General features: G+C 47.7%; 5 protein-coding genes across 7 annotated transcripts; 2 read left to right on the top strand and 3 right to left on the bottom strand.

Annotated features, from left to right (window-relative positions):
• Nucleotides 1–11,935: 11,935 nt before the first annotated feature.
• Nucleotides 11,936–17,982, bottom strand: CUNH5orf52 (chromosome unknown C5orf52 homolog). Its single transcript, XM_047088510.1, is given in 5 exon segments — nt 11,936–12,251; nt 15,106–15,214; nt 17,332–17,556; nt 17,655–17,790; nt 17,967–17,982. Coding segments are annotated over 5 exon segments (684 nt in total). The 3' UTR covers nt 11,936–12,053.
• On the top strand, nt 17,885–23,166 carry DUSP18 (dual specificity phosphatase 18). The gene is made up of 2 exons (XM_047088238.1): nt 17,885–18,125; nt 20,809–23,166. The coding sequence occupies exon 2, from the start codon at nt 20,878–20,880 to the stop codon at nt 21,442–21,444; it is 567 nt and encodes a 188-aa protein (XP_046944194.1). The 5' UTR covers nt 17,885–18,125; nt 20,809–20,877; the 3' UTR covers nt 21,445–23,166.
• A 13,156-nt stretch (nt 23,167–36,322) lies between these two features.
• On the bottom strand, nt 36,323–42,788 carry SLC35E4 (solute carrier family 35 member E4). Its single transcript, XM_047088464.1, has 2 exons — nt 41,504–42,788; nt 36,323–37,281 (listed from the first exon to the last, which is right to left on the bottom strand). Exons 1-2 carry the CDS (start codon nt 42,120–42,122, stop codon nt 36,848–36,850), a joined length of 1,053 nt encoding a protein of 350 aa, XP_046944420.1. The 5' UTR covers nt 42,123–42,788; the 3' UTR covers nt 36,323–36,847.
• Nucleotides 42,789–47,593: 4,805 nt separating this feature from the next.
• Nucleotides 47,594–89,396, bottom strand: TCN2 (transcobalamin 2). Of its 3 annotated transcripts, none has more exons than XM_047088140.1 (11): nt 89,317–89,396; nt 62,089–62,241; nt 61,529–61,686; nt 57,162–57,354; nt 56,208–56,377; nt 55,016–55,177; nt 53,772–53,944; nt 53,448–53,634; nt 52,434–52,599; nt 50,556–50,671; nt 47,594–48,180 (listed from the first exon to the last, which is right to left on the bottom strand). In XM_047088140.1, the coding sequence occupies exons 3-11, from the start codon at nt 61,590–61,592 to the stop codon at nt 48,119–48,121; spliced, it is 1,293 nt and encodes a 430-aa protein (XP_046944096.1). In that variant the 5' UTR covers nt 61,593–61,686; nt 62,089–62,241; nt 89,317–89,396; the 3' UTR covers nt 47,594–48,118. The 3 variants fall into 3 exon arrangements, with proteins under 3 accessions (XP_046944096.1, XP_046944094.1, XP_046944095.1); XM_047088138.1 differs by having other exon boundaries at nt 61,529–61,739; XM_047088139.1 differs by having other exon boundaries at nt 61,529–61,742.
• Nucleotides 89,397–89,653: 257 nt separating this feature from the next.
• PES1 (pescadillo ribosomal biogenesis factor 1) lies at nt 89,654–103,692 on the top strand. The gene is made up of 15 exons (XM_047088236.1): nt 89,654–89,754; nt 92,445–92,524; nt 93,289–93,442; nt 94,613–94,722; nt 97,046–97,217; nt 97,303–97,392; nt 99,955–100,071; nt 100,184–100,258; nt 100,482–100,568; nt 100,705–100,835; nt 101,212–101,337; nt 101,457–101,641; nt 102,097–102,263; nt 102,403–102,564; nt 103,191–103,692. Exons 1-15 carry the CDS (start codon nt 89,731–89,733, stop codon nt 103,272–103,274), a joined length of 1,764 nt encoding a protein of 587 aa, XP_046944192.1. The 5' UTR covers nt 89,654–89,730; the 3' UTR covers nt 103,275–103,692.
• Nucleotides 103,693–113,807: the final 10,115 nt, after the last annotated feature.

Below are 113,807 nucleotides of genomic sequence, written 5' to 3' on the forward strand. Positions count from 1 at the left end.
ACAATCAGGAATACCCTATATCGTACAGAAAGTGGGCCTCCTGGGCACTGGGGTCTCCTGGGAGATTTTTTTTTACATTTAAAGTGCCAGATTCCACCTAATGGAGAAATGGCTGTCTCCAAGTCTGGGGCAGGAAATATGCGAGATGAGCCTGCCTGAGATATTTTGTCATGCCAGAAAGTAAAGAGGCTAGTCAAGACCACTGTGTGTCAAAAGGACTCAGATGCCATCTTTAAAGGGATTCCCACAGGCCAAAGACAGGACAACTTGAGCATCCAAAAGAATAATGATTACAATGGGTCAAAACACCAAATATATAAAGATCCAGAAGTTAGGCCCACAAGTTCCTAAAGTTACCAAAAAAAAACAAAAACAAAAACAAAAACTTATAGGTTGCTTTTGGTGACCAGCACCAATTCATTTTTCTGAAAACTGAAAATAAAGAGAAAGAATTAAGTCTGTATCCTTCCTTTCTTATACAAACCCTATCTCATAGTAACCAAAGAGTTTATGAGGGAAAAATCTTTATAGACGTATTAGCTAATGAATGCAGAAGGAATAATAAAATTAGTGGCGCCTAGGTGGCTCAATCGGTTAAGTGTCCGACTTCAGCTCAGGTCATGATCTCATGGTTCATGGGTTCGAGCCCCACATTGGGCTCTATGCTGACAGCTCACAGCCTGGAGCCTGCTTTGGATTCTGTGTCTCGCTCTGTCTCTGGCCCTCCTCTGTTCACGCTCTGTCTCTCAAAAATAAATGTTTCAAAAATAAAATAAAATTTAGAAGAAAACATCATCTTTTGGCAACCCCAAATGAAATAATGGATCCAGGCAATGATCATCAAAGCTTCCTAGTAATGGGGTATATGGGCAACTTCATAAAGACTGATCAGGCTGTTGTCAGCTGAATCTACAGATCGATCTCACAGCACTGAAAGTGAAACCACAGGATATTATGTGCTTCTGGATATGACGCAGTAGGAAACTCATAGCACCACCTATGAAGTATTTTTACTTCTCCCTCCTTTTCCCTCCAAAAGAAACCTCTAAACCTGAAACTAATCAAGCTTCTAGCTTGATCAATACAAAAGAAATGCAGAGGACAGAGGAACATGCTAAATGACCCAAGGAGTCAATCAGTCAAATTCATAAAATAGGAAAATCTAATCAGGAATGGGAGAAGATATTTGCAAATGACATATCAGATAAAGGGTTAGTATCCAAAATCTATGAAGAACTTATCAAACTCAACACCCAAAAACCAAATAATCCAGTGAAGAAATGGGAAAAAGACATGAATAGACACTTTTCCAAAGAAGACATCCAGATGGCCAACAGACACATGAAAAAAAAATGCTCAACATCACTCATCATCAAGGAAATGCAAATTAAAACCATAAAATAAGAAAATCTATATTCAAATGACCTATTCAATAAATACATGGCCTAGGAAAAAAGATGGGAAAAGGAAAATGCTATCAATTTTAAAGACTTAAGAGACATATCAACCAGATGCAGTATGTGAACCTTGTTTGGGTCTTGATTCAAACAAACCAACTGTAAAAAATATATTTCCGGAACAGTTGGGTAATATTGAACAAAGAGTGGGTTTTAAGAAATATTAAGAAATTGTTAATTTTGCTATATGTGTTATAATGGTATTGTGATTTTTTAAAAGAATTTATCTATAGAGATACATTCTGATGTATTTATGAGTGAAATTATATGATATTTGGATTTACTTTAAAATAATACAGTTTTAGGGGCACCTGATTGGCTCAGCCAATTAAGCATCCCAACTTCTCTTAGGTCATGATCTCATAGTCCATGAGTTCGAGCCCCATGTTGGGTTCTGTGCTGACAGCTTGGAGCCTGGAGCCTACTTCGGATTCTGTGTCTCCCTCTCTTTCTGCCCCTCCCCTGCTTGCATTCTGTCTCTCTCTCCCTGTGCGTCTCTCTCTCAAAGATAAATAAACATTTAAAAAATTACAAAAAAAAAAAAATAATACAGCTTTAAAAAGAATGAGGTGGGTGGGGAGCAGATGAAAAAAGAATGGCCAGATGTTGACAGTGTTGAAGTTGGGTACACAGGCATACATTATATTGTTTTCTCTGTTTTTGTGTAGGTTTGAAAATTACCATGAAACTGCTTTTGTTTTACAAATGTTGAGCCTTTTACAGAACTCACCTCCTACCTTTCCAACAACTCTGTAAGTTCCCCTATGTTTACATAATAGGAAATTGAGGTTCACAGAGCTAAAGGCCTGCCCCCAGTCACACCATGGGCAAATGGGAAGCCAAGATTCAAACAGAAGGTTTTCTATCCACAAAGCCTGTCCACCTGTGCCAGAATAGAGATTCCAGACACCTGCCTCCCACCCCCAAAAGAAGCTTTCCCTGACTGTCCCTGAGGACCTTAGGAACAGGAAAATACTAAGAGTGACAGTCAGTGAAGGCCCTTGTGAGCCGAAAGACCCTGGGATAGCTGATCCAACCTCATGCAACAGAGCTGGTCACAGCCACCACTTACACCTGAGGTCAGCTCAAGGTCACATTGCTAACTGGGTAAGAACTAGGCCTTTCAGTTCCCATTGGTCTTTGTTCAAAATCCAGACAGATTCTCCTATAGGCTTGTAGGCACAGATGTTGACAGTAGTTTGTGCCTCATTTTCCCCAGGAAAAGATATGCATGAGCTGAGAGGGAGGCAGGACGGCAGGTAGCTAAGAGCACAAGTTTGGAAGGAAGGCCTCTGTTCAAATCCCAAGTTAGCCACTTTCTGGCTGTATGCCCATTAGTGAGTACCTCGTAAAATGAGTTGGTGTGGGTTTCTTCTGCTATTACACAATTAGGTCTGTTGTACCTCTGGCCCTTTTGCTAAATGAGAATAGCTGGCTGGAAGCCCTGTGTGAGGGAGAATCACAGATAGCAGAGTCAGGAGGCTTCTATTCTGTGGTGCCAACATCCACACTGCAAGCTCTAGGTGACTAGTAAAAAAAATTTTTTTTAATATTTTATCATTTTTTTGAGAGCAAATATGAGCGGTCAGTGTGTGTGTGTGTGTGTGTGTGTGTGTGTGTGTTGACAGAATCCTAAGCAGGCTCCACACTGTCAGTGCAGAGCCAGATGTGGGGTTCAATCCCATGGACTGGGAGATCATGACCTAAGCCGAAATTAAAAGTCGGATGCTTAACCAACTGAGCCAACCAGGAGCCCCTGACCTGAGATATTTAATTCAATTTCTTTAGAGAAGAGCCATACTGTTTTCTGCCTGGGAGAAATGTTACCTGCACTTTGGAAACTTGAGTATAGAGAAGGGTAGGACAGTAGGTTGGAGCGGTTATCCAACCCCCTCTCCATTCCCATCCACCCCAGGTTGTGTATGAGTTTATTATATACTGAGTAGATACAAAAGAATATTATAAACTATGTGTAGGACATACAAATAACAGTACAAGTGACACCCATGAGCTTACTAACTAGCTTAAGGAATAAAATGTCCTATTTTAGTTCACTTTTCTCCCTCCTCCCTTCTTCCATAACCTGTTGACTTTGAGCCCAAAGCCTCCATGGATTTTTTTCAAGCCAACTGACTCCTGTCTCCTCTTTAGTTGGCTAAGAGAATATTCTCGACTGCTACTTCCACCTGATTCATTCATCAAGAGCTCTCATCCTCTTCCACATTCCAAGCACCTGTTGAAATTTCTCATTCATCAGTTATCCATCTTTAAAACTGAAACGCCCCAACATGGCCTCACCAAGCCCCCTTAACTGTTTTCTTTATCTCCGACAGAATTTGTCACCTTCTAAATGATTTCTTTGGTTTATTTATGTCTCTTCTTATTAGAATATAAGCTCCAGGATGGCAGAAATTTTTATCAGATTTATTTCACTGCTCTACCATCAAGGCCTAGAAGAAGAGTTTTCATATAATATGACTTCAATGAATACCTGTTAAATGAAGTCTTCTTTCTAGTTCTCTTTGCTGTTGAGTGTTTAGTACTTTTAGAATTTACTATACTTCTTTTTCACTGGGGTCTCAAGAAAGATGGGAGCCCAACATGGGTGCTACTAGTGCCTCCTGAACTAGAAGTCTCAAAGTCAGTTGTTCTTAATGTGTGTGTGTGGGGGGGGGAGGGATTGAGGACCCTTATAAGATTTTGATGAAACCTACAGAATCTATAAATCAGCATTTACATCTAAAATTTTACATATAGTTTATGAAGACCATGAACTTCATCTTAAGGACCTGTGATCTTAGAACTTTTCTGGAAAGATGCATAGAAACTGTTAACTTGGTTGTCCCAGAAAGGAGGAAGTGGGGAGTTCTCATTTCATTATGTACCCTGTACATTTCAATTTTGTATAAAGTGTAAGTTTAAAGTTGTAGAAACTAGTTAAATATTTTAAAGGAACCTATGTTCTGGCACTTAGGGGTGATCACAAACTCACATGTCTTCAGGGGCCAGGGAGGTAAACGCACTTGGCCAATGGTGGTGGTTGGGGCTGTTGCTAATCAGAACTTGGATATCCCACTCAAAGTGCTTAACTTTCACAGCACGGAAAACATGGTGTTGATCAAACTCGATATCCCCACTGTCAGCCCTCAGAGGACTATTGGTTAGCAACCTCTGTTTTGCCCTCTGCTTAGAGTGATAGAAATCCTAGGTTGTGTTTGAAAACCTTTCTGGGTAGTCAAAGAATCCTCAGTGCTAGGGTATGCAGAATCTCTGAAGTGGTAGAAGGATAAAGAAAATAGAAAACCTCTTAGAAATGAACTGGGAGCTCCAGAGAAAATGGTGGTGCATGACACAAATTTTACAAAGGGGTAGCCAAGTCTCCCTTTTGCCTATTTGTCCAACCCCTGCCTAGTGGGGCCTCCCAGTCCCATTAGAGAACAAAGGGAGGATGGTAGACAATGACAACACCAGGTATGAGAGACAGATGGGGTAGGTCTAGGTCCAGGAAGGAGAGCTAACCTCAGGGCAGGCTTCATGAAGGTGGACCAGGAGTCAGGCCCTGAAGGGTCTGGGCTGAATATCAAGTGGAGAGGTGGGAGGGCTGTATTCCTAGCAGAGTAAACAGTAGGATCAAAGGTTCCAGGTAGAAAATCAAGAGGCCTCTTTGGAGAAGAGAATTCATGAGGTTTGGCTCATGGGAAGAAACACAGGAAATAAGCTTGGAAAGCTAGGTTCCACAGGATTAGGTACTCCTGGTCCTCTAATTTACATTTGGGATGAAGCTAAGGAACTGTTTTTTCCCCTGTGACCACTTCATCCTGCAGAGCCTGTGTACTTGGCCCCATAGAACCACCAGAGGGAGGCTTGGTTGGGGTCCCCCAGTGACTGACCACTGCTCCATGACCAAGTTCCCCCAGGTAGTCATTGACTTACAGAGGCTCTGAGGCCCTGAATGGGTTATAGATGTATCTCAGTCCATCCTCTTCCTCCTGAGCAATTAACTAAAATTCAGGGAAGAGAGAAGTCCATCAAGACCCAGAGATGGGATGTATGTTGCCCAGGGTCTCAGAGCAAATTGAGGGGCTCACTCTCCTCTTTTTTTCTCAGGCTGTCTCTTAAAAATAAAAAAGCTTATTTATTTATTTTTGAGAGAGAGAGAAAGAGAGAAAGCATGCGCACAAGCAGGGGAGGGGCAGAGAGAAAGGGAGAGAATCCCAAGCAGGCTCCTCACCGTCAACATGCTGCCTGACATGGGGCTCGATCCCACAAACTATGAGATCATGACCTGAGCTTAACCAACTGAGCCACCTAGGCGCCCAGCATCAGGCTGCCTCTTGAGGTTTACATGTCAACTCCAAGTACATCTCAACGATCGCCACCACAATCCTCTTCATCTTTACCCCATGAGGTGCCAGGCCTCATGCCATGTTCCTGATGTGAGCATTAGCTCACTGAGTTCTAAGAACAAGCCTATAATATAGATACCACAATTATTCCCATCATCAGATGAGGAACTAAAGCTCCAAATAGGGGGGGTGGAGGGTAAAATAGCTTTCTCCTGAAAGATAGAGCTGAGATTCCGACTCAGAGTCATTCAACTACAGAGCCCATGTACATCAGATGAATGAAACCTCACTGTGGCAGTGAAGAATGAGGACACATGAATCCTCAAGGCTTGTGGGCAGCATTTCCAGTGGCTAAAGGGTTGAACAGGGCAAGTGCAGCCCCAATAGTTCTTCCTGTAGAACCCAAAGGAGGTACCAGCCACCAAAAGCCAGGATTTTCATCTGATTCATTTTCCCCCACTAGGGACTATTCAAATGTAACCTCCATGAGGGCAAATGATTTGAGCCAGCCAGCAGCTGAGAGATCTAACGTGAATGGAGGGCAGGAGGGCATGTGCACTTGAATGACAGTGACTTGGTGACAGAACCTTTAAAATGCTCCCAGATGAGCAGAGTGGCTAAAGTAATCTCATTAGGAATTATTCTGCCAAGTGATAACATTAGTAAAGCAAAATTCAGCCTGAATTATCATTTGGGATAAACCTGGATTAGAGTTTATGGGAGGTTCTCCTTCCAGTTCTCAGCTCCTGAGATGTGGCAAAGGGCTTTGCACACATAATGCCCCATAAATAACTGCATTTGAATGGATGGGAGAAACTACTGCTCTCCCATCCATTCAAATGCAGTTATTTATGGGGCATTATGTGTGCAAAGCCCTTTGCCACATCTCAGGAGCTGAGAACTGGAAGGAAGTGCAGGTATCAGCCACCAGGTTGCAGGTGGGAAAGCTAAAGCCCAGAGAAAGTTTACTTGAGAAGGTAGGGAGCCCCAGGCCTGCTTCTAGCTCTGCCTCCTCAGCCCTCACAGCTGGGCAGAATTCCAAAGTCATCAGCTGGACCAGGCTCTGTACTACAATACCCAAAGTAACACTTCTCAATTCAACAAGGGGCTGGACTGGGATAGGTCCCCACCTCTCTGTGCTATGGGTCCCCAGGAATTGAATGACTTGGCCTCCCTCCCAGACCCCAGCACACAAGCTCCTGCCTTCCAGCAGATCCTGACTGAGCTCACAACTGTCTGCTGACCCCTTGTGGTCACTGTGGGATCTGTCCTGGCCCAGTAGCCTGGGCCTTGGTTGCTCCTCTGGGACATTCTGGCCTAATAACCTCACTTCTCAAGGCGCTTTCCCACCACTTACCTTGTGGGGTCCTCCCTACAATCCCAGGAGGCTAGGAGAGCCAGGATCCCCACTCCCACTTTACAAATGAGTGGCAGCATCCTGCAATCCAGTCCTAAATCCACCATGAATTCCTTACTTAACCTTGACAAATCAGTTCCCCTCTCCCTGCCTCACTTACCCACCAGTAAAATAAGAGAAGTGACCCGCACCAGGCAGCCCTAAGGTTTTTTGAGCCCCACAAACTCCCAGAGTGGAGAGGTGACTTGCCCACCCACGGTCAGAGTGAAGCCAGGCAGAAGCACTCCCAGCCGGCAGGCCACCCCACTTCTCCCCACTGATCAGGAAAACTGAGAGGCATCACAGCAAACAAGAAAATGAGTTCTTCCACCTTTGTGTTCTGATTATGTGCTGAAGGGCCACATGGATAGTTGAGTGGATGGATGGATGGATGGATGGAGGAATGGATGGATGGATGGATGGATGGATGGACGGACGGACAGACGGACTACTGGGGTGGATATGTAAGAATTCTGGGTTCACTCTGAGCTGCAGCTGTAGCAGCCAGCTCCCTCCCCCTGCTCCCTGACAAGCTGCGGCTATAATTCTAGCTGTCTAGCCCCTTGGCAGCCCACATTCCCCTGCTGGGGTTCCAAAGCCACTGCCCCAGTCTGACAGCCTGGAGCTGGGACCCGCCATGAGGGGATTGAGTCTTCATTTAAGACTTCCTCCCCGCCATGTCACTGACCACCGTGGCCAACAGCAATAGCCAGGAAGAAAGTCAGCAGCCAAGGCCATGAATAGGCCCACGACATGGGTATCCCTCACAGAGCAATTTCTGCAGCCAACAATGGCTGGAATTGGGTTCGGTGCTGACAGTGAGGCTGAGGATCACCAGAGTGACTGGATGGTATGGAAAGAGTGTGCCCTATGCATTTCATGGGCTGGATCAAACCTACTGACTCTGAGCAAGTTCCTTAGCCTCTCTGTGTCTTGGTTTTCTCACCTGTGAAATGGACATCATACCTGACAACTATTGTGAGGATTGAATGAGGTAAAATATGAAATGCCTTGCATGAAACAGGTGCTCAGTAAATAGAAGCTCCCTCCTTTTGTTCCAGGTCATGGAGAAATTCTGGAAGGAAAACAAGGTCCACTGTGCACCCAGTACATTTTATACACTGGGAATTTTTTCCAAGTACTCTAAAGTAGTAACATGCATGTGGTGATAGAGGAGGAGGGAATGAAATGTATTTTCAGCAAGAATTAAAGGTGTGCTGAAACAGACTCGATCCCTTTCAAAGAGATTATATTCATCTGTGCCCTGCCCTCAGCATAGCTCCTCAGACACAAAAGATATCCCACAGAGATTTACTGAGGGTGAAACTGGGAACATGTCTTCACAGCCAGTGGGCAGTAGGTGGGACTCCGGTGCCCTACTTCATCTCGCTCATCTCTATCTCCCTAGCCCAGCCTAACTCTCCTTAAACAGCCTATCCATCCCAGGATCACTGACAAGGTCTTCTTAGCCACCTGGCAGAAGGCAGACCTGGGCTTTAGTCCAGCTGCTATTACAGCTGAGGCTCCTGCAACACCATCTGTGAAATCATGCTCCGGAAGGCTCTAGGTCCCAGGCCCTCCACTTTCAACTAGAGTAATAAAGATGGGGAACTTAACACATGGTGGTTAGGAGATGGTCTTCAGAGTGAGACAGGCTTAGGGTGGCTTTTGTCACTTATTAGGTGCCCAACCTTAGACAGGATTCTTACTCTCTGAGACTTCTCACCTATAAAATGGGGCTAATAAAATTACCTACTTTGTCATTGGGAGGATTCAATGACTTATGTTTGAAAAGAGCTGAGCCTTGTGCCTGGCACATGAGTGCTAAATAAATGTTAATATGGCAAAAGTCTTGATTACCATAATGGGCTTCCAGGCAAAATTTCATTTGAACTAATAGTTTCACACATGTGTGCATGCATGTATGTGTATCCACTGAACTAAAGAATCTCTAAACCTCCTTAACTTCAAGATTCTATTTCTTGAACAATATCATCCCATCCAACACCCCTCCATTCTTTCCTTGCTGATTTTTCTTCTCTTTAAATTTCTTTTTCCCACCCAACAATTAAGTGGAGTCTCCAGAATTCTATCATGTCTTGTTCCCTGCTTAAATGCAACATCCCGTTTTTAATTTTTAAAAAAAAAATTTTAATGTTTATTTATTTTTGAGAGAGAGGGAGACAGAGTGCAAATGGGAAAAGGGCAGAGACAGAGGGAGACACAGAATCTGAAGCAGGCTCCAGGCTCTGAGCTGTCAGCAGAGAGCCCAATGCAGGGCTCGAACTCACAGACCTCGAGATCATCACCTAAGCCAAAGTAGGACACTTAACTGAGCCACTCAGGCACCCTTTTTAATTTTTTTTAACATTTATTTATTTTTGAGAGATAGAGAGAGACAAAGCATGAGTGGGGGAGGGTCAGAGAGAAAGGTAGACACAGAAGCCAAAGCAGGCTCCAGGCTCCGAGGTGTCACCACAGAGCCCAACAAGGGGCTCAAACCCACAAACTGTGAGATCATGACCTGAGCCGAAGTTGGATGTCCAACCGACTGAGCCACCGAGGTGCCACAACATTCCCTGGTTTTTAATGTGAAAATGGGAAGACTAAGTCCACACAATCAGAGGTGAAGTAGTGACCTATAACATGACTCATTAGGTTGACATCTCAGCTCCACCACCTGCTCCACTCCCAAGGATCCCCCAATCCTTCCAGCCACAGCAAGAGGATGCAAAGACCCTCAGCCAAGGCCAGCCATCCAGGGGAGAAGGGTGCATGTGGCTGGAGGCTAGACTGGGGTAAGGCTCAGAGAGAATGCATTAAATGAGATCCAGGAAGCAGGGAGACCCCGGGGACAGTTTGGAGAAAGGGGCTGGGGCTGCTCTGTGTGTCCTGTAAAGACTCCAGGATCCCCAGAGCCTTTCCCCTTTCCTGGTACATCAGCTGATGGTCAAGGGAAAATATTTGTGGAAAGGAAACAAATACACCAAATTTAGGAAAGACACCAAAGCGCTAACAATGGTTGATCTAACAGAAGAGGTCTTTGGCAAATGTGGTCATATTGCTTGTATGATAAAATTTAAACATTGAAAATATTAAAATAAAATTTAAATACTGAAAATCAATTATTCTAATCAGTTGTGATCAGCCAAAGAAACAGATAAGAGTCTGGGAAAAGACTGCTTTTACCCCTGCTGAAAAGCAGCACACTCCAGTTCTCAAAGGAAGACCATAAAGGAGGAAAAGAAAAACATCATGAACATCTCTCCCTCCCCCTCCATCTGCAGGCCACCTGGGCTGGGGACTCCTGGAGATTCAGCCTAGAGGAAGGTCTGCTGCCAGGCAGCAAGACTGGAGAGGGCATGGTGAGGACAGTGAGGACAGCCACTGAGAGTACTGATGTCCTTACCTAGCAGGCGTTGTGATGCAGAATGACCACTCCATGGCAGTAAGGAAACCTGCTTCTAGTTCTCTGCCATTAACATGCTGCATGACCTTGGGTATATCAGGTCACCTCTCTGGCCTCAGTTTCCTTATCTGGAAAATGAGGGGACTTGGTTAACTTAAAAAATATATATATACTAGGCCCTTGCTCTATGCACTGTGCTAAAGCTATAATACAAAGAGGAACCAGTCATTTATTAAAAAAAAAACAAAAAACAAAAAAATAAAAAAACACCAAGTGCCTACTCCATTTACTAGGCATTGTGGTTACAGATGAGTAAGTCAGGGTTCCTGCCATTAAGACATTCACAATCTGGTTAGGGAGACAGTGAGCAAACAAGAAATGGCCAACCATATACTCAGTGCAGACAGAGGTGTGGGCACAGGAAGGAGTGGCCTTTTCTACTGTGGCCAGGTGGGGCAAGTGTCACAGAAGAAGCCTGGACTGAATCTTGGAGGATCCTTCGTCCCTGCTCTTGAAGTCCGTACCATCTAATCGGGGTTAGGACAAATGCCCAAACAGCTACCACCTAAGGCAGAATGAAGCCACCCTAGGTAATCCAAGTTCAGAGGGGAGAAGAAGCCCATGTGACAAAGGCAGGGTGGGAGAAGGGTCAGGCAGGAGGCAGAGGAGGTCAGAAACACTTTGCAGGAAATGGCATTGAGATAAACTTTGAAAGATGAAGAGTTTTCTGACAGCCCTGGGGGGCTGAAGGAGTGTTCTGGATAAGGGGCCTGTGCATGTAAAGGCACAATGTGAGGACTGTCAAGAGTGTAGTCGGAACAGCAGGCAGGCCAGGAAGTGAGAACTGGCAAGGCTGGAAGCCAACGGGAGCCATCATGATAAGAGCCATCAGCAGGCCCCAGGCCAACCACACCACACACCACATCCTCACACCAGTTCTTGGAGGTTGGTTCCCTCACTACTAGCCCACTCTTTCAGATAGGAAAACAGAGGCTCAGAGAGGTTACAAAGTCACACAGCTGAGGGGTAGCAGATATAGCCCTTAACCTAGGTCTGTCCAATGCCCCACCTTGACCCCCTTACCACTAGGCAGCGGCACTACTGAATCCTTCCCATTTAAGGTACTACTGTCCCAGGACACCTGGCCTAGCATTTCACTTCAGACACATGGGTACCAGAGGTCGATCTTTGCCTTAACCATGGAAACCAGCTTGATTCAGCCTCCTCCCGGTTAGGCAGCTACAGGACCTTCAGGATCACCCTTACCAGAACAGATGGGATGGGTAGGGGAAGGAATATTACAGTGGCTGAGGGTTTTGGTGCTCCACTGTCCGCTGATCTTAGTTTATTATGGTTCTGTGATGGTGTAGGCTGGCTAGTTTCTAAGTCTCCTCCTCCTGTAGTCTAGTGTCATCATGGTTCAGGGGCAGATTATTCTGCCTTGACTAGGGTGGCTGGCTTTTCCTGTGAGGATGGAGGTTGAACTGGACCTTGCATACTTGGATGCTTCCCAGGTACTGCTGGATGTTCATGGATTCCCGTCTCTAGCACCCCAGCTTTCTGAGCTGGTCGGTCATGAAATTTTTCTTCAGATGGTCATACAAGTGGCTCATCTTTCTCTTGGTCTTGTCTGAAGCTCTTATCTGACAAAAAACAGAGGCGACGTTAGGATGAAGAGGCTACTTCACAGAAAGAGAAATGCTCATGCTGCTGATATGGGGGTGGAAAATGTGCCAGATGGACCCAATATTCCATAAATATATTGACTCATAGGGAACCTCAGTTTCCCTATTTGTAAAATGTGGACATTGAGCTAGATTACCCCTAGAGTACCTCCAACAGTCTGCAGCCCAGGGGCCTGATTTTGACCTCAACATCTCTATTTGAAAACTGGTCAGAAAGAGGTGCGGGTGGGGAGGGTGGAGGAAAAGACCATCTTGTTCCTCCTCCTCCTCAAATCCTATCACCCCGTCCCTATGATTCATTCAGTGCTTACCACATATTGTCTGCAACATCCTCTGTATCACACTGAACTCTACTTATTTCGTCTATCATATCATTTCCGTCCTGTCCCCAACAAGACTAGAAGCTCTGGGAAGGCACATTCTCTATCTTATTCACTCATGTACTTATTCCAATGAGCTAGCTGTGAGGAGGATACTAACAAAAATCAACCACAGGTCTTCATAACAACTACAACATAGTCAGGAAGGTGGGGCACAAGCCCAAATATTTCTAAGTGAGGCACAGAGTGCCATATCCCTAAAAGTACAGAGTTCAAAGAAGGGAGATATCAAGAAAAGCCTCCTATAAGAGTGACATATAAATTGGGGTTGGGTTTTGAAGGATGGGGAAGCGTTGGGCGTGTGAAATAAGAATCAGGTGGGAGGTGATCTTGGGGTTGACATTTTCACAAACTCTCCCAGGGACTCTAAAAATGGATGCTGTCTCAAAACCCAGCACAATATAAGCAAAGGAAAACTCCATAAAGGCCAGTCAGTGTTGCCATGATTATGTGACAAAGGGAGTTAAAGAACCTAAGTGGATCTTGGGAACAAGGGATAAAGAGGGAGGGTGGGTGATTTCTCTCTGTGTGCTCAGATTATTCCCAAGACACAAGGCCTTTGCTGTTCTTGTCAAGGTCCTGAGAAATCAGTGGCTAGTCAAAGCTGCCTCTTTTCCTAATGTGCCTCTTTTCCTTTCTGTGGGGAGACAGAAAGACTGCCATGCTGGGCCCTTAGCAAGTCACCAGGTCTACAAATAAGGAGAAGATAGTCTTTGTCCTTAAGGGAAGATGTCCCATACCGTGGTCAGTCAGACCCAGGTTTGCAATTCTACAATGATGCACTGTATGATCTTAATGAATTTACTCCATCTCTCTGAGCCTCAATTTCCTGAACTAGTAAGTAGGTTAATAACACATAATGGACACTGAGTATCTAAAACACATAAGGGCTCGATATAGCTTTAAAAGGAGAACTTCTGGATGGCTGGAGGGTGTTTGGCACAGCCCTCTGGTACATATAAAGCACCTCAGGAGAGTCTCCAGTTATAGTATCTCAGGGATCCTCAACCCATTTGCCAGAGGTATAACATCCCCTCCCCCACTGGTTAGAGGAATTGACCCCCAATCCATCCTGAGCCAATCAGAATAGCTCATACCCACTGGCCACACTGACCAGGGCAACAATGGACCAGTGACACATCCTGGGCCAACAGGATTCCTTCTCCAGGAATTGTCTAATGTGAGCAACAGTGGAAACACTCCATTTCCTTTCTAGGCTACAGGCCAAGGTTTCCTGGGGCCACGCTCCCCAGGGATAGCCAGCCAACATGCAAAAAGACACAGGAAAGAGATGAAAAGGGAAAATGGAAGATACATCCAATGGTATTGGAGCCCCTGGCTCCTCTCATCCCAAACATTGGTGATCCTGCCCTACCTATCCTTGATTATGTAAACACATTGTTCTCCATTTATTTGTACTAGTTCAAGTCCAGTTTGAGTCACCTGCAACCAAAAGGATCCTAATAGACCCTAGTTTACAAATGAGAAAGAGTCCTACAGGAAATGTGATTCCCCAAGGTCACACAAAGCTGGCTTGCCCGTTGCCAAGTCCACCCTCTTTCCACTAACTGTGCCATTGAAGTTTAGCAGAAGGAGAAACACCCAGACCCCTGCTCTTCTTTTGGCCTCTAAGACCTTTAAGAGGATTTAGCATCATCTCCCGAGCCTCTTCTACTCTTTTTAATGTCAGAATCTCATAGGCCCATCCAGATTTGGGCCTGGAATGTTGGAGAGAAGTCAGTAGAGTCAAGAAGGGGGCAGCAACTCAACTCTGGGCTGCCTGCTCTGCTTGAAGAAATGAGTACATTCTCATAGTCCATTGTGTTCACCAGCCTCTTCCTAGTGCCCAACACAGTGCCTATCCCAAAAAGCCCCTAATGATATATTTAATGAATTAATTGAGCCTGTGTGGTGAAAACACTGTTTTCTTTCCCATTCTTCTGTGGGCTTTTGGGTAAGCAGGTCTAACCCTACTTAAAAGCAAAACAAAAAAGGGGGGGGTGGGCTTCAGTTCTCCTCCGGAAAACAGGGGGAATCTCTGAGGGAAAAAAACAGACCTAATAGTGTTGATGCCACTTCAAACTCTAAGACCCAAGATTTCTTTCTACAGGATATAGTAGAATCCATTTATGGATTCCCTAAATAGAGAAATAACATGATTGGAGGGGGAGAAATGCCACAAGAGCCAACAAACATAGAATCCTCTCCCTAGCTCCCGCAGCCCAAGAATAGCTAGGACATCTGGGGTAAATCAGTAACCCTGAATCTCAGTTGCCTCCTCTGTAAAATGGGACTAGCTTTAAAGCACCTTGATGGCCCCCTATCACCTCTGAGATCTGTAATCTGCACCCCCCAAGGCTACTGGGGAGAGTGAAGTGAACACGGGTCAAGCCACTAATGCCCTCTAGGCCAAAAGCTTTTGATGACTTTACCTCCATCTCATAGACTCGTTGTGCACTGAGGTTGTCACGAATAATCACCCGGGGTAAGTTGCTCTTGGGTAAAAATTTTTTCACTGCTGCTTCACTGGAATTCATTAAGCTGGAAATGGAAGGGAAAAGTGGTGCAGGGTGAGATGGCTGGGGACATATGGCAGGGCTAGGACAGGGACTGATTTGCTGGGGTCCTAGGGGAATGACTAAGGCTTCTCCAGGATATTCTTAGGAGAGACACAACTCTGTCATAATTGTCAGAGGAGCAAAGGAGTAGGCCTAGGCTACTCCTCTTGCAGAAAATGCACTAAAGGGGTATTTCCTGGATGTTGAAAGGAAAAGCCATCCTGAGAAGGATGTAGAAAGGCCCAGAGCAGTCCACAAGAAAAGTGTGAACAGGACTCAGAACTGTCCTCAGAAGCAGCCATCTTAAGGAGAAAATGTAGGATGAGATGGAAGGTGGGGGTCTTAGTGGAAAGGAGCAAAAGTTGTACGATAAGGGTCAGAGGGAGGTGAGGAGGGGAGCATTTGCTCCAGAGCCTAGGTCTAAGAAAGACTGGAAGGGGGAGGGATCAGGGGAAGCAGGGAAAAAGAGAGGTTTGGAGGTTAGGCTGGTTAATAGGGAAATTCTAAGGGAAGAAGGTTTGGAAAAAGTCTAGAAAAGTGAGGGAAATCTGTGGTGGAGAAAGGTTTGAGAAAACCCTCTGAGATGAGAAATAAAGATGGGATGGGAGGGAGGCGGGTGGGGTGGGGAGGGGAACAGAATGGAGCCAAGTGCTCCAGGTGAAACTAGAGATAAAAATTTGGCCAAAATGAAGAATTTGGGTCAAAAATGGATATGCCAAGTTTTCACTTTTTGATAATTTGGTTGCACCATGAAATGGTTTTGCAAATATGTACCTTTAAGTGTTTTTGCCTATTTCAAAATAATTCTTCATATTTTCTTCCTAAAATTTGTAAACTAAATGTACAATAGGGAAGCAATTGAATAAATCATAATTAGGTCATGCAATAAAATACTATGCAGCCATGAATAAAACAGACATCCATGGTGTATTAGAGGAGGGGGGAGCAGATAGGTAACACAAGAGTGAACTTTCTTGTGACAAAATTTTCCCCTAAAAGATGTATCACTATGTTGTGGTACATATACATGAATGGATCTGGAAAAATATACACGGTGGTTGTATGTGGCCATACATTTTGCTTGTTTGTCTGGTCTGGTTTTCCTATAAGTGCATATTACTTTGATAGGACAAAAAGGGCAATTTTTAAAGGTTAAAACATTTTGAAGGATTAAAAAATGTTTTTCTAGTTTACTTTCAGCCAATTTCAAACTATCGTTTTATGAATGTTTTTACATTTTCAGACTAGTATAAACAAATGTCCCCAGTCCTGCATTTACATTTTTCTGAAGGCATGAAATGAAAAAGGCTCACATACAAAAAGATGCTCACATACGAAAGTCTCCTAATTCCTATTTAAAAAAAAAAAAAAAAAGACCAAAAATATTTAAAGATAATATAAAACACTCTTCACCCACTCAGTGGTGCACCAAATTTACCAATACTTCCTGGGAAAATTTAAAAAGGGGGGGGGGCGGGGGCAGTGACTGTACGTATCCCCTTTCAAGTAATAAGTGGTCATTTTGAACCAAATTGCTTTCCAACCCAAGGCCTTTGTGGGAGCCTAGAGGATGCTGCCAGGGTTGTGGAATGGACGGGAAGGAGGGGAAGTTGGAGTCTGTGGGGACTGGAGCTGAGCTGAAGGGCTTTGTCAGGACTACTGGGGAACAGAGAGGCTGAGGACAGGGATGTCAGAGGCCTGAGGGGGCCTGGGACTTGCTAGGCTCTAAGGAAATTCAAGGCTGGCCCAAAGGGCGCTGGGGACCCTGGCGCCACGTGATGTCAAGCTTGGGTGACTGAAGGGCCCGGGAGATTTGGAAGACATGTGGGTGGGAGATGGAGATTCCAACTTCTCCTGGGAGTCCGGGCTGAGGGCGTTTGGGCTCCCGGGGATGCGAGGAGCTGGACTGGGAAGGAGCTGAGGGGCTCGCACCTGCGAGAAATCCAGACTCTCTTGTAGTTTCACGAAGTGCCAGGGTCTGAGGGGCTCGGGGCTCTTGGAGAGCCAAGGGGGGGGGGGGGGGAGTCCCAAGGCCGCTGGGGGAGCGGGAATCTGAGAGATTTCCAGGTCTGAGCAAAGCCCTGGGCACCTGGGCCGCACCTGAAGAGCACCGGCAGCTGCGCTGTCCGCGGCCGCAGGAAGCAGATCTGCGGGTGGGTCCCTACGTTGATTTCGGGGTGAGAGCCGAGCCTATCGCGCTGGAAGGTCCAGGCCGGGGTGGTGCCGGAACTGGTGGTGGCCTGGGCGGCGGTCGAATAACCCAAAGGCGAGCCCAGGTTCCATGTGACCGAGGGCCTGGGTTGCTGGGCAGTCGCGTCTACCACACTGGAGAACGACTCAGAAATGGTAACCAGATGATAAGCCATGCTCGGAGGGCGCGGGCGGACACAGAGTGAGTCCCAGGACACACACGTTGCGCAAACCCATGCGCGTTGCCCGGGGGACTAGGTGGGACCTGGAGGCGGGACTTGTGCCAGGAGCCCCGGAGGCTGCGGGCGCGGCAGGATTGTCCCTCGGCGGCCGCCGTGCTGCGGCCGGGCGCGTTGCCGTGGAAACGAGCTGGGCGAGACTCAGCGGGCTGCGGAGAGCGTGGCAGATACTACCTCACCACTAAAACTGATGTGGCCCGGGCGTGATCGAGGGGCGGGTAACCTGGCGAGGGCGGGCGGGACAGCTCCAGAGAGCGGAGAGGAGGCCGGGGTTTCTCCGAAGACCCGGCCCTGAGGATCCCTCACCTCGAGGAAGGACCATCGCTATGGAAACCAGAGCGTGGGAAGGCCCGGGATTGTGGCTCCCGGATGGTGGTGACCGGTCTTCTCTCTCCCCGAGACCCTCGCCCACTTCGGGCGAGGTTGCTTCCTGAACGAACCTGCTCTCTCGCCCACGAGAGAAAGGTAAGATTATGGGGGTCTTAACACCCAGCAGGCGAAAGAGCCTATTCCAACATTAACTCCCCCAGGAAACCTATGTGACTCACCCCTGGAAGGGGCTATTTGCTCTTGTCAACCCGTGGACCTCGTTCCATGCTTTTAACCCAGTATTAATGAACGCCCCGCGGTGTTTGCTGACTTTTCTCGCCCATAATGAGACCATAAAGATCAGCTTTAGGACCTTGCTTCGTGACCCTAGATAGAGCCTTTTCTCCTCTCTATCTCACTTTCCCCGTGTGTATAATGGAGATACTAACTCCAGACACCAGCCTGTTATGTTGGTTTGAAGACAGAACCAGATGAGGGAAGCCAAAGGCTTTGTAGGCTATAAAACGGTGAAATTAATCTCCACCACCCTCCCCTTCATGCTGAATATTTTTCAAATCTTTGTGTCATTTCTTGAGGCAATCATTGCAACTCCCTCACCCCCAGCCTGAAATAAATCCTTTTATTCTTCACTCCCATAATGCCCTGCATTTCAACGTCCTTAACAGCAGCTAGTTACCATAGCTTACTCTGTGCCAGGCCCTGTTAAGCACTTTACCTAGGTTACCTCATTTCATCCTCAGAAGATCCTTATAAGATAGGCACTGTTTTCCCTGTTTTCCAGCTCTGTTGTGCTTATTATTGTCTATTTAATGTCTTCTGTCTCTCTTACTGGACTTTTTGCTCTGTGAGGAAGGGCCATGACTCTCTTTTACACTTGATTTTCCTGGCACCTAATACAGAGCCTGATAAATATTTCTTGACTAGCATGAAAATGTCTCCTCCCATCACTACCCTCACCTTCAAGAGAAGTGTATTCTCTGCAAACTTTTTGTCACTGTGATCAATAGCATCCTCTATACCTGTTACCCACTGGGCACTAATTTTTGGGACCCTCAGTCCACTTTTCTCTGGATTTTCGGGCGATAAAGATCCTTCATTTTGGGTAATGGACATCCCGTAGCATTTAGGCTTTCAACTGAGTTTTGAGGGGATTTTTCTTTGCCCCCACATGACCTTTAGAACAAACACCCCATCTGCCATTCCTGAGGTGAGCCTGATGCTTTGGGGCATTGGCTGGTAGGATTTGCCTATGTAGCCTTTGGCCATCCTTTCCAGCAGCTTAGGAATCATTCTTACTTCCACTAAGCTCTTCGCCCAAATTCTAGACAAAAAAAAGCCAGGGAACTCATCTTTTCCAGAAGATCTCTCAGAACGCAGAGTTGTGGCTGTTAGAGTCATTCCTTCGTTTAACAAATATTTATCAAGCACCTACTTGTAGGGACACAGAACTTAGCATTAGTGATATGGTAGAAGTAAAGATAGTTACAGTGAATCTCAATAGAACTCACAGACAAATCAAGGCAAAACCCCATCTTCAGGAAATGGTAGGAAGAGGAACACTCAGGGCTTAGAAAGCCTGGAGCAGGGACTTGATCAAATGTGGGAGAGGGGTATGGTTCCAGGAGGTTTCCCTCAGGAAGCGACCCTTGACTAAGATCCCAAGTCCTCTGCTGAATGGAATAGATCAGGATCTGATAGGCTTGTAGGGAAAGAGGGTTCTGGGCTGAGAGAGCAGCAAAGGCCCTGGGCCAGAGAGAACCAGGTGTCCATAAGGCACTGCTAATGGCTCAGCCTAGCTAAGGCCCTTCAGGATGTAGGAAAAGCTAATAAGAGGCTAGAGATGGGCGGGAGCCAGACCACAAATGGCCTTGACAGCCAAGCCAAGGGGCTTTATCTCATCCTGACAGTGGGCAGCCAGTGAAATATATTAAGCAGGGGAACAGAACTTCTGCTCCTCATTTGTCTATGCCTAATGAAGGCTGCTATTTGGCCTTGAGAAGTGTGCTTTAAATATGAATACTCCTATTTCAGTGGAACATGTGAAAATGTGCTATTTTTTTACAGCTATGTTCAAGACTAGGAGAATGAAGGGCCAGGGATTTCTTAGGAGAAAGCAGGGCTATGCCCCTCCATGGGGTGCATGCCACAGCCCTGCTGCACACAGCATCATGCTGGTGTAGCTTGTCTACCTGAGGCCCCTCTGCTTCTCTGCACTTGCTCCTGGGAGCTGCTATATAGTGTGCCTTATGCTGGCCTCCAGGAAGCTTTCAGCCACCCTCTTCCCCAGGCATTCCTTAGAGGCAAGGTGTAGGAACTTGGTTAGTGATGTAGTACTCTGTGATTTACGTCACTTCTACAGGGGCACATCTGGTCTCTTCAAAGGGGTAGTTCTTGAAGGGGGGAAGCTGAGACCCTACGTCCTCTTATACCACTAGTGACTCCCAGCACAGTAGGCTCTGGTACCGTATCACTGGTTCAGAGTCTCATGATTTAAGCATAAAGTCAGAAGAGAAGGAAAGCTGTGTGAGTAGTTCCCACTTAGAGGGAGAAGAGGGCCGTGTGAACCTAGGTAGAGAGGCCAGGCCACATCTGATGGACACCAGTCAGCCTACCCAGCTAGAGACATGGAGCCCCTCAAGGGAGGCCTTGAGTTCCAGACTTGAAGATAAGTTCTCTGGCTAATTCTGCTGTGATGGCCAGAAGACCACCTTGGGGATTCTGCTGTAGATCCGTCCATCCATTTCCCAGGAATCCCCTGCAGTTGGCTTTCTGGCCCAGCTGGGCTCCTGCTCTCTAAACATTCTCTCCCTCCTTGCAGTTTCCCATGGCACAGCCTAGCAGAAAGATGCAGCCTTTGTGCCTCACTGGCCGCTGACCCACTGGCCTGATGACAGCACCCCCGTGTACCTTTCCGGTTCAGTTCCGGCAGCCATCAGTCAGCGGCCTCTCACAGATCACCAGCAGCCTATACATCAGCAATGGGGTGGCTGCCAACAACAAGCTCATGCTCTCCAGCAACCGGATCACCACGGTCATCAATGTCTCGGTAGAAGTGGTGAACACTTTATACGAGGACATCCAGTATGTACAGGTGCCGGTGGCTGACACACCCATCTCACGTCTCTGTGACTTCTTTGACCCCATTGCTGACCACATCCACAGTGTGGAGATGAAGCAGGGCCGCACACTGCTGCACTGCGCTGCTGGCGTGAGCCGCTCAGCTGCCCTCTGCCTTGCCTACCTCATGAAGTACCATGCCATGTCCCTGCTGGACGCCCACACGTGGACCAAGTCATGCCGGCCCATCATCCGGCCCAACAATGGCTTTTGGGAGCAGCTCATCCACTATGAGTTCCAGCTCTTTGGCAAGAACTCCGTGCACATGGTCAGCTCCCCTATGGGAGTAATCCCTGACATCTACGAGAAGGAGGTCCATTTGATGATTCCACTGTGAGCCATCTCACCAGCCTCTGTGCCCAGGTCAAAGGTGCAGATCTGCTGTTGACCGAGATCTGAACTTAAACGTTCTACTGTTGTTACAGAAAAAACAGATGATGCCTTTTATAAGGATCAGAAAAAAAAGGAAAGGTGCTGTAGTTTTTAACCTTATTATCCATATCTTCAAAGATTAAATTCACTAACTGTACGATGGTGCAGGTAAGTTTCCTACCCTGTGAGTGACAGGTCATGGCTGCTGGCCAGATGGGAGAGAGAGGCAAGTGCCCAGGTCAAATGGACCGGTGCCTAAAGCATATAGCAAGCTTGGAAGCCTGCTGCCCTCCCGCAGACCGACCAACCCACAAATGAGTCAGCCACCATTCCACTTCACTCTTTCAAACCCAAAGCCAGAGCCTTAAGCATCATGGCGCCTCCTGTGCCACTCACAGTCAGTGCCATCCTACTAGATAAATGGCCTTCAGGTGGTGCTCTGGGAGCCCTGGGGGCCCAGGCCAACCCTGCTTCTACCTTTCAGCCACAGGGACCCAACTCTGGTTTTCTGGATTGGATTTACACATGACATAGTTTTCAAAGAAAGCATTCCATTGTATAAAACTAAAAAAAAAAAATTTTTTTTTAGTGCTATTGTAGGTGGCAAGGTCTCAAAGTACCCATAGCAGTCCCCCGCCGGCCTTTGATGGTGGCATTAGTTTCCTTCTTAGAGGCACACGTGGAGTGCAGGCCTGACATCAGGCTTCAGGGGTTCCTCTCACAGGTCTTGATTTGGAAGGCCAGAGCTGCAGACTGGAACCTAGCCTTGTCACCTCCTCCCTATATGATTTGGGACCTCTTGGAGCCTCAGCTTTCTCATCTGTCCAAGCAATTACAGCCCTTTTCTCCCAGCATTGTCATGAAGATTCAGCAATTCCTTAACTTGGTGCCTGACACATGGTCAGGGCTTATGGTAGCAACTCTAGGCATGAATGATGCTTTGGCCCTGCTGGTCCCGGGTTATTGCGGTCATCCTCACAATGGCATTTCCCCTATCTTTGCACAACCCTTTACTGTTTACAAAATGTTCTTCCAAAAAGTCCTCCTGTGTGAAAAAAAAAAAAAAAATGGTTTAAGTCCCTTCACACCCTACTTTAGAAGAGGCCTAGCTTCTTAGCCTTTTCAGAGTTCCCATTGCATTTAATCCATGCATGCCCTGGGGGTCCTAAAGCAAGGAGCACTCTTCCAGATTCCCCACAAAGGCCTTGTTTAGATTGCTGACCACTAAAGCCAGTGCCCTGGTCTGGCTAACCACCTGGGTCTATGAGGGCACATGACAAAGGGACAAATGAGTGGGCCCAACCTATAGACCCTGAAATCCAAGATGGTTCAAACCTCCCAAGGACCTGAGGATCTGACTCAAGACCATCAATTCTAATCCAGAGGTTTTCAAATGAACAATATAGGAGACAAAAGCACAACTTCTCTGTGGGTCGAGTCCAGTGGAAGCCAAATGCCTTCTACCCCACCCCCACTTCCATGACGGGCATGCCCAAGTGTACAATTTTAGAGTGTGGGGGAGAAGGAAAATCACTGCTGTAGACTGACTTCTCGTTTTATAGAAGAATAAACAGACCCCCAAACACCAGGGCTGGTGTGGCAGAGCCCCCACAAAGCAGACTTTCTGGAAGAAACCCAAGTGGGAAATTTCTTCTATAGCCTTCTTAAAAAGAAATTGATTGGGGGCGCCTGGGTGGCGCAGTCGGTTAAGCGTCCGACTTCAGCCAGGTCACGATCTCACGGTCTGTGAGTTCGAGCCCCGCATCGGGCTCTGGGCTGATGGCTCGGAGCCTGGAGCCTGTTTCTGATTCTGCGTCTCCCTCTCTCTCTGCCCCTCCCCCGTTCATGCTCTGTCTCTGTCTGTCCCAAAAATAAATAAAAAAAAAAAAGTTGAAAAAAAAAATTAAAAAAAAATTGATTGGGACATGTTTTATCTTCATTTTTAAAAACTTTGAATTAATATACCATAAAATTAACTTTTTTGTATGTACAGTTCTGTTTTAACACATTTGTGTAACTACCTCTGCAGTTAGAACACAGCAGTTCCATCACCCAAAAAATTATCTGATGCCACCTCTTTGTTGTCAAACCTTTGCTCCACTCAAGCCTCTGGCACACACCAATCTGTTCTCCATTCCTGAAGATTTGCCTTTTCTAGAATGTCACATCCATAGCATCATAGAGGATGTAATCTCTGGAGACTGGCTTCTTTAGTATGTCTTTGAGATTCATTCAGGTTGTTTTTTATAGCTAAGTAGTGTTCCAATGTGCAGATGTACCACAGTTTGTTTTTTAACATTCACCCATTGAAGGATATTTGGGTTGTTTCCAGTTTGGGGTGATTTTGAATAAAACTGCTACAAACATTTGTGTTTAGGTTTTTATGTCAACATAAGTTTTCATTTATCTAGGGTATATGCCAAGAGTGGGATTGATCAGTTATATGGTAAAGGTTATATTTAACTTCATAAAATAACTACCAGACTTCCAGAGTGGCTGCATACCGTTTTGTGTTCCACTATGAGAGATCCACTTCCTCACTAGGATTTGGTATTGCCAATACTTTTTATTTTAGCCATTCTGATAGATGTGTGGTATTAGCTCAATTTGCATATTCCTAATGGTTCATGATGGTGAGCATCTTTTTGTGTACTTAATTGCCTTCCACCTGCCTTCTTTGGTGAAGTGTCTATTCAGCTCTTTTGCCCATTTTAAAATTGGACTGTTTTCTCACTCTTAAGGGTTGGGAATTCTTTATATATTCTGGATACAAGTCATTTGTCAGATATAGATTTGTAAATATTTTTCCCAGTCTGACTTGTCTTTGCATCTCTCTTAGAAATGTCTTTTGCAGAACAAAAGTCTTTCATTTCGATGAAGGGCTACTTGCCAATTTTTCCTTTTATAGATTGTTGTTTTGGTGTCATGTCTAAGAATTCTTTGCCTAACCCCAGAGCACAAAGCTTTTCTCCAATATTAAAGATTGGGGGGTTAAATTTTTCACTTATTTTTATTATCCTTTGGTATAAGGTGTGAGGTTTAGTTTGAGGTTCATATTTTTTTCATATAGATGTCTAATGGTTTCAACTACATTTGTTGAAGACTGTCTTTATTGGTTGCATTTGCTCCTTTGTTTAGGTCTATTTTGGATTCTTTATTCTGTGTAATATATGTATCTTTCTCTTCACCTGTACCATAACTGTCTTGATTACTGTGGCTTTATAGTAAGTTTTAAAGTCTGATAGTATGAGTCCTCCAATTTTTCTTCTTTAAAAAAAATTGTTTGGGTTATTCTGGTTTCTTTGCCTTTCATATGAATTTTAGAACCAACTTGTCTGTATCAACAACAACAAAAATAAACTTCTACTGGGATTTCAATTGAAAATGTGTTAAATCTATTGGCCAATTTGGGGGAGAATTGCCATCTTTACTCTGTTGAATCTTCTGATCCATGAATATAGTATATCTCTCCATTTAGTTAGTCTTTGATGTCTTCCATCAGTGTTTCGTGGTTTTTCAGCATACAAATCTTATAGATTTTACTGTATTTATACCTAAGTATTTCACTGAGAGAGGGAATTGTAAAAAAAAAATTTTTTTTAATGTTGGTTTCCAATTGTTCATTGTTGGTACCATATAGAAATACAATTGACTTTTGTGTGTTGGCCTTGTATCCTATGACTTTTCTAAGAACATTTTTGTAGATTCCTTGGCAATCTGCATGTAGACAATCATGTAATATTCAAACAGAAATAGTTTTATTTCTTCCTTTCCAATCTGAATGTCTTTATTACTACACTGGCTACAACTTCCAGTATGATGATGAATATGGGATGAAAATAGACATTCTTGCTTTGTTCCTGATCTTAGAAAATGTTCAATCTTTTACCACTAATTATGATGTTAACTATAGGTTTTTGTAGTTAAGGAAACCCTTTATTAAGTTAAGGAAGTTAGGGATGAGTAGGAAAGTATTTTCTCTTCTTCTGTTTACTGAAAGAGATGTATGAATTGGTGTTATTTCTTTAAATGTTTGATAGAATTCACCAGGGAAACTGTCTGGACCTAGAGATGTCTTTTTCAGAAGTATTTAACAATGAATTCAATTCTTTTAATAGTTAGAAGGTTGTTCAAGTTTTCTCACCCTGGGTGAGTTTTGGTAGTTTGTGAATTTTGAGGAATAGCTCCATTTCATTGAAATTGTCAAATCTATGGATGTAGACTTATGTGTGGTATTCCTTATTAGCTTTATTATCTGCAGGGTCCACAGAGATAACACCTTTTCATTCTTTGTGCTGATAATTTGTCTTCTCTCTTTATTTCTTCATTAGTCTGGCTACAGGTTTATCAACTTTTAAAGTCTTTTTAAAGAACCACCTACGGGGCACCTGGGTGGCTTAGCCGGTTAAGCTTCCAACTTCAGCTCAGGTCATGATCTCGAAATCTGTGAGTTCGAACCTTTGTTGGGCTCTGTGCTGACAGCTTAGAGTCTGGAGCCTGCTTTGGATTCTGTGTCTCCCTTTCTCTCTCTCCCCCTTCCCCGCTCGTTCTCTTTCTCTCTCTCTGTCTCAAAAGTAAATAAACATTAAAAGAAATAAAGAACTACCTATCTTGTTTTTTATTTTCTCTATTGTTCTTCCCTTTTCTACTTCTTTTTTTAAATTTTTTATTTACATTTACTTATTTATTTTTGAGAGACAGAGAGAGACAGAGCACAAGTGAGGGATGGGCAGAGAGAGAAGGAGACACAGAATCTGAAGTAGGCACCAGGCTCCGAGCTGTCAGCACAGAGCTGGACGTGGGGCTTGAACTCACAAACCACGAGATCATGACCTGAGCTGAAGTCAGATGCTCAACCAACTGAGTCACCCAGGTGCCCCAATCCCCTTTTCTACTTCTTGATTTCTGTTCTTTATTATTTCTACAATTCTGCTTGTTTCAAATTTATTTTGTTCTTTTTTCTAATTTCATAAAGTAGAAACTTAGATTATTGATTTCAGACCTGCATCCCATAAATTTTAATATGCTGCATTTTCATTTTGTTCATTTCAGAATATTTTCTAATTTCTCTTGAAATGTCCTCCTTTACCCATGTATTACTTAGAAGTGTATAGTTTTAATTTGTAAGTATTTGAAAATTTTACAACCATCTCTCTGTTATTGGTTTCTATTTAATTCCATCATGATGAAACATCATAAGAGGACATCATAAGTTGTATGCTTTCATTTCTTTTAAATTTGGGGCACCTGCGTGGTTCAGTGGGTTAAATGTCCAACTTCGGCTCAGTTCATGATCTCTCAGTCTGTGAGTTCAAGTCCCACATTGGGCTCTGTGCTGACAGCTCAGAACCTGGAGCCTGTTTCAGATTCTGTCTCCCTCTTGCTCTCTGCCCCTCCCCCGCTCATGCTCTGTCTCTCTTGCTTTCAAAACCAAATTTTAAAAAAACTGGGGCGCCTGGGTGGCTCAGTCGGTTAAGCGGCCGACTTCAGCTCAGGTCACGATCTCACGGTCCGTGAGTTCGAGCCCCGCGTCAGGCTCTGGGCTGATGGCTCAGAGCCTGGAGCCTGCTTCCGATTCTGTGTCTCCCTCTCTCTCTGCCCCTCCCCCGTTCATGCTCTGTCTCTCTCTGTCTCAAAAATAAATAAAACGTTAAAAAAAAAAATTTTTTTTTTAAAAAAACATAAACTTTTTTTTTAATTTGTCAATGTTCACTTTATCATGTAGGATATGGTCTATCATGGTGAATGCTTTATGTGCACTTGAGGAAAAAAGGTTATTTTCGATAGAGTGGTCAATAAATGTAAATTTATTGATTGAAATTTATTGATTGATGGTGATGGTGTTGTCAATTCTTTTACACTCATCCTGATTTTCTGTTTACTTATTCTACTGATTACGGGGAAAAGAGTGTTGAGATATTTAACTGAAGTTGTAGATTTGTCTATACCTCCTTTCAATTCTATTAATTTTTGTTTCATGTATTTTGAAGCTTTGTTGTTAGGTACATACATATTTAGGATTGTTATGTCTTCATGGTGAATTGACCCTTTTTCAATATGCAATATCTCTTTATCCTTCTTAAGTTTTTGAAGTCTACTTTGATATTAATATAGCCAATCCAGCTTTGTTTTGAGTAGTATTTGCATACTTTTACATCCTTTTACTTTGAACCTACTATATCATTATATTGAAAATGGGCTTTTTTGAGACACAATATGGTTGCGTTTTGTTTTTACACATCCAATAGGTCTTTAAATTGGTGTGTTTAGACCAAAATTATCAATATTTGGATTTAGGTCTACCATTTTGTTTTCCACTTGTCCTCTTTTCTATTTGTTTCCCTTTTCCTGCTCTCTTTTGGATTATTGAATACTTTTAAAGTATTCCATTTTAATTTTATATAGTTTTCATAGAGGTTACACTAGAGAATATAATATACATACTTAACTTTTCAGAATCTATTTAGAATTAATATCTTAATCACTTCCCTTTGATGTTCAGTGGATAATGTATTAGTTTTCTCTTGCTGCTGGAACAAATTGCCACAAACTCAGTGGCTTAAAACAATACCTATCAATATTTCACAATTTCTGTAGGTCAGAAGTCTCGTTGGGCTTGACTGAATCCTTTGCGTAGGGTCTCACAAGGCCAAAATCAAGATATTTCATAAGGCTGAAATTACATGCATTTTTTTTGTTGTTGTTGTTTTTTGTCTTGTTTTTTACTGGAGGCACTAAGGAAGGATTCTGCTTCCAAGTGTATTGAAGTTGTTGACTGAATTCAGTTTCTTGTAATTGTAGCACAAAAGACCCATTTCCTTGCTGTCAGGTGGGGGCTGGTCTTTTCTCCTGGAAGCTGCCCACATTCCTTCAAAGGCTTTCCAGCAGGTTGAGTCCCTCTCACACTTTGAATACTGTGACTTTTCCCTCTGTTGCATCACTCTAAATCTAGCCAGAGAAAATTCTCTGCTTTTAAGGATTCATGTGATTAGATTAGGCCCGCCCAACATTCCAGATAATATTCATATTATTTTTTAATGTTTTTATTTATTTTTTATTTTTGAGAGAGAGAGAGTATGAGTGAAGGAGAGGGGGCAGAAAGAGAGGGAGACACAGAATCCAAAGCAAGCTCCAGGCTCTAAGCTGTAAACACAGAGCCCGACACAGGGCTTGAATTTGTGAACCTCGGGATTATGACCTGAGCCGAACTCAGAAGCTTAACCGACTGGGCCAGCCAGGCACCCCAGGTAATCCTCATTTTAAAGTCCATAAGCTCAATTAGATCTAAATGTTCCTTTTGGCATATAAAGTAACATTCACTGTTTCCAGAAAATTGGGCAGGACATCTTTGAGAGGGGTGGGCATTTCACCCACTTGATCTATCTTCAAGCTTACAGACTTTCCTCTATCATCTCCATTCTGCTACTAAGGCCATCCAGTATATTTTCTAATTTTGATGAATATAATTTCTTAGTTTAAAACTTTCTATTTAGTTTTTTTCTATAGCTTCTATTTTTCTGCTAAGTTTTTTCATTTCTAAAGTCTTTTTCCAATAATTCCATCCAGGTCATCTCAGTGTTCAGACTTTCTTCGTTCTTTCTACATAGAGTAATTTTGGATTGTATCCTGAACATTTTGAATACTATGTTATGAGGCTGTAGGTCTTAGTTAAATCCTATGGAAAATGGTGAGTTTTTGTTTTAAGAGGCAGTTGCCCCATTGAGGTTCAGTTCTGATCTGCCTCCTATAGACTGTTAAAAACAACACTACAAACAGAAAGCATAAAATGGAGTCATTTATGCTGAGCCCCATGTCACCAAACTGAGACTTTATTTAATTACAGTTTTGGCTCTACCAGAAATGGAATATTAAACCAGTCAATCAGAAGTTGCATGATCAGTACTAGTTAGGTAATCTGCCTGATAAATCCCTGCCATCCCCTAAAGAAAAATTACCTTGCAATAACCTACCCACTGTTTTGCCTAAAATAACTTTCTTGTACCTGCTCCCTTCTGTTTAAAAATGTCTTTCATTTTGTACAACTCCTTGGAGCTCCTTTCTTTCTGCTAGATTGGATGCTGCCAGATTCATGAATTGTTGAATAAAGCCAATAAGATCTTTAAAATCTACTCAGTTGAAGTTTGTGTTTTAAAAGAGCCATAGTTCCAACGTCATTTCAATTTTCAAAACTTTTGCAATGTAGTTTAGATCTGTCCTAAGTTTGTGCCACTCAGGGGCCAGTCTGAAATCTGGGTAGTCTACCTAGTTTAGTTCTGGAAGTCATTGGAATACTGTTTAGAGTCAGATCCATGCATGGAGCCTACCAGTTCATGTGGAACTTTATGGGATCTATTTCTCAAGCTCTCTCTTCTCCACGATCTCTGCCACACTTACGAGTTTTCTAGACCACACATTCCCTGTTCCTCCAGCTAGAAATCAGGGCCTTTTGGTCTGCCTGCTCTGCAGCACACATTCTGTGACTGGGTCTGCTCTGGGGCCAAGCAACAGGATGAAGAGATAAAAGGTAATGAGAATTCCTCCCCCTGCCCCTCCCTTCCTCCCTCCATACACACTTTTCTTATGGCGACAGTTCTTTTGCTCAGAGAGCAGGATTCCCCTCAGAGTTTGGTGTGCTTTCCTAGCTGCCACTGCCACTGCTGCTGCCCTGAGTTCTAACTTAAGTATGAGGCTTGCCTGGGGATAGGGCAAAAGAAGAGAAAAGTCGGGGTTGGGGGGGAGGATTTCCCTTACTTTGTTGTAAAGGGGCCCTCCTTTCTACTCCTCAGACCAGGAAGATGGCTTCTCTTGGACTGTTTTCTTCCACGTCCAGTGCACAGGTCCAGGAGTCACGCTGCCTCTGAGACCAGGCCAGGAGATACAGGAACAAAAAACAAAACAGGAAGCTCACCGCCAGATTGTTAATACTTCAAGATCTGATTCCCTTTCCCAAACCACCTGCTACACTTTCATTTTCAGAGTCCTCAGAGAGCTGCTCCATTCTGTCCAGTGTTTTTAGTTGCATTTGGGGGAAGGACAGATGATGCTTACTCTATCTTACTCAGAACTGGAACCCTAAGAAATTTATTTTTAAAAATATATGCCCATTTGCAGAAAAAGGAAAACAAATATAGTCCACCTACAATACTATCTTCAGGCAATAACGAAATCAGCATTTTAGTGTACTGGTATATTTCCTTCTATGCATTTTTTTTTTGTAGTTGGAGAAATATAATTTTGGATCTTCCTTTTGAAAATAATCTTTTTAATTTTCAGAATTGGTTGTGGTAAGACCAGGATTTCACATCCTAAGTGGAGGAGGTTGAGATCAAGGGCTCTTGGGAGGGTTCAAGTCCTTTTCCCAAAAAGTTCGCTTCATTCCTTCAGACTCAGGAGAGTAGCCCTTTACTCAAACAACATAGGAAAAGTAGGTCATGTTGGAGCTTTGACATAGTCCTGTAATAGGGGAAAATGAAGTGATCCTCACAGCCCAACATCCTGGCCTGGAGCAGGGATTCCAGGTCTCTGTGAGATTTTATGAACCTTTAACTTTCCCACTTTATTTTTTTTTAAGCTTATTTATTTATTTTGAGAGAGACAGGGACTGTGAGAGTGGGGGAGGGGCAGAGAGAAAAGGAGAGAGAGAGAGAGAGAGAGAGAGAGAGAGAGAGAGAGAGAGAATCCCAAGCAGGCTCTACACTGCCAGCACAGAGCCTGATTCAGGGCTCAAACTCATGAACCTGTAAAATCATGACCTCAGCCAAAACCAAGAGTTAGACACTTAACAAACTGAGCCACCCAGGTGCCCCTAACTTTCCCACCTTAAAAGTCCAGAATTACTTTCTTTCTTTATGATGAATTAAAGAATTAATGTGGTTTAAGAAGTTTCTGTGAAATTCATAATACCCTGTCAGATAAATAGTGACATGATAGTGGCCCTGGTGATTTCCCTGAACAACATGTGTTAAGATGGTGATCCTATTACAAACCCCAAGGACAGTTAGCTCTCGACCCTGAAGCACACAACCCTGCTTACCTATCTCTGGGATGTTACATCCAAATGCCCTAAGAATCCTTCAAACTCCACCTCTGGATTTAGGATCTATATCACGTAACAAGCTTGAAAGAGAATCAAAAGATGGATTTTCATCCTGCTTTGTGAGTTCAGGCAGACCCTGGAATTTTTCTGGAATTCTGCCCGCTCTGTAAAATGTGAGTGACAATGGCATCTATGGTGATTCTAAGAATGTGTCCCACAGACCTCCAATAACAGAAAGAAAAACTGACCAAGGGCAGGGTGAAATCCATCACCATGTTTATGCTGAGGCTTGATTTCCCTCAAACTCCTTCTAGCCAGTTCCTGAGCACAGCAGGGATGTACTCAGTAAGGCAGACTCAGTCCTAGGAGACGTGGAACTCTTCTGGTTGGCTTCTTTGGCTCAAGGACTCTGATGGCCCTGCCGAACCTTCCTTAGACTGCAGCATGGTCAGGAACGTTTCTCCCCAACCATGCTCCCCTCTCTCCTCCACTCAGAGTCTGATTTAAATCATGATCTGACAACTCTCCCAGCCTCCCCAGCTTCCTTCCCATTTTCTCTCACAAACGTTTGCCCTCATAAAACCCTTGAACTTTTCATTCCACCTTGGTGTCTGCTTCTCAGAGGACCCAGAGTAATACACCATCCTACCCACCTCTCAGAGTTTCCAAGAGACACCCAAAAGCAGAAAGCTCTCAACACATGTAACAGCCTCTTGCCACAAATCTTTTTAGACTTCCCCTTGACAAAACATTTGTAATTCTTTCCCCCTGAGGACAAAAATGTTTTGTTGACTGAGCTGGGGGATACCTGGCTGGTAGCTTCTATGACAGACATTCCCTGTCAACCTGAGCCAGACCCTGCATACCTCCATAACTTCACACCCTGGCTCTGTTCTCAGAGCACAGTGGGGAGCAGGATATTGCAGAATCCAAAAACTTAGGAGGTGAAATCCTAGCCCTGCTGTTCATTCTTTGCATAAGATTTTTGCTATGGTCTGAATATTTGTGTCCGCACCCCCCACTCAATTCATATGTTGAAAGCTTAATGCCCAAGATGATGGTATTAGGAGGCAGGGTCTTTGGGAGGTGTTGGGGTCATGAGAGTGTACCCATCATAAATGAGATTAGTGCCCTTATAAAAGAGGCCCTAGAGAGCCAGCTAGCCCCATCTGCCTTGTAAGGATACAACAAAGTGACACAGAAGAGGCCCCTCACCGACCATGCTGGCACCCAGGTCTCAGACCTCCAGTCTCCAAAACTGTAAGAAATTTCTGTTGTCTATTTCTTAGTTTTGGAGCCTGTGGAATTTTGTTATAGCAGCCTGAACAGACTAAGATAATCATCTTGGTTCTTCCTCCTCTTTGGGCTTTAGTTTCCTCATATGTTTGACAAGGACTGAATTAGATCTGTGGTTTTCAAACAGGGTTCCTGGGAAATTTAGCAGCAATGCCTCAGGGGTAAGAGGTTTCCTGGTTCATCTAAGGCCACTCAGCTTTCATTTGCTATCCGACTTCAGCATAGTATGCAGGGACAAGTGTTCTTCCACCAAAGAAAGTTTATGTACAAAGAGAAATGGCCTAGTCCAGGCAGCAGGTGCTGCTGGGCCAGAATCTACCCAGTTGGGATGCTTGGCAGTGCTTAGAGAAGGAAGGAGGGTCACATGAGGGTTGTGGCTGTCAGGAGCAGGCAGTAGGAGGTCTAGATACTGGAAGGTTCCATCAGGCACCGGGAGCAGATCTGGCCTCATATAACTGGAAGAAATCAGAGGGAGGGGGCTTGGAGATATCAGAGCATCCAGGGCTTCAAATAGACCAAGGAGTCTGCAAGTGGGGAGCAGAGAAAGCAGCCTCCAGCCCTCATTGAGCAAACATTTGCCAAGTGACCATGGTGGGCAGGATCATATAGTATTTTATCAGGGAGGATGCGGAGATATGGTTGACAAGATCCACCTGGAGCAGGAGGCTCCCAGACTAATTCCCCATGGCCCCAAGCTGTGTCCTCCTCAATCACTCACTCAGCCAACATTCACTAATGTGGTAGCCAGCCTGAGATGACCTCAAAGATCCTCTACTCTTGGCATTCATGCCCTAATGGTAGTCAAGGTGGGAGGGCCCATACTGAATGGAGTTGACCTAAGCTAGCAGAGAAATAACAGTATTAGAATTAAATAATAAATGAAGATATTAGAGAAATGAGTGTGACTTTTGAGATTGAGTCAAGAAGGCCATTGTGGCTTTTTGCTCTCTTTATCACTCACTCTGATGGAAACCAACTACCATGTCATGAGGACACTCAAGATGCCTTGTGGAGAGGCCCATGTGGCAAGGAACTGAGGCCTCCTGCAGCCATGTGAATGACCCATCTTGGAAGTGGACCCTCCAGCCCCAGCCAAACTTGCATATGACCACAGCCCTGGCCGATATCCAGAATTATTCCACTAAGCCACTCCCAAATACCTGATGCACAGAAACTGTGAAATAATTCATATGTGCTGCTTTAAGCCATAATGTCTACAGATAATTTGTTACCCCAAACCTATACAATTTATGGTACTCTGTGCTGTGCCCAAAACACTGTTCCCATTGTCATCTGAACCACTACAATACCTCTTCCCTGGTCTTTCTACCTCCTGTCAATTTCCCCTCCACATAGGATCCAGACTGTACTAAAGGGCCATTATCAGGAAATGCTTATTGAACCTCTCATGGTTCTCCATCACATTTTGTGTTATTTCCAGGACGTACTGGCAACTGAGCAGGAGCAGTGAGATGGTGAAGTTTCTGGCGTCCCAGAGCTGATTCTGGAGCAGAGCAGGGAGCGAGAAGAGTCCCTGTTTGCACTGGCCCCCTGGAATGACAATCCAAGGGCCCCCTGGGGAGGCCGGGAGGGGCCTCCTGGCAGCTGGGGCTAAGACAAGGCAGCAGCTTTGTTCTGAATCCACAATGGCAGGATGCCCAGCACAGACCCAGCTTCCCTGGCTTCCTCCAAAGCAGGGCAAGGGGGCGGGAGCTAGGGCATCCACCCCGCTGTGCTCCAAAAGCACTCTCTGGGGGCTCTCAGTGTGCAGTGGAAGGCTGGGTGGGAGGGGGATGGCTAGTGTGAAAAGCCTTGGGAAGGAACTGTGAAGTGTCTGTGTGAGTTAGTCTGCTAACATTTCTTAAGGCCTATTAAGTTTCAGGCACTATTGTTAAGCACTTCCTACACATTAGCCCACTGCAGCCTCCTGGAGCTAGACAGGGTTGGGTTCTACTGCTGCCCCCACTTAACACACAGAGGCACAGGCGAAGGCCTTTTTCCCGGGTCACACAGCTTAGACACACCAGGGCTGGGGTTTGAACCCAAGTCTGACCCCTAGTATTCTCTTCCACCTACTCTATCCATGCCAGGTATTGGTACTGGGGAGACAGCCGAGAGCAGGACAGCTGTCTTGGCCCTCCCAGAGCCCCTCCTGGTGGAGAAGAGAGGTGATAAACTAGTTCTCAGAGTGGGATGTGCTCAACGCCCCGCCTGAAGTACAGGGAGCTGGGTTGACCTTTAGCTGTGGCTCTCAACTCAGCTTGGCATGGGGCAGGGCAGCGGTGCGGTTAGGAAAGAGTTTCCCAAGGAAGGGGACATCTGTTCTCCTGGGTACATTGAGGCATGGAGAGGCAGAGTGACTTGCCCGGGGCAATCATCTAGTAAGAAGCAGAGCCTAGAGGGGCAGGGGCCCTTGGTGGGGATCACCCCCCACTAAGCCTTTCCTACCAGTTATTCTAGCAATCCTCACTGCCCACTCCTAATGAAATGACTCTGTGATGCCAAGAGAGACCAAAACAGATCACACTGTGAGAAAGGGTTTTCTGACGGGGGGGGGGGGCGGGGGGTGTGCTTTAAACATGACCTTGAGGGAATCTCCTCAATGCAGGATGGTCCTGAGTCTGGTGACAAGCCAGCCCCCTGCCAAGCACAGCTCCAATTCCCCCCTGCCCTATCCCCACAACCACCAAGGGCTGGCTTTGATCTGCCGGGTTTGGGGATGGGGGTGGGATAGGCTCACTCTTCAGCCAAGCATTCCATGGGGACCCAGGAGCCAGGGCAAGGGTGCTACAGGGAGGATCTTGCTATGGCTGTGGGCTCCCTTGAATGGGGGAAGGGTCCTGGGTACCAGTGAGGTTGTGCCGAACCAAAGATATCTAATCTGTCCTCTCTGGCCAAGCTTCAGAGCGGAGGCTGGAAATGCCCAGGCTGCACAGGGACAGGGCTGGGCCAGTGGCATCTCTGAGTCACAGGCAGGGTGGGTAGTGAGTGACTCAGCCTGGGCCCACTTCCCCTCCACAAGGCCAGCCGGGTGGAGGCCAGGGCCAGGAAACCCTGTGCCTGTCCTTCCCAGGCCGGGTGCCTGAAGGAAGTCAGCGAGGATGGAAGGTAGAGCCCAAGGAGAGGAGAAGTGAGACAGGAGCCTGGTGAGGCCACAGGGGCCAGACCCCAGGGATCTTATGGTCTGGGGCAAGAAGTTCTGACTTTGTCCCAGAAGCAGTATAGAGCCCCAGAAGGTATGTGTTTTAGAAAGATCCCTCTGGGGCTACGTGTAAGGTGGAGTGGAGGGGCCAGAGCAGAGCAGGGAGGAAGCTACTGCCACCATCCAGAATATGAGCAATGGTGGCCTGGCCAGTGGAGGGACTTTAGAGAAGGGGCCTAGGTTGGGGACCCAGACAGGCTATGACGGGTAAGGAAGGATGTCCCCGTTTCTGGGTGGGTGGCGGTCGCCAGCAGGCCCAGAGCTCTCCCTGTATTTCCTTGGCTGTAACCCTGAGCAATGACACAGGTATACAAGCAAAAATAGTTTATTTAAGGATGGAAGACCCAAAATTGGGGGGCCCAGGGGTGAGGCTACAGCAGCTGCCTGGAATTGGCATAGATGACCCCAATCCCCAGGGGATCCCAGCAACAAAGAAGCCCTTCCCTGGGCCCCCTAGCTGCCTCCCCCACTTCCTGGAGGAAGGATTGTGCAATCGCCAAGAATCATCATCGTCGTCATCAGAACGTGGTGAGGTTTTCCAAATTTTTGGAGTAGTAGTTGATGCTAATCATAATAATCAGTCCGACAAGCACAGTGACTGTGCCAGGTCTGGACCCACCATCCAGTGGTGAGTGAGGTCTGGATGAGAGGCAGGCAGGGACAGGAGGTGGGTGTCTGGGAATCCCCATGCCAGCTTCCAAGGTGGCCTTTCCAGAAGGCCCCTCTCTCTCCCATGGCCCCAGTAGCTGCCTGCTCTCCGCTTTTCCCATGGCCACTGGTCGAGGTTGGATTCAGGCCGGGGCTGTTCCAGGAGCCCACATATTCCCCTAGATGTCATAGACCCTTGCCAGTCTGGTCCCTCCGCCAGAGGCCACGGCGGGCAGCCCAGGAGGCCACGAACTCGCAATTGTGGTAAAGGAACATTCCTGAAAGGGTGAGTGCAATGCCCACATAGCTGAGGGCGCTGAGGCGGCTGCCAAACAGGAGCCGGGACAGGATGAGGTTGCCCACGACAGTGAGGTTGCCCAGGACATGGACGGTGAGGGCAGAGGTGAGAGCCAGCAGGGAGAAGCTGGCCAAGTTGTAGAGCACGGACAGGAGGCAGCTGATCAGGATGCAGGCCCAGAGGTGGGAGTTGGTGGGAGCGGGCGGCGGTGCCACACCAGCCTCCAGCACCAGGGCCGCGCCCGCCAGCAGGCAGAAGCTGGGCAGCGAGGTGGCGTACAGCAGGGTCACCGCGTCCAGCCTCTCCTCCTGCAGCAGGGCACCTGCAACCAGGACAGCAGCCATCAGCAACCGGAGGCAGACAACCCCCACTTGGCTAATCCGGCATGGCCTCCAGGGCCCATCACTCTGGAAGCCTGCCTCAATCCCTCGGGCAGAATCAGTGGCTCCTGCTCCGTAACATGACGGACAAGAACCCAGTCACACCACCTGGGTTGTGACCTGTATCCACTCCTTACCAGCTGTGACCTCGTACTTAACCTCTGTATCACCTGCAAAGTTCAGTGATAACCACACCTAATACGCAGCATTGTTGTAATGATTAAAATAGATAACATTTATAAAGCCTTTGTAAGGTAAATGCTCAGTAAATGTAAAAAGATATGATCAATAAACATGAAGCGTGGCTCTAAAAAAAATCTTCAGGGGCTCCACAGGCCCTTGAGAAAAATATCCGAGGTTCTTAACCTGCTCAGAAGGTCCTGTGCCAAGGGACGCCGACCCACCTTTCTTGGCCTTAGTCCTTACCACACCCACTACCCCACACCGCAGCTCCCACCACCAAAGCAGGGACAGACCAGTAGAAGGTCCCAGCTCCGCCACTGACTAGCCAAAAAAAAAAAGAGTGTTACAATAATGAATTGTTTGAGTCAAATGGTGGGTTCATTCATTGCTTCATTCACTTATGACCCCTGGGATGACTAAGAACAACAAGAAAGTCATTGTTTGCACTTGGCTGTCACTCACTGTTTATAACTGATCACTAAGGCTTGTCAAGATGAATCCAGGCCTAAGAGGAAACCTTTTAGTTTTGCAGAGAAGGAGAGGATCCTACCAGCTTGCATACGTGTGATTGTCTGCCTGCATGTGTGTGTGTGTGTGTGTGTGTGTGCACATATGTGTTATTGCCCAGCTGGTTCACAAAGGAAGCAGTGCCCATCACCAAAGTCAGACACTGCTTCGGTGAAATGATAGTATTTGCACGGGCAATGATGTTTTGGGGCCTCCTCCAAGCTTTAGTGGAGAGAGATGAGTAATCGATGGAGGCCCCCCTCCCAGGGCTCTTGGAGCCTCTGTGCATTTTCTGACACACGCTTTCCAAAGAGCTACAAGGGGTGCTTACTCATAGGCTAGAAGAGGAAAACTGTATTTCTCTCTCTCGATTTCATTTTGATGTTTTGGCTTTGTTCTCTAGGCAACAGTTCCTCCAGCGTTTCTAGAAATGAACAGATAATTGAAATGTCTCCTGCTCATTCACTCCAAATTTAGCACCATTACAAGCAGTGTGTGGCTTGTACGTTTAAGGTCCAATCGTTGGAAGGTGTTTAGGGTTTCAGGTGAACTTCACCTCTGTGAGGCAGCCAGGGAGGAAAGTCCTAACCTCCCCCCCACCATCCCCAGCCCCTTGTGCCTATTCTACATCCCACCCAGCCCTCTGCCTCCCTTCCCTGCAGCCCAGGGGAAAAGGCAATGATCCTCCACCACAGGCCACTCACCCCACCCAAGCCCCCCCAAATGCCAGCCTCTCATCCTGCCTCCTTAATGACCTCTCCCTGTTAGCCCCACCAAACCCTCTATCTCAACCTCTCCTTCTCTAAAGGCATTTTTGTTTCAGCATCTGAACACACCCAGGCTTCTGCCACATTCAGACAAACATGTCCTCTAGACCCTCTGTTCCACTGCCTGCTGGCTTATCCCATTTTTGTTCCTTCACTTGCTGTGTGACATCACACAAGCCACTCTGTGTCTCGTCTCCTCATGTGTGCCTGGGGAAGGTGACAACAGCCCCCTCACTGGAGTGTGTGAGATGCTGAGCTTAGGGACTGGTGCCCAGCAGCAACTGCTCACTATGACAGCTGTCATGATCCCCCACACAGCTCCTGCTGGCTGACACCTGTGCCCTGGCAAGGTCTGCTTCCCACTCCCAGAATGCCCTCCTGCATAGAGTTGGGCACAGTGGGGGCACATAGTGAGGGCTCAGCAAGTGTTCACTACTACTATGATCTTATTTTTATCATAATTGCATGCCTCCTCCCCCAGGTAGCCTCCCCTGATCTCCCCAGGAGGAAGAAACCGCCCCTGACCACACCTGTGCCCACCTTGGCTCTAGAACTTTTCTCTTGCCATAGTAATCTCTGTTTCTGAGTGCATCTCCCCACCAGCCGGAGAGCTCAGGCAGGGATCAGGTCAGGTTGCTCTCTGATGCAGGTGGGTACAGCTAAAAGCAAGTTCAGCAAGCTGCCCCCCCACTTTCCAGTCTTTTTGTGAGTGTAGACCCCCTGGGCCTGCAACTGGCCCAGGTTGGAAGGAAGCTACTGGCCCTGCCTGTGGCTGCCTGGATGCTCCTCTTCCTGTACTTTCATGCCTACTGCCATGGAGTCTGCTCTCAGGAAAGGAGCTGATATCTGTCATTTACACTCTAGTCTGAATCTGGAACCCCTGGAAGTAGACACCTCCTCTTGTCCAAAACCCAACTCATTTCCCGGCTCCAGTCTGTTTCTCCCCATCCCACCTCTGTTGGTGAGGCCTCCAGCCTCCCAAGCGCCCTCCTTAACACTCTAGGCCATGTAGCCTAACCAGCCTGCCAATTATTCTGTCAGAGCCATTAATAACACCACCACCTAAGGAGTACTTGCCCTGTTCCAGGCCTCAGGCCAGGTGTTGGGGAAAAGGAGATGCCCAAAACCAGTCCATGCCCACTCAGAGCTCCTGTCTGGGGGGACACAGACAGGTAACCAAGTGGCTACAATACAGGACATTCAGAGTTGTGATAGGGGAAGTAGAAGGTGCTGTGGGAGCCTGGAGGAAGCACCCAATCAAGCCACCTCGAGGGCCGGGCAGTTGACACTTGAGAGAGAAGGCTGGCAGCAGCCAAGAAGCAGCCCAATGCCAGGCACCTGCTGTTCCGTGCCCGTGTGCCTGTGGCCTGGGCGAGAAGCACTGGCCTCAGCAGGCATGGCATGGGCCTGGAAGCTGGGGCCTTCCCAGGTAAGGTGGGGGGGCAAGAGGTCAGGTTTCCCATTGCGACTCCTGCCCAGAGCTCAGGCCTGAGCTTAGTCACCAGCTCTCATGTAACTGGGAGGGCAAAAATAGAACTGAGCTTTGGCCATGCCTCAGGGCCCAGTATGGGGACAAGGCCTCTGAGTGCTGGCTCTGAAGATGCCAGGGCAGGGGCTGAGCTCTAACTTCAACTTTCTCTTGCCTTCAGGCTGCCCCAAACCCCAGCCTAGCACCCTTGGAGCCCCCTCTTCCTTCTCCCAGGCTTGGGTCACAGATCTCAGAGCTGGAAGGGAGAGAGAGCAAGAGACCCCTGGGACTCCCAACAACTCCAACCCTCCTCCACTGAACAGATAAGGAGACTGAGGCCCAGATAAGACCCAGATCTGCTGAAGGCTGACCAACAAGTATGAACAAGGGTGTGGCTAGAACCCAGGCCTCCTACCCCAAATGGGTACCTTGCCTTCCCCAGCCTCTCCCTTCAGTTGAGGAAGAGAGAGAGTGAGGACTGTGACTTGGATGCCCCTTGATAAGCCACAGGAAGGCATCCTCCACCATCAGACACAGTGATTTGGCAGGGTCTAGGCCTGGAGCCTCCACTTCACCTTCTCCCAGAGCCCCCTGGCTCCTTTCCTCAGAGGTGAGGTGACCCAGGGCACCTCTAGGTCTCAGTTCCATGGGCTATAAAACAGGGATGAAGGTGGTGGTTGCCATGACAACTCAAGGTCAACACCCAGCATGGGGCCTGTTACACTGCAGCTCCCACTAAATATCACCTCACCTCCCAGATCCCGGCTCAAGGTCTTGACCTCTTTCTCTCTCCCAGGTCCCCACTATCAGATTCCCCTCTGGGTCCACAGCCTTATACCACATCACTTGGACAGCATGGAGTCTGACTGCCTGGGTTCAGATCTTGTCTCTGCTGCTCACTGGCCACATGACCCAGGACAAGTCTCTCTACCTGTCAGTGGGAACAATATTGTGCCTTCCTTAATCAGGGCAGTATGGAGATCCAAAGAGATAAAGGGCTTGAAAAAACACGAGACACAGATCAACGGCAACTATTATTAAATATCGGTTGGGGTCTAGAGCCTAAGTTTGGGGCCTGGAATTCACTGAGCTGTTGGCCCTTTCTGAGTCTCAGTTTCTGCCTCTTCCAAAGTCATGAACCTCAGTTTCTTCATCTGGAAAATGGGATAACAGCCATGCCCCTCCCAGGATGACCCAGGCCACACAACCACCCCAGTCCCCACCTCCTCAACCACTCACTCTGCTGAATGGACTTGAGGCCACGGAGGCAGGTAGCAGCCAACAGGAAGCCACAGCCAGCAGGAGGTGTCCGGAGCTCACCAGCCAAGCTGCAGGCAGCCCCCAGGCAGAGTGGGCCCATGGCAGCAAATTGTAGCGGGTGGTGGCGACGTCCAAGCAGCAGCGCTGACAGGGCCAGCGTGATCAGTGGTGTAGTAGTGGTGGCCAGTTGTGCCAGGTCTAGGGGCACAGCGCTCAGGCCCACGTTGCCACAGGCCATCGAGGTGCCGAAGGTGAAGCTAAGCAGTAGCACTTGGCGGCGGGTGCGGCTGGGCATGGGGCGCTGTGCCCCCCAGCGGCATGCCAATGCTGCTGCCAGCATGTGCAGCGCTGAGAGCAGGAGGGGCCGCCCGAAGCCATGCACAGTGAAGATCCACTTGTTGAGGCTCGACATGCTGGCTCCTGCCAGCAGCCACACCAGCGCTGCCACTGCCACCCTGACCCGGCCAGGCCGACCAAGGGCCTGGGGAGTGTCGGGGGGCCACTCGGGGGACCCAGCCACCCGAGCACCACTGGCCACTGCCACTGCCTCCGCTGAGGTCATCCTGCCGTCATGGTGCTCCAGTGGGCAGCGACACATCCGTACCAGTGGGTCTGGGGCAGAAGGACAGCTCCCCAGTGACCAGCTCTGGGCCACCAGAGAGTCCCGGTCTAGGCCAGGCCTGATCCCAAGTTCCTCGGGTCCTGGGCCCAGTCTCAGACAGGTTAAGGCACTGCTTCTTGTGCCAGGCCTGTGCCAGCCAAGGTCCAGGAGCTATGCTGTATTCCTGGCTCGGGCAGGACAGAACCCAGGTCGTAGCTGCTGGGATGCCAGGCTCTCTGGTGCTCCAGCCTGGCCTAGTAAGCTGCAGGCACCTCTGCTCAGTCCTAGGTGAAGTCTCCACTCTTCTTCCCGCTTTTAAGCCCACTCCACAATTAGATGGAACCCTCGTTCCTTTTTCTCTTTGGTCCAGACCCCGCGACCTAATGCTTGTTCAGGCCGGGCCCAGGCCTGGCAGGGGCGATCCGGGCACACGCTCCCGGTGGTGCCCGGTGGTCGCGGCTCGCTCCCTCCGCCAGTGCGCCCAGGCCCTGCGGCTGGCTGACACACCGGCCCGCGCTCAGGCTGGTGCCAGGCGACGAGCTCTGCTCGGTTAGGCTGCGGCAAGGCCTGTATTTTAGCCCCGGCTCCGGCTCCAGCTCCTGGCGGCTCCGGCTCCCGGCGGCTCGGGCTGCGGCTGCGGCTCCGGCTCCGGCAGCACCTCCCGCCAGGGTTCAGCCCGAGCCGGCGCGGCGGGCGAGGCCCCGCGCTCTAGACCCCGCCTCCACCGCCGCCGCCCGCGCCCCACCCGGAAAGTTGGGGGGAGCCCCCAGAACCGCCCCTGGCCAGGCACCGCCCCCGGAGCCGGGTGGGCGGTCTCGCTCCGCCCCCACGCCGCCTGCTCACAGCCCCTCCTCCATCCTCCAAGAAGTCCTCCCCTCAGCCGAGCCCTCCAACTGGAGTGTTCAGGCTGCCTGTTCCTTACTCCTCCCACCAGTGCGGGATCAGACCCCTTCACACCTAGCGCCAAGGCAAGCCCCCATAGAGACCAACACGAGGCGGGGACAATAGGGTGCCTTTCTGAGGGATCTCAATAAAATCCCCCGCCTCACAGGAGACTGCACCTTCAAGGACCCCCACCCAGGAACCCCCATTCCAGGACCAGTCTCGGGGCCACACGATCTCTGGCTACAGTTACTCCGTGGGACCTCGGCATCCAGATGAGTTGGACCACCGGGCCCCTTAGGCCCCTCCATAGCCCCTCCCTACTCTCAGCACCTCCTCCCTCTCCCAGCCCAGGGCCGGCCCCTTCTAGGCAGGCGCAAGGAAACTGAATCACCAAGGCCACCGACATTTGTGGAAGCGGGGTGCCAGCCAGCATCTATCCCTAGCCAACAGCCCCTGTCCCGTCCCCTGGGCACTCAGAGCTGACTCATAGCTGGGCTTTCTGGGGTCCACCCTCTGCCCCCTAACAGGACAAAGAGCCCTGGGTGGGCTGGGAGCCAGAGCAGCAGCCACTAAGCCCTTGCCCCTGTTTCGGTCTCCGTTTTCCCATCTGAACAACGGATGCTCTCTGAGCTCAGAGTTGGGTAAACAACGCACCCCAGAACAGAACAAGCTGTTTCGGATTCCAGGCTCGACTCTGAGTTCTGAAGTGTGCGCCAAGAACCAAGGTGGAATGAATGTCTGGAGCAGGTAGGTGCCCACTGCCAACTGTGAGCCTCTTTCCTGACGTCCGGCTTCCTTTCCTGCGGAAGCTCCTGCTCACTGGAACACGGCTCAACCTTGGCCTGCTGTCTGACAAGCAAGTCCTGATGACCGCAGCCTGTTCTGAGGAACAAGATCTCAAAGGGGAACCACTTAGCTCGGTCCCGGCGCCCCGCCGTGGTCAGACCGCGGGATGACAGCAAGCGTCCCCCAAGCCCCATCACAATCACGGGGCAAGGATTAGTACCGTGTCCTCCCCCGACGCTTGTCCCCAGCTTCACTGGAGGCCTGCTGAATCATACGGTTTCTAGTGGGCCCGGGAATCTGCATTTTTACACTTGCCTCTGGTGATTCTGATGCCTGCTGGAGCCTGCAAATAGCTGCTTAATAGCCCAAATTGTAGGGTAAGGGATTTCTAGGTCAAGGACTAAAATAAGGGAGTATTTGGACAGGGTTTCTCTAGGAAGGGTTGTGGGAGAGAAACTGAGCCAGCCAAGGGGGCAACCTCCCTCCTTCCATATTTCCTGAAGAAGAGGAATCAGTGCCGCCTAAGAGTTATATTCTTTTTGAGATTCTGTCAGTTTTCCAGTAAGTTTCCTTTAATTAAAAAAATAATAATAATGATTTTAAAGATAGTAAATACCCTGACCTTCTCAGAGCTGAGCTCCCAGGGAGTGGTAAACAGTGTTTACAACTCCTCCAAGACCGCCACAAAGCAGCTCACCTCCTACCTGCCCTGCCTGGTAAGGGATGGGCTATGAGTAATGAAGATTAGTCAAGATAAGGCCTGAGTGGGCCATGGCAGGATAGAGAGAGCTGCCCATGTTGTGGTGGGAGGCGAGGCAGCAGCTGAGAGCACAGCCCAAAGCAGGGGTTGTGCAGCCTGAGTGCTGGTGGGGGCATTCAGATTAGTTTTGTCTGGGTCCAGAGCCCCAGTTTTTTAACCTGCCTTGACTTGTAGGCAGCAAGATTCTCTATAGAATATTTCCTTGTTAAAAAATGGGAGCAGGGGGCTCCTTCCATATCCCTGGGGTCTACCCAAAAGCCCAGAGCAGCCTCTCCTTGCCCACAGACTCCCAAATCCTTTAGATCCAAGTTCTGCCCGTGGGGGGCCCAGGGTACTATGGGAAGCAGGTAATTCAGGGAGGGACTCTGGGTGCCACCAGGGGCAGGAGAACCCATTTCTAGCAACTGTGCTACAGAGGCTGTGGGATAGATCTCTCCTCTGGTCACTGCATGTCCCTAGATAAATCACTGCTAGGACCTCAGTTTCCCATCTGTGATACGATTATGATAGAAGACAGGATTCAGTAGGCAGAGAGGAAAAGATTAGGGCCTGAGGTCCCTGTGTGGGGAAAAACACCTATTTTGGAACAATGCTGGGAGTGTCCAGGTTCCTCTTAAGAGTGTAACAGGCCCCAGCTACTCCACCTCAGGTTTCCCTTCTGGAATTTGACAAAAGACCTAAGTATGGCCATTGACCATCCCTCACCACCAATCAGGAATGGACAACCCAGCACCTAGAACTATCAAGCCAAAAAGGGTAGAACTTGGGAAGGAACAAGGGGGAAAGGAAGGGGGAGGGCTGACCAGAACCTTATAAAACAGGGACCCTTGCCTTATAGTCCTCGGGCGTTCACTTTTGAATGTCTCTTCTCTGTAAAGAGAGCTTTCCTATTCTTCTTCCTTTCTAATCTTATATTCTAATAAACTTTTGCCGGCTGTTCATTTTGTGTCCACCTCTTCATTCTTCAAAGCAGTGAGACAACGAATCCTGGGTATTGTGGTAAAAAATCCTGCAACATGATGAGCTGATAAGCATGAACATGCTATGTAAACCCAGGCACCATCGCATAGCTGTGAAAGAGGGGAAGTGGTTTGTCTGGAGGTCTACAGATCTAAGTTAAGGCTAAATACAAACCTGGTCCCCAATCCCCAGGGAGGGCCTCTGTTTATCTCTGTTTATCTCTTATGGTGGGGCCCTGCACCAGACATGATTGTGCTCTCACACACACCCCTTCTCAGGGGACCAGCAGATTGTGCCAGACTAGACCCCTAGCCCAGAATCCACAGGTGGGCTGGGCTGGGCAGACCCCTCTCCAGGCTATGGGACATGGGCTGAGAAAATGAGAGGGGGCTGGGAAATTGAACTGGAAAGTGACAAAGTCACTGCTGGGGCCACATTCAGAAGAAGCTGACTGAGGGGGAAGATACAGAGAGTAGGGAGCATTAGCAGAGCTCAAGGAACCTTGAGCCCCAACTTCTGTTTCTCTACCACCCTTGGCTGCCCCTGAGTTGGTGAGCTGGGCTTTTTCAGCAAATAGCCTTTGATTTGAGCAGGACTGAGTAGTCCCTGCTCCTCAGAGCCAAACACATCCTTGACTACAATAATCCCTTTGGAAGGGGTAGATCACACCTAGTACATATGCCCTTGAAAGCCCGTGCAGGGGGCTCTCCCTAGCCTGGCCTGAGACCTGCCACTGCCAGCTGGTGAGGAGGCAGCAGGGTGGTACAGTGGCAAGTGCCCGAGGGCTGGCATCAATGGCTCTGACACCTCCAGGCTATGTGACCTAAGGCAAGCCTCAGGTCTCTCTGAGTCTCCACCCTTCTTTGTCAGGATTGTAAAACCAAGGAGCACAGAGCAGGTTCTGAAGCCTCTGAGAAGTGCTCCTGATGGTAACTAAGGTGGGGCAAGGGAACAAGCACTCTGGGGTTCTGGGCACACACATTTCACCTTCAAAGCAGGCTGCATATCTTCATTTGGCTTCCTGGTACTTTGACGTTTGTTTCAATATAAGAATTTTTATTTTTTATTTATTTATTTATTTATTTATTTATTTATTTATTTTAATTTTTTTAACGTTTTATTTATTTTTGAGACAGAGAGAGACAGAGCATGAACGGGGGAGGGGCAGAGAGAGAGGGAGACACAGAATCTGAAGTAGGCACCAGGCTCCGAGCTGTCAGCACAGAGCTGGACGTGGGGCTCGAACTCACGGACTGCGAGATCGTGACCTGAGCTGAAGTCGGACGCTTAACCAACTGAGCCACCCAGGCGTCCCTCAATATAAGAATTTTTAAATCGCCTACTTCCCCTTCCAATCCAGATGCTAAATATTTGAAACTGGAGCCCTAGGAAGAGGCATATATGTAATATGCAGGTTTGATAACTTTGTAGCGCTGTAGCTCAGAAAGCCCCTCTGAGACAAGCCCCCTTCCTAACCTCGGTGAGGTGGGGCATGTGGGGTGCCTCCTTGGCCTGAACCCCACTTCCTGAGGTTCCCGAGGTCAGCTCGGGGTTCAGGGCCCTCCCACTAACAGGCAAGGTTCTGGGGCCTGGCTGCTGGGGCCTGGGGTGGTACCCTGACTGTGTTGGGCAAAGCAGAAGCGAGAGCCCAAGCTCTAGGGTCCTGGGCCTCAGGTTGCCTTTGGGTTCTGCCATATGGTCATAACAACCATGGGAACCCCCAACTTTCAGTGTTTGAGTGGAAGAGCCAGGAGGCCACCCCAGGCCAGGTCTGTCTCCTAAGGCACGTCCCCTGCCTGACATTGTGGGTGAGTCACATGTCCTCTTTGAGTACCAATTTCCTTAACTGTAAGGCAGAGATGGAAACAAAAATATCCACAACGTCAGAGTCATGCAAGAAAGTGTCTAGCAAGTACATGCTCCCTAAACAGCAATCACCTTTGCTACGGCCTGCATCACTCCCCCAGCACCCAGGAGAAGGCTCACCCACCTTCTTTTGCTCCCCTGCAGGTACCTCTTCCTTCTGTGTTCCAGCCCCTGGCACTCACTCACCAACTTGAGGCATCAGGACGCTGGGGCAGGTGCACAAACACTTTAATCATTTCATAGGCAGGGTTTGATCGTCTCTGCGGAGCCCCCACCAGCTACTATGCCACAGCAAGCACTGGGGCCACCACCATGAAGGTGGAGTTGAGAGCTGGGATCAGGGCTGTAGCCCCTGGGCCATAGAGGTCTCCTTGCAGGGCTTCAATCCCAGAGGGGCAGTCCTCATAGCACCAGTAGCCGGTGACTTCTCCTCCTTGTGTTGAGGAGTCGGAGATGCTTTATACCCTACAGACCATGCATGGCCTTCAAAGGATGCCTGTGTGGCCAGACTGGGCCAGACTGGAGCAGACAGCCCTCCCAGGGAAAGCGCTTGGTTAACTGATCCAGGGTGGATGATAGCTTAGGACCTTCACAAGGGTGGTAGCTGGAATGATCCAGGGGACCCTATCCAAGTGCACATGAGGTAGCAGCAGGGTTAGGCTGTTACAGCGATGTCTGGAGGGAAGGCGGAAGCCCAGGGAGTGGGCAAGGCTGCTGGGGTGAGTGAGCGCAGAAGCTACCAGGTAGCCAGCCTCAGCTCAATGGTTTCTCCGTCCTTGGGGGTGTATTCAGCAATACCTGCAGAAACAGATTGAGCAGGGGGGTTAACAGGGAAGAGAATCCTATCCCCAACCTCTTCTTATGGACAAGCACCCTGAGGCCAGGGTCTATAAGATCCACTCAGGGCTTGGTGGTGGGAAAGTGGGAACTATGCAGAGCCAGTCTGGAAACTGAAATTAGCTGTAACCTCGGGTCCCTAAGGCCCACAGGCTTATTTTAAGGTGGGGGAGCCCCCCCAGGGGGGTATACAGGACAGCATTCTGGATAACTAACACAGGGTGAAAGGAGCCAGAGACCCCTTGACAACACCTGGTGGGCAGGGTCACTGTCTTCATAGTCCCCTGTGGGGCCAACGGGAAGAGGGACTTGCTCAGTGTGGTCTGAAGGAAGAACCAAGACTGTGAGTGAAGTCTCCTTCAGGGCCAGCCTCTCATCACTAGAGACAAACCAGGCTCCAGCATGATACCTGGGTTCAAGCCCCAGCTCTTCACTCATCAGTGGTATGACTTTGAGCAAGTTATTTAACCTCTGTGAGTGCTAGTTTTCCCATCTCTGAAATGGGGACAATAATGGTATCAACAACCAGGTATTCCTTTTTCCCCATGAGAGGGGGTTCACGCTGGACTGGAGGGCTAGGGGGTGAGAGATAGAGGACACATGTCCCACATCTGCCTCATGATTGAGTTGTCCCAGGCTACCCTCCCTGCGCCACCCCCTTCCTTCCCCACAGCCCAGCCTCAGTAATCAGAGGCCAGATCTGGGGTCTCCATATGCCACGTCTTTGTTTTATTACTCAATCTTCTCAGAAGCCAGGCAGAGAAAGAGAATGCTTTTTCTTGGACTCCTTCAGAAAGTCCCACATTCTGGAAAGCACTTAGCTCAATTCCTGGCACATGACAGGTGCCCAACAGAAGCTCCAGGTAGCAAGAGCAGGGACAGATGACCCTTAAGAGTCTGCCTGGTGACTGGGGGCTGATGCACAAGGATGCTCATGACAGCTTGAGGTGTAAGAGTTAAAACTGGAGACACCCCAAATATCTAGCAGAAATCAAGAAGCTGCAGCCTATCCATCTCACTCCATGCCCCACCGCAGCACCCAGTGCCAGGGCAGGCCCTGACTGGCCTAAACCAGGTGTGTGGCAATCCTTGCTCTCCAGCCAATGGTGAGTGCAGAACCTGAACCAGCTCCTAGCAACAGGGATGGGTCCAGGAATGTGCCTGTGTCCCAATTCCACCTTTGTCTGCTGGGGGCAAACAAAGTTCTAAAAGGGAGCAGCTCTGGGAAGACATAAGAAGGGTGTGGAAGCCAACAGAGAAAGGAGTATGGAATCACAGGGGAGCAGAGCTGGAGACCAGGTTACACCAGCCCTGAAGTCCTCAGTCCAAGACACTCTGGACTTGGGTCACAACAACCCAATGGATGTCATACAGTGGAAGCTAGTTTGCATCGTGTTTCCTGTTACTTGCAGCTCAAAGCATCCTCGTGAGTGATATATTCTACGTGGCTATTACAAAGGAAGGGGGAAATCTACATACAGCAACACAGAAAGATGTCTACAATACATTAAGAATGAAAAAAGGGGCGCCTGGGTGGCTCAGTTGGTAGAGCATGTGATTCTTGATCTCAGGGTCATGAGTTCAAGTCCCACACTGAGCACAGAGCTTACTTTAAAATAAACAAACAAATAAAATGTTTAAAAAAAAGAACAAAAATTAAAAAAAATAAGTTGCAAAACAATATACAGGGCTCTGCCATGCAGTATGCTAGCACTAGCCACATGCAGCTATACAGTGTTTGAAATCTTAGCACAGAAAAAGCATGCAAAATGTCACTAATAATTTTACATTGATTATAACTTGGAATGATAATATTTTGGATATATTTGGTTAAATAAGATACATTATTAATATTAGTGTCACCAACTAGAAAATTTAGAATTACACATGTGCCTTGCATTTTACTTCTGTTGGACAGTATTGCTACAGAGCATGGCTCCATTTTTATGAAAAAATAAACTTATGTATTTAAAAAATTAGGTAGAAAAAATACACCAACAGTTAAAAACAAGAAATAAAAAGCAAAAACAAAAACAAAAAAAAAGAAAGAAGAAAGGAAAAGAAAATATATCAATAGTTAAAAGAAGTTATTTCCGGGTAGCAAATTATAGGTGATTTTACTTTCTTCTTTTTTGCCTGATTTCCTAGAGTTGCCACAGTAACTTACATAAAAATTCTTAAGCATTCAGTTAAATAACATACAAGCAACCTTGAGCATCAGTGATTATCTGAGGCTGAGGCCCAGAAAGATTCAGAGGAAAGCTGAGGTGTGCTGGCCTCACTGCAACAAGGCTGGATGGGGGAAATGTCCAGAGGTAGCTGGCCACCAGACCTACCCTGTAGCAGTGGGGTGTCAGGGGCTCGGAGGAGCTGCCAGAACTCACGTTCCCCGGCTTCTTTTCCCATCACAGAGGTCAGGAAGGGGCCTGACAAGGTGTTCTGCGTTCCATACCTACCAAAGGGACAAACAGAGGGAGAAGTGACTTTTGCTCCCACTGACCCAACAGCAGGAGCAGAACTGCCCCCACCAAGAAAGTCCTGGCCTCTCCCTTAGGGCCAGAGTCCTTCCCAGGCCATAGGCCTCACCTCCATGCCTCCTCTGCAGCCCCCTGACACTGCCCACCCAGGGGACTTCACCCCCTCTGCATTGACCAGGACCATGGCCTACAGGAAGGGACACCTATTATATTAACAACTCAGCAGCTGCCCCTTCTCTGGGAGCTGATATTGCAGGGGTGACGGTCAGAAGATGCCAGCCCCATATATAAGATGCCAATGCCCAATGAGAGAGGGTGAAGCCAGCATGCAGATAAAAGCAGGAACATGTGAGATGGAGACACCTGGTGGTGGCATTGGGTCTCTGGTTCTGGAAATTTTATGACTCAGTGGCACTCCCCTCTTCTTGTGGCAAGATTGCTCAGTCTTCTCTCTGATTCTACACACCCCATGCTCCCCGTTACCAGAGAGAGTTGGAGTTAGATTTCTGACCTTTGCAACCAAGAGACTCCTTATTCACACCACCCCCACCCTGAGCTCCTGGTCTCCAGCTCTGTGTTTCTCCAGACCATGTGGATGCTGCTGCCAAAGGGATCCTCTTAAATCCATAGGCCATGTTCTTCCTCTCCCCAAAAGGCTTATCAACGTTTCTGTCTTAGAGAGGGAAGGTTTTTACAGTTTTAAGAAACAGAAAACCACTCATGGTGACTTAGTCAAAGGGAAAGTGTTATTTGAGGGGGTGTCATGGAGCAGTCCCCATTGCCCTGTCATTCCCTAACTCTATGGGTCCGTGTGGCTGCTTGGAGCACGTCTCTTTGTTTCTCTCTCTCTCCTCTCTTTCTCTCAGGAATCTCTCTGCAGTCCAGCTTTCCCTGCCATGCATTCATGTGCCGTCAGACATGGCCTTCCTGCCTGGCCTCTGCACCCAGTTCAGACACCTACTTCCACTAACAGAATTGCTTCTCTGATTAATATCCCTGATGTCTTCTCAGAGGCTTTGGAATTCTGAATTAAAACGTTAAGTTCTTTTATTTATTTATTTATTTATTTATTTTTCATTTTGATGACATTTTACAGACAGGAAGGCCAGCAGGTTCTGGGTAATCTCAATGCCTGCTGGACTGTGGCCTGTCAAAGGTGCTCGGTGTGTGTGGCCGTCTGGGACTGTGTTGGCTCCCAGCAGTATTGCTGTATGAGCTGCAGGCTACCAGGAAGAGAACTGAGGTGGGCTTAGTAGGTAACTCATCACAGGGAGTAGACCAAGCCCATCTGATAATAAAAATTCTTATTCTTATGAAAGCTAACATGTATTGAGCTTACTAAGTGTGGGACCCTGCATATGTAATAAGCATGTTCCATGTCTTCTTTGTGCACTAATTCCTGGACTCTTTGCATGGGCCCCGTGAGGGTACAGCTGGTGTCTTCAATGGCTCATTGGAAATAACGGGTTCTGGGCCTGTAGCTGGGGAGTGGTGGAGCTGGGATTCCAGTGTGGGTGCTCTGCCTCCAGAGCATGTTTTCATAGCTACAGAACAGCGCTGGCCCATGGCTGTCTGCTTCCACTACAGCGTGAGCTATCAGGGTTGGAGAAGGTAGAAGCAGAGCCTGGGCCGGCACCTCTCTTGAGGGAGCCTTCTCTTCCATCCTCGTCCCATCCAAGTTCTGTTTCAGGGATGTGGGGTCAGGAGGGGGTGAGGGCTGGGAGGTGGGGGTCTCACATGAATCCTCTGAGCTTCTGGGCCTTCTTAAGGACATCTTCCAAGGAGGACCCAGCAGGGACAGAGATGGAGTTTATGTATGGTGGCGAGACACTGGGGACCTTCAGCACGACACGGATGACCTCTTGGGGCGGTGAAGGGGTCTCCACAACTGGTTCCAACATGACTATGTCAGGGAGAGAGGAAGGGGCAGCTGGTGTGAGGGCAAGGAGCCAGGTGTTGGTGTTCCTTTCTTCCCTCGAAGACACTGTGGCTCGTCAGAACCTCTTCCTGCCCCTTGGTCCCATCTCAGCCAGCACCACCAGCTGCCATCCCAGCCTCCCTTGTCCCTTAGCCCCCCAGTTCCCCAGCTGCCCAAAGTTGGGCCCCTCACTGGTTTTTCTGCCTCCAGTATCCCCCTTCCCACATAGCACCCCAGAGGGCTCTTTCTAGAACATGCATTTATTCATATGACTCCCCTGTTACCTCCGAAGGTCTCCTCTCTTCATTCTCCTGCCTGTAAGCCCAGCTCATTCTCCCAGACCCTACTCTCTAGTAAGACCTTCCCCAAAATTTCAGTCTTTTCCACCTCAGTGCCTGTTCTTGCTGCCTCCTCTCTCCTCTGCCCTTGCTACCTTCTTCCTCCACTAGCAGATCCCACTCTCCAACTCAAGTCCGTCTCCCACATGAAGCCCTGATTCAAGCTGCTAATTGGAACTCATTACGATGTATCAGAGCTACCCAAAATGTGTCTCTCCCATTCATTCATTCAAACATTTTTATATCGGGCATCATGCAAGGGGCTACAGATTCATGGCCCACCCAGAGCTCTCTATTTGGTATCTCTCTCCTCATACTGTGGCTTTCTAGAAGCTGTGACTGCATCTTAGCTAACAGTATGTCCCACGTGCACTCCCAAACCCCCGTTGATTCAGCAAATCAGGACTAAGCAACTTCCCTTCCCTGACACATGCAGACTTCAGGAAGGGCCCTGCAGACTGAAAAGAACAGGGCTCCCCTGAAAGGCCTAGCTACCTCTTGGTGCCTCACAGTCTGGGGAGATGAGATCCACATAGCTCTTGCCATTCAGGACAGGCAGCAGCTGGGAAATCATGAGAGCGTTCTGGAAGGCCCCATCCTGCACACTGGCCAACAGAGCAGCCCTTGCCTTAAGGCATGCTGTGCCCAGCTCCACCCCAGGCATGGAGGACTTCATCAGTAACTGGTGACAGAACGGGGAAGAGAAGGAGGAGGTGAGGTGGGTCAGCTGGCATGGAGGGGGCAGGTCTTCCAGCCTCTGACCAGGCCACCTCCCACCAAACACCAGGGTGGGCTATGGCCCCAAGCTCTCCTTCCTACCTGTAGTGCCAGAGGGGTGCTGTAGACATTTCCAAAGTAGCCCTCAGGGGTCTGGGCCTTTAGGATCTTCTCTCGTATGTTCTCAATGGCCCGGGTGATCTGGTGTTTCCGATTGGGGTTGAGGTTGGAGTGCTCTAGACAGGTGAAGGCCAAGCCTGCCATGGCCACTGTGTCTGCAGGGGACAGAGCCAATTGGGGTCAGACCAGGCAGGGCCCTGGGGCAATAGGTGACCACCCAAGGCCTCGAAGAAGGGCCATAATCAGATCAGCAGTTTAGAAAGTTTTCACCAGCTAAAGGGAACAACTCAGTCCAGTGTGCCTAGAGTTTGCTCAGTTTGGCCACTGTAAGTCCAGAGTCCTGGAAGCCGCTTAGTTCCAGGCAAATGGGGATGATAGGTCACCCTACCCCTGTCTATTATTTAAGGGTTAGAGGTTAGGGAGAGAACCTGGAGGAGAGAGATCCAAGAGGACTTTATCTTACACCACTCATTCCCAAACCTGCCTGCCCTTTGAAATCACCAGGGAAGTCTGGAACTCACTGATAGCTGGGTCTACCTCCAGCTAGATTTAATAGGTCCAGGGAGCTTCCTGGGCCCCAAGGTGATTACTGTGTCCACAGTGGTTTTTCTACAAGCCTCGGGCAGAGAAAGCTTCCTACTGCCTTCTCTCTGGGGCACCTCCTTGCCCTCCCAACCTACTCCATCCTACCCCCACCCTATGCGAGGCACACACACTCACTCACAGAATGCCAGAACTGAAAGAGACCCTGAATCACAGTGACAAGAAAGGGCACTGGAAGCCCAAGGTCACATAGTGAGGTAGCAGTTCCAAAATCCACGTCTCAGGCTTCCAAGCTCATATAATGACATGATCATAACTATGTATCCAGAACTTCTCTGTGCCAAGCACCAATCTAAGTCCTTTATTTATAAGGCATCTTCTATCAAGATACTGCTGGGAGGTTATTTTACAGGAGAGGCTGAACCAGAAAGGCCAGCTGGCTTGCCCAGGGTGTCCTACAATCAGTGTGTGTGACAGAGCAGGGGTCAGGATCTCAGTTCAGCTCCAACACTGGCTCACAACCACTGTACCACACTCAAGAGTCCTCACCATTTCACTCCTAAGGGACTCATGAGGAGGGGTCCCAAGGAAAGGTGATCTTGGGCCGAGGGGTAGAGGCCCTCAGTTGGGGCTGGGGACTGGAGGAGTGCCAGCCTGGCTTTAGCAGGGTCTAGCCCACTCACCCACAGAGAGGTGGCCCTGGTGGAGATGCTGTTCATGTTCCACGGCATACAGGAGCTTTCCCACCACACTGTCATGGAGCCGCTTCTGGTGAACACACAGGGCCAGGATGCCCAGGCCATACTGATAGTAGCTGGTGTGGGGCTGGCCTTTGTTATTGTGTCCTGGGAGGGAGAAAACCATGGGGCAGGGACTTCATACCAGGCCTGAGGGGTTGCCTCTCTGCCCACTCCCAGCAACCAGCCCAGCCGGCACGCAGGACCCCCTTGCCTATGCTTCCTGACACCCTCCTTTGGGTCACGAGATCCTTCATTCCTTCATTCCCTCAATCCGTTCTTGCTGAAGATCCACTACGTGTCAGGTGCTGTGCTCAGAGTGATGACCAAGCCGGTGGTGACCGGCCAGGCACAGCACAGCCAGGGTCTCCAACAGTAACACAACCTGTACTCATGACAGCATGATTAGTACTGAAATGTGGACTGAAGTCTCTGGGGCCATATGGTAGAGGTCTTTGACTAGCTGGGGAGTCAGAGCAGGATTCTCTAAGACAGTGATGCTGGGATGGTGGGTGGGGGGGAGCTAAGGTGGAGCAGGAGTAAGCTAGAAGGGGAGGGAAATCTTCTAGATAGAGAAAACATATATTAAGACCTTGATCTGCAAGCTGAGAGATCAGTGTGGCCAGAGCCAGAGGGGCAGGTGAGTGGGTGAGCCAGAGAATGGGAGAGCAGGTCTTAGAGAGGAGAAGAAGGGAAGACAGACTGGGCTTGAGGTGCTGTGGACACAGCAGTGGGCAGCCTGTGCAGGGTTTGAGCAGGGCTAATAACATCAGATTTATATTTAAAATGCTTGTTCTGGCTGTCATGTGCCGGGCTGAATCAGGAGGCAAGACAGTTGGCAGAGAGAGGCTGAGGAGTAAGTAGTACAGGGGCTGTGCAAGGGGTCGACAGTCAGGACAGTCATGGTGGCTGAGCAGTAGAACTTGTCAACAGAGTATATGTAGAGTGCAGGAAAGGCTTGATCAAGGATGGCAACTGCAGCAGGCCCAAACCTCTAGGTGGATAGTGACACAGGCAGAATGAAGGGTAGGAAAGAAGCCTGAGGAGAAAACCCAAAGTTCTGACTTAGATGCTTCCCCACAGAATACTATCTGATGAGCCCCACCCCCCAACACTTGGCAGACCATGTCCCCCTCACCAATGGCCTTTTTCTCATCCTCCAGGAACCGCTTCAGCTGCGAGACCAGCCTGTCCCCCTTGCGGCCCTCAACAAGCTCACAGTTAGCCCTGAGAGCTAGCAGGTAGAGGGCCAGCTGGCCCATGGAGGGCTTGTCCTGGTAGTCACTGTTGTCATCATTGAAGGTAAGCCTAGGAAAAAGCCAGTTAACAACACTTCTGTAAGAAAGTGCCACCCTGGTGAGCCTGGCTTGGGGCACCCCCCTCAACATCATAAAGTGAAAAAAAAACCTAACAATAAGAAACTTTGCTAGAACTGCCCAAAGCAGATGTAATCAGCTGTGCAAGTTGTAAGGTGCATGCCACACATATTTCATAAAGATGAAAAATTAGACTCAAGGACAAACCCTGAGGGTTCTCACATCCAAATGACCTGTGCTTACCCCACCATTTTGATCACACTTTGCCTACACAGTCTTCCCTTTCTTCCCTCTCCCTGCCCTGCATCCACTCTTTGAGAGGGAGTCCAAGCAGGACAGGCTTCATGGTGTTCCTGATCCTTCACCTCTCATTCAAACTCCCACAGTGAGCCTCAGAACAGGTCTTCCTTAATGCCCCTGGAAAGGGAGCACAGAGTTAGATGCTGCTAGATGCTGCTTCTGGGTTTAGTATGGAAGATTGCAGTCGTGGATTAGTGATGTCTGCCTCAGCATGGGAGGGAAGCACAGACGGATGCTGCTTCTGGGCTCAGTATGGGGTGGGGGGCAGAGGGGGAACTGTGGTCATGGATTAGTGATGTCTGCCTCCAATCTGGTCAAGCCAACCCCATTCTACAGATGGAGGAAGTGCCAAAGGAGACAAACTTGCCCAAAATCTCCCAACAAATCAATGGCAGCCCAAACGAGAACATAGTTCTCCTGTCTCTTAGGATGTGGAGCAAGGTGTGGGGAAAGGAGAAGAAAGTGAACAGCAATACCCCAGGAGGCTGTGCTGGTAACTGAGTTTGAGGATGTGCAGATAGAAGGCCTCCCTGGCCCCGGCCTGCAAGCTGGAGAGGCGCAGACCCACGTAGATACTGGGGTTCAGGTGCTCCAGAGACAGCCAGTCCATCCAGGGCAAGAGGCGCTGGCCCAGCCTCTCCACCAGCTTGCTATCCACCTGTGGTATTTCTTAGGAAAGAGAACAGACCAAGTGAGGTCACAAGGCCAGGCCACCAGCAAGGAACTGCTTTTACCTTACCAGGGCCTTCTCCGGGGTATAAACAGCTCTACTCCCTCTCCATCCAGTACACACCCTACTTGTATGGGGAAATATGGCTGTAATAAAAGGCAGTATGTAAATAGGGGAAAGTAGATTTCCCAGAGGAGCAGTTGGAGTGGGCCAGGGAGAGGTGGCGGGCTGAGGGCAGAGGAAGCTGGTACCGGGCAACCAGTCTGCCATCAGGAGTAACAGAGAATGGAGGCCAAGCTGTGTGATATGCCCCAGCCACTGTGCCCGACCTCACTTGGTCCTCATGCCAGCCCTGTGGCATAAGTACTGTCATCATTGCTTTGCACAAAAGAGGAAACAGCCATTCAGAATTAGGTTGTGTCTTCCAGAAGGTTGCACGGCCAAGGATAAACCTGCCTACAAAACGGCTGTTCTCTGGTGCTCGGCTAAATTCATGTTCTATCCATTTACACAAACTGCAACCCACATGCAGAACATGTTACATACCCAGTTTTAAAACTCTGCTGGCTGCCTATGGCTAACTGGGGCTCTCCTGGTGAGCTTCCTCTGTATAGATCTCAAAATAATGCTTTTCGTATCACATCTGTTTAGGTGAAGGGGACCTGAGATTGAGGGGTGAATCCTTGGAAAGCCATCATTGTTTACAACCATTTCTCTGTGTGCTTTGGGATTTGCCTGAAACTGTGTAACCAAAATGCTGACATACCAGGGGAAGCCTCAGGGATATTTTCTAGCTCCAGCTGACTGCTGCCTTCCGCCCTTAGGGAAGGAAACTTGAGCTCAGTAGGTGGCCCTGGAGGCACTTTGGACTTTTCCCCATTTACTGCCTCCCAGTTGCTGTAGGGCTCCAGCTACTTCCACTGGGCCACATCTCAGGATGCTGGGCAGGCCACCCCTCCCAGGAGATTCAGCAATGGAACTGCCAACCAGAGCTCTTCACCTGCCTCTTGGGCCTTCTGATACGAGGACAGGGTTCCTCTCATACAGGCCCACCTTTCTTGGTTTGGGTCCCACCATTTTTTTTTTTAAAGTAATCTCTACCCTCAACGTGGGGCTCGAACTCACGACCCTAAGATCAAGAGTCCCATGTTCTACAGACTGAGCTAGCCAGGTGCCTAATGGGTCCCACCATCTTATGCCTCTTTTCCCAAAAGTCACAGGTATTTGTTGCTACCTGTGGAGGTGGTGGGGGTAAGGGGTAAGGGTGACTTTTCTTTCTCTTTCTCTTTCTCAGTGCCTTTCTGTATCTGCTTCCATTTCTGTAGGTATTTCCCTCATTCTCTCTGGATCTGTCTTAGTCTCTACCTCTTTCAGCCTATCTCTCTGGTCATCTGTCTCTCTGTAACTCTCTTTCCCTCTCTCTTTTCTTCAAACTGGTAGGGGAGCCTCACCCCCACTCCAGGCTTTGACCTCCAGCAGATGAGTCAGCCCTGGGGCTACAAGTGATAAAAAGAGGAGCCAGAGCTATAAAGAGAGGCTGATAACCACAATTCAGCCTCCTTAAAAGGAAGGAGCCAGGCAGATTCACCTCAGTAATAAAAGTGGCACTGGAGGGGCGCCTGGATGGCGCAGTCGGTTAAGCGGCCGACTTCAGCCAGGTCACGATCTCGCGGTCCGTGAGTTCGAGCCCCGCGTCAGGCTCTGGGCTGATGGCTCGGAGCCTGGAGCCTGTTTCTGATTCTGTGTCTCCCTCTCTCTCTGCCCCTCCCCCGTTCATGCTCTGTCTCTCTCTGTCCCAAAAATAAAAATAAACGTTGAAAAAAAAAAAAATTAAAAAAAAAAAAAAAGTGGCACTGGGCAAGCTCCCTCCCGTGGTGCCTCCTGCTCACAGGGCCACGCAGCGTTGCCAGCTGACTGGCTTTGACATTCAGAAGCATAGAAGCCTACCCTGGGCAAGCATTAGTGCAGCATCCTTGTCAATTTCACAACTGCACAGAGCTTTAAGCTGGTAAAGCAGATGTTATGGGGTCCTTCACACCACACCAAGGAGGAAGGCCAGGAAGCATTCTTAGACCATTTTGCAGGTGAGGGAATGAGGGTTGAGCAGGTAAGTGGCTCAGCAGTAGTGGGCTGTACCCCCAAACCCTGCCCAGGGCTTCTGTCTTGACTATGGGCCCACTATTGAATGGTTCATGCCCAGTGAGGATGAGGACTGGGTCCCAGGTCTCCCCTGGGGACTATCTAGACAGGAACCAAGATCCAATAGTGAGGGGTCTGGTTGCACTTATGGAACACAGGTTGGAGGCTCCTGGTGCTCAGGGAAGACCCTGGCCTGGAACTCTGAGAACTGAGTCCAACAAAGCCCCGACAGGTCACCGGGCTCCTCCAACCCTTGACAGACTCATCTGTCACTTGGACATGACTGAACCTGCCTCTCGATTTCTCCAAAGATCACAAGAGACACTGGGAGTGAAAGCATATTGCACAGTGTAAGGCCATGGGCAGAATATAAGGAGGGAGGAGAGGTGGGTAGCCCCAAAACACAGAGGCTTCCCTGCCTGCCTTCTGCTTTCTGCCCATCGCCAGTGCACAAATAGCCCCAGGCCTGTGTGCTCAGACTCCCAAGGGTTCCCAGAGAGACTCCTGGGGACACGGGCACACAGAGCTGAAGCAGCCAGGCTCCTATGCTAGTATGCAAATGCCTTGCCATGACCTGCCACCTGTGCCTCTCTCAGGCTTGTCTCCTGTAACAGTGACTGCATACTAGCTTCCCTCTGCCTGGGATGCCCGTTCTACCCCCCAAACACACTCTTTTTCTTGCCAGCTCCTTTTCTTCCTCTGGGCCTCAATCCCCCTGTCACCCTTGGTCCTCGGAAATCCTTCCCTGAACGCTCTTCCTGAATCAGTGGCCCCCAGCTCTCCACCTCCATGCCTGGCTCACTTCCTTTGGTGCTTACCACGGCCCCCAAATACAGCACTGATTTGTCTCTTGACTTCTTTTGTCTGTCCCCTTTACTAGAACAGATGGACTAGGAAGACAAGGATGGGACCTGTCTTGCTCCTTGTTCTTTCCCCAAAGTCTAACACTGCACTGACACAGAGAAGTCTTAGTCAATGCATGTTGAATGAATAAATAAACCCATGAGTGAATGAATGGGAGCATTTTTGTATGGTGGGCTATCAGACATACACAGTTGACCCTTCAACAACACGTGTTTGAACTGCATGGGTCCACTTATATGTGAATTTTTCTTAATACAGTACAGTACTTTAAATGTATTTTCTGTGGTGCCTGGGTAGCTCAGTCACTTAAGTGCCTGACTCTTGGTTTTAGCTCAAGTCATGACTTCACGGTCTGTGGGTTCGAGCCCCAATCTGGCTCTGCACTATCAGTGCAGGGATTCTCTCTCTCTCCCTCTCTCTCTGCCCCTCCCCTGCTCACACTCTTTCTCTGTCTCAAAATAAATAAACTTAAAAAAAAGTACTTTCTTTACCTTGTGATTTTTTTTGTTTTTAATATTTTTTTAATGTTTATTTATTTTTGAGACAATGCGAGAGACAGAGTGCAAGCAGCGGAGGGGCAGACAGAGGGAGACACAAAATCGGAAGTGGGCTCCAGGCTCTGAGCTGTCAGCCCAAGGCCGACGCAGGGCTCGAACTCATGAACTGTGAGATCGTGACCTGAGCCAAAGTCGGACGCTTAACTGACTGAGCCACCCAGGTGCCCCTACCTTGTGATTTTCTTAATAATATTTTTTTCTAGCCTACTTTATCATAAGAGTTCAGTATATAATACATATAACATACAAAACATGTGTTAATTGACTGTTTACCTTATCAGTAAGGCTTCTTTCCAGTCAACAGTAGGCTATTGATAGTTAAGTTTTAGGGGAGTCAAAAGTTATACATGGATTTTTGGCTGCATGGAGGGTTGGCAGCCCTAACCCACATTTTTCGAGGGTCAACTACAACTAATCTCATTATAGTGTGTCAAACATTGAGGTCCAGCTAAGTTCCAACTGTTAATGAAGCCCAAAGGGGCAGATATAGTGCACCCTCCCACACACCCCAGCCTACTTCCCCAGGTATTATATAATCAGGGGCTTGGACATTATAGTCCTCCCTCCTAAGGACCCTGGAGGAAAGAGGCGCAGGGTAGATCTGGTTACTCACCGCAGATATCAGCGAGAGCCCCCAGGCCCCCAAGCAGGAAGAGGAGGACTCCAAGGTGCCCCATGGCAGGAGCAGGTGGGTGAGCAGCAGGCGGGAAGCTGGACAGACTCCTAGGGCTGGTCTTGCAGAGGCTTTCCTAACCACAGCCGGTCACAGCTCTAGAAGAGGCAGCTTCCTGTCACTGATTAATCCCTCCACGCCAAGCAGCAAACTGCTAAGTCAACAGAGAGAAAGAGGAAAAGATCTGTAGCTGAGGGAAAAGGAAGGGCAAAGAACAGAGGAAGGAAGGGCAGAGCAGTCTTCCTGGAGGTAGGGAACGGCGGGGGGGTGGGGGTGGCGCAAGTAGGAATGGTATGAGACACCTTGAGGCCAGCCACATTCCGTCTTGCTGCCTAAAGAGCCCTGGGCAAGCACAGAAGGCCTGACATCTGATCTGCCCAAGTCTGTCCAACTGTGCCTGTGTGGTATCCCTTTCACTGTTCCAGCTGTGGACAGGAAGGACTGGGGTGCCTACCTGGTACCCCCCACCCCCAACAGAAGGAGACCCTGGAAGTGCTCACCCAGTTCTGGGACAGGGAGCAAACAGAAAGCTGTAGTGGTCACATGAGTGACTGCTGGCGTCAGCTGTTCTCTGCCTGCCCGCCCAGAGTTGGGGGTGGGAGGGGCTGGACCCGGGCCAGTTTTTTCAACCGGCCAGGAAAGCTGGAGGCCTCCTGAAGACAAAACGAAACAAGGAACAGGATTTAATCATTTGAGACACGAAGCGCTGGGTAGCAGGGCTACTTATTAGGTCTAGGAAAGTAACCTTAAAAAAATCTGTAAGGAGAAGAGAGAACAAAGGATTCCTCATTTGCCTAACTACACAGGAGAATCAATGTCTAAGAGTTAACCCTGGTGGTACTGTGTGGCCTTGGCCAGGTCACTTAACCTCTCTGAGTTTGAAATAGTTTCTTCTGTGTGAGATGACAGGGTTGGATGAGATCATTCTAAGCTCCTTTCCAGCTCAACTTGTGAAAATGTTATGATCTTAAAACACCTATAATCATTTCCTCTAATGAGGAATGCAGTCATATTATGGCTAATTGCCAAGGTTTAGCCTTTCAAGATAATCTGGTTTTGTGCCTGACTTATCACAATTCAAGCTCTTGACATCGATAAATACAAGTATATGTATCTGTTTACAGAAATACTTTACAAATTAAAATTAGATTCTCTGGTGCAAGAAGGCTGGGTGTGGCCCATAGGAGTGAGGTTCTTGGGAAGGAGGGAGGCCAGCTGGAGGCCCAACATCTGCAGATTCTCAGGTTTGGACCTCCAGGGGACCCTCAGCAATTTGTGTGCAATGGAGTTGTCTTGATCTGGGACAGGACCGTCCTGGCCCCCCAACCCTCTGCCTGTGGTGGGTGGTGGTGATTCTGATTCCTGCCACTTCCAGGAAGGCAGCCTGGAGGAGGTGACCATGACGGAGGAACTCCCCATCCCCCAGCCTCTGGTGAGAAACAGTTTCCTTTAGGAGGATCACCTCTGATTCCCACAGACTCAAAAGTACTGTGGTGACCAACCAGGGAGGAGGCACATTCACCATAGCTTATCAGAAACAGAATCACTGGGGGCAAAGCTGGGCTGTTTTAGGTAATACCGTCTAGAAAAGTGAAAAAGAAAGATGACTAAAATGTTTGGTTCAGGATTTCTACTTAGGGATCTACACCAAGAAAGTAAAAGTTAGCTTGGAATGAACAAGTGAAAGTCTGCCCTGTCCATGCATCAGGACAGGTACCGATAAAGTCAGCTGCAATGTTAACAGGAAACATTTTTCCCAAGGTCATGTTACAGCTATAAAGTGTCCCAATAATCATGTTCTTTGAGTGACTATTACTTTTTTACTGAGATTTTTTTGTTTTCCCCCTAAAATCATAAATTTGCTATTTGAAATCATAATTATAAGAAAGAAACATGCCTGGAGGAGCTAAGTCACTTTGATACAGAGAAGCAGCCTCAGGTCAGGAGTTTCTGGATACAACATTACACACCCATCCTTGTAATTTCCAAGGGAACAGGACTCTGGGTCCACTTTGCTGTCCAGGTCTGAAGTTGACCCCTCTCACGCAGCCCTGCAATGCATTGAGTCTATTGAAACACTGCTTGGTTTACATTTCATCTAACCACAGCCTTTTGTCAAATACTTCAATAACCTCTCTGTGTGGTCAGACCCCCATAGTTGCTCTGCTCCACAGAGGAGCCTGCAGATTCAAAACAGTCCCAAGGATCTGTCTGAGAAGTTCTCTTGGGACCTAGCAGCAGGGATCCAGTGTGTTCTCTCCAAGGGTCCTGGTCAGAACAACCACCCTTTGAGGATGGAGGGAGTTTCAGGTGAAAGAAGGAAAATAGCACTGCTAGGAATTTACCCAAGGGATACAGGAGTACTGATGCATAGAGGCACTTGTACCCCAATGTTTATAACAGCACTCTCAACAATAGCCAAATTATGGAAAGAGCCTAAATGTCCATCCACTGATGAATGGATAAAGAAATTGTGGTTTATATACACAATGGAGTACTACGTGGCAATGAGAAAGAACGAAATATGGCCCTTTGTAGCAACGTGGATGGAACTGGAGAGTGTGATGCTAAGTGAAATAAGCCATACAGAGAAAGACAGATACCATATGTTTTCACTCTTATGTGGATCCTGAGAAACTTAACAGAAACCCATGGGGGAGGGGAAGGAAAAAAAAAAGAGGTTAGAGTGGGAGAGAGCCAAAGCATAAGAGACTTTTAAAAACTGAGAACAAACTGAGGGTTGATGGGGGGTGGGAGGGAGGGGAGGGTGGGTGATGGGTATTGAGGAGGGCACCTTTTGGGACGAGCACTGGGTGTTGTATGGAAACCAATTTGACAATAAATTTCATATATTGAAAAAAAAAACTACAATAAAAAAAAAAAGAAGGAAAGGCTGTCAGACAGGATTACTCAGATTGTCTGATGTTGCCCAGCATTGCATGGATTAAGATAGTCTAACAGTCTTGTGTCACGTGCAAGTCTGTTTTCTCTTACTAAGCTGGAATCCAGACCTTTGGAGATGGGAAACTTGCTAAGTGGACATTTAACTCTTCCCCTGTAGCATTCTTTCCTGGATTTTGATAGTTAGCCATTAATAAGCACTAAAATGGAATGAGCTTGAACCATATGCCTACCACTGTGCTAAGCAGTTCACAAACATTCTCATCTGATCCTAATGAGAAACCTAGGAGTACAGTATTACACTCCCATTTTATAAGAAACGGGCTTGGACAACCATCTCAGCACATGGCAGAAGGAAATGGTAGGTCTTTAAGAATGTACTTCAGGGGCACCTGGGTGGCTCAGTCAGTTAAGTGTTCAACTTCGGCTCAGGTCAAGATCTCGCCATTCGTGGGTTTGAGCCCCAAGTCAGTCTCTGTGCTGACAGCTCAAAGCCTGGAACCTGTTTTCAGATTCAGTGTCTCCCTCTCTCTCTGCCCCTCTCCAGCTCGCTCGCTCTCTCTCTCCCTCAAAAAATAAAAAAAATAATAAAAAAATAAAAGAATGTACTTCAAACCTAGGCTTCAAAGAATTCCAAAAGTCAAAGAGAGAAAACAATGTGAACAGTAAACTGAACAAAATATGTATGGGATTGGAGCTCTGGGCCGGCTCAGTTGGTGGAGCATGCAACTCTTGATCTCAGGGTCATGAGTTCAAACCCCACATTGGATGTGAAGCCTACTTAAAAAAAATGTATAGGATCTATACGTAGAAAACTCTAAAATATTGATAAAAGAAATCAAGGAAGATCTAAATAAATGGAGAAATATCCTGTATCCATGGACTGGAAGATTCAATATTGTTAAGATGTCATGGTGACACTGATGTCAATGTGATCTAGAAATTCGAATGACCCCATTCAAAATCCCAGTAAGCTATTTTGTGGATGTTGATAAACTGATTCTAAAGCTTGTATGGAGAAGCAAAATACCGAGAATAATCAACTACTGAAAAAGAACAAAGTTGAAGGACTGACACTATCTAATTTCAGGATTTACTATAAAGCTACAATAATCAAGATAGTGTTGGGGCACCTGGGTGGCTCAGTCAGTTAAGCGTCTGACTTCTGCTCAGGTCATCATCTCGTGATTCATGGGTTTGAGCCCTGTGTCAGGTTCTGAGCTAATGCTGACCACTCAGAGCCTGGAGCCTGGTTCAGATTCTGTGTCTCCCTCTCTCTCTGCCCCTCTCCTGCTCGCGCTCTGTCTCTCTCTCTCTCTCAAAAATAAATAAACATTAACAAATATATATATGGTATAGAACTGGTGAAAGAATCAATGGATTGGCTAATGGAACAGAATAAAGACCCCAGAAATAGACCCACACAAAAATTGTCCACTGATATCTTGACAAAGAAGCAAAGGAAATTGACAATGGAAAAAGGATAGTAATTTTGTGTTCTAGTACAACAAATGTGCTAGAACAAATTGGATGTCCATAAGCAAAAAAAAAAAAAGTCTATGTAGGGATATGTCTTATTAAAAAATGAGAGCTAAATGTAAGATACAAAGCTATAAAACTTCTAGAAGAGGCAATAACTTTTTATTTCTTATTTTCATTTTTTAAGATTTTTAAATTTTTTAAAAGTAATCTTTACCTCCAACATGGGGCTCAAACCTATAATCCAAAAATCAAGAGTCACACGCTCTACTGACAGAGACAGCCAGGCGCCCTGAGGTGATGACTTTTTAGATACAACATCAAGGTCATGATCTGTGAAAGAAATAACTGATAAGCTGAGCTTCATTAAAATTAAAAACTTCTGCTCTGCTGAGGACACAGTCAGGAGAATGAGAAGACAAGCCATAAACTGGGAGGAAATACTTGCAAAAGACATTTATGGTAAAAGACTGTTATCCAAAATATACGAAGAACTCTTAAAACTCAACATTAAGAAAACAAGCAATCCATTTTAAAAATGGGCAAAATACCTGAACAGACACCTCATCAAAGATGATATATAAATGGCAAATAAGCATCTGAAAAGATGCTCCATGTCATATGTCATTAGGAAATTGCAAATTCAAACAACAGTGATACCACTACACACCAATAGTGCTCAAAATCCAAAACACTGACAACATCAAATGCTGGTGAGTCTGCAGATCAACAGAAACTGCCATTCATTGTTGGTGGGAATGCAAGGTGGAACAGTCACTTTGGAAGACAGTTTGGCAGTTTCTTAAAAGCAAAACATAGTCTTACTATCAGATCCTGCAGTCATATTCCTAGCTATTTACCCAACTGGAGGTCCACACAAAATTCTTCATGTGTAACTTTACAACAACTTTATTCATAATTACCCAAAACTGGAAGCAACCAAGATATTTTTTAAAAAAAAATTTAATGTTTATTTAGTTTTGAGAGAGAGAGAGAGAGAGAGAGAGCATGAGTGAGGGAAGGGTAGAAAGAGGGAGAAACAGAACTTGAAGAAGTCTCCAAGCTCTGAGCTGTCAGCACAGAGCCAGAGCCAGGGCTCAAACCCATGAACCGCGAGATGATGACCTCAGCCGAAGTCACCCAGGCATCGTCCCCCAAGATATTCTTTAATGGGTAAATGGATAAACAAATTCTCACACACATATATAATGAAATATGGTATAAATTTAAATAGCAATCAAAAGAAATGGGAAAACAAGCCACAAAGACACACAAATGAAACCTAAAGGCCTATTAATGAGTGAAGAAAGAAGAGAGTCTGAAAAGTCTACCTAGTATATGATTGTAATATAACATTCTAGGAAAGGCAAAACTATAGAGATAGTAAGATCAGGAGTTCCCAGAGACTGGGGGGAAGAAGCTAGGGTAGGGGGATTGAATAGGTAAAGCAAGAACAGGGCATTTTTTTAGCACAGTAAAACTATTCTGTATGATAGTAATATGGTGGATACATAATATATGTATTTCTCAAAACCTATAGAACTTTACAACACATAGAGTGAACTTAGTGCATGCAAATTAAAAAAAAATGATTGAGGAGATCAGGAGATTCCAGGATAGAAAGCAGAATGTGATAAGCAATCTAGTCTGTATTACCAATATATGAAACAACCTCACTGAAGGGGTGGAGGAAAGGATGCTGACCTAAGAAACTTTGAAAATGAGTGGGATTGTAAGAATAATGGCAAAAGGATTTGCACATAAGCCCTGTACTCTAAGTTGTATATCATGAGGGTATGAGTTAATTCTGATACTATTAGGCATGTGTACTGGAACTGAACAATTAAGTAAATGGATGGCAGATTATGGAAGGTAGGTTTCTCACAGCTGGAGTGGGAATTTACAGATAAGCAAGGGGAGGTTAGAATGATCCACATGATAATGGATTAGCGCTGGAGGCATCACTATGAAGTCATATTTAGCTTAACGTAGACAAAGATGGTTACATATAGAATATGTATAGATTTGTGTGTACAAAACAGAACAGTATTGTGAAAAGTAAAAAAAGGAAACCTTGTTTACAATGGCATTGGGAAGCCAGCAGGGGGAGCTCTCGTGGCCTACCACTTGTCTTCAGTTGCAGACCCTCTAAGAGACTTTGCACGTGGATACCCTAGTGTCCTAGCTGGAGGAAGGAAGATTTCCTCCTCCCCTGGCAACCACATAGCCAATGAGAGACAAAGTTCAGCAAATAAGAAGCCACTATTCTTAGAACTCCCAGTCTACTCCAATGGACTATTTACAACAGCCCTTCCAAATCCCCCTTTTCTCTATAAAAAAAGTGTTCCTCTCATTTGTTCTCCTGACTCACTTATGGTTTTGCTGTAGCTTGCCTGTCCTGGATTGCAATTCTCAGCTATTCCCAAGTAAAGCCATCTTTTGCCGGTAAAATAATTGACACTTTTACTTCTAAGGTTAACAGCGTACATACATATATTTTTTGCTATCAGCTGTGAAGGCCTAGAAGCAAAGACACCACAGTAGCAATAAGATTACCTAGTGCCCAGATTTTGGTTTATAACACTATTCTCCAATAAAAGAGAGGAGGGCTCCCTGGAAAATAGCCTGATTCTAGGACTGGGGCAAGAAATATACAAGATGAGCCTGGAACACCTTATAGTGCCAGAAAGTAAAGAAGTGTGTACACGCCAGCCCCCCCCCCTCTTTCACACACACACACACACACACACACACACACACAGAGGCATGTATGCATCTGATGGAGTGTGCCAAGGGAATAGAGAAGTCAATGAAAAGAACCCCCTAATGGCCAAAGCTGGAACAATCTGAGCAACAAAATAAAGAAGTATTAGAATATAACTCCCAAAACAACAATATCATTAAGTCCATACTGATTTCATAAATGATTGAATAAGTAAACAAATGGTGCCATAGGCTGCACATTTATGTCTTCCCAAAATTCATGTATTGAAACTTAATCCAATCTGCAACCAATGTGATGGTATTTGGAGGTGGGGCCTTTGGGAGGTGATTAGGAGCCCTCATAAGTGGAATTAGTCCCCTTATAAAAAACACCCCAGGAAGCTCCTTTACTCCTTCAGTCATGTGAAGAACACAGTGAAAAGACAACTGTCTACAAACCAGAAAGCAGGTCCTCCCCAGATATCAAATCTGCTGGCATCTTGATCATGGACTTTCCAGCTTCCAGAAATGTGAAAAATGAATTTCTATTGTGTATAAGCCACCTAGTCTAGAGTATTTTGTTATAGCAGCCTTAACAGACTAAGACAAATGGATAAGAGACAAATATCTTATGCAGAAGAACTCCAAATAATGTGTGTAGATATTCTGCCTTCTTGAAGGGGGAGCATAACTCCCCACTCCACAAGTATGGGCTATGCACAGTGATTTCCTTCAGAAGAGTACAGTATGGAAAGGAAGTGGGAGGAAGAGCAACTTTACAGTTGAGAAAAGATATAAATCCTCAGAATGAGGAATACCAGTGAATCTCAAGCCAGAGAAATATAAACAAATCCAAACTTAGATACACCATAACAAAACTAAAAATTCAAAGATAAAGAGAATATCCTAAAAGAAGCTAGAACAAAACACATTTCCTACAAGAAATAATAATTCTACTGACAGATAACTTCTCAATAGCAACAATGGAAGCCAAAACACACTAGATTAATGTCTTCATTGTGTTGAGAGAATACACCATTGGAATGGTATTCTATACCATTGGCTGGAATTCTATACCCAGTGGATCTATCATTCAAAATAAAAACTGGGTAAAATGAAGACATTTTAAGACAACCAAAAATCAAGAGTTTACCTGAAACAGAACCTCACTAACATACCTCCAGAAGAAGAAAAATGTTTACAGAAGGAAAGTCTAAGATGTAAGAAAGAACAAGAGCAAAGAAAATGTCAAGCTTGAGGACAAATGTAAACAAATATTGACTATGTAAAACAATGCAAATAATGTCTAATATACAGGGCATAACATCAAGATAAAAATAAAGTACAATTGTATATAAGTGTAGAGGGTTCAGAATGGAATTAAAGGAAATAAAGGTCTGTGTATTTTTCCTGAGAAGAATAAAATAATGATTAACTTTAGGATCTGCTAAGTCAAAGGTGTAGGTTAAAATTTGGGGGGTAATCGTTAGAAGAACAGAAACAGTATATAAACTAGTAGAGAGAAAAACAGAATTAGTATGGGGAGAATGAATCCAAAAGAAAACAAAAAGCAGTGGAGGGGTGGGGGGCGAAACCTAGAAAAAGTGAATAGATAGAACAAAAGTTAGACAGAAGACATAAACCCAAATATATCAGCTATCACAGTCCATGTACTAACAGTGTCTTGAGTCTACAAGGAGAGGATAATTTGAAACTCTACCTTTGGTACTTTCCTAGACTCCACCCTATATGTCTCATCTCTTGGCTGATTTTAATCTGCATCCTTTGCCTGTAATAAATTGTAAACATGAGTATAACAGCTTTCACTGAGTTTTGAAAATCCATCCTTCTAGTAAATTATCAAACCTGAGGATGATCTTGGGAACCCCTGAACTTGTAATTATTGTCAGAAGTGTGAACTATTCCCTATCTTCCCAGTTGGTGAACTTTTTGCACTATCTAGTCTCCACCAAAAATAACATGGATAAAGTATGGCATATTCTGTATAGCAATGAGAATGAATGGACATTCACACAACAAGGATGAATTTCATAAACATAATGTTGAATGAAAGAAGCCAGACAAAAAAGAAAACAACGTGGAAGGAAATAAAACGTCCATGGCTGTCTCGGTGCTCCTATAGAAAACCCTACTCTCCTAAGATGTGGACATGTATATGATATAAAGATAGGCAATGCTCACTTTCAATTCAACATTCAACTTTTCAGGTATCACGAGAGTTTAATCTGTAGCCATTTGTCTAGTTAATTTAAGTCCTATCCAAAAGCATAATAAAACTTCTCTTATTTCCCTGAGAAGGCCACGTGGGTACAATCTAACTAGGTCCCTGGCTTAAGCTCCCAAGGTTCCAGGAAGACTGGAGTGCTATTCTCCCCATGTACTTACTTGTCAAAATGGATAAAGCCCAGATACCCCAAACATCTCTACATCATAAGAGCCAGATACTGGGGCTTATCCAGTTCTTGGAAGGATGTATTTACAATCTGTCAGATTAGGGTAAGTACCTAGGAGCTTTTGCATTCAGTGTCCAATAAACAGCGATGTTTCTCTTTCAAGAGGGAAGGAGAAGGCAGCTGATTTTTCCTACATATAGAAGTGGGGAAAAACCATTGTTTTCCATCTCTCACTTATGAGGTATGACTCACCACTCACACAGAAAGCCTCCATTAGCTGTTACTGAGTTGTCTGTGGGTCTAGGTGCAGGGAACCAATGCTACAGTGCTACTCTAGCTATTGATCTGGTTGTGGGTATCAAGCAAAAATTCTTTCCCTGACCCAGAGGCCTCATGTTTCTGCAGTGTTTATATATAAAATTACATATCTGTGAGAGTGGGTTAACACCTTGGACCCTTTACAGTTCTTAACAAAACAATCGAGAGTCAATTGATACAAAGTTCAAAAACAGGCAATGCTAAGGTATGATTTGGGAAGTCAAATTAGTGATTCTCTTTGAGGAATAGGAACTAAAAGGGAACACAGTTGGGAGGGCTTCCAGGTTGCTGGTCACATTCTGTTTCCTTATCTGGGTGCTGGTTCTATGGATATGCTTACTTTGAACCATCAACAAGCTGTGAACCTATGACTGGCTATGTTAGTCCAGGTTCTCCAAGAACAGATGCCAAGATGAGATTAGGGGTGCATAGGATTGACTGGGGAGAATTCTCTGGGAGGGAGCCAGAGGAGGCCAGGGGACCCATCAGCCTGGGGTACAGGTCTAAACCCTGTGAAGCAGAGAGGAAAAGAAGGAAATAAGTAAGGGAGATCAAAGGCTGGTGTATAGCTCTAAGAAAGTTTTAACAAGACTGATAATGAGCCCTCAAATCAGTCACTATAGTGTCTGTGTCTGAAAATAAGCTTTTTAAAAATTGTAATAGAAGTGCCTGACATTAAACTTTTGATTGCCAAGGCATCCATTTCAAGGACATTCATCTGAAATAAACATATTGCCAACTTATGTGATCCAGTTACTAGCTAACCAAACAGATAAGGAGAGAGGCAGTCCCCATTCATGCAGTCTCTGTGTTATTAAGCCCTGGATAACCTATATGACTGCCCATTGAGCCACCCTGCTTTTCTCCTCTGGTGCCCTATTTCCTGTTCTTATGTTTTTAATTTGCCAATGAAGAGTGAAACCTCAAAACCATAGGCAACCCACCCTTGACCCTAATAAAGGCAAAACCCCTGGTGCATGCTCTATCTCCCTCTACCCATGACCTTGCTGTATGGCCCTGGGCATGTCATGTACCCTCTAGAATCTGTGAGTAATAAACCTTTTTTTTTTTAAATTCCCTGATGGTTATTGTTGAGGTATGTTTTGCAATCATAATAGGAAGCACAAGGGCCAGTCTGACCACAACACTGGCTCCAGTCTGGGGAATGTCTATGGGGGCCCACCACAAGTTGTACAGCCCCAGAGGAGTGCCTCACATTCCTAGCTGAGAGCATCACTATCAATAGCTGAGATGGACACAAAACAATCACCCAATAGAGGAGTCCTGTGATCCTAAGGAACAAGTCTGTATCCTTGCTGTACTCAGTCATTGGCTGAGAGCAGCCCCATGGGAAGAGTCATCTTGGCACTAACATGTGATAAACTTCATAGCACAGCTGGGGCAGTCAGACAATTGTGCTTCCCACAGTAGGAGATCTAAGGGGTGTGTTTTGCAGCCATTACAGTCCACCCCTTGTGCTATATATATTGGCTTATCCACACAGGTTCAGGGAATAGCTCCACAGGCCTCGTTTCCTGAGCAGAACTTTAAAAGAGGGAAGTTCGTGGAATAAATTACAACACCCCATTGTTTCAGTTGTTCTCGGGGTTGCAACTGGTACTCCTCCTCTCTGTCTTCCACTATCCATTCTAAATTTACCTGACCCTCAGCTCTCAACTCAGCAGGTCTTGATGGCTAACTCAGTGGTGTAATCCAAACCTTATTGCTGAGGGTCCTGAGCCCTTGGAATGCTAACTGTCTTCATGGCAGGGCATCCACATGGAATGGGCAGCTGCAATGGGCAATAGAATACAAGGAAGCTCCCACAATTCACCTGTGCTCTGTACATATTGCCCCGTCCCCACTGAATAAAGTGGCCTGACCTTTTCTTCCAGCTGGTCAGAGTCAATTACTCCTAGCAGTACAGTGACTCCTTTTCAAACCCGATGGTCCCTGGACAACAAGAGGTCAAAGCATCCAGGTGGCAGCCATAACTTATAGTTCAATGGGACCTTTTCTGTGGATCCTGGAAAAAGCATGTCCTCTTTGAGAACCAGGGTCTCCAGCTCTGCAGAGCCCAGAGTTACGAGGATGAGAAGTATAATATCCTCCCAGTGGGTCATTGGGTATAACTGGAATGAGTTCCCATTGTTGCAGAGTATTTTCTCCAACCTGATGCTTCAGCTATGCCTGTAGAAGACCATTCCAGTATTCTGTGATGCTGGCTGCTTCTGGATGGTGCAATAAGTGATACAACCACTGAATCCCATGGCCACCTGCTGACTCCTACATAACGTTACATGTGAAATGGGTCCCCTGGTTGAATGAAATGACATGTATCAGGAATTCCATAGGCTGCTGGATAGTGATGCTGGCTGAGACTCTCCAGGCAGAAAAGACAAACCCTTACCCAGATTATGTATCTATCTCTGTGAGGACAAACCAGTGACCTTTCCAGGACAAAGAGTGTACACTGTGGCTAAACTGCCATTGAGTGGCCAGTTGTCTGCCTCAAAGAATAGTGGCATATTGGGGGATCAGTGATTTCTCTATTACTTTCACCATCACATCCATCAACATACATCTACCCCACAGCCAAACCATTAATTACTGCCCAGGAATCTATGTGTATTCTTCTCTTGGGCCATTTTATCTTCCATACAGAGCAGATGACTGGTTACTGCCCCACCCATTGGGAAGATCTTCCATCTCTACTGTCTTTCAAGACCAACCCTGAAAGTAGCTATGATGTATCATCTATGGTCTATTTTTGCCTTGTACCTGTATACTGAGCCTAGTCATCCATAAATCAAGCTTGAGTATTTTCCTCCTCCTTCAGCTAGTCAAATGGGACCTCCATACAGCCTTTGGTACAAAGTGAGGAGGGATTCTGGAGCAACTGTTGTGTGTAATAGAGAGGCCTTAGGCTACCTGTTCATGTTGCTTACTTGTGCCCTCTGGTCCCATAAAGGCTTGGTTATACTTCCCACCATGAAAAACACTATGGAGGTTCCTCAAAAAATTAAAAATAGAGGGGTGCCTGGGTGGCTCAGTCAGTTAAGCATCTGACTCTTGATTTCAGCTCAGGTCATGATCTCACAGTTCATGAGTTCAAGCCCCATGTTGGACTCTGTGCTGTCAGTGCAGAGATTGCTTAGAATTCTCTCTCCCCCTTTCTCTCTGCCCATACTCTCCTCTCTCTCTGTCTCTCTCTCAAAATAAATAAATAAACTTAAAAATTTTTAATTAAAAATAGAAATACCATATGATCCAGTAATTTTACTACTGGGTATTTGCCCAAAGAAACCAAAAACACTCATTTGGTGTTCACTGAACGTTCACTGAAGCATTATTCACTGGTGTTCACGTTCACTGAAGCATTATTTACAATAGCCAAGATACAGAAGCAACCCAAAGTGTCCATGGATAGATGAACAGATAAAGAAGATATGGCATATGTTGTGTACAATGAAATACTACTCAGCCATAAAAAATAATGAAATCTTGCCATCTGGGACAACATGGATGTACCTAGGTTGTACTAAGCTAAATGAAATAAGTCAGACAGAAAAAGACAAATGCCACATGATTTCACTCATATGTAGAATCTAAAACAAACAAAGAAACAAAACAAAGCTAAACAGACTCTTAAAATACAGACAACAAACTGGTGGTTGCCAGAGGGGTGGCGTGTTAAATAGGTAAAGTGGATTAAGAGATACAAACTTACAGTTATAAAATAAATAAGTCATGGAGATGAAAAGTATAGCATAGAGAATTTTAAAAAATAGTTTGGTATAAGGATATATATACAGACCAATGTAATAGAATGGAGGGACCAAAGATAAACCCTCGCATATATAGCAAATGATTTTTGACTTGTTACTTGTCTCATCACCTTTTTTTCCCATCCATTTCAGCAAGGTTGTTTCATATATTTGTAAAACCTTTAGACTGTTTTGTCACATTCTGCCTTCCATGCTGGGATTCCACCAGCCTCCTAAGTGGTTCTTTTTCTGTGGTTAATTTGCACACATTAAGATTCACTCTTTGGGGCGCCTGGGTGGCGCAGTCGGTTAAGCGTCCGACTTCAGCCAGGTCACGATCTCACGGTCCGTGAGTTCGAGCCCCGCGTCAGGCTCTGGGCTGATGGCTCGGAGCCTGGAGCCTGTTTCCGATTCTGTGTCTCCCTCTCTCTCTGCCCCTCCCCCGTTCATGCTCTGTCTCTCTCTGTCCCAAAAATAAATAAACGTTGAAAAAAAAAAATTAAAAAAAAAAAAAAAGATTCACTCTTTGTGCTGTGACATTCCATGGGTTTTGACAAATGCATAGTATCATACATCCTCCTATACCGTATCACACAGGATAGTTTCACCACCCTAAAAAACTCCTTGTGTTTCATCTATTCATCCCTTTCGCCCTTACCACCAAACTGCTGTCAACCATTGACCTTTTAACTGTCTATAGTTTGCCTTTTTCAGAATGTCACAAGATTGAAATCTTAAAATATGTAGGCTTTGCTGACTGGCTTCTTTCGCTTAGCAATGTGTATTCAAGATTTATCCATTCTTCTCATGGCTTGATGACGCATTTCTTTTTATTGTGGAGTAATATTCATTGTACGGTATATACACAATATACCATAGTGTGATTTGTTTATCCATCCGCCTATTGAAGGATATCTTGGTTCCTTTTAAATTTTGGCAATTATGAATAAAGTTGCTGTAAATATTCAGGTGCAGGTTTTATGTGTATATTTAGTGATGAAGGAGCATAAGGCAAGCTGACAGGCTGCAAATACCCCCACACACCCCCAGGGGGGATATGTGTGATATTCCTCAGGTGGCCCAAGAACAAAGGAAAGGGGAAAAACAAATGGTTAACTGGGAGAGATCACAGTCAGGCAGGACCTGAGTCTCCATCTATTTACAAATATCTTAGTAAATCACAAGAAAAAGGCAATCTCATCAATAGCCTAATCTCCAGAAAACTATAGACTCCGTTTCCTGGAGCCCCAACATCACCCCTCCATAGTGATGTGGGAAACAAAGGCAGAAGGAAATGATAGGTAGAACTAAATTTCCTTATAACCTGCAGCCCATTGACAAATACTTGAGGTTGGCAGAGTAAAAAGTTTCTCCAGGAACTCCCTGTCTTAATGCTAATGCTTTGCTGGAGGGAAAAACCTTAGTCTGACAATAGGTAGGCCTCCAGGATCCTGCGAGTCCTCTATAACATATGAAAATCCCATTGGAAACTTCCCCAGGACTTTGATCTCCACAGTATATAACCAGTCTCTTCTCATGTTCCCTGGGCAGCTCTTTTCTGCCCACGGGTCCTTTCCCTGTGCTTTAATAAAATCACCTTTTTGCACCAAAGATGTCTTCAAGAATTCTTTCTTGGTCATCAGCTCCGGACCCCACAAACCCCACTGTCACCCCAAAAACCTCATCATTTAATATTCACATCAGTTGAGTAAATACCTAAAAGTGTTGTTATTGGATAGTATGGTAACACCACATTTAGTTTTGTAAAAAAAACAAAAAAACAAAACCTGCCAAACTATCTTCCAAAGTGGCTGGATCACAATTGTCTGTTTAAAAAAATAATTTAACAACATTTATATCAACAACTACTTTGTGTTTTCCCCATTTTACAATTGAGGAAGTGTGGTACAGAGGGGTAAAGTGGTTTGTCCATAGCTTGGGGATAAAGCCAGATGTGTCTACCTGCAGAGACTGGGTTCTTCACCCACAATGGTGAAGAATGAATTCTGTGAGTGCACAGGAGGAAGAGAATAAAGGCAAAAGGAAATGTAAGTAAAATTAAATTTCCTTACAACTTGCAGCCCATTAACAAATACTTGAGACAGGCAAAGTATGACATTCATCCGGGAACTGACAATTGTCTTTTAAAGTTAACGACTTGCTAGAGGCAAAAAGCAACCTTAGCTTTAAGATAGCAAGACCTCCAGGATCCTGTTAAGTCTTCTTTAACATAGGGAAATTCTTTTGGAAACTTCCTTTCTCTGTGTCCCTCCTCAACTTAAAAGTGTATAACCAATCATTCCTCACAAATCCTGGGTGGCTCCTTGTACCCATGGGTCCTGTCCCCATGCTTTAGTAAAACCACCTTTTGAAAGAGCGGACCTAGGCCAGCTGACTTCATTTTGTTCTGTGTCCTCCATCTTGAGTGACTATATCCCCAACATGGCCCCCTTTCCGGGAAAACCACAGAAAGAAATTCCAGCTCAAACCTCAGACCACGCCTCCTCCCCTGAGTAACTTCCCGCTCACCCGCTCACCCGTTCAAACTTCCCGTTCAAACCACACCCGGCAACCTGCGCAACGGGACTCTGACCCTTCCCCAGCCAATCGGCTGCTAAGGCCACGACCGTTACCCCACCAACCGCCCCTAGATCCCTATAAAACCTTTGTGCTTTTGAAACTCGCTCTCTCTCTCTCTCCGGCATCTCACCGCTGCATTGGTGCGGGTAGGGGATTGAGCTCGAACTAGCTCAAATAAAGGCTCTTTGCTTTTGCATCGGACTCGGCTCCCTGGTGGTCTTTGGGGATCACGAATTCTGGGCACAACACTTTTTTGCACTGAAAATGTCTCAAGAATTCTTTCTTGACCATCTGCTCCCAGAGCCCACATCATATCACATCAGACAGATCTAAAGATTAAAAACCTCTTCCCTCACCCTCTTGCACTGTTGGTGGGAATGCAAACTGGTGGAGCCACTCTGGAAAACAATGTGGCGGTTCCTCAAAAAACTAAAAATAGAACTACCCTATGACCCAGCAATAGCACTGCTAGGAATTTACCCAAGGGATACAGGAGTGCGGATGCGTGGGGGCACATGTACCCCAATGTTTATAGCAGCACTTTCAACAATAGCCAAATTATGGAAAGAGCCTAAATGTCCATCAACTGACGAATGGATAAAGAAGATGTGGTTTATATACACAATGGAATACTACTTTGGCAATGAGAAAGAATGAAATCTGGCCATTTGCAGCAACGTGGATGAAACTGGAGGGTATTATGCTAAGTGAAGTAAGTCAGTCAGAGAAAGATACCGTATGTTTTCACTCATATGTGGATCTTGAGAAACTTAACAGAAGACCTTGTGTAAGGGTTAAATTGTAGTGTAGGGCTAACCTATAGCCTTAAGAAATAACAGCTTTGTTTTAACACTGTAGATTAAGAGATAACAACCTTGTCCTATCAATCAAGGGAACAAAAGTTCAAGCAAAATCAACTGGATTAGTGTTTGATTGGATTGGAGCTGTTTCCACCCCCATCTGGGAACTATTTCTTTGTTCTGTTACCAGGTGATGATAACACGATGTGGTCGGCTGTAAAAACTCTGTACCCCGGCTGTTCAAGACCGCACTCTGGTCAAGAGTGTCGGTCCCAATCGGTTGGCCTTGCCTCTCATTGCAATAAACTTTGTTGTGACTGTCACTGGTGCCCATAGCATTGGGGGAGAGGAAGGGAAAAAAAGTTACAGAAAGGGAGGGAGGCAAACCATAAGAGACTCTTGGATACTGAGAACAAACTGAGGGTTGAGGGGGGTGGGGGAGTGGGGAAAGTGGGTGATGGGCATTGAGGAGGGCACTTGGGATGAGCACTAGGTATTGTATGGAAACCAATTTGACAGTAAATTATATTATAAAAAAAAAAAAGACAGCTTTTCAGGCACAGAGGTTAAAGCTTCTCTGTCTTATCCCTACTTTTAACAAAAAATAAAACAAAAAAACTCTTCCCTTTATGGAACTAAAGTCTGCCTCACATTTTCCTGGAGTTACACAACACTTTCCATAAGACAGGAGGGAACTAAGCCTTACATGCCTGAATTGAGCCTGTCTACAGCTCTTCAGGCAGTGGAATGTGCATTCAGCAGTGGGTTCTTCAGCCAATTTACCTTGGGTGCAGTGACCTTGGGTAAGTCCTTTCACTTCCCTGAGACTCAGATACCTATAAATATCTGGTACCTATATGACCTCGATTTTGAGCTCTGCACCTAAATGTACAACTGCTTTCCTAGATACCTCCACTTGTGTCTTCTACAGACCCCTCAAGATCAATGTAAGCAAAACAAGGTCCCTCCTGTGAACAGGACCAACTGATACTAAGAATAAAGGCAAAAGAAATGTAGAAAAAACTAAATCTCCTTACAATTTGCAGTCTACTGACAAGTACTTGGGACAGGCAGAGTAACCTTCCTCCAGGAACTCAACTGCCTACATGTTAATATTTCACTAGAGACAGAGGCAACCTTAGCTTGACATTAGCTGACCTCCAGGATCCTGTAAGTCTTCTTTAACATATGAAAATCCCCTTGGAAACTTCCTTTATCTCTAACCACCCAAGATACAGGTTAGCAATCATCCTCCAAGCCCACTGATTACCTCTGAAGGGTCTCATGACTTAAGAGTTTACTAGACAGTAGTAAATGACCTTACTTAATAGCAGCTAGCCCCTCAAGGTGCTGGAAGCTTTGCTTCCGAATTCCTTAGAGACTTACACTATCCCTAACTCCTAGTAACTAAAAAGTATATAATCAGTCACTCCTCACAATCCCAGTGCAGCTCTTTCTACCCATGGGTCCTGTCCCCATGCTTTAATAAAAAAACCTTTTTTGTACCAAAGACGTCTCAAGAATTCTTTACTGACCGTTCACTCCTGACCCCCATAACATCACATCACCAGCTACATGATTTATCAGGGGCAGTGTGAAATGAAAATGCAGGGTGCCTTGTTAAAAAATTGTTAAGAATTTCAAGACAGTGGGACTACCAGGTGGCTCAATCGGTTGATTGTCCAACTCTTGATTTCAGCTCAGGTCATGATCCCAGGGTCGTGGGATCAAGCTCAGTGTCAGGCTCTGTGCTGAGCATGGAGCCTGCTTAAGAATTTCTCTCTCTTTCTCCCTCTGCCCTTCTCCCCCACTAGCATGCTCTCTCTCAAAAAGAGAGAGAGAGAATTTCAAGATAGCAATGGAGAGAGTACTGGATCAAGCACAGGGCCAGGAACAACTGCCCAGGTCACATGTCTCATACAGGTCTCACTCCCATCTTCCTTTTAGGAACCAGCCACTACTGACCTCTCGTGTCCATCATCTCCTTTTGTCCAGTCACACCCTCCAGGCTCCAGTCATAATGGACTTCTGCAATCTGTCATTCTTCAAATCACCCAAACTTTTGCCTCTGGCCTGGGCAGTCTCTTTCTCCTTCATCCTTGCTCCACTCCTATTGTCCTCAGATTCTTTGTGAAACACTCCTCAGTCTTCTGCTGTTAACACCACATGCCCCTGGTTTTCCTCACACTTCTCTCTGGCAAGTTTCTTCAAAGTCTTTGCCAGCTCACTTTGCCCTACCTGGTTTTTATTTCATTTTTCATTGTTTGTGAAATTGCTGGATCTTTATTTTAGCTTTAGTTTAAGGTCGATAATAGACTTCACATAGTTCAAAACAAGCATCAGCCAGTGTTTAACGTCTGTCTCTACCTCTAAAGGATGAACTCTGTGACCATGACTTTGGGCTAGGTCAGATTCACAAAAGCATCAAAGTTAAACTCTCAAGGCAATATCTAAATGGGAGTTTGGAGGCCTTAAAATTTTTATCTACTTCCCAAGACCACACTGATGTGGAGAAAAAAGGCAAAAGGAAAAAAAATTAAATTTCCTTATAATTTATAGCCCATTGACAAGTACATGGGACAGGCAGAGTGACCTTCCTCCAGGAACTCGACTGCCTTAATGTTTTGCTAGAGGCCAAAGGCAAACTTAGCTTGACATTAGTCCAACCTCCAGGATCCTATAAGTCTTTTTTAACATATAAAAATCCCTATGGAAACTTCCTTTATCTCTACCACTCCTCCCAAGATATATGTTAGCAATCATCCTCCAAGCATATGGCCCACTGATATATATCTGAAGTGTCTCATGACTAAGGGTTTACTAGACAGTAGTAAATGACCTTACTTAACAACAGCTAGCCCCTCAAGGTCCTGGAAACCTTGCTTCCAAACTCCTTAGAGACGTACACTATCCCTGCCTCCCAACTTGAAAGTATGTAATCAGTCACTCCTCACAAACCCAGTGCAGCCCTTTCTGCCCATGAGTCCTGTCCACATGCTTTAATAAAACCACCTTTTTGCACTGAAAATATCTCAAGAATTCTTTCTTCACCATTTGCTCCCAGACCCCAACATTTCACATCTTTCAGGGCCTAACGTGGGGCCTGAGTCTTCTCATCTGGACTCTGAGGCTAGGTGCAAGATTCATGAGTATCTCCTCTTCTATTCCTTTACTTTCATTCCAGGAGCTTTTCAAGGAGTATGGTCTTATCGGAACACTTTCATGTCAATTGTTCAGGCTGCAATGCTCTAGCCCCTGGCTGCTTTATGGGGAGGAATTAAAAGCCTGCCTTTTGACTCGAAGTTAGTACCATGGACAGAATGATAAGACCCAGAAACTTGTTCCCCTCTCTTCATTCATGTCCTTGTACAAAGGTGTCTGTCTTGGGCACAGGACAGCCACCTAAGTCACAAGGACAGCTGCAAATCTTGACTCCCATGTGAGGTTTCCTCCTAATTGGTCTAATGTGATCCCCTCCACATCTCTGGTTTAGCCACTTCTGGCCACAAGACCTCCACTCGGAGCCAGCCCAAACTAGTACCCAACTGAATTAAAACCCAACCAGGAACCATTTCTTAGGGAACGTGGCTTTAAGGATTACATGTGTTAGAAAGTTTTTCAGACCATAATGGATTTCTACCTTTACTGTTTCCCATCAATGCTCCCTATTAACTACTTAAATTACAAAATTGGGTAATTTCCCCTTTTAAAACTTTTCTAGTGTTTTCTATGGGTTAAAAAGGGTAGGTTCTTTAAGGCATGGCATGGCATGGCATGGTGCAGTGTGTCACAGTATCTCGGCCCATACACCAGCACCCATTTGTAGTCTAGAATGCAATAGGGAAGCAGGGGACTGCTGGCATCCCTCCTACAGGTCAGGGCACTGATCATAGTGATTTCATTTGAGGGACACCTCAGGTCACTTTGACACCAGGAACTTCTGACATATCCTGCATGGGATGCCACCTGGGAGTTGGAGGTGATTTTTTGGGTAATGGACCTTCTCTACTTTTCTAGGATCTTCTTCAGTTCCCAAGGACTCTTCCTTTTAATGCACTGGAAACAATTCAGATTGCAAAATTTAAGAAAAGCCTGATCTTCTTCTGTAACATTGGATGGCTTTAATACTCCTTAGGAGACGAGGAAAAATGGTTCATTAAAGGAACATTAAGCTTCAATAAATCAGTTAGATTTCTTCTGCAGGAAATAGAGTAAATGGATGGAATGTACTCTATGTCCAGCCCTGCATGGCCCCAAATCAGAACCCTGATCTAAGGGCATTTTGCAGAATGTGTTTGGCCACTAACCAGGCTGGTAAACTCCCTCCTGACAATGGATAATAACTATCCAAATAGGTTTCCTCCTAAACCCAGATTGCTGGAGGAAACACAGACCATCCCTAACAAAGGGGATGCTGACCCTCTCTCACTGTTCCTCCTAGTAGATGTGGGGGCTTCTTCTTCATTCATTTCCTGGGTTAATGGCTATGATCATTGGAGCCAACTGTGGTTAGTCTACCTTGGGATGGGGACTTTAAAGAATATTCCCAAGCAGCTGCTGAAACTCCTTGTAACAGGGAAGTTTTCTGTTTTCCCTGGCCTGACATAGACTGCCTACTTTTACTTGTTGGAAGAAAAAACATGGCATCTGCTCATCTGTCTGAGATGATAAGCTTTAGAACCAGGAGTCCTCTTTCTGGCCCTCAGGCAGCCCCTCACTTCTTCTGCCTCCCTTTCCCCCTCTTCCTGTTTCTGTACCACGTTGGGTGTAGTCTGCATCACTGGCTCCTGTACCATTCTGCATGCCTCTGGCACCATGGGCTCCTCCTCCTACCCTCACTGTCAAGGAGTGAAGAGCACCCCCTTGAAGTGGGTGAACTCCACCCACTTCAGATTTCCCCACTGGTGCCCCAGGTAAAATTGACATTGGGGAACAAATTGACTGACTTTTAAGGAGACCCAGGTGGAACATATTTGGTATTTAAACTAATTTAAGTTTGTTGGTTTAATTAAGATAGACATGTCTTTGGAGTTATCAGCATTAAATTTGAAACTTTTACTCTACCCTGGTTTACTGAAGGTCAAATTAGCTCATGTTACCTGTTGCAATTTGTCAGCAAAACAGTGACTTAAAATGGTTAATTTTGTCTGTCTCAATGTTTTCATGGGTAATTAAGATAGTCTTTGGCAACCTGAAACTTTAAAGTTTTGCTTGGATGATAAATTGGATTGAATTCATTGGACATCTAGACCTTTTCCAAATAGGAGGGAGTGCTAAAGCACTGATTCCTGCATGTAGGTTTGTGCTTTTGGCTTCTTATTGCAAAGAAACTAAGGATATTTGGGTCTGTTGGAAAACATGCTTTGTGCTTAAATGTATTCATAAATTTGCTATCTAAAGAATTCTGGCACAACAGACAGTTCACAATCGATTAGTACTTAGTTTTCACTGGAGACTAAGATTTCTAAGAGTTAAAATTCTGCTAAATGTAATTAAGACTGATAGATATAAGGGAAGCAACTCTGTATGTAGGGAAAGTAGGAGATGTATGAGAAAGATATAAGGAACAGGAATACATTTTTGTTGAAGGAAAAAGAAAGTAATTTTGTCCTAAAATGAGACTGGCTGTTTGGAGAGAAATGGATTGGGGCAAAATCTGAATACAAAAGCAACTTGTAGAAGGTTTGTGAAGGCAAACCTTTGGAAAGGAATTTTATGTGTGGTCAGGATGGACTAGATTGAAATGAATGGATTTAAAAAACAATTTTTTAAAATCTTTATTTACCTTTGAGAAAGAGAGAGAGAGAGAAAGAGAGAGCGCAAGAGGGGGAGGAACAGAGAGAGAGGGAGACACAGAATCCAAAGCAGGCTCCAGGCTGTCATCACAGAGCCCAACACGGGGCTTGAACCCACAACCCGGGAGATCATGACCTGAGCCAAAGTTGGACATCCAACGGACTGAGCCACCCAGGCTCCCATGAAATGAATGGATTTTAAAAGTACACTTGTATAAGACTGAAAATCTGCTTTCTCCTGTTAAAAAGACAAGGTTTTCTTGGATTGCTGATCTGCTCTTGGCAAGAAAATGTAAACAAAGTTGTTTTTTCTTTGGCTGCCCAGAAAAACCAGTTTCTATGTTTTGTTTTTATCAGGTCTTTGACGATTCCTAATCCTACTTAGGCTTGTGCTTTAAAACTTTCTGAGGTTTTTAAACAAACTTCCCCAAGATTTAAATCTTAAGCTCAGTCTCTGACTAATTAGGCTTGTTTATTTGGTATGTTATGTTCTGGTATAAGGTCAGCACTTGATATTCTGATTATTGAAGTGTTATGTGTCACAGACATAACTGAATTTCCTTGTCAATTGCATTATAGTCCTTTTGTCATTTGTGAAACGTGTTTAATCTCCAAGGAGATTCATAAAAAGGTCTTTTGACAAATACAGGTATTTGGTATCTTTACAATCCTAAAACTGAAGTGGGGAATAATTTCCAGAACTAACTAAAAAGCTGCATTCAAACTGAACAAGAATTAGTAACATGGGACCAAATGAATTGAGGAAGAGGATTACAGTTGTTGTGACTCTTGTTTGAAACACTGCTGGTTCTCTAATGTTGGCTCCTCCTGATTAAGGAAACTTTCTCTTAAGATAACTATGACTTACAAAAATGTAATGAAAGTATTCATTTGTGAACAAATGGAAGCATTTTTTCTCCCTACCTGAACGCTCTGAAATTCAAAAAGTCTCAGTATTTTTCCCCCATGGCAATTATAATCCTTTGCATAAGTTCAGTAAGAAGCTGTTCTCCTTGTAACAAGACACCACTGGAAACACTGTTTTGTTGTTGTTGTTGTTGTTGTTGTTGTTGTTGTTCTTCTTCTTGTTCTTGTTGTTGTTGTTTTTATACCAAGGCTTTGACTGAAATGTCATATTTGAGAGAGACATGCATAGACTCAGATATGACCAGATGGCTTTAAGGAATTAAGGTTGGCTTTATGGAGTCAATAAAGCCCTTAGAAATGTTGGCCTGATACCTTGCTTATAGAGTTCCCAGCAGACTTACCAGGTAAGTAAAGAATGTCACTTCCTGGCAGGTACAGAAACCTCAGGATATTGTGGGGATCTTGAGAAGAGGAATTTGCCCAAATCTACAGCTCTTTCAAGTATGTCTGATGGCAAGTGTTTGGCGTGGCTATTGGCCTAGAGGGGCTACTAAAAGTTTAATCTAGATTCCTTATTAAAGCTCCAGCCAGGGGCGCCTGGGTGGCTCAGTTGGTTAAGTGTCTGACTTCAGCTCAGGTCATGATCTCATAGTTCATGAGTTTGAGCCCCATGTTGGGCTCGCTGCCGTCAGCACAGAGCCTTCTTTGGATCCTCTGTCCCTCTCTCTCTCTGCCCCTTCCCTGCTCATGCACGCACTGTCACTCTCTCTCAAAAATAAATATACTGTAAAAAATAGAAAATAAGAAAAGTTGATTAATAAAAAAAGGAAAAAAAAGAAAAAGAAAAAAAGTTCCAGCCAAACGGATTTTGAAAGATCTGTACGATCAATCACTATTCTTGCCGAACTTATGTAAACAATTAGGCCAAGTTGGTTAAAATTGCTCTTGTTTTACAAACAAATTAGTCTTGATTTGGCTATCTCTGGAAATAAAGGTGAATTTAAAGAAAAATTATGTTTCAGGAACACACCTTTGCAGATGTTAAATTCTAGTTTTGATTGTCTTTGAATATTTGTTAGTTGTCTAAGGTAGACAACTTGAGGTAAATTTCCAAAAAATTGCCACAATAGCTCATGTATAGACAATCTTCATGTTTGTTATTCTGTGGGGATAATAACAGGACCCCATGGGCATATGATTATTTGAATAGCCAGAAAATGGGAGGGATTCCTCAACAATTGTATAACTCAACTATCATCTTGACCAATTCTGTGTGGCTGGGATGAAAAAATCACTTCTTAAAAGCTGTTGTAGACTCTGGGTCTAAAATTCTCTCTTGTCTAGCAAGAGAGCAGAACACAGGATTAAAAGTGAGAGATGGCTAATGTCCTGGAAAAGACAAGAGCCCCAAATAAGGGTCCTTGCCCTCTATTTATTAAGATCAGAAGGCTTACAAACGTGATGGATGTGCACAAAGAGACAAAGAAACTAGGAACATTAACTTGGGGATGTGAAGGAAAAGGGGGTTTTGAAGATATATGGTGTTTGGGGGTTGGGTCAATATAAAACAAAATCCTGGCACCAGGCAGATGGGCAGATTGTTGTTAACAGCAGACAGGAGGCACCCTGTCTGTTTATCTTAGTTAGCCTAGGGGATAAGGCAGATAGGGGTAATAACCTGAGGGTTAACAAGACAACTTTTCTTTTGTTAATTATTTCCACTCTGGGCTGCTTCACCTGCAGTGCAGAGGTCTGTAACTCAATTTACCAGTTTACCTAACTTCGTCCTTTCCTCCTGTGAAAGCAGCTTTTTGCTATAGTACTAAATTGGGGGATGCTTCCACCCTGAACACCTAATCTTGTTTACCTCATATACCTTTGTGTTGGGTGCCTTTGTGCCCCTCCCTCTCTATTCTGGGGGCTCTGTACCTCCTCTATTTGGGGGTGCCTTTGCACCTCCCTATTCCAGGTTGCCAATCTTATTTACCCAAACTCGGGTGTAAGCATCCTATGGCTTTGTATTTCTTTATGCCTTGTTAACCTACTGGTGAAGCCCAGGGGATTCCTACGTTTATTCCCCACAAAAAGCCAGAGTGCACCTCACTCCATGGGGTTAACTATGGACTTGTGGAGATAACGGATGGCCCCACTTTCCTTATGACTGTATTGGATATTGCACTTGGGGATGCCCATATCCCCAGACAAGTTTTCTCCTACTTGCCAGTGATTCCTCATAATTAGGATACTGTTAAAGTTAGACATCAAACAAAGAGGGTTTCTTGATGGTTTTATCCCTTAGCCATATTTGTCCCAGGAGTTGCCTCTAATGATATAAAATTGCAAGTAGAGGCTTCAGCCAAGCATACAACAGCCGCCTTTAACCAGACCCAACTCGTTGTCAACCACAAATTCAAAAGGTGGCCCTCTAAAACCGAATGACCCTTGATATCCTGACTGCATCCCAAGGAGGCCCAGAATTAGATGGCTGGCTCCTAATGAGACCCAATGTCTATGCAGCTCTAACCTGTGGTCATGGTTGCCCAGAAAAGGGGCAGAGAGAGGAAGAGAGAATTTCCTTTCAGTGCAGAGCCTGATGTGGGGCTCAGAGTCACAGTGAGATTGTGACCTGAGCTGAAATCAAGAGCCAGATGTTCAACCAGCTAAGCCACCCAGATGCCCCTCAAATGGGCACTTATAAATGATCCCTCTCTTTCCTTTAATGATTGGTTAAACTCCTAGACTGGAGATGATTTTTGTCAACTATCAAAGGACTCTTATTTGGGCTTCTTCTTCTTTTTGTTATTCTAATCATGTTTTGCTGTTTTCTCCCATACCGCCCACCTGGTGACCAGACTCCTTCACTGCCATATCGTCAAGTTGGCAGATGATCCCTTCCACTCAGGGAGATCCATATATGCAGTCTCCCTTAGATTCAGCTGTCTCTACTTTTCGTAACTCCTATATATATGTCTCCAAGTGACCATAGGTAGGGACATCTCTACACCCCTATTCAGCAAGAAGTTACGGAAGATAAGACCTTCCAACCTCAGCAACCTTAAAGATTTTAGGGTCAAGATTATTCGGAGGGGCGGGGCAATGATTTGGAGAACAAAGGCAAAAGAAAAAAAATTAAACTTCCTTATGACTTACAGCCTACTGACAAGTACTTGAGACAGGCAGAGTGACCATTCTCCAGGAACTCAACTGCCTCGATGTTAATACTTTGCTAGAGGCAAAAGGCAACCTTATCTTAACATTAGCCCAAAATCTCCAGGATCCTGTAAGTCTTCTTTAATATGTAAAAATCTCTATGGAAACTGCCTTTTTCTCTACCCTCTCCCCCAAGATATATGTTAGCAATCATCCTCCAAGCATATGGCCCACTGATACACATCTGAAGGGTCTCATGACTAAGGGTTTACTAGACAGTAGTAAATGACCTTGTCTTAACAGCAGCTAGCCCCTCAAAGTCCTAGAAACCTTGCATCCAAATTCCTTAGAGACTTTCACTATCCCTGCCTCCAACTTGAAAGTATATAATCAGTCACTCCTCACAAACCCAGTGCAGCTCTTTCTGCCCATGGGTCCTAGCCCGTTGCTTTAATAAAACCACCTATTTGCACCAGAGACATCTCAAGAATTCTTTCTTGACTGTTGGCTCCCAGATCCCAACATTTCACATCACACACCATCTGAAGGTGGTGTGAATATTTGTATAAACCTTGTAATTATCCTTTGAGGAACACATACGTAAGACATATGTACATTTAAAAAGCTCAAATGTGCTGAATGTACATTTAAAATACCACAAGTTCCATAACTCTACTTGGCCTTTTGTCATTTTTCAATCCACCGCTAAGTCTCGGTATGTATGAGTGGCTTCTCAAGTCACTATACTTCTGTGAGGAAAAGTCTGCTTTTGATCTACTTTATCCCCACTAAGAGCCAAAGAACCAAAGGAAAACCCACACAGGCCAGCGGGAAACAGAGTCCAGCTTCACTCAGCGCCCCTGGCGGTGGCTTTTCCTCCACGGAGGCCAAATTCCCAAGTTCCCACGACGCCTAGCAACCGTTACCGGGACAACGCCACTGCCGCTCACGCACCTCAAAGTGTAGCCGTCCTTGGAATCCCAGAAGGTACTGCGCTGCAGCCGCAGGGCCTTCCGCCTCCCTCCATCCCAACATGCAACGGGGCTCATAAAGTCAAGCGATCGTCATCAGGATGTCTATAGAAACGCCTGAAAATCTGCGTTCGCTGAAACATTAAAACTGTCTAAAATAGGTCCACAGATGGAAAAGAACTCTAAATAGAGGTCTCAGTGAATTTTTTTTCCAGAAAGTTCAGTAGTAAATTTCGAGGAGGAAAGTCAAATAATTCCCCAGACTCGCTCAGGCACCTCATCGGGCAGCCCGCGCAGACAGCGGCGTAGGGGCCTCGGGGCCCTAAGCGGGGCACGTTGCGGGAGGAAGTGGCGCTGTCTGCCCTCGGGGCGCTAGTAGACCCTTCAACGTGGAGCCATGGGAGGCCTAGAGAAGAAAAAGGTAAGTGGGGCATATGACCAGGCGGGGTGGCGCTGGGGGGCGGGTGGTGGGAGGTGGGAGCGACGGAGCCAGGGGACTGCGCCTTTCCCGGCCTCAGCCCTTCATGCGTACAGAAACGGCTGGGATCAGCGCAATGAGAAACAGCCACGAGATGGGGTCCGAGAATAGGCGAGGACGGCTATTCGTCCGATGAAGTTCAGGAAAGAACCCTGGAGTAGGGCTGTAAAACAAAGTTGGGGTTGCCAAGCACCCCAAATGCAGCCCCGGTCGAAAGGCAACTGTTTACTGAAACAGTAATAAACATTATGAGAAGTTTATCGTTAGGTCAAGTTTATCATTTCCAAAACTTGTTATTCTTTTTTGTTAGACTTGCCCTTGACATTGGAGAGGGAAACGTAAACAAATGGATGTGGACACCCAACAAAACGATCACAGATTGTTAAATGTAATGTGAAAGATAAGGCTGGTGGATAGAAAAAGCTACTTACTTTAGTTGGTGTTGTCTTGGAAGGTCTCTCCTATTCAACATTTAAGCCGCAATCAGAAAGTTCAGAAGATCTCACATGGGTTCTGGGCCATGGGAGTGCTTAGCGAGCAAACCTGGCAGGGGAAACTCAGTGCCAAGACCCTTAGGTGGGAAAAGCTTTCTGTGCGCGAGGAATTAAGACATCAAGATGGCTTAGGGTATAGTAAACCAAGGGAAGGGAAGAATGGCATTTGGTGAGGTTGAGGTTAGACGGGGACCAGATGTATAAGGCCTGTGAGCCACAGTGAGGAGCTTGGATTTTATTCCAAGTGCAGTACAACTCAGCTAAAGGGAAAGTACCACGATACAGTTTTTCAAGGGTTTCTTGTTGCCGTATGGAGAATCACCTTAGTGGTATGAAAAGATGGCGGAAAGGATGAAGGTGAGGAAGATGTAGTTGTCTTGTGTTTTCTTCAGATTGAAAGTTTCTGTTGCCTGTTTATATTTAACCCAATACACTGTTGAACAACCAGTAAGTGCTAGTGTTTAGAATCACAAAGATTTAAGATAGAAAATTTTTCCTTGCAGCACAGGTGCAGATATGTAAACAAGTCACGACAGTTGTTAAAGCTGGGTTTCACAACCATTTTGAGCCACATAATGCTTTGTTGTGGAAAGACCTGTCCTGTGCATTGTAGGATGTTTAGTATCATCCTGACTTCTTACATACTAGATGCCAGTGCCACTCAACAACCCAAAATGCCCAATTCCCTTCCCTCCATCTCACACACACCCAGGGAGTAAAATCATCCCAGTTGAGAACTATTTATCCACTTGCTATTTAAAAGGATAAGCATAATGACAGACATATATGTAATGGAAAACACTTTTAAACCCAACTTTCTGAGACAGTCTGAAGCTCATCTTTGTATCCCCAGTGGACAATGTCTGGAAAGAATAAATGAAGGTGTGTTTTATGATGGGGGGTGATCATAAACCTCTTGAGGGGCTATAGGTTTATCTCTTTAGAGCTGGACCAGGCCGTCAGGTCCCTGCTGTTTTACTGCAGAGGATGATCTTGTTTGGAAAGGACATGCTTGGTACCTTGAACTGCTACTCTTTATCAGGAATACAGAGATATGAGCATGAGGCAGCATCTTGGCACTACAGACATCCACATGATTGCATCAGACAGTATGCTCCTTAGGGGCAGGTAGAGACCAGGCCTTTTTTGTCTTCCTTGCCCTCATAGCATCTTGCTTAATATTTGGAACATAGTAGAGATCCTCTTATTTTTTGTTAAGTGAATGAATGATGGAGGGGAGAGGTTTTTTAGCTTAGGGCATGCATTTTCAACCAGATATCACCCCCAAAGGAACAAAAATTAGTTGAAGGGATCTTAGATATTTCCATGGTTTGTGGCCCTCTAAAAGACCACATTAAACAGATCTTTGGTATGTCTGTAGTATTAACATTTCGTGGGGCTGTGAGAGGGGATGATTAAGGGGGAGGTCTAAAAAACCTTCTGGTGGTAAGGGTTGGTTATAGTGAAAAAGTTGAAAAAACCAGTTTAGGGGATTAGGCACTGAGGCTCAGGACTCAGACCTACGTTTGAATCCCAGCCCTTAAAAATCTGTGTGACCTGAACACAAGCTATGGTTGTTGTGAGGATTAAATAAAATAATTGCTGATCAAAGTAGCCAATACGGGGCGCCTGGGTGGCGCAGTCGGTTAAGCGTCCGACTTCAGCCAGGTCACGATCTCGCGGTCCGTGAGTTGGAGCCCCGCGTCGGGCTCTGGGCTGATGGCTCAGAGCCTGGAGCCTGTTTCCGATTCTGTGTCTCCCTCTCTCTCTGCCCCTCCCTCGTTCATGCTCTGTCTCTCTCTGTCCCAAAAATAAAATAAAAAAAAACGTTGAAAAAAAAAAAAAGTAGCCAATACTTAGAGCCACTACTAAGTGCTTTTGGTATAGCACCTGATCCATAGCAACCTCATGGTCCCCAGCATCATGCAGATGTGTGTGTCCTTTATGCTGAGTACTGCAAGGACAGTACAGGAGAGCTTGTTCAGGTGGGTGGACTCCCTCCCTATAGCATTTCCTGTCCCAGAAGCCTATCAGCTGGTTATGCACAGTGATAGTTGCCCCTAGCATGAGGCATGCCCAGAGATTGATGCCATCACTGCAATCATTGCTAATGGTCACTTGGGTTTTTTTCTCCCCAAGTATGAACGAGGCTCTGCCACCAACTACATCACCCGAAACAAAGCCCGGAAGAAGCTGCAGCTGAGCCTGGCCGACTTCAGGTGAGGTTGGAGAGGAGTGGCATAAGGGAACCACGGGGGTTCCTGAGCAATGAATCATGCTCAGTAACGGTGAAAACTCAGCCACATCCCTATCTTCCCTGTGCCACCACAAACTCTGTCCAGAATTCTGACATTTCTCATTCTCTTCCTCATCTGGCTTTGCTGTAAGTGAGCTGTGCTTTGCCAGGTGTGGTCTCTAGGGAAGCTGGAGAATGGGTCATGCCACCCTTAATCATCAGAATGGGTCCACTGGTACAAGGCATTGCTACTCTCTGGCTGGGTCTTTGTCACCCGTTCCCTCCGTTCTGGCAGAAGAGACCCCTGATCCTGCAGCTAGGGGTTCTCAACTCCTCATAGAGTCAAATCATATCTTTCCACAGCCTGTGGGCCCTGCCACATGGCCCACTTTTAGTCACACAGCACTTTTTGCTCCTACAGCCTCTGTCCTTCCTAGGATGCCTTTCCCTCTACCTTTTATATGGCTGAAGTGTGAGTTTCTCAGCAAGGCCTTTCCTGACTCCCTTTGTGAAAAAAGGATACCTGCCATCTGGCCCCTGTTAGCATTCTGATTGTTTCCTTTCTGGTGCTTGTGACAGTCTACATTAGGTGGTTTTGGGGGAACTTGGGATTGTCAGATCCTGCACTAAGATGTGAATTCTCTAAGGGCAAGGCCCCCATTTTCATTGTTCACTGCTGTTTTGCTGGCCTGATGTGGCCAGTGCTTAGTACATTTACCTACAGAAGGAATAATTTTTATCTTCCAGGCGGCTGTGCATCCTGAAGGGCATTTATCCCCATGAACCCAAACATAAGAAGAAGGTTAACAAGGGCTCCACAGCAGCCCGAACTTTTTACCTTCTCAAAGACATCAAGTTCCTCCTCCACGAACCTATTGTCAACAAGTTCCGGGAGTACAAGGTAAGGCCTAGGCTTTAGTGTCTGGATGGGGTCCATCGCTGCTCTGTGACCCACCACCCGTGACCTTGGGCAGATTGTTTAACCTCTCTGAGCAAGCCTATGGAAGGGTGAAGTAATTCTACCTCAAAGGAATGTCTTGAGGATTAACCAAATGAGATCACATGTGTGGAAATCATTTGCACAGAACCTGGCAAATGATTAATGCTTTACCTGTTGTACCTTTCCCCTGGGTCTTTTGGAAGAATAAATTTATTGCCTTTGAAGCAAAGGTGGTACTATTTGAGGGGCTTTTTTGTGTATTCTTCTTTGCCCAAAGAAACCACTGCTTTTCGAATTCGTTCTGGAATTGCTCCCAGGAGACCAAGCTTTTTATTCCACGAATAGAAACTATTAAATGCTTAAATGCCACAGGGAAAGTAGAAACTTCATAGACCAAATGCAGGTAATTGAGAGTAGACTACTGTTACTGAAGCCTTCACTGAGCTGCAGGACCAGGCTGAGGCCCTGTGCTAGGAAGGGTGAGGCGCCGCCTGGTGGCCACAGGAGACTGGCCAGCACCTGCTGCTGGCCCTCTTGTGGAAAATGGCTGTCTTGGAGCTGCTGTTCACGACACTAGCAGAGGCAGCTTTAGAGCCTTTGAAGAGTACCAAGGGCAGGCCTGACCAAAAGTACTTATAGGGAAGAAATCAGTTGGCTTGGAGGACCTTCTGGGCCCATGCCTGGCCTCAGCTGCATTTTCCTGTGTCACCTAGCCCCATATGTGGGCCCGTGGCTTGCTTCATGCCCGTGCAGACTGGTGCTGAGAATGAAGGCCAGCCTTCCTGGCCCTGAGCTGCTTTGCTGGCAAGTCACTTGGCCTCAGTTGGAAAATAGAGCTGAAAACATGTTTTCATGTAAATGTGAGGAGTCAGCCTTCTAAGTGGTTATCTCTGGTCATCCATCATGGGTGCAGCAAGCTGGCTCTGATTATCAGTGTGGGTCAGTTTTGATGTTTTTTGGAGTTTGCTGTTTTATACATCCTGGGCTTGAGGGGGTCAGATGGCACAATCAGAAAGCTGTGGTCAGCTTCAGAAGGCCTTGAGAGTCCTCCTGCCCCATGCATCCCTCTTCGATGAAAGAGGGGTCTCCAGGAGCCTTTGGTCCCAGCATCAGTGATCTTCTCTCACCCAGGTGTTCGTCCGGAAGCTCCGGAAGGCCTATGGGAAGAGTGAGTGGAACACGGTAGAGCGTCTGAAGGACAACAAACCAAACTACAAACTTGATCACATTGTCAAGGAGCGGTGAGTTGGGGACTCAGTCCAAGCACTGGGATTAAGACGAGGACCCTGCTTATGTTGCTGGCATCCTTTTGGAGGAAGCCGACCAAAAAAAAAAAAAAAAACCAAACAAACAAATTGCTATAATGATTGCAAGTCACAGCAAGAGCCATGTGGGATGCTAAAAGTGTAAAGGGATCTGGGGGACATATGTTAGTTACAGGTTTGTCAGATAAGTCTTTGGGGGCAGACGTTTCAGCCAGCCAAAGGAAGCCTGGTCAAAGCAGAGGAAACAGCAGGTGTATAGGCCCTGTGGTGATTGAGAGCCAGAGTTCTGGGAGTGCACACCAGGCACATGGTCACACCTGGCAGACATGGCTGGCTGCCTCTGATCTTAAGTGTTTTTTGCCCAGCCTACTCGGCAGTGCCACTCATCCATTGGCAAAGTCAGTGGTTCTTAACCAAGCAGTTTTGGCCCCTAGGAGACATTTGGCAATGTCTGGAGGCACTTGTGGTTCTTGTGACTTGGGCTTGGGGGGCAAGGGAGGAGTCTTACTGGTGTTTAATGGGTAAAGGTCAGGGATGCTGCTAAACAGTCCCCACCACACAGAACAACCTGGCCCAAATTGTCAGTGGTAAGGTTCTGAAATTCTGGGCTAGTGAATGTCTGCTTTCTCTTGGGGGCTGATGGCCAGGGAACACTTAGTTCCAGGCCGGATGGACTTGGCTCATTGAGTCAGGCCAGCCATGGGCTAGCATGGGAAGAGCCCTGGCTTAGGAGCCCAACATGTGTCCTCACCATAGCTCTGCAGCCTTGGTGGCCTGAGAACAGTTCCTGCTCTGAGCAAGTTCTCTCAGAGAGAGACGATAGCTCCTGTCCTGCCTGTGACACACAGCTGTTGTGTGGAGCAAATGTAAAATTACACACACAAAAAATCAAGTGTCTGGATTCATGCCCACACCAGGTGGCTGTGTGGTTGTGGTGTTCCAAGTGTGTGTCACCCCCATTTCCTTAGCCATCCGTTTAAAAAAAAAAAAAGGCGGCTCAGGTGCTATTTCTACAAAGGCCCTGGATTGGTGGGTTTGTCAATGAGGTGTAGAGAGGAAAACTTTGAGGCACCAGAGGGGGCCAGTTGAGGTTCCCACCTCCACACAAGAAAACCAGATGCCTCTCTTCCTGTTGTCTTTGGAGAGGCCCCTGCAGCCTTTCTTCCATCTTGGTATGGTTCGAAGACTGGCAGGTTCCTCCTGAGGCATTGCAAGGAGTGTTGCCCTGGAAGGACTATGGCCACCTCTGGTCTCGTGGCTTTCAGAGTTCCTTTTTGAAGCAGCAGAACCCTTTCTTCAAAAGAAAACTTCCTGGAAGGCAGTTAGGGTGCCAGAGGCCCTGACAACCACTCTGGCTGGGGGAGGGAGACCTGAGGCCCTATCTATCCACTTGTCCCCAAGTGTTGCCAGGGAGCTGCAGGAGCCCAGTTTTAAACCAACAGTCTGTTCCAACAATGTCATTTTCCAAATGATATCACTAGGGTTGTGTGAGGCAGTGACCCATTCTGGGTCACAGCTGGGACGAATCCAGGTGTCCTTACATGTACTCCAGTGTCCTCTCCATGACCCAGGCCCCCATCCCTCAGCAGGGCAGATGTGCAATAGTGGATCCTCCACCGCCATGGATGGCTCATTCTCGTCAGCTTCCTAATTTACCACAGGATTCCTGGAGGCACTTTCTTGCTCTGACTTTTCCTGCCCCAGGACTGAAAAAATTCCAGCATTTTTATCATCTGGTTGTAATTGGTTCTGCAAACTTAGAGGTCTGGGTGGTGAGACACAAGACATAACCCACTCTGGTGACCTGTGGCTGGGCCAAGCTGTAAGTGCTGCTGAGTGTGGGCAGGCCCCACCCTCCCCCTTGGTCCACTAGGTCAGCATCACATTTTTCTGCTTTCTGTTTTGGACATCCAGATATATTTGCTTTGAACTGCAGTTTCCACCTTGAAAAAGAGTTAGCGAGCCACTGACTCAGTCTACCCTCTTTGGCCACAAATAGAAATGGGTCCAGGCGGAGACTGGTGAGCAGTGGGTGTCTTCAGAACCTCCATTGGGATTTCTCTGATCCTCAGAGCTAAGTGGGCATTTCCTCATTCCATGGTTCCTCCCAAGGCTATAGGGAAGCTGGCACTGCCAGGCCCCTGGGCTTTGCCCAACTTTGTGGTCAGGAGATGAGAGTGGCAAAGCCTGATTGGGAATGGGGCCTCTGGGGTGACTAACAGGGTGGGCAAGGGATTCAGGGTCCTCCTTGAAACCCAGACTGACCAAGCCTCTGGGCACTGTCCTCTTGGTCCTGCAGGTATCCCACATTCATAGACGCTCTACGGGACCTGGACGACGCCCTCTCCATGTGCTTCCTCTTCTCCACCTTCCCACGGACTGGCAAGTGCCACGTGCAGACCATTCATCTGTGCCGCCGGCTCACTGTGGAGTTTATGCACTATGTCATTGCTGCCCGTGCCCTGCGCAAGGTAAGCCCAGGGCCTCCTGGGGAAGGGGGGACCACCCAGCTCCCTCCTTTGCCTGCCCTTTTCACCACACTGTCTCTCCCCATAGGTCTTCCTGTCCATCAAAGGCATTTACTACCAGGCTGAAGTGCTGGGGCAGCCCATCGTGTGGATCACACCATATGCCTTCTCCCATGACGTGAGTATGCTCATGGGGAAGGCAGGGGCCTGTGCTGGGCCATTGCTCCTTCTCTGGCTCCTACACAGAGATGAGAACTTGGGCAGAGTGGGGGATTTTGTTGTCCTGCATAGTCCAGCATGTGCTGGGTTCCTGCGTGTGGCCGGGGCTAGGATGTGGGGTGAGGAGTGTACTGCACAGCATCATAGTAAGAACTGGAGTCAGCCTGTCTCCAGCATCCTCCAGCTGGGTGACCTTGGACATGTTCCTGCACCTCTCTGTGCCTCAGTTGATGTGCTTCCACTTTCTAAGCCTTGTCCTGAGGATTTAAGAAAAAATAAAATCTTTCAAAGTGCCTGGTGCCTGGCCCTTTAGGGTTGCTGAGTGAACAGTGAGCAACTGCCAAGGCTTGGATGAGCCTAACCCTACCCTCAGACCCATGGGGTCATCATCTCACTCTGCCGCTAGTGGCTGCCAGACCTTGGCCAGGCTTCTTTGCGTAACTCCTCAGCTTCCCCTGACCGCTACCCAGGGCTGGGGGGACTGGGAGAGATGGAGGAGGATGAGCACATGAGAAGGTTTTAGCACATGGTGCTACTTATTTATTTTGGTTTAAACTGGGAATTTTTGGCAGGGATCCACAGAGAGAAATCCTGGTTTTGCCTCCTCGTGGGACAGCATTAGCCTCTATTCCCCTCCACAGTCTCGGCCAGGCTGTCCCTCTGCCTGACTTGTCATCTTGTGGGCCTGCATTTGACCCAGTTTCCTGCCTGTGCCTTGAGCAGCAAATGCACCAGCCTGGCTGGACAGTGTGTTCACCCGCCAAGTTATCAGGTGCTCCAGGTTGAGCTGGGGGTCTGGGCCCCTCCCCTTTTCTCTGGGTTGGCAGGGGTCCGAGGCCAGAACCCACTCTGACCACAGGGCAGTGGAGGTGTTTGGGGGTAGGCTGCAGTCTGTGGGTAAGAGGTAGCTTGGTCCTCAGCAATCCCCTCTTCCCACTCTTCAAGGCACTTGTGTGCCAAAGCCTTTGGCCCTTCCCTCTTCCTTGTTCCTTCCCTTCTGTCCTCCTTCCTTCCTGTCTTCCTGCCATGCTTCCTTCCTCTCTGGCCCTCTCTCTCCTTCCTTCTCTCTGATGTCCCACCCCCGTGCTGCTCAGACTGGTCTTTGTATGTCCTCTGGGTAGTGAATAGGGCCCTGTGGAGGCCAGCCTCCACACAGCTGACCCTGGGGGAAGGGAACAGACTGCCCATTCCTCCTTCCTCCCTGCCAGCTTACTGCTACTTCCTCTCAGCAGGAGAATGGGGGACCAGTCCTGGGTCATAGCTAAGGCCCTTGTGTCCTCTTTCCCTGAGCAGCCAGTGCTGGGCTCTTCAAAGTACGACCCAGGCAGGCAGTAGGGTGGGGGGGGGGGGGTTGGAGGGACCCTGCTCAGCACTATGCAGTTCAGAATAGAGTTGTCCTCAGATGCTCTTGGAAAGATGGAGGTGTGAGTAGGGGGACAAGTGGGGTACTTCTTGGTCCCTGCATCCTCACCCTCACACTGCCCAGTGGCAAGATACAGAAACAGTTCAAAGTCACAGGCATGGCCAGCATTAAAAGGGACGTTGTGATCACTACTAACTTTGACATTGCTGGGTATATCCTGCCATCCAGGTCCCGGAGGTCAGCAGAGCTGGGCTAGCCTCCCGGGTTGTTGGGGGCAGTGCTGCTCAAGAGACGAGGCTGTTTTTCTGGCTTTCAGATCCTTTCCGTATTTTGCTTTATCAACTCCTCAAGGGCAAAGATGAGTCCTTTGATGTTCCCTATTTGCTGGGTTGGCTGCTCTTGAGGGTAGCTGTGTGCCTTTGCCCCAAGCAAGCAGCTTTTCTCCCACCATTTCTCCAGAGCTTCCTGGGGCTGAGCCAGGCAGCTGTTCCACCCTATCTTGGATCCTTAAGTTGTACCTTTGTCTCTGGCTTGGGGCTGGGGCTGAGTTGCTGAATTGAGTCTCCATCCCTCCTGCCAAGGCTTGAGGATGCTGAGTTCTGTCCACCCAGGGTGACAGACTGCTTGCTGCAGGGCCGCCTCTCCCAGATGGACTGGCGATGGGGTGGGGCTCTGGGAGGCTAGCAGCCTAGGCCTGGAGAAGACATTTAATGAAGATTATGGGATGACTGATGCATAGGAATGAGCTGTGACCAGACTGGCCCTGGAAGGCCACCTCTGTGACCGAAGTCTGGTCTGAGCTGGGATTTATAGGATGATTGGGGAGCTTGGGCAGGAGCAGGGGAGCTTCATCCAGTCCTGGGAGCAGCATGACAGAACTTTCCCTTTTCTCCTTTTCATCTCCCCCTTTCTGGCTCAGGGATTTGGACTGACCTCAGGATGCCCCTAACCTTTGGGACCCCTGTCCAGAGCCTCAGCCAAAATGCTCCCGGGTAGGACATGCCACATGGCTCCTTCTCATGGAACAGAGCTCTGAAGGCAGAGCTACCATGGTAGAGCTTCAGGCAGGCTGGAGTCCCCTGCCCCATGTGGGTTGTCCGTGCTGTCTTTCCCCTGTACCTGCACCTGCACCGCCAACGGGTCTTCTGTGCCCCCCAGCACCCAACAGATGTTGACTACAGGGTCATGGCCACCTTCACCGAGTTCTACACCACCCTACTGGGCTTTGTCAACTTCCGCCTCTACCAGTCGATCAACCTGCACTACCCGCCCAAGGTAGGGTCCCAGCCTGGGTCTTTCTCAGTGTGCAGGGGCTGTGGCCCTTCTCCCCGCATGGATGTAGGGAGCTGTGGCATCTTCTCCCTCTGATCTTCCCCCTGCCTTGCAGCTGGAGGGTCAGGCCCATGCAGAGGTGAAGGCCAGTGAGGACACCTATGCCTTGGACTCTGAGAGCTCTATGGAGGTGAGAGAAGCTTCCAGAGCACTGGCCCTGCATCCCCTCAGAAGGGTGGGTCCTGGCCTGGGGGTGGGACTGTGCATGGCTAGATGAGTGGGCTCGGGGCTTGCCCTTGCAACGCAAGCCCACTGATGTCCCAGAACTGTTGCTGCTCCACCTTCTCCACCCTGACCGTGCACCCAGACAAGATCTCCCACCTGCAAGCAACAGCCCTGCTTCTTTCCTATAGAAACTGGCGGCCCTCGGTGCCAGTCTGGCCCGCATGGTAGTGCCTGTGGAGGAGGAGGCCGAGGTGGACGAGTTTCCTGCTGATGGGGTGAGGACTGTGTGCTGGGGTAGTGGCGGGCGTTGGGACTGAGGGACCTAGATGGAAGCTGAGGACCATCTCCGCCCTCTGCCCTCCAGTGCGGGTGTGGGCAGGTCTGATGGTGCCATGGCCCCTTTTGTGGCAGGAGATGACGGCACAGGAGGAGGACCGCAGGAAGGAGCTGGAGGCACAGGAAAAGCACAAGAAGCTCTTTGAGGGCCTGAAGTTCTTCCTGAACCGTGAGGTGCCCCGCGAGGCCCTGGCTTTTGTCATCAGGTGGGAAGCTGATGGCATTGGCTCTGCCACACTCTGGGCTGCGTCCCACCCCAGATGCCCGACAGTAATATCAGGGTGGTGTCAGCATCCACCCCTCAGGGCGCTTGTGCAGATTCACCTATGTGGGCTTGGAGAGTGCTTGGCTCGCTCTGGAGTATGCGGCAAGCACTTGTCAGAGGGCAGCTGGCACCAGTTTCTCACCAGCTTAGGGCAGGCCTCCACTGGGCTGGCACTGGATATGTTAGCCTGACGACAGGGCTGATCCTGGTGTGGGGTGGGGACAGGAGTGTCCTGGGAGGGTAAGCTTGTGGGCCAGTGGGTCCCAGGACAGCCACTTCATACTGAATACTCTTGTGGGCTCTTCCTGTGCCTGTAGGAGTTTTGGGGGGGATGTGTCCTGGGACAAGTCTCTGTGCATTGGGGCCACATATGATGTCACAGACTCCTGCATCACCCACCAGATTGTGGACCGGCCTGGGCAGCAGACACCTGTTATTGGCAGGTAAGCCCCCAAGGCTCTCATCTTCCTCCTCCTGTTTGGGTTTCTGGGTGTAGAGGTCTGTCTCAAGCGCAGATGCAGTGGGGCTTCAGGTTGCTTCCATGACCTGTCTCCACCACCAGGTATTATGTGCAGCCCCAGTGGGTGTTTGACTGTGTAAATGCCCGGCTCCTCCTCCCTGTGGCGGACTACTTCCCTGGAGTGCAGTTGCCTCCACACCTCTCACCCTTCGTATCAGAGAAGGAAGGAGATTACATCCCTCCTGAGAAACTGAAGCTGCTGGCCCTGCAGCGGGGAGAGCACCCAGGTGAGTGGGCCAGGCGATGGGGTGGATGGGTGCCTCCAGGCTGGTTTTGGCCTCGGCCCCACCTGGTTGTTTCCCTTCTTGGCTACAAAGACAGCAAACTCCTGAGAGTAGGCAGCAGGGGCACAAAGCCCTTTAAGCCTACCTTTGGAGTAAGGCTTAGGAGAAGGCAACGTTTGTATTCTATGATCACCTGTTGATGTTGAGAGTAACTGAGCACGAGTGGTCTGGAAGTTGTCATCAGTATTTATATAGGAGGTGGCAGAGCTCAGGAGGAGGCGCCTTGAGTTTCCTCTGAAGGTGTTGGGGGCTGTGGGGAGAGGTGCCGGAAGGAGCTGTGGTTGGGGCAGCCCTGCACTGTCTCTGGAATGTCTTCGTGGCTGAGGAATGTGGTGCCTGGCCCCAGTTCTCACCCTGCAAGGAGAAGAGCAGGCTCAGAAGTCGTTGGTTATTTACAGGAAGTATGGATGAATCTGAAGAGAAGGATGAAGAGGAAGACAATGATAGTGATGGTGATGAAGGGGGAGAAAACGAAGAGGAGGAGGAAGAAGATGTGGAGGCCGGTTCAGAAAAGGAAGAAGAGGCCCGACTAACAGCCCTGGAGGAGGAGAGGATGGAGGGGAAGGTACTGGGAAGCTGACTGGGGGTGCAGTCTGGAAAGCAGCTCCACTGGCCATCTTTGGTACCAGCCCTGGGCCAGAAGGGCAAGAGCCAGGGGACTGGTGGGGGTGGGGCATCCGCAAGTGTTGACCCTGTGTCCCCAGAAGCCCAGAGTGATGGCAGGCACTGTGAAGCTGGAGGACAAGCAGCGGCTGGCCCAGGAGGAGGAGAATGAAGCCAAGCGCCTGGCCATCATGATGATGAAGAAGCGGGAGAAGTATCTTTATAACAAGATCATGTTTGGCAAGAGGCGCAAAATCCGAGAGGTGAGTCCCTGCCATCTGCCTGAGACTCCAGGTATGGCTACCAGATGTGGCTGCACATGTGAACTCTGGGGCCAGCTTGCTCTCCTCTGTGCTGATTCCATCCCTTTTGTAGCTTATACAAGTGGCCTGTTACCTGCTGATAGGATTGGATTGTTTTTCATTTTGAGGCATTCTTAGAAAATATCCTTGAGCACATCCCTTTGAAGTCTCTGCAGGGTAAATTCTTAGGCATGTCATTGCCAGGTTGAGAGGCCTATGTGTGTTTTGTAGTAGGTATTGCCAAATGTTCCCCAGGGGAAAAGACTACTGTTCCAGGTTGACACCTCCCCAGCAGCCTGGTGAAGGTTTGATTGGCACTCAGCTTTCGCAAGGAGAAGGGTAAATGGGGCAGTTGCCTCTGGCTGTAGGAACGTGGGATCCTACTAACTTGCTGTGGGCCCATAACATAATAGAGTCATGAAGGCAAAGGTAAAGGCATGTTTAATGACCTGAGGTGGTTCAAATAATTGTTTTTTCTCCTGGTAATTTGCTTTTTTAGTTTCTGTGGAAGCTCTGCTTTTAAGGGATGGCCTTGAGTAGGAGAAGTACCCTACAATCACAGCTTGATCCCCCTTTCCTCCTCACAGGCCACCAAATTGGCAGCGAAGCGGAAAGCCCACGACGACGCTGTGAGGTCTCAGAAGAAAGCCAAGAAGGCCAGGCCCGTGTGAGTGGTGGCAGCCTCTTGATGGGCGAGGCCCGCTCCTGGCAGCTGGACTTGGCACAGGCAGGCCAGAGGACCCAGGCTTGGTGGCAGACCAGAGTCTCTTCTCTTTTCATCCCCTTCCTCCCCCTGCCAGCCCTGGCTTCCTCTCAAGCTCTCTGGCTGGATCCCCAGCCTCCCTTGGATGGAGCTCCCTGCTGGTGGCTGGGCAGAGGAGAGGCCTTTGTGCCCAGCCCAACTTGATGCTCCCAGGAATCCGTGACATGGGGGGCAGGACCAGCCCCTCACCAGTTGCTCCCTGTTCTCTGGTTTTCTGCAGCGCACCCCTCCCTCCAAGGTTGGACTGGTGATTTTCCTGCTGCTGTGATGGGGTGAGGGTGAGGAAGCATTTGTTATTAAACAGCTGGAGTTTTGGAACGATTGAATTCTGTGCCCCATTAGCCTTCTTGGGGTTGGAGAAGGGACACCTAGTGATGTGGAGTCTACCCTTTGTTCACATTCCAGCCCAGGTACTTTTCCCCTATAAACATTGCTTCCTTGTGTGTAAATTAGGGGTAGAAATTCTGGTGCCTCTCTGGGGAGCCAGGAGTGCTGTAGGTGAGGAAGGTTCAGTGATAATGTTATGCAGACTTAGTATCAAGGTCTAGAAAGTAAGGTACTCTATAAATACCAACTGTGATTGTCATAGCTTTCTGCTGGAGTAAGACCAGAGGTGAAAGCCAGTGCCTAAAGGATTTGTGAGGTTTGAGTTGAGGGGTACCTAGCTTTACCTTGTTGGCTCATGGTCAGAACTACCCAGTAACCCCCAGTGTGGGCATTGCCACCAGTCTGACTTGTGACCCTTGCTGGGACAGCCTTACAGCTTCCCACCTGACCCTGACAGTGCCCTTGCTGAGGCCTGGAGAAACATGCCTTTGCCTAGACTGCTAGGACCCCACAGCAGAGCCAGGGCCAGAAACCAGGGCTCAGGACAGTGCTCAAGGCTATCAGGAGCTGGGGCCAAGGTGGTGGAGTGTGGCTTTGGACTGGGGTTCCATGTCCCCCCAATCGGCACCTGAGGGCCTTGGCCTGTGCCCAGGCTCTCTCAAAGTGTTTTGGGCAGTGGCTGCAGGCTCACCGTGTGCAGGGGGGAAGACCAGAGTTTGGCAGGCTCTGGCAGAGGGACCAGAGAACCCAGGGCCCCCCTCTTGGCTGGGTCTTGCTGTGGGTGGGGAGGGTTATGTTCTACTCTGGCATGCTCATGGGGATAGGGTGGTATATGTCCGTGCAGAGGCAGGGATGGGGTCAGGGCCTCTGGAGCCAAAGCCTGCTGCCCTAGGAAATGCCTTGGGCCTGCCTCGGTGCATGTGCATCCCAGGACCATGGCAAGAGTGCCAGGGCAAGGCTGGAAAGCAAGCCCATCTGATATGGAAAAATCCCTGGCAGCCATGATGATGTGGAATTTTCCCCATTCCAGAGTCGCCCATAATGGTGGGGGCAGTGGGGCTCTGACGTGGCCCATGCCCCACTGAGTGGCCAGCTGGTTTTGCACTGCCCGCAGCTGGAGCTGTGCATTCCCAACTCAGGCGGGCATTACTTCCTATCCTTGGTCCTCTAGGGTGAGGAGGGAAGCCAGGAACTGAAAAAAGGTGGATGGGGATGGGGCACCTGCAGCCTGTGCTATGCTCAACCCTTATGGGCACCCTGGAGAGGTGTGGCAGCTGAGACCTCCTAGTGGCATGACTGGTTGCAGATAGGTCCCTTGTCTGAGCTTCCCTCAAGGGATTCTGGCACGACCCCCACCTCTCTCATCCACATTTTGGACCCCAAAAATATGTCCCCAGCTTGCCCTGACTCTTGAACCAGGAGCCCATACCTTTCATTGGATCTTTAGGGCTCCGGAACCCCCAATAAAAGTTCACCAATTGGTCTAGCCACCTCCCTTTTCCCAGAGCTGGGCTGCCCTCATCACCACCACCACGCCACCCCGTTTCCCAGGCACCCTCGAATCCCCTTCCGGGGCTGGGAGCTCAGCCCAGCCTCAGGGTCCGGCGGTGGGACAATGGCCCCGTTGGCGCTTCCGAGACAAACGCGCCTTGTTGAGCCGGCGGCGGGGGCGCGGCGCTGCGCTCCGGGACGCTGAATGCGGCTTCTGTGCGTTCCGGGCGGGCGCGGAGGGGCCGGGAGGGGGCCGGGGCCAGGGCGCCTATTGGCCGCAGCACCGGGGGACGGGCCAGGCGGCCGCACCTGGCCGGAGTAAGTGCGGCGGAGGCGGGAGCATGGTCCAGGCCCGGTGGAGTCGGGGGCCCGGGCGGGTACGCCCCGCCGCCTAGGAAGGGCCCGGGCGGCGCGGCCCGGGACGAACCAGCCACGCCAAGCCCGAGGAGAACGGGGCCAAGGTATGTTCTGGGGGCCCAGGACCCACCGCCGGCTTGTGCCCTGCTGGGGGTCTCTCCGCCGGTACTCCCCAAACCTCCAAACTGGGACCGCAGTCAGACTCAGACTCAGAGCTGAGTGTTTGGGGAGTGCTGCACAACTGCTCCAGGGTCCCAGTGCCCCTGCAGGCTGACAGAGGGTGGGCAGGTGGGGGCAGGGAGGGGGCAGGTTGGTGTGTGCCCTGCCCTTGATTTCTTCCTCCTAGACCCCTGTCCAGGGTTTTCCCAGTCCTTGGATGTGGGGTGGGTGGAGCTGGGTTGGAGCTGGAAGTCCATTAATGATTAATCTTGGACACAGCAGCCTGAGCTCTGGAGGAGGAAGGGCAGGGATCTCCCGTGTTCCCACCAGCGCTCTCCCCAAGGAGGAGGGGCATCCGACCAGGGGCTAGGGACCAGGAGAAGGGATGGGTCCCCTCTGCTTGGGGAAGGCCCTGTCCTAAACCACAGAGGGGGCAAGGCCACAAAAGAGAGGCATGGGGAAGTAGGACAAACCTTGATATCCAGGAAGGGCCCGCAGGAAATCCAGCCAGTTGAGTTTCCAGCACCAGTGCCCAGGAGGGGGTCCAGCTTGGTCTGTCCCCTCAGTATCAAGCCAGTATTTGGTCACAGCACAGAGCAAGACTGTGGGCTCTTCCCAGTGGAGCCCTTCTCCCCACCTGTCTTGAGCAGGAGAGGGTATGATCACACATCTGGCTGCAGTAACCCACACCAGTGGGGGGGAGGGAGCGAGGGCTGCAGACCTGACACCTGATCGCCTGTGTTGCCAAGGTGACAGGTGCCATGAAAATCCTCAGGAGGACAGTCCAGTTGGGAGAATCCAACCTCTTCCTTTACCAAGGGGTGACCCAAGGTCCAGGGAGGGTAAGGCACGAGCAGGCCTGGGCCAGAGCAGCCCCAAAACTGCTGCACTGTATTTTGCCCTGCAGCGGAGGCATTGCTACCATCCCCATTATCCTTATGGAGAAACTGAGGCTCCAGGCAATTCAGTGACTTGCCCAAGGTCACATAGTTCAAAGGTGGCTGAGTTGACTACAGATCACAGGAGTCCTGTCCCAGCCTGCATCTCAGGACAAAAGCCCTGCTCAAGACCTCTCTGCTGCTCTGGGGTCCTGGGCTCTTGGATCTGCCTGTGCTGCCCCAAACCCCTAGCTCAGGACCCCTCCCCCTCCTTGCCTTCCTAGCTCCCAGCTCTGCCTGACACTCAGGGGGTGGGCAGGCTGCTACCCTGGGAGCAGAGACAACAGAGCCCTGTTCCCAGCTGCCACCTCGGGCTGCTTCATTCCCTGCTTCTCACTCAGGCAGAGCCCTGCCTGAAGGAAGCTCCCTGTGGACAAAGAAGCCTGCCTGCTTCCCACATATCCCCTTGTCCAATGGACATGGGTCTGCTGTTTGAGAGCATGGGTTGGAGGCCCTCTTGTCACCCCGCAAGAAAGGGGTGTATCCCTGACAGTCCCCACTCTGGGCCCTAACAGACTGTGTCACCCCAGTGAGAGGCAGTGATTAACCTGGGAGAATGAGACACAGATGGTAGAATTCCAGGCATGGCAGCAGGCTTGTGAAGGGCTTCTTGCTTCACTTTGACTGAGTGAGGAATATGAAGAACAACCCCTTTTGTGAGCCTTATTCTACTCCAGACGGGAAGGGCAGGATTGAGCAGAGGTGCCCATGGGGATCAGTGGGCCGGGGGCTGGAGGAATCCCCAGGTGAGGAGTGATGGTTGGAAAGAACTGGCGTCCCAGACAATACCTTCTTTCCCACCTGCCAGTTCCAGGTGGCTTGGGCACTCCCAGGCCTGGTCCCAACAGTGCCCTGACTTGTCATGGGACCTTAGGCAAGTCTTTTCTTAATCTGTGCCTCAGCTTCCCCCGATGTGAAACCTGGGGGTTAGGGAACTTGGGTTTGGAGCATGGGAAGTACGGGTGTTTGGATGAGGAGGGTAGCCTCCCAGAAGTCTGCACTGGTGGGTTCTGTTTTTCCTGCCAAGTGGGTCTAGAAGGGTCATGATAATAATCTGAGGTATGAGCAAAGGGCTCTGCATGCCTCGTCTCATTTGATCCTCACAGCAAGCCCTTGAGAGGGTCAAAGTATTCCCATTTTTAAGAGGTGAGGCTCAGAGAGGTGAAGTCACCTGCCCAAGACTGCCCAGCTGGGGAGTGATGGAGCGAGACTTCATAGCCAGAGCATCTCAGCCTCTCCAGGAGGGGAGAGGCAGGTGGGTGGACCTAGGACGTGGTGCAGAGCAACTGCTCAGCACTTTGGAAAAACCTTTATATTGTTACATATTTTTATGCAAACAAGTGCATGGCATTCCTTTAAAAAACATTTCAGTCAGGGTGCCTGGGTGGCTCATTCAGTTGAGCGTCCCACTTTGGCTCAGGTCGTGATCTTGTGGTTCCTGAGGTCGAGTCCTGAATCAGGCTCACTGTTGTCAACACAGAGCCCGCTTCGGATCCTCTGGCCCCCTCTCTCTCCCTGTCCCTCCCCTGTTAATGCTCTCTCTCTCTCTCTCAAATATTAAAAAAAATAAGTAAGTGAAAACAGTTCAGTCATGCTAGAAGATACAGAGAATGATATTACCAACCTCCACATACTCACCTCTGGTGTTCTCAGTAATTTTGGTACCAATAAAGAAATGACTGACTTCTTGGTTAACCTGTTCTTTGCCACTCTGAAGCTACTTTGGGGCAACTCCAGTCTGGTGGTGATTTTGCCCAGGCAAGGCAGTGTAGCAGGAAGAGCTTGCCTGTAGTTCTGACTTTGCCCATTTAGCCCCTCCACAAGTTTCTGGACCTCAGTTTTCCCACCTGTCACATGGGCCAGCAGGTGACACTGGGAAACCTGTTGAGGTCCCAGGTATGGGTGCCATTTGAAACAGTAAAGACAGGTGACCCTGCAGGTTCAAAAAGTGCTTTCCGAGTCATCAAAGACATTGCCCTCTTTCCAGTCAGCTGCCAGGCCTGGTACCCAACTGGCAGCCATTCCCCCAGCCAAGGGGGCAGTAGGAGCAAGATGTCAGGGCTGACAGTTTGCGGGGGATCCTGCAAGCCAGCAAGTTGGGGTTCAGCTTAAGTGCCTCTCTGGGCGATCCTACCCATCTCTACTCCAGCACCCCACTCCAGAGGGACAGAGTGAGGAAGCTTCTGGGTCCTTGCAGGTCACTGCCCCAGGACTCCCGGGTGGAGGGCCAACCTCTCCCATCTGCACCTTTAACTGTGCAGCCCACACTTCCCAGATTCTCTGTCCCATGCCCCTGCTGCCTTTTCCCCACTGTAGGACACTGAGGCTCAGAGAGGGCTATGGTCACACAGCAAGGTGGGGTATGGTTCAGACTAGCCACTTCTCCCTCCTTCACCAGTCAGACTAGTTTTTCAAAATGGAAATATCTTTATTTTTCATTTTAGTTTTTTTCCCCAAGTAATACAGACTCTTGGTAAAACAAAATTATATATGTGTGTATATATATTTTCACTTCATTATGTATTGTGGACACCACTTAAATGAATACATAACAAACCATGGGGTTAATGGCACGTAATATTTTTAACCATCCCCTATCATTGGACATTTAAGTTGTTTCTCTCCTCTTTGCTAAACTTTTGCACCCATCTCAGATCTCCTGTTAGATTATCTTCTGTGAACAAATTACCACAGATGGTATTGCTGGGTCTGAGATTGGACACTTTTAGAACTGTAATAAGTTGCTGTCAAACCTGCAGTCCGAGCACTGTAGGGAGAGGTTTTTTGCTCCACTTTTGAAGTGTCCTCCCCATGAGATTCCCTTCCAGCTACAAGAAACAACCCTAGGACACCCTCACCCGTTCAGCTTCTCTGCCAGAGCCCTGTTGCTATACACACTGAGCAAACAGCATTGATGACCAACAGTCAGGGAATGGTTCATGGGGAGCAGTGTTCCACAGAATGTTCTACAGGGAATGGCTCTAGAGGCAACCTTTATCTTTATCTCCTTGGGGGGCTCTTCCCCTCCCTGCTCTCTTAAGCTCAGGGCTCTTCACCTTCCTCAACCTTTCTTTGATGATCCCATCTGCCCCTCCGACCTCAGTCCCCACCTCTGTGCCCATGACCCCCAACCTCTTTCTCCTGAGGTCTCCCTCTTATGCTCCAGGCAAGGGATCCTATTGCTCTTTGCACATTCTACAAGCATCCCCCACACACCCCAAACTTAACTGGTCCTAAATGGAAACTGAAAATTGAAACACAACTCCAATAGTAAACATACGGCTCTCTTATCTGCCCCCCACTCAGGGACTAGCTCCACCCCCAGCCAGCCAGTCACCCAATAGGAGTTCTTCCTTCCCCTCTTCCACACCCTATCACTCACCAAATGTTGTCTATTCCATGGCCTACAGATGGTTCCAGTTCATTCCCAGTGCTTTCCTTGGTCCAGGTCATTTCACACCTGGACAGCTATAACAACCACTGTCAAGGTCTGCTGGCTTCTCCCAGTCCTTCCCCACCTCTACTGTTTGTTTTCCATCCAGCAGCCTGATGGGAATCCCATCTCCTCACTCCTCTGCTGAAGACCTTCCCAGGGTTCCCCATTGCCCACAGGATCCAGCCCAGATTCCTTAGCATGCCTCCCAAAGTCTTGCATCTCCTGCCTGCCCCTGCCCCCTTTCTGGCTGTGCCTCCAGTCTCCCCTGTACACCCAACCTCTGACATACACACATACTGGACAGGCCAGCCAAGCTGAACATTTGTTAGTTTCTCGAGTCCCCTGGGTCTTTGCACATGCTTTTCTGTCTGCCTCCTGGCTCATTCTAGGGTAACAAGTGCATTAATTAATGCTAGCTGCTGTAACAGACAAGCCCCAAGTTCCAAAAGGCTTGACACACTGGAAGTTTAATTGTCATTTTGAAATGGGTGTTAGGAGAGTGGTCAAGCGAATACCAGGCTCCTCCCATTCGTAGCCCTGCCCACTTCCAGATCCTTAAAGACCACCTCATTCATCCAGCCTATGGGAAAGGAGACCACAGAGAAGGCCTGCCCGCTTAACATCAACAGTTATTATTCTGCTTACATTCCATTGGCCAGAATTCCGTCACATAAGGACACTGAACTGCAAGGGAGGATGGGAGATGTAGTTTGGCCATGTACTCCAGGAGAAAAGGGAACTAACTGCCTTTAAATTGGAAAACATGCAGCAGCTTCTGCTACCAGGGCCCTGTAAGCCCAGGAAGCTTCCCTGACGATGCTTTTCCTGCTCCCCAGGCTGGATCAGGTGTTTGTGTTCCAGCAAGGCCCACCAATGTGTCCTCCAACACAACCTGCAGCTGTCTGCTCCTCTCACCCCCAGGAATGTGAGCCCAGAGCTCTGGCACAGGACAACATGAACCCCAGCACTGGGCATGGTGCAGGTGCTCCCTAAGTATCTGTGGAACAGATCAATTTAAAACTCATTGTGGTCATGAAAAAGATATCCACAATCTATTGATATGTGGGAGGGGCCTGGGGAGCAAGTTAAAAACAAAATGTGCTTCCCTGAAGAGACCCTTCTGTCATCTGTATGGGTTAATATAGACAGAAAAAATACGGGGAGGCTTGTGCTAAAGTTTTAAGGACAGTGGCCTCCTTTAATGGTCTTCTTTACATTTTTCTGTAATTGTCTGGTTTTTTTTTTTCAGTAAGCATGCACTGCTTTTATGATTAAAATAAATTTTGCCAGGGTTTAGGGGTTGAACTGGCCAGAGATGGTGTCACTATCAATATTCTGAGAAGAGAAGCCTCTGGCAGGGCTGGAAGCATAGGTTCTGCTATCAATGCTTCCTACTCTAGAAAGCTTTCCTTCACGAGGCTCTTCTTTACTGGCCTTCCCACCCCACCCATGACCTCACCTTTGGTTCAGGAGCCTGAGCTCCACTCCCACCTGCCTGAGGTCCTTAACCTTGTGTGTCATATCTGGTCCTTGAGACTCAGCTCCCTCCTCTATAAACTAGAGGTGGTAACAGGGCCTCCCAGTGGCAAGGATTAGGGGTGTGTGTGATGCATGGGAAGTCCCAGGCACCAGACTGTGTTTGGTCAAAAGTCCACACTCATAAACCACCTCTCTGCTGTTTGATGCCCGCTCTGCCCTGACTCACGCCCATACATTTATCTGTCTTCAGACTAGCTTGGTCCAGGACAGATAAAACGACTCTACTCCATGCCCTGGACCAATCCAGCACTCACAGATATAAGGACTCTCAGCCTCCCCAGTGGCTATTTAAACTCTGGTATTTCATGGGTACTTGAGGGTTGCTCCCAGGCTGTGTGGGGCTCTGGGGGAAAGAGCAAAATGTCAGAGCAGTGTCAGATGCCTGCTGTTCCCTGGGAGGAGCTGGCAGCCACTCAACTTATGACAGTGCTCATTGTGGGATACATGATTGTCACAATAATGGTTACTATTAGCTGAGAGTGACACCTTGGTCCCTAGAGCCCCCCATGCCTGAAGGAAGGGTGTGAGGTGCTTTTCTGGGCATCCTCTGTTCATGGGCAAGGCTGAATCCAGACCTGAAGACAGACCTGAACCCAGCTAAGAGCGAGGTATAAGAGATGTCAGTGCCTGGGCTGAGCCTGAGGGCCACTGGGGTTTGGGACTAGGGCCCCTAGAACTGCCTCTTCCTGTCAAGACCTTGGGAAGTATTGGCAACTGCAGTAAGGACAGGCATGATCCATACTGCCTCTTTGATGAAGGACTTGGAGCTCAGAGAGGTGAAATCTCATCAGATACCTCCTCCCAGAGCTGGTCAGGTTTTCCGCCTCCAGGAGGCCTCCCAGGCTGGGTTACTTGCTCTCTGGGCTCCCAGAGATTTTAGACAAACCTTGGTCTCTGGTTGTGTCTTAGAATCTTGAAGCCTTGGAGTTTGGCAAGTCTGCATTTGGACTCTGGCTCTGATTGCCCCCTGCTAACTGTGTGACCGTGGACAGATGAGTTCACCTCTCTGAGCCTTGGTTTCTTCACCTTGTGAGTGGGCTAATCCTGGTGCTTCCTGCCTAGGGCAGGCGTGCAACTTAAATGAGGTGCAGCTTGAGGAGCAATTAACCTCCCTGCCCCACTTGCCTCCCTGTCCCTCCCATGGCCTTTGAGCCTATCCCAGACTCTCTGCAGGGCTCTGCGGCTGCTTGTGTCCTTTATCCAAGGACACCTGAGACCTTGCTGAGCCCTTGGATGAAGGAGCTGCCTGGCTGCTGAGGTCTAGAGACAGTCAGGGACCACCCAGAGGGTGCTCCTGGCAGAGGGCCAAGGCAGCACCTGCAAGGTATAGACACATGCCACCTGCTATCCCCAGGGAGGGAGCTCATGAATATTCACACCCGCTGGAGCGTGAGGGAGCCAGCCAGAATACTGCTGGGTGTCATTGGAGCGTTCCTGTTTCCCAGTGACCGCAGAGGCAGCCTGAGAGTCAGACGTGGCTCATACAGGGAGAGAAAAGGGGCAACCAGCTACGGCCCGAGGTGAGTGTGTCTTCCTCCACTCCTGCATTTAGGTCCCTGGGAGAGCAGGACACCTGGAACCAAGGCCTGCCAGTAGTGATGCTGTAGGACAGAAGGCTTACCATCCTGGGCTCGGTTTCCCTATGTGCACACTGTGGGGATGAGTCCTGTTTCTCCTTCATTCTCTAGAGGATGCTGGTCCAACCAAACAGGAGGATTGCTGGGCCTGGCCTGGAGCCAGCTGTCAGCACAGATGGAAGGTGATGTGGCTAGGGTAACCAAGAAGGACAGGAATAGATGGGGTGGACTAGGGAGGGGGTGCCATCTACCCTGAGTGCCTGGAACTGTCACGACCATAGGCAGAGGAAGAGAGACCCAGGTTCTAGTTCTGTCTCTGCTATGGCTGTGCTGTGTGACCTTGAGGGTGGCCCTGTCCTCTCTGAGCCTTAGCCTCTCTGCCGTCTGTCTTCCAGATTGGAAGCTGTGAGGCTTGGGCCACACTGAAATTGTGCCTGGTACCCCATGGCCTTGGACCTGGGGCTTTTAGCTGACTGCAAGCCCCCATCACGGGCCAGTGAGCACACACCTTGAAGCACCTGTGACTGGGACCTGGGAGGGTAATAATAATGATGATAATAATAATAATGGTGGCAGCTCCTGCACAGGGAGTATCTGCTCTGTGCGAGCCCTGTGCT

Source organism: Lynx rufus, unplaced genomic scaffold (genome assembly GCF_022079265.1).
Source record: "Lynx rufus isolate CCGP_SWC_20201006 ecotype Redwood Valley unplaced genomic scaffold, mLynRuf1.p SCAF_24, whole genome shotgun sequence".
Lineage (NCBI taxonomy): Eukaryota > Metazoa > Chordata > Mammalia > Carnivora > Felidae > Lynx > Lynx rufus.

Excerpts from the sequence above, each read along its gene's own strand:
- PES1 (XM_047088236.1), top strand. The coding sequence starts at position 89,731 with ATGGGAGGCCTAGAGAAGAAAAAG. Across the intron at positions 97,218-97,302 it reads CTGCCCGTGCCCTGCGCAAG|GTCTTCCTGTCCATCAAAGG; the intron begins GTAAGCCCAGGG and ends CTCTCCCCATAG. Across the intron at positions 100,569-100,704 it reads ACGAGTTTCCTGCTGATGGG|GAGATGACGGCACAGGAGGA; the intron begins GTGAGGACTGTG and ends CTTTTGTGGCAG.
- TCN2 (XM_047088140.1), bottom strand. The coding sequence starts at position 61,592 with ATGGGGCACCTTGGAGTCCTCCTCTTCCTGCTTGGGGGCCTGGGGGCT. Across the intron at positions 53,635-53,771 it reads GCACCCCTCTGGCACTACAG|TTACTGATGAAGTCCTCCAT; the intron begins GTAGGAAGGAGA and ends TTCTGTCACCAG. Across the intron at positions 52,600-53,447 it reads AGACTGTGAGGCACCAAGAG|TCATGTTGGAACCAGTTGTG; the intron begins GTAGCTAGGCCT and ends TCCCTGACATAG.
- SLC35E4 (XM_047088464.1), bottom strand. The coding sequence starts at position 42,122 with ATGTGTCGCTGCCCACTGGAGCACCATGACGGCAGGATGACCTCAGCG. Across the intron at positions 37,282-41,503 it reads CCTCAAGTCCATTCAGCAGA|GTGCCCTGCTGCAGGAGGAG; the intron begins GTGAGTGGTTGA and ends TCCTGGTTGCAG.
- DUSP18 (XM_047088238.1), top strand. The coding sequence starts at position 20,878 with ATGACAGCACCCCCGTGTACCTTTCCGGTTCAGTTCCGGCAGCCATCA.